This window comes from Patagioenas fasciata, chromosome 4, assembly GCF_037038585.1.
Source record: "Patagioenas fasciata isolate bPatFas1 chromosome 4, bPatFas1.hap1, whole genome shotgun sequence".
Taxonomy (NCBI): domain Eukaryota; kingdom Metazoa; phylum Chordata; class Aves; order Columbiformes; family Columbidae; genus Patagioenas; species Patagioenas fasciata.
In genome coordinates, this window is record NC_092523.1 from 73,091,523 (window position 1) to 73,235,701 (window position 144,179).

A 144,179-nucleotide genomic window follows, 5' to 3' on the forward strand; every position below is an offset into this window, starting at 1 on the left:
TCTGACTTCCAAGTAAAAAACATATGAAGTGATACGATTTCATACTAGTAGAGCTTTTTAAATGCAGACCCTACTCTTAAACACATTATTTGCAGTCTGTCTATGCTAGTGTCTGACTTTTGAACAGATTTAGATCTACAATACACTTTGTCAAGACCTTTTTTTATTCGTCATCCACTTTTAGACTTCTGTCTATCACAATATGCAGGAACACAACTGAAGTTTGACAGCACAAGCTAGTTAAGAAGATAAGCTATTTCAGAATAGTAGAAAACCAGGAAAATTCTGCAACTAGCAAGAGACCTTTCTCCACTGCAAGGACTGATTCCTTTATGCAGCTTAGCTGCACACATGAACATTATTCAGGATCTACCATGCTACTGCAACTAACATTTATGCTTTTGATATTTTTGAACACCGCAGGATTTCTCATTTTGCTGACACTGAACAAAATTCCATGACAGAAGTTGGCCACTCTATTTCCAGCAGGAGCTCTGAATCAGTTAATGCCTTATTTATGCAGTAAGAGAAACTGTTTAGTGCAAGGAGAAAGTAATTTCTTCTGTCCATTAACATAGTCATAACTCTAGAACTCCTGGTATTTTCAACCAACTAATTCCCTTAAAAAATAGAAATTAAGCCATTTACTTTGAAAGCACATAGATGTAAGACACCTATTGTATATTGTTAAACACTTTGGATTATCACTTAATTGTGAAAAGAGTTCTGTTCAGCATGAATCCTTTTATGTAACTAAGTCTCCCTTCCCATTATGCACTTGGTACTTCTCAAAATTTCAGCACTCAAACCTGCCCATGCACATTTTTTCCACTTCTCTTTTAGTCTCTAGTATTAGAAGTTCCTTTACTCCACCCAGGAGAATATTCTCACTGCTATAAAACCCAAGTTTTAAATGCCAGTGTTTTTTCTTTTATTGCTAATAATACTATTTCTAACACTCCACTGGTTTTGATGCAGCTGGGCACAACTACTCTATAAAAACCTTTAAAAGCTTTCCTTAATTACATATTGCTACACCATCCAATATACACAAGCCTACAAAGGAATCATCTGGGCAACCAGTGTCTTCACCCTCTTTCTAACACCACCTGAAGGTACCCGTCACCAATGAGATGTGAATGCATTGCTCTCTGTTGCTTTCAATTTTCTTGCATTCCTTTCCTGAGGGTTTTTGTTGAGCCTGCTGTGCACATAGCTCTGTCTGCTGTGCCCACCACACACCTGATTTGAAGGTGACCTGCCAGTTTTACAGTAGCTTGAGTTTGCCAGCAATCTTCAAATGCCCAGCAACAATTGTTTCCCTCATGACTCAGCTGTAATTATATCAGTTCGCTAGTCTGGTAGAACCTTGTTTTTGGTGGTGATTAATCCTGAATCTTTTAACAAAAATAATTGTCTGTTGCTGTGATTAGGATCCTGTGGCAGCTTACTCAGGCCATCAAACTCTCCATAGAAACCTTAGGAAATGAAAAGTTTTTCATCCCAGCTGAACCCCAAAATACTACGCTTTCTATAATTTTTAACTTTTACAAATACAGAATTCCTCACATTTCTCCATTTCATCTTTTTACCTCTTCCACTTAACCATAAAAATAAGTGCTTCACAGTCACAACGAAGATTTGTGCTACTTTGAATGCTTTGTACTTTACCAGGTGCAAACACACAGACAGGACACTCAGCAATCATGAAAACACCAGCAGGAAGCCTTGATGTTTTGGGTCTAGGGAAGGTATTTTGCTGTTGCTTTCTCCCACTACTTTTGTAGTCTTTCCCCCCCCCACTTAGTATCCTTTCATAATTGAACTCTTAAGAACCTGAATTTGCCTATTTTGTTCAACATCCACATTATAAAACATCACAGTATTATGCATGGGCTGACATGAAACAGGCTTTTTTCAAAACTTTTAAAGAGTACAGTCCCCTACAAAACCCTTTAGTTGCTGTTCTGAATGTAGTGCAAAACCAGGAGGAGTGATGTGTAAAGCACAAGCAATGCTTGTTTATCTTGGATGAAAGATCTAATGCTGCAGTATTTCCCCTTGTAATTTTCAGCATACTCTTTTCTCCTATATATGAATCTTCCACAAATCATTGCCATACTTCATTATATACCTATTAGTTATTTATAACAATATATTCACAGATTTACATGAACAGCTTTGAGCTATGAAATATTCAAAACATTTAATGAGTTGTATAGCACAAGGAATAAGAGTGGGATTGTTTGTTCCATAATTGAAATTTAAATGGGGAAATTACAAGCTGAGAGCAAGTAATGCTCAAAATTTTGTTTTGGGAATCATTTCAACAGATAGTTTTGTACCCCAGACAGATTAAAAAATGCTATATGTTTAGAAGCTAGTGCATGCATTTCGAAGTTGGATATTTTTTTAGATGTTTGCAACACTTCATTGTGCTGCATATCTCCACAATGTTCTAAAATTAAATAAGAATGCCAAAACATTGTTCTGCTGTACTGTAAGTACCCAGGAGGACCTGCAACAACAAGAAGCCCGCACTGGAGTAGGTGACACCAGTCCCACAGCTCTCATAGGACAGAACCAGAATAAGAGCTGGAAATAAGCACTTTGCCAGAAGAAACCCACCACACAGCAGAGGTGCCATTTGGGTCAGGTTACAGGGAAACATAACTGGAAGGGGCAACACACACTAAAGCAAAAACCAAGATGAAACACCATGTCTGGGCCAGAAGCTGCCCTCCCTCTCCAGGGAAAACCCAGACTAAGTACAAGGAGACCAGGATAAAGCCTTCACCACAGCCTCCTCCCACCTCTAGCAGCAAGACCCCAAAAACCACTCACCAGAAACTGCAGCTCTTCTGGCTAGGTCAGGCACATGTCCTCACGCCATCAAAGGCCTGACACATCCACCCAGGGTTCAGATAAATCCTTTTTACATTGCTGCACCCTTTGCAAAGGATTTCTCACGAGTGCTTTCAAATCTTAAATTTACCCCCTGAGATATTTGCCAGGGGAGCACCATCTCCAGTCACCTCAAAGCAGCAGAAACCACCACTAGAAGTTGCCTACTACTTCTTCCTCCCCAACAGGGCAGCTGCCCTAAATAAAGCAAGCAGCAGGTGCTACCAGGGAGACTAACTGCACAAACCAGCTCCCCTTTACATGCTTCTTAAAATGTTTCAGGTACTAATAAGCCTTATGCTCTTAATGAACTGCAATCCCTACCAGCTTTTGCTATTTTGGGTTAGCCTGATGTTACTCAGCCTAAAACAAAGGGAAAACTCAATGGTGCTGTAACAGTGCTTGGGAGGATCCCAACTGGTCAAACCAACCTGGTCCCTATTTCCCTTTCCTTATAGCAGGAGGAGAAAGGTGTTTCAGCTTTTTTTTTTTTTCTTGGCAGAGTTTTCCTTGCTTTCATAAAGTTCATACATTTTTGTGCCAAGCCAGTGCTACCATTTTTGAGGTGATCAGCCCAGATGTCCATCAGCACAACATCGCGGACCAATCAAGGAAAAAGCCCAACGTCAGAGTGCGCCTCTTCTGCAACCCATCTTCATTATCAGTTTGCCAGAACAACCCAGCTGCAAACAAACTATCCCCAACACCAAGACAAAGAGAAAGCATGTTTTTTAAATGAGTAGTACAAACTGGTCAGGTCGTCTTCATAGCCAACATGTGTGTTTCTCCAAATGGTACTTTTCCTATCTTACCTTGAGGGCTATCCCTGAAAGGGAAATATATGGTCCAGCCTATATGGTCCAGCCATAACACTGCTACAGCCTGACCTCGGCTGACAGAGCACAGGACAGGCAGGCAAGCAGAGGGCATCACTTGAGGTACCTAGTTTCACATTGCCAGATGCAGTAGTAACACCAGGACCTCAAAGGCATCAGATCAGACGCTGGTCATACCAGGTGCTCGCTGATGCTCCCACATTGACTTCAGGTGGAATTACCCCACACTTTTTATTGTCATGGAGGAGACATAAATCAATGCCACCAATGTTTTACAGCATAGTATTTTTTAAGGTTGGCAATAAATAGGGAATTGACTTCTGAAGCTGTTTTTTCTGGGGCTAGCCAGCTGTAAGAAAAAAAAAATTCTCCTTCTTTTCTGTTTTTAGGTAAACGGTCAAACTTTACTACAGTCCCCCTTACATGTATGGTGAGAAGGATTTCTGTGGAGCTCATTGTAGTACTCATGACAGGCACAGGACCTGTGTCCTGCTCCAAAACTCTTCAGAAGCTGGGAAAGCTAACTCTTCAGTGGCTAGGGATTGTCCATCTGTCATTAAAGTGTTAATTTGATTCATTAACATAGAAAATATTCACCGTTTCCCACTCTGGAGGAGATGGGCTGTGTCGTCCTTATAATAGAACTCTGCTGGAAATCAAACACAATTTTTATTCAGGGGAATGATTACTGTGTCTTGTTTAATTCTTGCCTAACAAATGTCAGCACTAATGTATTACAGATTATTCAGTCAATTTGATGGTTCCAGGTGAAAGAAAGGAACACAAATCTCTTCTTTTAGTGTAAAAAGGGTCAGCTGGATGACTTCCACTGCAGGAGCCGAGATGAGGCTTGACATGAATCAATCAAGCAGGCTCAATTTTACAGTTATAGTGCCTAATGCCTAAACATGAGCGTATGGGTGGAAATTAGCACCCGATTATGAGCATACATGATCTTCCCTTGGAAGACAATAATATTGGCATTAAGCTTCTCAAGAGGGAAGATGCTGCTGGTTTTTAATATGTCTTAAATTATGTCAGGAAAAACACTGGAACATCACACAAAAGCCACAGTCAGTGTATATTGCTATCTCATAGAGCTGGAGATCTTTACAACAATATTGACACAGGAGCAGGCAAGCAAATGTCAGCCAATATAACATATGAAATACTTAACGTAACCAATTTTCAGCTGTCAATCAGCAGGGAATAATGACTGATGCAAGGAATCAATACACCACAATTGAATTCCAGCTCACAAACTTGTTTCGTTCTGCGCTATAAAAGACTGTCAAATGTCACACCCCAAGAGATGCAACAGGATTCCAAAGATTTATTTATTTCAAGCTCTGAAGTCTATTAGCAATAGTGTTCCTTGTGCTATTGGAAAAAGAGCTTTGATGACATTAAATTTCCAGAAATGACAACTCTTTGCATTGGGAGCCAATAAATTACACCACTTTATATCATATTTCAGCAATCCTCCACAATTTTACTAATAAGTGGTTACACATAATTATATTTAAACAAATTACTGTGACTTTAAAGCTGCAGAGATTTGATTGTATTATGCAGTGTATTAGCTGAATACTTCAAAACAAGCTGTTTTTTAGTTTTGCTAAAAATAATATAAAAAGGTTTATGATATCGTTCATTCCATTTCATTCAGATAGCTTAAATATTTAAATTAGAACTTCTCTTTCAGCTGACTGTCTAAGACTTACTATAGAAGTGCAGAGGGCTGTGTATTACCCTGTATATCATCCTACACTGTTTTTTTTCTTTTCTTTATTTTTTTTTTTTTTAATAAAGGAAATGGGAAAAATATTCATTTTCATACTCTACAGTACTCTAGTCTGACGAAAGGCAACAGAGATATCAAAAGGAAAGAATGAGAGGATGCAAAGGTGAGGCCTTCAGGAGTCACAATATCCAGAGAGTATATATTGTCTATATAAAAACATGTGGAATATACCCATTATTTAAACAGAAAAATACAACCCTTATGAGGCTGATTGTAAAGTATTTGATAAAGAAAATATTTCCATAAATAATAAAGAAATTGTTTCCGTAACATCATTTGTTTTTGGTAATAGATGACCCATTCACTGCTCCATTCCTGATTTCTACCTATTGTACCTCCCTGTTTTTTCTTTCCTGCAATCCTGCCTTATAGAAGGAGAAAGTGATGGTGGTGGCCCCGTTCTCTCTGGATAGACCCACTGAAGCTGGAGAAGCTCCGTGCAAGCCTCATTAAGATGATGAAATCTGGGCCACAGTCATGATAAGACTATTAAAATTAGCGTATTTTCTTTACCTGAGGCTGAGAGTTAATTAAAATCTGACAATACAATGTATACAGAAGATAAACACTACTCTATTTTCTTTCCAATACACGGATATATTTAAGACAGAGAAGCTCACACTGTTGCATGTGCTTATTAAAAACAGCACAGAAGGTCGGAGCAGAGCTTGCTGTATCCTTCATTTGTTCTTCACCAAAAATGATATAACTGAACTGCAAAAGTTGAGATTGAAAAGCCGCTAGCGTGTTGTCTAATTTCAGCCACAGAAGCTGCTGTGCACTCCGTGACTTCATGAGGGAATAAGATTACAGGTCACAAGAGCTTCTTTATTTCCCACCTGTAGCTTCTAACAACATTTTATTAAGGATTTTCCCATCTTCTCTCTCTGACCTACAGGGGACAAAATTCTAACAGCTGTTACAGGACCTGTGCTGAAGCCGCATTAACACAGATTAACAGTTCTGGAAACTAGTATCGTTTTATCAGGACTATATTTATGACTGCTAACTAATATTTTTACAGTGCCTGTAAGATAAACACAGCATATCATTATGTAAACAGGAAAAAAAGGCATTTAATACAGTTAAACACTTAATGCATCATACTTGTTCTGTCTAAAATCACACTAAGCTGCTGTTTGAAGGTTTAGTACTCATTTACAAAACAAACAGTTGGGTAGCCCATGCACTCATATATATACACACGTATATATATATCACTGTTGTCTGTATGGCATATGGTAGTTACTGATTTCTTATTAATCAAGTAGAGTGTATATACTCTATAATACATATCCAGTGCTCAGCCTTTCCTTTACCACTTCAGTGCAGTTTTGTTCATGTAAGGATTGCAAGGTTAGGACCTTGCTAGTTTATCGCAGAAACAATAATCTTTGTTATCCAGGTTGCCTGTTATGCAAGATTTTTTTATTCACACAGGTGCAATAGACAGAGAGAGAGAGAAAGGAAGAGGAAGAGAGAGCGATAAAGAGGGAAAAGAAGAAGAAGGAGGAGGAGGAAAGGAAGGAGAAAAATTAATATCCATACTATGATGTTATAAATTTCCAAAATGATTCTCCACAAATTATCCAACAGGAGCTTATCTTTCTGTCTTCCTATCTTCCAGGAGGCACAAAGTATATGTCAAGTAAATCTATGATGAAGCTTTTCAGCAAGTTCTCTATGTGCATTTATGGTGGAAAACTCAAATAACTTTCTAAAAGTTTAAATTAGTCATCTTGAAGGCTGTGATAGATTCTCTTCTGACATCATCTTTCTAAGTGCAGCTGCTAGGCTAATCAAGTTGTATCATTATTGCACTAGAGAGTTAGGAAACTCAAAACAATGACATACAGAGCAGTATCAGAAGCAAGATCAAGGTGCTACATATGCCTCACAACATTCAACGGGCCTGTTTTACCCTCCCCAGAGAAACATTTTAGCTGATAGGAAAATAAAATGTTGTAAGTTATCACATTATTGAGACTGATAAAGGACCGGGAGGGAAAGTCGATGTGTGCAAACAGCTTTGCAAGGCTGCTGCACAGTGTGGGGAGAGTTTTTTGGGGTGCCACAATCATCACAGCTGAGTTCAGATTTTCAGGTCTTATTTCAGTACCTGAATAGGACAGACAGGTTTTAAAAAAATTGACACCTACTGAAGTGAGATATTTTGAAAATCCACCCATAAATAAATGCCGTATGATCAAAGCTGCTCAGTACTTCTGAAAATCTGGCTGAGTGTGTAACTGTGTTGAGTCTTTAAGTGGTGTGAGGGATATGGACAGATGTGGCCAATAACAAAACCACAAGAAAATAAAACAATTACACATTACTTTAAAATATGTGATAAGAATGGATTTGTCCTTACACATTGGTTCAGTCCATCGCTCCCCAAACTGCCTCAGAGCAGAGATGCCAAACTTTTGAAAGATATTTTCTCAACAAGAGCATCTGGATGCTGGCAGGCACTGCAGCCAGTTGTACTCGCTCCTTTGGATGGGCTTCCCCACATCTGCCACTCGTCAGAAAACTACTGATAGACTGTCTGGGCACAGTTGCTCAGCCCATCACCTGTATTTTTTAACTGTAATCCCCTTGAAAGTAAACTCAGGACCAAATTCCTGATTACAGGACACTGGCAGAAGCAAAAGGAGTTGTATTTTGTTGTCCTAATGCTCATATTGGATTTCCTCCCAAATCCACGTCATTATTTTGAACCTTTTATCTGTTTAAATAAAGGCCTCTGATTTCTACTGTGGAGTGGAAATGGGATTCCTTTGACATGACTGCTGGGAACCTTTCCTGCATTTTCCTCTGGCTCTTTCTGGAAGCACCATATAAATAACTACAGCGTTTTTCTGTCTGTCAGCAACAGGGATCCAGTTGGCATCAGCAGAAAACCACAGAAACATCCCTCCCCTGGTGGGAGGTGGGAAGAGGGCAATAGCACAGGCATCATCAAGGAAGAGGAGGGAGGGACAGGGGAGCTCTTCATCCTGCTTTAAGCAGAACTGACAAATGGCGAACCAGCATGGTTTGTCCCCAAATCCTGACTTATGAAACCCGGACTTGGGCTATGACTGCGGTAGAGAGCTCGGACTGGCTCAGGTCAAGCTCCCAAAGTTTGAGGTATGTATCAGAGCCGGGCTGCAGCATCTGACCCACCGGGCAAATGCCAGCGTGGATCTCCCAGGCTGCCTGGGGGTTGTTTTCCATACTTTCTTTTGGGAGATTTTGTAATTTTTGTTGTTTTTGCTGCTATTGTAATATTTTGACGAGATGTAAAGTGTTTCCTTTGCTGCTAAAGCTGGTCTTGTTGCTGTAGGTGTGATTTGCGTGCACTACAGAAATACACAGTAACATATTTCTGTCCTGAAAATTCAGTTCTAATGTACTTTCTGATATTTTTGACCTGATGAAATTGTACACAATCTACCAGAAATCCTTGCCACCACACTCCTTCTTGCTCTGAAGTCATTTAACTACTTAAAATATGTTGAAGTAGAGAAGTCTCTTGCAAAACATAGGCAAATTGCTCATGCTGCTCTATAATGATTTTCTGTAACATTTGATTTTTTGTTAAAAAGCTGTTTTGACTAAGCAAAGTAACATAATACAAGCCAAAGTGTCTTTCCGTAATTTTAGGTTTTAATAAACTTCATTGATTTTGTGGGCTAAGTCAAACTCTCGCTGCTATTTGTTTCATTAGTCACTAAGTATTGCTGGCTGTATGTGCAGAGTGGAGAGGATAGGAGAAGTGTAAGAAATACGAACAGGACTTCAACTACTTAACTGTGTTTAGTTAAGAAGAACATTTATTTACATATCTCTAATAAAAAATTATACATCTAAGGCTAGAAATTAAGACTGCTGCTCTATATTCTCATGTTAAAAAGTCCCCAACACAACAACAGCAGCAAGCTGTGTGAGGTCAGCATATTAGCACAGATAATTATTTTTGTAAATTAGTAATTGTTCCTGTGGATTTGGGTCAAAGCTTGAAGACTACAGTGGCCTAATTGAATGTGTTTTACACAAAAATTCCTCCCAATAAAGCCTTGTATAAACAACGTGGGATTAAACCAACAAACCTGTAACAAATTAGCAATTATTTTACATTTTTTTTCAATATAGACCTATTTTTTACATACCTTTTTGACAAAAAAAAAAAGGAATTAACGGGCTGGTGCATGCAAGTGAAGAACATTTTTTCTGAGAACCGCTGAAGGGTTCCTGTGGTTTTCCTCTTCTTCTTTTTGTTTGATGTCAAAGGTTTCTATGACATTTTCCTTTAGTTCAAAGTAAACCGTAACAATAGTTAAAATAAAAATTCCCTGCAAGAAGGTGTATTTTTGTAGCTTTTAGTAATAAAACACACATAGTAGTAGTTCCAGAGGAACTACCAGAGAATTGTACCATCAATGACAAATTAAGGTCACTCAGTGGCAAAATATAATCATAATAAAATCAATTAGTACAGACAATCCTTTCACCAGAGCTTCAGATATTATGGTCATAAACAATTTGTAAGCACAGTCATTCATTTTAAACATCCGGAAGGTAATATCAATGGTTTTCCTGTTGTATATCTTCCTTTAGCACTTTCGGTACAGCTTTTTACATCCTTAAAGGATCACCAGCTTGTTAAAAGGCACGGTTATTTTATAATGTGTAATACCCAGTAAAACCATCTTAATCTACGACACTGAGTGGAAACCATTTCATTTTTCTGGATGACTGTAGCTCCTAATATATGTGGATAGCAAATAATCATCTCTTCTATAGGAACTGAATTAACCAGGGGGAAAAAATCTGTGAGCTGTAATCCCTTTTGTGGGATGTTTGTTTGTTTGTTTTGTTTTGTTTGGTTTTGTTTGTTTTTATTTTGTTTGGGTTTTTCTTCTTTTGTTTTGTTTTTTTCATGATGTGAAAATACACACAGTACTTTTAAACATGCTTATCCTTTAATTATGAAAATAGAAAACAAATACTTTGACTGCTATAGAGCAAGAGTAATCCAAATAATTACACAACATATTTTACTGTGTGCAAACCCAATACATTATACACAGGTATGTTTGCACCCATGTCAAAAAGGTAACATAACAACATCATTCTCCTACCTTGGCTTAACAATTTACAGGCTTATATTGTAAGTTAATTCCTGGCTTCATTCATGATCTTAGGCTGCCTGTGAAAATCGCTTGAAGAGTTCAAGTAAAATATTAGCATTTTCCAACAGGCTTAGAAGATGCATATGCAGCTTTAAAAATCATAGTTTGTGTTCTCTCCACCTAACTTGTCTTAGCATGTATACTGATAACCCTCTTTTGTAATACTGGTGGGCACAGTAATGTATCCAGATTTATCCTATGGGATTCGAACACTAAAGTTAGGGAAAGAACAATGATTGCCCATGTACTCAGTGCTGTGAGACGGGATCTCTGGTCTAAACGAACTAAAACCAGAGACAATTTTCCTTGCCAGACCTGCCTATTCCCAGCTATCCCTCCCAGCCCTCTTTCAGCCAGCCCAAGCCAATGGAGACCATTTGTCTTTCATTGCCCTGTTTAGTGACTGAGGAAACAAAGCCAAGACAAAGGCAGTAGTAGTTTATTGCTACCTTATTCCATTTTATGGTGGGAATAATTCATCTGTTGGCTGAGCAGAACGTTTCTGCAAACTGTAAAGCTCCATGTGCATGAAACCTGCTCTGTAGACATAAACCACTTAAGTTCCCCAAGCCATCCTCCAGCGATAAAGAGTAAGTAAACAGGGCATTTGCTGTTTTCTCCTGTATCATAATTATTTACAACAAAATATGCTCTCTTTTGTGAAGCCGAAAGTGCATGCACATCCTCCACTTTATAGACCCGACAAACAGCAAAGCAGATTCCTTTAAACAGCACCAAGAGCTAAAGATCACTTTCCATTTTATCGCTGTCAAATACTGAACTTACCTAAACAGACAATCTCTAACTTTCTGGAGATTCAGGACTTAACCGACACAACAAAATAAGTATGTTTGCACACTGCCTGCTTTCAGATGTGATGTTATGTTCAGGATGCTGTCAGGATCACAGCAATGAGCCTTTTCAGAGTAGAGCAGATATCTCTCTTGCCTGTGAAAGAAAACCTAAGAAAAAACAGTAAATAGCATTGAATCCTGAGTTTGTTTCACTAGGAATAATTACTACTGTCCTGATCCTCCATAAATCTTGTATTATTTATTGATAGGGAAAAAAAAAATCAACCATGTGAAAATGGTGAAGCTCCATTTTTGTTTTGTTGGCAGATGGGAAAAAAGTCCATGAAAGCTTAAGAGATTACATTGTCTGTGATCAGATGAAGAGAGAGTGTTTTAAACATCTGGTTAAACCAGCACCCTGAACAATTGCACCTGATGATCCCAGTGTTGAGATTGCACACCTAGTGAAAAAGCAAAGACTTGCTGCTTGTCAGATATCAGCATCCTCTTCTCCCTCTCTTCCCATACTAACTTCACTCTTCACTTGCAGAGCTTGCACATCTTGAGCTGAAAGAAAGCAACAGAGAAGTCTGACAAATTCTCATACATAGGAAAAGCTTTTTTCCTTCAGTCTGGTTCTCATCTATCAAATGGTCCTTTTTATGTGTTGGCTCTGACACTGAGTCATGGACATCCAGGCTGTGTAAAGTTGATGGTATCAGGCTTTTAAATTAAATATACAATTCCAGATTTTACCCTTCTTCAAATAAATACACGAAAATAGGGAGAAAAAAATAGCTTTCCATCTTATCTACTTGCTTTCATAAACATACAGGACATGCAACATGGTTTTCAGATGTGACAGGCTTATAGGTGTACTCTGTTCACCGTACCTTTTCTTATTGTTCTGATTGCTTTTAAATATGTTTATATTAACTAGAAACTGCTCTTTATTAATTGTGAAAATCAGTCCATATCTACTAAAATAGAAAACACAATTTTAACAACATTCTGTAACACACATTGGTCATGCAAAGATAATGAAACATCTAAATAGTTTTCTGATAATTTGCATTGATCAGTTATTTATTTAACCAATTTGAGAACAGAAAAGATTTTTGTTCCTTAATTTTAAAATTATTCACATCAAAGCAATGAAAAATACTTTTTAAAAAATCAGATTTTGTGTTTGCTTTCAGATTATTATTTAGAGTCTAAGTCTCAAACTCATGTCAGATTTTTCTAATCTAATAAAGGTCTCTTATGCTTTTGTTCATACACAATGCGTTGACTCATAACCACTAAGTAAACTTTTCTTTTTTCCATCCCTTTTTGGCTCAAGATTTTCAGGGCAATTTTGCCTTTCCTTTTTAATTGCATTTCACGGCATGCTTAGCATTCAACAATAAGATTTCTGCAGCTAATAGGTTTTTAAAGGCTGTCTGTCTCTTTAGAAACAGGTATGGACCTGACACCTACTCTGGCACATCAGCTCTCTGGTAACCTACTTCCAAGTTACCACAAACCCTACAGGAGAAACCATCCCTGCGTTTCCCAGTCACTCACAAATTGTATTCATATATAAGAACACCTACTTTTCCCTTCACCCATTTAAAGCTGAGGAGCTTTTTTTTAACAGTAGCGAAGCTATCTGCAAATCTTTACTTAAAAGGCTTTTTCAGGTGTAAAAGAAACACATCTCACCAGCAATTCATGTTCTTTGAGCATCTTCATGCTGTGTCACAATGGGACCGTGCCTGCTGGTGCCCAGCAGTGAGCACTCTGGGGAGGCAGGGGACCACCAAAAGCCACGTGGTTGTTATTAGGGGGTAGAAAAAATACCAGGACCTAGTTTGGCAGAGCTTCTTGAAACGCATGATGATTTGATTTTAAAGCACTTTATTGAGATTTAAACTTCGATAGCATTCAGAGTTGCATACAACATATCAGTATTTTATAGGTATGTTAAAGTTTTACATGTGTAAGCGTTTATCCTGAGAGACAGAAAAAAAGCACAGGATAACTGTAATAACACAAGACAGAACAGACAGTAGCATGTGTGGTAGCCTGGCTTTGCACCTGTGAGTTTTGCAGTTTATTCACAGAAAGTGAAATTAAGCTTTTTTAGATCAGTCCTTGCTATTGCAAAACAAACAAACAAAAAAACCCAAACAAAAGAAAACCAAAACCAAATACTCCCCCAAACAAACAAACATCCCTCCCCCCCCCTCCAAAAAAAACCCAGAAGGGACAAATTCACAAATGGTCAGCTGCAAAGCATTCTAGATGAGAAAAACAAAGCTTCATACTTTTTATAGTCCCTGTCTCAAACATTTCAAACATTTAACTTAGCTAACCAGTGCAAAACCACAGCAATTTGCACTAATTAAATGCAAAGAGGGCTCATAATAAAGAGAACACAAAATTACCTAAAGGGCAAATCTTCCCTCTTTCCCAGAACAATTAGTGGCTTTCGCCTAAATGTATATTTGTAGTTGCCTGGGATTAAATGAATGTATATGGGTAGCAAGGGGAAAAGGAACAGTATGTTCCCTGTGGAAAAGCATAGGTAATACAGTGTAAAACTCATGACAGCTGCTGTTATCTGGAACAGTCACTTCACAGGGGTTTTTTTTCATCTCTGTTGGAACGATACGGCATTTACCTACACCAGGAGCCCTCCTGCCCCTCTCTTTCCAGAAATAGCTATCGCAATAAGACATTTCTGTTTTAACCCATTTTTCTTCTCCAGCTATTTCCCCAAGGCTGAGGAGACAATATCATCAGCCAATACGTCATTAGTGGTTTTTAATTTGCACCAAGGTATGGCCAGGTACCAGGCAGCCTGTACATCCAATGCTGTTTATTTAATCAGGAAAATGCAAACCAGTGTTGCACACCAGCACGTAGGCAGAAGACACACAAAATGTTGAGCCTCACAGCAAGCCCAGCTCCTGGGCTACAGGCAAGGCAGAGTGGTGTGGGGCCAGCTCCATCCTCCTCAGCCGTGGCCAGGGGTGCAGGCAGACGGGTCAGTGACTGTGCCTGTCCATGAATACACTTACATGTTTATGTAGCACCCTGGCTGAATTTCAGATATTTTAATTCAAGAACTGCAGCATGTGGAGGATTGTCCAGTTGTCCTGCTTATGCCACAACAGAGGTATCTGCTGATGGAATCTGAAATTTGGTTTAAAATTGATAATTTTGGTATGCCAAAACGATATGTTTGAATAGCAGATCACAATCAGATAGTATAATGCATATATATCAATGCACACATTTCTAAAATATTTTGTGTAACTTTTCATTTTAAGACTCAAGCCTGGAAGATTTCTACCTTTCGTCCTTCTCTGTAATGGCCTTCATGGGTACATTCCCACTGAAAAGTGAATGCTTCAGGAATAACTTCCTTATAGTTTCTGACCTCTACCTTAAAATAATACCTTAAGTTCTATGCTTTTGTCCTTCCCAAGCACCAAAACTTGAGTTACAATTGCAGATTAAATATGAAGAAATTATTAGCTGATCACAGAAAATGAAATAAAATCCACTAACGAAGTTGAAAAAAAAAAGGGTGTCAATCTCATTTTCATCGGGGGCTACATCAGCCTCGTGGTTGCCTTCAAATGGAGTAGTTACATTTATACAGTCCTAAAACTACCTGTATTTCCAGGGGGTTTCTGCTGGGTGCCCCTTGGCTCCTTCCCATCCTCATCACCCTGGGAGCGGGAACAGGTGCCCAAGGCTGCTCCTTCATCTTTACACTCAATGATGAAAAAAATCTCTAAAATTAACACAGCCAGTTATTTCTCAGCAAAGGGATTATGGCTCAAGTAAATCGAAAGTTGTGTGCCAAAATTCCTGAACAGGAGAAAAAGAAAGGAAAAAAGGTGGTTGAGACTTCACAATAGTACTCGGTATCACAAATAAGTTAAATGTCTCTTCAGACCCGTTTCACGGACTTCTTGTGGATGACCTGGCCTCTAGCACAGATTCTATGGGTAATAAGCCCAGCATCAAGCTGAAAAGAGTTTAAAATTACAATCAATGAAATTCATGTAGTTAATTAACTGTTGGCTTCACAGTATTTTTTAGTTTTCCTTTTTCAAATTGTTTCATGTCAGCATTTCTTGGGACCCATAGCACCTTTTTTTTTTTCCTTCTCTGCCTCGCTTTTTGGAAAGCATTCCGCTCCTTCCTTTTGCCTTCATATTGTGTTATTTCTGACCTCTTGCTCATCTTTTATTACTCCCCGGTTCCTAGCTCTATTATTCAAGCTGATATTGCAGCTGTGATTTCTATTTTTTCTTTGCCCTTTTTGGCTTTGCCAGGCATTTCATTAGCAGACTTAAGGGGAGCATTTATACTGTCTCTCTGCCATGACAGAGTTCAATGGGATTTACTAAAACTGATTCCTTGGCTATATCTTCTTCCAGTTATGATTAGAAACCTCTTTTCACTAAAGTGCATCAAGAAGATCAAATTCAGATTTGGTGAAAACACACACGAGCACAAGAAGGCACAGAAGCCGTCGGGGATGTGCAGCTTCTGAGACCACCTCTCGACCACAACACATCAGTACAAATCTTCCCCAAATAACTGCATTTTAATTCTAAACACCATTCCTGAAAGTCAGCCTGGAGGAGCAAACTCATGTCCCCCACAGAACAACTTGTGTTATCAGAGCTCAGATATCGCTACCCAGCAGCGGAGAGTCACAATCAGCTGAAATAACTCGCAGACGGGTTTTTATTTAGAGCTTTCAGGTCAATATATTCCATTTTTCCAAAGGAAAGCTAAACATGGAGACTTTGCTGCAGAAACGCACAGTAACTAAGGTATTACTGCATTCATCCCCTTTTTTGCCTGGTGCCACAGAGGTTCCTGGTTCAGTTCTCCCCTCCTACAGTTCCCCTGCTCCCATGTACCTTCATAACTTTCCTTCAGCCATTTTTTTCTTCTCCCCCACCCCCTTTGTTGCCTTTTAAGCTTACTGAAAATAATGAACTCCTGTGGCCTTCAACCTTTCTAATGTCTCTGCTTATTTCTGTAAGTTAGTTTTGGCTGTTAGGTTATGTTATAATGTTCCAGCACAGATATTCTTTTTGTGATGACAGTAAATAAGATACACACAGACTTTTCTGTTTATTTTTTCAGCTGTTCATTTATAGTAAATTTTAATAAAAACTGTGAAACAATTTTGTTCCGTGGGGGAGGCTTGACACAAAAGTAGAACCATAATGTGCCAAAAATGCTTTGTTATGATCTTTCAGATGGGTAGTCACTAGGAGGGGTCTGCACTTCAGTCAGAACGAACATGACAAAGTATGAACAGTACAGCTGCAAACTCCCTTTGGATAATGCTGCAAAACATATGGAAAACGTTTCCTGACTTATGAAAAATAATATTGGGGCAGAATATAGTAAAGGGACCAGGTCAAAAGGGTACATAAAGCGTTAGCACAAACCTTAAGTGCAATCTTGTAGTCATAAATTCCCTACTAATGAAATGTATATGTAATTCTTACAGCCCCTCCGCGTTTGAAAAATCTATAGTGTTAATAAAGTGACATAGTTAGAAATCTATACGGGACCTTATTTATTCATTATTTATTTTAAGAGATGGCCCTGAATCTAAACATTCTCTTTGGGAAAGTTTGAATTGTGATTTAGGTTCAAAATCCTTGCTTTTCTGGCCAGGACCCGTTCCTAATTCTGCTTGGTTAGTACACCCTCATGCCTCCTTGCCTAATCCATCTTGCACAAAGCTGGGTGTTGAGCTGGCAGCCCCACAAGTCCCCCTCGGGGCCACCAGCTGGGTCCCTTCTCCCTGTGGAGCAGAGACCGGAGCCGTGGCATCCCCTGGCCGGAGCCACCTGTGCTCCCAGGAAAGGTCCCAGCCCTCCCCACCCATCTTTGGAAAGGTTTTGCTCCCCGAGGTAGCACTGGGAAGGACTAAGGGGGTCCCTTCGCATGTGGGGTGTCCTGTACCCTCTTTCCCTCAGCTAGGAGAAGCTCTGAGGGGAGGAAAACCCTGCTTGGACAGGATTTGGCAGCAGATGAACTCCCCCTACTCCAGCCTCTACTGACTCTATCCGACAGAGGGGTCTGAGCTTTCGATCCTCTCCAAAAAGGTCAAGTGGAAACAAAGCAAAAAGTGGATAAAGCCACCTTGCTGATAGGGAGAAGCATGAGAATGGCTGGGCTAGAGGAGACTGTTTCTGGATTAAAAATTCAAACAAAGGTCCCCAGCAGGAGTGAAGCAGCTTGAGCCTGACCCTGTGCTTGGTCAGCCCAGGTGATTTAACACATGTTCTGGGGGCTGCAGCAATGGCCCCTGCGCTGCTGCTGGCAGGATCCAGCCCCATGAGACTCACCAGCAAAAGGCTCAGCACACGTGTCAGCATAAGGAACAGCAGGAAATACCCCTGAAGTAAAAAAAAATATGTAATTTCAGGCCTTGGAAGGACTAACTCTTTTTAATGATTACGATTGACTATCTCTTGCTTGGGGTAAGAGCCACGAGGCATGGGATGTAAGTGCTTTTCTGTACTCTAAATTGGCTCTGTCACCTTTCCGTGGTTTTTACTTGTTTTATAATCGCCCACTTGATCCTACCAAAAATAAACTAGCACGATCAATGAAACAGGTAGACTGTGGGTGCAATGAATACCCACATGATTAAGGGTTTTCAGGCTTAGGTCCTAAATAACCATAATTGCCACTCTATTATCTACAGAGTTAGAGAACAGAGAAAGGTGAAGAAAGAATTTGTTACTGGGAATTTATGATAAAAAAGCCTGTCCTTACACAGCAGCAACTATGCTCTCTCATTCAGATAGCAATCATTAAATTCCAATAATTGAAATAAAGCAATGAAATGTTGTAGGCTAAAAAGTAGAAAAAAAAAATACTCATCATACTAAACTTTCACCTAATGAAGATTCATCAAAAAGGTCAATTTTTGCCCAGAGAGCCTGATGTCCAATACAAATGCTGGAGCAAGAGGGATTCCTCCAAACAGACAACTGAAACACCCAGTATTAGACTTCTGCTCTGGATTATCCTTTGTGAACAGCAGAGAGATACCAGCAAGAACATGTTACCGAGGCTAAACTTTTGTCTTACACCTGTGGTGGGTCCTGGTCTGCACCTGTGCAGGTAAAAGATGATGCAGGACAGTGTATAGTTGATGTGCAGTCAAAGAACAGTCAGTGCTAAAGTGGCTACATTAAGTGACTTAAACCTTCATGCTGCCACTGACAGGCATGTTCTTCCTTGTCTCATTACCATTTATCAAATTTATCATAACTGCCCTATGGGAGTGGGCAAAAGACGTATGGCAAAGGAAGAAAGGGAGATTGGCTATTACCCTCTTAGTCGCTTTTTTTTCCTTTTTTTTTGTTTGTTTTGACTGATGAACAGCAAAACAAAACAAAATGCATTTTCCCTTAAAGGAAAAAGGAATGTTTTGCTCTTTTCATAATTCAGCGTGTTAGAACCATTCCTTTACATCTTTATTAACATACATACGGCCCTTAAGGAAGAATGTTTTTGCTGAAACTGAAAAAATGAAGCAATGTTAGGTTTTAAGATAAATTATGAGCAAAATTAACCAAAGCTCCAGGAAGGCTTATCACAAGAGGAAGATTAAATGAAGTCAAGTGAGATAATTGACCTCAAGTAGGGTAAGAAATACCACTCACTTTGTTTTTTTTAGTTGCCTATGAAGATGATTGGCTGCCTTATCTTTTTTATTAGGAGAGCTTCGCATGAATTTCTGATTTCACATGCTTCAATGCAGTAACCAGAAGCTCTTACCCAGCTGTGCCAGCTGCAGCGTGAGCTCAGCCAGCATGACCCTGGGACAGAAAGTGTCACCCTTCCCGAGGCACAGGCTGCCAGGGCCTCTCGCCTTCCACCAGAGTGATCACTACTTGATAGCAATTGAGTGACCAGTTAGTCAAATGGTTCACAAGCCATTGACATGAAAAGAAAGAAAAACGCTCTGTGCTAGAGATGTTAAACCAAAATTTTGTGAACTAATGCAGTCAACATGACAAGGACAAGCTTTGAATAATTCCTTACTGATAACAGACATAGAGTCAGAAAGGGTAAATTAATTTTTTCATTAATATTTGCATGATCCCTTGAGAGAAAAATGTAGCAGAGGAACACATCAGAAAATTACATAGTTTTTATAAGTGACTATGGCCATATAAATGCACGCCATGACACACTATGGGCTATCGACCATCATGAGAGGGAGGAGTCCCTCAAATACCAGCTGGTGAAGAAATGAAGCAGCGTGTGTGCATGGAATATGGTCACTCTTATCCACCTAGCAGCTGTTTGCCTGTTTTCAACACTGATGGCGCACGTGCTGGATGTAATGACAGCCTGCTCGGTGATACCTGTGCTCCAGAATATTTGGAGAAAGACCAGCTGCTTGCTACAGCACCCACGTCCTTTGGAGTCAGCTCACTTCTGTTACAAATCTGACTCTCTTTGGAAGTTATTTGATCTGATTAGCACGCAGGTGCAGGGAGGCCACAATAGTAATTGTTTAGCCATTACTAGGAAACTTTAGGAATACTAAAAAATCTTCTAGAAGAAACCAGGTATGTTAAGATACTGGTAGGAAGAAGAATAATCTGCCTTTGTTTCAGCAGAGAAACAAGTGGAGACGAAAATCTTTGCCACTTAAGGGTGGGTTTATGAGCACTTCATGTTCATAAACCAGAATGCTGAAATCCTGTGCCATATTGTTATGAGAAAAAGATATGGCATCATGTCTCAGTTTCAAATCTAAGAGTTTCATATTAGATAGGAGGGTCAAATCATAGACTTGTCAAAATATGAGATAAGGCACTAAAGAGATGGTGCATGGATATTTGTTTTGCCATCTCTGTTGGATCACTCTAAAATCTGAATACAATTGAAAAACCCATGTGAGAGCAGTGTCTATTCACTAATCAGTTCCTACACACCACTGTCCAGGCAGCAGTAGGCAAGTCGCTATGTTGGCGTACTCTCTGCAAGGCCTGTTGAATCTTTGCTGAGTGAAAAGTGCGGGCCAAGAGTTGGGAAGCTGATTTTACCACAAGCCTCAGGAGCTTGTGATAACTGATAACCCCAAGAAGGACATTTCAGCAACAGAGCTGCAGGTAAAATGTTGCCTCCTGACCAGCCAAGGTAGTGTCTTCAGTCTAGGGCCAGATGGGTATAGGGGAGACTTTGTGCCCTGTACCATGTTGCCTCACTTTTTTCTCCGTGTAGTTACTCCCAGTCATATTTTTCCCCAGATGGTGGTTTCACAACTAACATGGAATATATTAATTAGCTTCTTGCAGTCTGTAGTTCAATTAAGGAAATACAGGAAACCAGGGGCAGCAGCTGCTGGAAGTCAAGCTCCTTTTTCTTAATATGAAAAGAACAGCCTGGCTTTTACTGGGGCAGTAGCGCTGTCTCCTACAGTTACAGCACACTTGGGGAGCACCAGAGTTCAAAAGCATTCTGCAAGGTCCTGGTGTCAGGGCGAGGATATTTGAGTCCTTGACTCCAGTCCTTATCCTTTTACAGGACCAAGGATTTCAAATGTAAGCTTCAAATAGCAATTAAAAATAGCAACTGAAAGCATTCTTTAGGTATTTCATGTTGTCCTTGTTCTTTGTCTGTTATACACCTGCCATGGAAAATGTTGGATATGAAAAGTGAAGCAAGTTTTGACAAATGATTTCTTGTTTAATTAGAGGTATGTATGGTTGACATATAATACAAGATGGAAGCCAACAGATTGCTCATGGGACATCCTCAGAGTGCCTATAATGCAACCGAGCTTGTAGCTCTTTGTTTTATGTGTTCATGTCTGATAGCTCTCGGACTAAATATCTCAGAAAAACAGTTCAATTTCAAATATAGATGCATGTTCCTCTTTAACAAAGACACATCTGTCCTTGCTGTGCTGAATCATGAGGTATTTCTTTTCTATTTCAAAAACCCAACAGCTTAGGAAAAAAATCACTTTTAAAGCTGTGTACTAGAGGATGGATGTAATTCCTTTTCACAATGTTATTACAATTGATATATAACTTACACCTGCATTTGCAGAGCCAAATTCAGCCCACTACTTTTGTACAAATATATTATAAATATATACACACAAATTATATATATATACTTTTATATCTATAAAATGATGATTTTCTGGTCCATACACTCTTCAAAAAGCAATATGGGGAGGGACGCTGGTCTCTTAGAGCTTCTGCATTATGATCTACTGACCCTGAAAATAGGGTCAGAAGGAGGTCTCACTGCTAACTGGAAAACTAATCAATATAATTCTACCAAAGGGCTGGTACACACCAAGTAATATAGTCCCCTCCCCCTCAGCAAAAGTCCGTGCCTCATTGTAGAGAACACAAACACCACATTTTGACACTCAGGGAAAAGAAAAAATATTAACCAAACACAAAGGTATGTGCTTTGTGAGGCTGGAGATATCACCAAGCCATATCACAGTTCTCAAATATCAATTCTGAACAGTTTTATTGCTTATGTTTTGTAGTTTGGTCTTCAGTCTTTAGTAAGAAATGTAGAATTGCATCTTTGTTTCCTTCTACAGTTACAAATAACAACCAATGATGCAAAAATTATTTTCTTCCTTTCTCCCTTCATTCTCACCTCCCACCCCCTCAATATTATAGTTACACAATGAGAAAAATAAGTCTGTCTTACGCTACGCTGAGTGGTACTCACACCAAAGGAGAGCAACCCTGCGCAGCCTGCAGGGATGCCATCATACACCAGGGCTGCATTTGATTCTGATCAGGTACTTTTACTGAGAAAGAGAGCAAGACAAAGGGTAAAAGGTCACCGGTGACTAATTTTCTGAAAACCAGCAGCTTGTGTAAGTAATAGAACATTTATTGTATTTCTCTGTCATCCCAGCAATGAGCTAGAAAATCCATAAGAATTCCCAGCACTAGCCTTTATTAAAGTATAGCCCTGGATTAGTTTAATGTCCAATTTAAAGTCACTGCCTGCACCTACTTTACTTACTTTTCTTAAAGAGAGCTATTTTCTCCCAGTTACTTCCCAATGTAAGCTGCCAACAATGTATTTTCCCGTAATAAAAAGTAAAGTTTCATTTATATTATATGTATGTGCATGTGTCTATGTTGTGGAAAGAGCACTTGAGTGTTGCATTCCTACATTGGAGTTATTTTCCCCACACTGAAATATTGAAGCACAATCAGAGCAGGGCAAATACTGCAAAATCCGAGCACAGCTTTCCAGAAACAGGAGTCACAAACTCCCTTTACAATGTTTGCATCTCTTCCTTTTGCTCTGTGTAAACATTCATATGCTTTCAAAATATTATTTATCTGAAAGGATGTTCATAGAGCTCAGCTCTTGTGGATGAGACAGCAACTGTTAACCGAAGGAGCTCCTCAGGTCCATACCCAAGCCACAGGTCTAATGCTAATCAGCTTGAAAAGGGGAAAATGCCCCTTCTCCACCGGGAAGCTGCCAAGCATTTGAGATCGTTGCGCACCTTGTCCATAATGATTTGACTAGAGACCCCGAGTGGCTCGGTAGTGCTGGAGATGGCAATCAACGTTTTCAGTCAATATACTTGACAGCTATAAACACTGTTATTGGACCTTTAGTGAGATCCTTGATACACATTAACCCCATAAAATGTAATTACTCTCTAGACTACGCTACAACAACAAAATATAAACACCGTTTTGTGTTGAGTGCTCACCTCTTCCAGAGGATTTTATTAGGCAAATGGTCTTTTGCTGGCTCAAATTTCACTACATCTACATCTAGATGACCTTCCTGCTAACCACCTGCACCATACATACCCTCCAGAGCATGCTGTCTCAGCATGCCTCCATGTGAATTGCACCTGAGCAGACGCTGTATTATCTGTATCAGCCATCAAAGTCCTCCAGAAAAAAGCCCACAGCCCTTTCGTGCCTGTAACTGGCTGCATCGCGAGCAATCCTGAGCTGCTCGGTAAAAGCCATTGCACTAGGGAAAGGTTCCAACATCTGAAACCCACCACGAGTCTGGAAATGCCTCTCCTCCCACTAACATACCTGTGAGGCCACCTCTGCCAGCAAAGTCTGCACAGTGCTGAGTGCTACCTCCTCCTTGCATGTCTTGCCCTTTTCCCTATCAACACCCAGTACACCTTATCATTGTGGGACAGGGCAGAGGGCAGGAGCTCTCAGGAGAACCAGGGCAGGTGGTCTTTCACATGCAGCATTTCCAGCCTCTCCTCTTCTCCAGAAACTGATTGCTTGTTTGGGGCAAAACTCTGGAAAACTGAACCTGCCGACATGGTGTCTTCAGAAAGGAGGAAATGTCTGACAAGAAAATATCATTCTGATCCGTGTCTGATGTTGTATACAGAGTGCACAATACAATTGCTTTGCATTTAATTTTGGTCATGAAAACTTCCACTTCAAGAGACAGCGAAGTGCAGTAGTTTTTCTCACGTCCTGTCCGTTTCAAATCTCTGCTCTTCAGAGAGTGGGCAGGGCAAAGAATGTATCCAGGTGCTAAATGGAAGCAAAATTTACTGAGGCAGGAACCTCAGGAGACATTACCAGCTGGTTGCAATTACCAAGGTTCAAAACCTGAGTAAAAGGAAGTAAGATGGTAGATGGAACTGAGCAGGGGGCAACAATAAACTAATATGGTTTTGAAAGGAGACAGAAAACTAAGTAGAAATGGGAGTATTGAGGCATTGGATATAATCTGGGGCACATTAAGTGGAAGAAATAAATCAAGCAATAGCTTTGAGCACATGGTATAAAGCTGTGTTTTCCTTTATAATTTGTGAAATGATAGCAATTTTTGACAGAGTTTTTAAGAATCAGCTGGACACATGTTGGAGATGAAGAGGTAAATCTGCAAACCCACACCACTGAAAATCTGGAAATCCTGACAGAAGTACTCTTGCAACAGCATAAGGCCTGAGTTTAAGCAGCTTCAGGGCAATACAGTGCACTTGGGGATTACTAAAGCATTAGGTATGACAGTTCCAGTTAAATGTTAACTAGAAGCAAACAGTACTTTTTCATGGAAAATGCAATGGTGAAAAATAACAAATAATGTTAAAAATAATGAAAAAGAGAGAGGAAAATGCTGCATGTGAAAAGGTCATGTTTTAAACATGAGAGTTTGAATGATGTATGGAGTAGCAGTTCAGTAAATATGGAATTGGAGAAAAAAATAAAAATGCAATTAATGCTAACAAGATGAGGAGTACAATACAGCACTGTCATGAACTCTGGTCATGGAGCCTGTTCTTCGTATTTATGCCTTCAACCATGCAAAGCAATTCACAACAAAAAATCTTAAATAATAAAATTGAAGTCCCGAGCTTACTAAATATAAGCAGCAAAATATTCAGTGATGTCATGTGATGGGGTGAGGCTGGAAAAATGTTACATTTTTCAATTGAACTATTGTGTGTCAGAAAGTGTCAAAAACTTTTTTTAATCATGTAAAGATAGCTGTTGAATAAAGTTTTGGTCAAAGCACGTAGAAAGAACAGCTAATAACGCAACAGTTGCGGCGTTTGTATGAATTGTGGGAAGGTATTAACCCTGATTTCTCTCTACTGGAGAGGAACTTTGGATAAATTCTGCTGGAGAGGAACTTTGGAAAATAAATTATTTGACTAGAAAAAGATAGACTGATCACATAATCTAGTGATTTGGGCATCTATCTGGAATGGGACAAAGGCAGAAACTTGATCCCATATCCTGTACCACTCATAGATTTCCAATGAGCACTCTGGTCACTAAACTATTGATTTTACTGAATTAACCTGCACATATTGAATTAACCTTACACATATATTCATTTGCTATCTTAAGCCTCTGCCATCATACTTACAAACAGAATATTTTTTAAAGTTTCCTGTTTTGTTCTGAGAAAAACCAAAACCAAAACCAAACAACCCTAACCAATGTACTTCACACCAGAATAAAAAGTTGTAAATAAAAGAACAAACATTACAGAAATACCAGGAGTTATTATGTGTGGATTTTTTCTCAAGTATTTTAGAAGCAAGAGGTCACCAAGAAGATCATGAGGCCCCTTATGGCTGATGACAAGACTAATTTGTTGACAGAAGATTTAGCATTACTTAAGAATTATATGAATTCTTTTTATCAAAGGGAAGACTGGCTGATAGATACCAGAAACAGCTTTATTTCCCTAAGGAGGAAGAAGAAATACTAAAGGAAATCAATATCAGATCAGAACAGGTGATTGAGAAATCTCAGTGTTCTAGTTCCAGGAAAAAAAAGAGGTCTCCTGTAGCATTTTTTTCCCCAAAAAGGTGGTGGACTATGATAGTGGTCTTCGCATTCTTGTAATTTGAAAAATGGATAATTAAGACAAAAGAAATTCAGAAAAATTCAAACTCATTGGTTTACATCAGGAGCATCTCCGGATAAATGGTATTTCAAACCAGTTTGTTAAGACAAACTGAGTGGGAGATTACAAATTTCATTTTTTTATCCACTTCATCCTGTTTTAAAGAAAACAAACCAGTATGAGAAGATGGAAGAGTTTCACAGCAAAGGAGCTTTGGGGCTGTCAAGAGCTAGACATCGTCATCAGAGGAAGAAGCGGGCACAGTCCCCTCAGGCTTACAAGCTGGAGGCATTAAGGGGTCTTGTGCTCAGAGCTGACACTGGTTTTTGCTGTTCATTTGGAAATCAAGCTCCTACATCATTCTTCTAAGTATTTTCCTGCTTCTTTCCCCTTTCTTCCTACAATCTCCCTCAAAGTTATCACAGGCTTTGTGTACACAGATCAGAGGGGAGGCAGATATTGCAGAAAACATAAGAGAAAAATAAGGTCTTTTAAAAAGAAGCTTCTGTAACAACCATTAAGATTAAGGGTACTAGTCTTCCAAAAAAAGCGAAGCATGATTGATAGCTTCTGGTTACAGCATGATGTTTCTGCCTGAAACAGAGTCAAGCTTCCCAAAACCATCAGTTTAACATGTATCTTCGTCAACTTATGAGTATCCAATATAAGATAACTGGATCAGCAGTTTTGAGCAGTCCCATCACATAATGACTTCTCAGTGCTCAGCAGTGCTGAAACCTGAGAGATGGCCAACAGGAATTGATGCTTTTAAAGGCATATACCAGGTTTTAACATGTTTTTAGACACATGAGCTGCCCTCACAGCATAGTCTAGGAAATAAAAATCCACAGACTTCAGTAAAGAGGCACTTCAGTACTTGGGCTGTTCCTGGGCTGCAGACAAGCCTCTCATAATGATGTTGCTCCAATTACCTGGACTGAGGAATCAGCTGGAGCATGACGTGGCTCTCTTCCTATCAGTCTATTCACTCATGTTTCCTTCCCATGGAAACAGGGGAGGGAAAGGAACCTGAGCCTTATCCAAACAGGGAGATGGAGGCTGGCCAGCGGGCACATCTGGAATGGGATGGCCCTCGAAGGTCTCAGGGTATGGCTGGACTGTGTCAAAGAGGAAGTGTCCGAACACATCGATCAGACAAAGTGTACTTTTGTTTCCTGCCACATGCTGTTTTGTAGATTAATAACCTCACAAACAATCCTAATAAAAACAGGAGTTATTTCCACATTAAGCTGCTCCTCAGCATGAATAAGAAAACAGGAATCAAGCTAAGTTACCTAATACCAGCTGATGTTTCTTCAAACATTTGGGGAAAACTGAAGAAGAAATACGCAAGCTTCAAGTACAACCATAATAATCCATGGTGTCATTATAATGAGCTGTCACAGAAGGATGGAGAGTATCTAGGCGAACTTTTTCAAGTGTTTAAAATAAATTTGGCTATGTTGAGCATTGAGTCCTACCTTAAGATCAAGAAGATGAACTAAGGAGTAATAGTGGTAGAATATTATAGAAATAGTAATTGACTGAGAGATTAATATATAGTCTATAAAAGAGCAATTTAGCCTTTGAAATTTTTGCAGGGAGACAGCAGAAGAGACGATGGAGGCTTCAATAAATCTACAATGAGGTTACAAAATACTATTGACTTTTTCAATTTGAGCTTACAAGAGTTTAAATGCAGAGAGCAGTGCCAAGCCTACTGAATCAGAGATACATGTGAGTCAAAGGAAAAAGCCTGGATGTTTCATAGCAGTTGTGCTTCCTGGGTTGCAGGGGCGATGGTCTCAGGGCAGATACTCTTCCACCACAACAGAATGGTCTTTCCAAGCTGGGAGGCCTCACAAACCTGTCCCCAGGCCTACCTATAATATGTATACATCAAGTACATACTGCTACTTGAAAAGAAACCCTTGTCTAACTCCAGTTTTTCCTACTAATTTTAAATTGCATGTTTTTTTCATTCAGGAACTAAATTGCAGTCACACACACAAATCCTGGATATAAGCTGCCTTCTACATTACATTTATTAGCTAACAAGCACTGCTGTGAGATATTCCTTACCTTGTGATCCACCTCTTCTCGACGTCAAGCTGATGTCCTGCTGAATCAAAGGTGATTCTGGACAACATGAACAATTTTAGTCTTCACCTGTTTTGATTGTAGAGGCTTTTGAAGGTGGTCACAAGAAAATGACCGGCACTTGCTCCTTCTCATCTAGTTCAGACTTTCTTCAATCTCAGTAATGATTAATATGCAGCTACTCAAGTTTTCCTTAAAAAAAAAAAAAGGAAAAAACTAAACTTCTGGGAAAATACTGCCTGTGAAATAAAATCTCAGACATTTAAAAGTGCCTGAAGATTTGAAGGTAGCCTAAATGAGAGTGTCAGAGTATAGCAAACACTGCAATAACTACCGTGTCTGCTAAACTCCCTATGAAATGTTAAGTTACCTCTGGACAATGGGATACCTTACCCCCTGAGAGCTTTGCACTATGCACAAAGAAAGTCTGCAAGACCACACAACAAAAATGAAAGCCTCTCTTCTCATCTTTTGGAAGTCTCTAGTACTTTAACAAGATCCTTCCTGTAAAGACTGAAAGTACCTGATCCACACAGAGAATCCAAGGACAACAGGAGAAGGATGCTTTTACTCTTTTAATCCATGGAAAACTAAGAACACTCAGGCTCTTGGATGTCATGATGAACATGGGTGAACTTCCTGATTTGTGCTGGGAGGACTCCTTATCCCCTATACTAATAAACACCAAAATGAGCTAAGAGTGCCCAGACAAGAAAATGGCTTAAAATCTGTTGTGTCTTGATTCCTTTGTTTTAAGAGCAATGCAGCTTGTAATTTTCAATAAGGGCACTCCATCATAACTGCATCTTGTACTTTGCTCCCCTGCTTCTTATAATCATGAACAATGCTAATGGTTAAGAGCCACATCGAACAAGCAAGTCTTTGCTATGGCTTTGATGCTAAATCAAAAGCTCATATTGGCAATGGAAGTTCTTGAATCTGTGTCAAATTTTCTCACCAGAAAGCCATTAGCAGCATTGTAGTATGTATTTCTGCTCATTGTAAACTCTGTATTTACATTGTGTCCTATTGCAGTTGAGCTTCAAGTTACGAATTTGCAAAAAGTCATCGCTAATGTGCCACTAGGAATCTGGGCAATGGTGCTTCATATGAGTGGATCGTGCCTGACTCTAGTAATCTCTTAGATAATTTTCCTTATTTTCTATTCTTGATATTCCAACCATTTCAATGCTGTCAGCATCCCTATCACAAAATTAATGCTATAACCCCAATATCTCATCTCATGTGACATCTCCTCAGTTGGCTTTCTCAGGTGGGAACAGTAGCACCATAAAGATAACTAGCAACCAGCACTGATACACCAGAGACGTGAAACTGGACACAGTGAGGGAGCTCCAAGAGAGCTGCCAATAGTGGGAGGAGACCCATGTTCATCCCTCCCTTAGATACCTGACTGCAGCTGCAGTTGCCAGTGGACATCACGATGTGTTCTGTGTTCCACTTGTAAAATTCAGCATATATCTAAGGTTAAAAAAAAAATAAATAAAAAGGCTTAATCATGATGGGAATTATCTATTTAATAAGCTTACCAGGACTATGACTCACATCTGGTTTTGCTTCCAGAGTTTTGTTTTGAATCTGACTTTCAGTCTGGTTGAATAAGAAACTTTGTTTTCTTTTACTGCTAAGCCAAGTTGGCCTTGTATCTCTGGGGGAACCACAAGCATGGAGTGAAGACACTCCTGACAGCCCTTTCCAGCAGGACACCTTTAGAGGGTCCAGGAACAGAAGAGTGTTTCCTGGAGACCTGTGAAGGTCCCATTTGAGCTTCAGAGTCCTGCCAACTGCTGAACCTGAGGAAGGAGTCCTCTCAGCAGGAATGGGTATTTCCCCCAAGGAAGCATCAACTGAAAGACACTTCAGTGCAAACACAGCCATTTTTTGTAAGCAGCTCAAATCCAACAGTGTCATCTTTCACCTTCAATACATTGCCCAGTCACTTGTTCGAAGTGATGCGCGGGGCTCTGAATAAAATATACCCAGTTCTCTACACTTTCTGGCACCGCCAGAAAAGACACGGGATTGCTTTTGTTCGTTAATTCCTTTTGGTGACACTCACTTCTTCAAAGCATGCCTCAACTTTGTACAGCTACGTATTGTGGTAGGAGAGCTTTCTAGTCTTCAATGTCACATGTGTACCTTTGGGAAATAACTGTAAAGAAGGTATTTACCGGGTATGCATCTCGTAACAGCTTTCAGAAAATGTAGTACTGAATTCACACCCTACTACTCATTGTGATGCTCAGACTAAGGAGGCAAAGAGGTTCCCTATACCAGGAAGGCTGGCAGACTTACAAGGCAACTGGTTTTCTTCCTCTGCCTCTCGCTCCCTTTCTGTAAGATGAGGATCACACTGCTCTCCTGGTTTGTAAGACTTTTTGAGAGAAAAAAGTCACAGGGGAAATGGGAGAGGATGTACACTTGCAGTTTAAGTAATCCACTAGTAAATAGTGCAGTGCTGGAGTGAGATGGGTTTGTTATCTGTCCATTCCTTGCTGCTGCCAACCAAAACAAAAACAAGAGAAGGGGCAAGGTTAATGCTAAGAAAGGGCTTGCACACATTCAGTTTTGGAAAGTGTCCACCCCTTTCCTCTTCAGCTTCAAGCCCCCTGGATAAACCCTCCCAGGCAGGTATAGTCATGGTGCCCCATGGACACCCGGGTGCAGTTCTGGTGTGGGGTAAGCTGCCACCCCATGCCAGGCACCTGGAGCCAAGGGCTTTGCACGAAGGCTGGCTCCTGTGACATGAGAGAGAACACCTGCTATTGGTATGCATGACATCAAACACTGATTCCTTGGCCCCTCTATCACCCAAGAAACAGATGAATCCAAAAAACCCTCTTTTCTACATGGAAATAGAACAGTGAAATTAAAACAGGGAGTGCAAAAAGTTGTGTAAAGACTGAAGACCTGCCTTGCCCTTATCACATTTTTTAGGAGATGGAGCACAAACTGCCTGCTCATTTCCTGCCTTCCTGGCAGCATTTTTCACATCACAGAAAACTGTGAAGCACCGTGAAGGACTGTTTTATCTAATCTTTCTTCATCTTAATGCTCTATTTACTTTTCAGTGGTGGTGGGTTTTTTGTTGTATGTGCTCAGGCCATTGTTGAACACATAATTCCTCCTAAGCAGTAAGAGAGATCAGTAGCAGCTCTCTTGCTATCAGTCCCTGGGGCTTGGCAAGAGGACTTTTTTAACAGGGGCACCTTATCCCATCCACCCTGGGAGCACTGGAGAAATTGCCAATCCTGAATCCTGTCAGCACATTTGGTGCAGAGAGGAACATGCAAACAGCACCCTGCAGGCGACTAATTTCAGCGGGCAGCACAAGCAACATGTGCTACAACTTTGTGTTTGTTCTTGCCACGGTCCACAGGCATCACACCCACCTCTGCTCCCCAGGAGCTCATTCAGCGCAGTGTTTTCACTACTTTAAATGACACATATGCTAGGGACAGGGAGAAAACTACAGCCAGGGGGAGTGGCAGGCAGCTGGGATGTGGAGCCCTGTCACCTTCTGGAGGTAGGAAGGTCACAATGAGATATTTCGTAACCTGCATATTTTCTGAATTTGTTTCAGTCCCTGGAGGAGGGGAAGATTTGGGGGTGTTATTTGAAAGCAAATGTTTATCCCTGATTACAATGCATAAATTACTTTATGGGTCCAAAACCCTCAAGAGTGCATCTCAGAGTCATATAAGGTTTCCCTGGGCTCCTCAGATTTACAATAGCTGATAGATGTGTAAAATCCCAAGTAGACAGAAACTCCCTTGTGAATCCAAATGTACAGATGCTGCAAATCAAAAATTATCTCTGCTAATGTTACCATTAACTTGTACTCAGAACTTCCCCCTGCGGGTTCCGTTCCTTTCCTTTCCTTTCCTTTCCTTTCCTTTCCTTTCCTTTCCTTTCCTTCCCTTCCCTTCCCTTCCCTTCCCTTCCCTTCCCTTCCCTTCCCTTCCCTTCCCTTCCGGCTCCCACATGTTTGTGGAGATTACACCTCCTTTTCGTTAATTCAGGCCAGTTTTGATAACTCTTCTCACATGATTGTGGAGGATGTGAAGTGTCATGCTTTCTGAAAAACTGAAGCATATCAGTGGCTTCTTAATCCAAAGGTCCTGAAAGAGAAAAATAAAACCAAAATTGAGGTGGTCTCTGAGGCTGATACAAAGGAATTGCCTGGACTAAAATTTTGTTATTTCCTTCAACAAAAATATTTGAAATCTAAATGAATATTTATGCTGAATTACACTTCCAATAAACTACTCTGAAATAATGAAAATGCTGTTTCACTACTTCAGTCAGCAAAGCATAAGCAGCAAAGCCAAAATTCCTCCATCATGACAAACAGACCCATTTCCTGTTGGTCACATTCTTGTTGATCAGATTCAGTGAGAACACCACATGTTAATGTGTTGGCAGCTACAAACACAGACCTATGACAGACCTATGAAGCTCTTGCTTTGATTATTAAGAAAAAGAGGAACATACCCAGAAAACTTGCATGAACAAGATTAGAACCCAACCGTTTTGAAATGTGCACTTTCGGTAGACCAATCACTGGGTAACAATGGGTTTCAAAATGACATTTTAACCATCGTTCTTGAATGACTGCTGCTTGAACCCATCTGTCGCATCGTTTTCCCCCTTACAAGTCTGCTCAGCCTCGCTCTCTGGCACAGGACAGTGCTGTGAACTCCTGGCCATGGGAGCCAAGTCCATCACAGGGGGACTCTCCTAAAGGTCTGTTTTCACAGCCTGGAACCCATTTCACAGCACCCCTCTCCTCCAGGTTTGCCTTCCCCTGGGTCTGAGTAACACTACTGTGGCACTGGCTTCAATAAGTAACTTTTTATTGTGTCTAATCATGTGCAAATGTGTTAAAATTGGTAGTTTTTAGCAAACAGTTATGGAACATATTACCGTAAGGCATTGGTTCATGGCGTGACAATGATTGGCCCCATGCCACTTAAATGTTTTATTTAATAATGTGGGAATTTCAGTGTGTTTTCCTTTCATTATTTTTAACTTGAAAACAGAAACAGAAAGCCCCTTCTTTAAAGTTAAAACTTTACCGCCTAGAGTCTGTCAAAAGCAATATAAGCATCTGGATTTTTAAAAAGGGAGCTTTTGCAGGATGTTAATTTAATATACTGGCATATTTCATGCATACTTTTTATATTTTGTATGCTTGAAGCTATCTCCACAGTGACCACCCAGGAACAGCAGACTTTTCAAAATTCAAAACTTACGAGCAAAAGATGATGTTCATGTAGCATTCCAGGTAATACCTTCCAATCTTGGAAATCAACTGCTATGCGTAACACCTCAGCTGTCGGCTGCAATGCATTTTTATAAGCCATCAGGTAAAATAAAAGGGTTTACATGACAAAAATAATCTAACCTTTAGCTCCCAGAGGGTTACACTTGCAAAACATTCCACTTCCAATAAGTTATGCTATGAATAGAAACATTTTCAATCTTACATTAAGAAGAACTTTCCGAGGTAGCATCTCAAGCCCACACATTTTTGGCCAAGATGGCACATTGCATTGTATGTCATGTGAGAAAAATTAATAACCAAGTATGGGTTGCTATTCTAAATTAGGAACTTCACCAGAATAAGGAAAAACACACATATGTCTTTCCCTTGTTTCCTGAAAAATGTCTGCTGGGATCTTTTGCAGCAGCTCTTCAACTGGAAGAAAAAACTCTTCATTGCTTAATGTAAATGCTCTAAGTACAGATTGCTGGCTGGTTTATGCATTTCAGGAACAAACATATTTCTTTAGAAACATAATCTAAAAATACAATATGTTCAACGTGAAGCAGTTCTGTTTGTGTAAGTGATTTGCTCATGCATTTCCATAAATCAAGTTTGGAAGCAAAAAGGAAAAAAAGTAAAAAAAATTAACATATTTTATTTTCAGCTGAACTATTTCATTTCAAAACTTGATCCCCCTTCCCCCACCGCTTACAATTTCCCTGTCTATGACTATTCCATGGGATTTCTTTGGAGATCTAAGTTGAAGGACCCATTTCACTATTCTCCTACAAGAGGCAGATGGAGAGAAAAATGAGAAAATGTTGACAGCCAAATTCTTCTAAGAATGGCCTGCCCTGAATTTAATGTTAATTTGAGTCATAAATAGACAAGACAATCCCAACACCCAAATTACAAGAATAAGACAGAACAGAAAGAAAACAGAAGAAAAAAAAAATATATATATATATTTAGCAGATACAGACAGACCTAGAATGAAATATGCAGTGTTACATTTCATGCTTCATCACTGTCAGAGACAATTTTTTCATAATCTTCTTTTGAACCCTGCTCTAATGGTCTTACTGCAGTTATCCAAATATTCAATGTCTCTTGTCTACTACATCACATTCTATTTTATTTTTTCCTGCCATCATACTAACTATTCTCAAAAAAAAGAACAAACTGTAATGCAAAACCCCTACTCTTGGAAGAACAGAGGGAAAAGCAGTATTAGAAAGAAAGACCTGGGGCTGTTGCCTATACTACAGGTTTACCAGTCCTTGAACTTGAAAACTAGGAGGTGTGCCAGCTCCACCACAACAGTTTCCAGGGTGAAATAAAGTTATTTTGAAGGGTCTTACAGTTTCAGCTGTGGAACCATTCTCTGGAGAGCTGGAGAAACTGGGAGTATTTTGGGAGCTGGAGAATCAGGAATTGGAAGGGTTACTTGATTTTCACATTTTTGTTCTATGTTTTAAACCCAATTTGAACTCAGGCACTGAGATTCATCCCACTTGAAATAACACAGTCGAAATAATTGTGCTTACTTGGAGCTGCTACAGGCGCTGATGGCTACAATTTAAACTACCTAATGACTGTGGTGGGAAGGTTACCGCAGGGAGGACCACTCACTACTTGTGCCAGAGTGACTCTTTGACCTTTGATGGAGCACCTGAAAAGCCTTGGATACTTCCTGCTCAATCAGCCAGTAACAGAGGACAAACGGAATAATTTCAAATTAACTACAATTACCATCAACACATTCATATATCTGAACAAATTAGAGAAAAACCCCCTCCCTATACTTATTTCAACTTTTTAAAGACTTGACTGTGGTACCCTAAGGAAAATAATTTAACATATATATTGTTTTTTTCAAAAAAAAAAAACTATGTTATAAAATAAATATTGGCAGCAAAATGCTAAAGTGGAGGCATCCAGACTCTCTAAGCAAAGGCTGCATTAACAAGCTGCCAGGAGCCCAACAGCTGCATCTAATTTTCATAGAAGGGAGCAGATTGCTTCAGCTGCCCCCAATAGGAAGGTGAGGCCCAGGGTCTATCCTGGCAGGCACAACTGCTGCTGCCCCAGATATCCCACACACAACAGAGCAACCTCTCACCATGTCCCATGTTCTACTGAGACTCTTTCACATGGAGCAGTATGTTGGCATTTTCCCCGTCCCATCCCAGTAGTGTGGGAATGAGGCTGTGACAGGAATAAGAGCGCTTAGCCACTTCCTAATCCACCCGTACTCCATGGTTACAATAGGGTAGGATGGAAAATAATCATTGACTAATGCAAGCCCTTTTAGGCACTCAGAGAAGAATGGCTTCCCTAGATGTTAATAGGTCTGTTAGATATCAGTTTCAAAAGTCCACGCAACTCAAGCTGTGCATAAAGGCAAAAGTTTAGGCAAGCAGAACTGCGGTACACATCTTTCAGAGGATTTGTTTTTCACCCAAGTCTACGAAATATTATTTATGATTCCACGACTGCTACCAGTTGCTGATGATGTCACTCTTGGCTTTTTATATCTTTTCTGCCACCTGAATTTCAACTTCAAGAAATCCTACACTGCAGTGAAAGGCAGGAAGATGTCAAAAAGCATGTGCTATGACTTATCATGCCCCAAACGTGCTGAGAACACAGACACTATGTAATGCCTGATAGAGTGCTTTCGTGTTGGGACATCAACAGCTTTTCCTTTGTCAGTAGTGCTAAATGAATTGGAAGATTGCTGTGCTACAGCTTCTCAGTCAGAAGAGCTGTCAGCAGCTTTGCAATGGCCATCTGGGGAAAAGAAACACTTGGCCCAAAGCAAGATGACGTAACAGGCGAGGAGCACTGGCAGGGACATGGTGGATTATATTAAAAACCTATCTTATTTGTTAGCTAGCTGTGGATGACAGCACTGAAGCTCACAGTAAAATGTTTTTATGATGCTCTGTAAATCCCTTGGGTTCACCACACTTGTGTAAATCTTGAGCTCATCTATTGGCCAGGAATGAAACAGAAGTCAGTTATGTTTCATTCAAGATTAAAATTGTTATTTATGTGTAACTTAAATAATAGTTGCTGCACAATGCAGAAGCCTGTCAACTGTGTTTTGCATTTTTTTGGCACCTTTTCAACACATTTTCCTCATACACTTGTTTGATAAGAGATCATAAATGCTCTATTTGCTGTGCTGTGGAAAACTAATGGTGTAAGTTAATGTGCAATATGTATTATTTTTGTTCCACACAGAAGAAGAGAAAACCCATCACAGCAATGACAAATGCCAAAACTCAAGTGTTTGCTACCCCAGTTTTATGAAGAACAGAATATGCTTTGTGCCTGGCAAGGTTTAATCACATTAATAAAAAATAAATCTTATTGATTAACAAATAATATAGTAATTCACACAAGATGACGATCAGTTCATGATGATTTCACAAGCATGCAAAGGCAGAATGCATAGTGGCAGAATGGGCAAGATATGGATCCCAGTTGGTAGCTAAGGCAGAGTGACTCTGTTTACGTCAGTTGAGTTTCTCCTGATTTACATCAGGTTAATGGAGATCAGAAGCTGGCAAACCCCCTTAGATTTCTTTCTGGTCAAATCTACAGCACAATGGCAAAACAATACTGATGAGGATGCAGTGAATCAGGAGACCAAAATTACCGCATCGCCCTTTTAACTCGACATGAAGAAGTTTGCATGGTTGCGGCCCAATTGGAGACCCTCCAAACTCAAAAACCAACCTGTGGACATGCAAAAGGCAAAGGAGGCAAAACCATGATCCTACTTGCAACTTCATTATTTAAAGAACACTCAAAAATGAACAAGCAATACAGAGACTATTTACTACATCTGATGTTAGCCCACTCTCTGGGATATGATAGTCCTTGCTGAAGAACCTCAGCTAATAGACTTTCATCCTGGCAGTTTCTAATACATGTGCCACTTTACTAATAAAATCGTGTAAGCTGAAATGTAGCCAGAGAGGTACAGAAATCCAATGTGGTATTTATTTAGAAGAAGATATTTGTCACTGAAGTCTGCATTAGCAATCAAGCTTGCATTCACTCAGAAACGGAAGAAGAAAAGTACCTTGAATGGATTTCAGAGGATCACCTCTGTCAACCGGGACTTCAGCAGAGACCTAGATTTAATTTACAGTTTTCTCAATGGAAAGGTGAACAGTAAGGCATGTCCTGGAAATTAAATTTTGATGATTAAAGACATTGTTTATTACACATGAGCTTGCTCCTGGGCTATTACTGAACCTAATTTTGTTTCCTTGTAGATTTCAGTATGATTCACTGAAAAAGCTTCTGAAAAAAAACACGTTTGCATAGTTCTATTTGCTTGGTGTGTTTGTTTGCAGTTACCATAGTTTTCAAACATATTCCTTTAAGAAGCAGCAAAATCCAGGCATTAATGAGGTGTCATAAATTCACCAAAAATTGCAGATGCATGCATTGTCTAAAAAAAAAATTAAAACCCAAACAAGTTGCAAATGAAGCAGATCTGAACTCTGGCTTCTAGCAGAAACCTCTTTCTAAGAGATTACATATCAGGACCAGATCATGCACTTCTGTGCATATTCCTGAAATCAAAATATTTGAGGCTTTTGTTTGTGATACAAAGAGAAAATAAAGGTTAGTTGCAATACCACAGGACAGAGATATTGCATGTAGCTGAAACAGTCAAGGTCTCAGAGACAAACTGAAGGACACCATCTCCACTGCTTGCAGAGCAGGTATCATCAGGGAGAATTATTTCTCTACCATAGCCTCAAATTAGCTTCAATTAGATAAAAAGAAAGAACCAAACAAAATCAAACACAAACAGTATGTGCTGTTTCTCAAATAGTATTGAAAAGACTGAAAATATTTCATTGGAAAAAGTGTGCCATTCTTCAGCTACTCAGTTAAATTATTGAAAGGAACATCTGAAGCTATGCATAGATGTAATTTCAGCTGTGTTCTCTATCCAGAAATTAATCAGAAAAATATGGAAACCTTGCCTTTTACCATGAAAACTTTGAGTAGTATTTGATAAACAGACTTACAGGTCCCTGTTTGGATGTTCAGATGATAAGTGATAGCTATAAAAGGCATAGAATGACCACCAATGGTATGTGGGTTGTTGTATAGCAATAAAGGGAAGAATTGGGAGATGCAAAATTTTGCTCTCTTGGCATAGTATTTCACAACTTTCATATAGCTAAATAAAGGAAACACTTGAAAGAAACAGTACAAAAGTCATAGTTGAAAAGGCAGAAAGTTTTTTAAAAGTATGTGTTTTGTGGTTGCTCCTGTGTTACTTAGAATTTTCCCATAGCTTCCAGTTGTAAGTAATTCCTTTCTCCTCGTAAAGCATACATTTTTCCTGTAAATTCAGAGGTGGTAGGAGAGTTTAATGCTCTGGTCTAGGACCCAAGTTAGTGGGGTTCTGCTACCAGTTTGAAGCTGTGTCCTTAAACCAGTCATTTCTCCATCTCCTTTTGCGGGTTCATTCTTTTCACTTTGTAACTTCTTGACCATTTATGGTGCTTTGTTCACCCATTGAACAGCTGTCAGTTTGCCTGCATTCCTTCTCTCCCGTCATCGGGATGGTTCGAGGTTTTCTTCCTAATCGCACCTAATTGGCTGTTCAAAACACATAATCCTCTTCAGAAGATTACTGTAGCAGAGGCTTTCAGGAAATGCATGCGCTTGTGTTATCGAAGATCTCTGGCGCAAATGGCTTGTGGCTTTCTACCCAATCCCCTACTACCACATCATTAGAGATGTTTGGAAGAATGCACAAGCAGCTTCCAAATGTCTTCTGCTGAGTTGCATTTCCTCTAGGAAATAACAATGACTGAAGGGGGAGGTATAGGTTTGGGCTGATGCTTTGGAGTAGGTCATGTAGTATAACAGCAAACTGGATCGATGAACAGGAATTTTAACGCAATGAATTGCATTCTAAGAAGCTCACAACACGCACAGTTTAAATGATTTAATTTTATCAAAAGTAGAAATAAAATCAATATTTACAAGAAACTATTCATCTACCATCAGTGTTTTTTCCTACCCAAAGGCTGAAAGATGTGATACTGCAGTCTACTGAAATCTTTGATCAATCAAGAGGAAGAGAAAAGGTGAGGAGAAAAGAGAGAAGGAGAATTACAGAAGAATTAAGATTCCTAACCTGCTAAAGACCCAATAGCTACTGTTGGAAAAGGGATATCTTCTATAATAACCACATTTATTATGCATTGGTAGTAAAATCCTGACAGGTTTATCAAGTCATTATACAGAAACCCTACCACCAGTGCATGCTCACATACCAAAAGCCCACAATCTAAAATTACATGTTTGGGCATTCATTGGATAAGAGTATTTCGGGGGGGACTGTAGGGGGAAAAAATGAGAAGAGATAAAAAGAAAGACTCTCCTAATAACACGAGAAGAGTCGGGCATATCTGCAATTCTTGACAACTACATTATTTCCACTATCATTATCTCAACATTACCCTGTAAGCCCCCTGAAAATACCCTGGAAAAACTATACCTCAGAATCCAGTGACCTTAGGAAACTATGAGTTTTAATTGCCTAAACTAACATCCTCCTCTGCAATTTCTCTCTTTACAAAAGTTCCTAACAGACTTGCAGTGCCCCAGACAGAAAGAGAGCAGTGGTATGGCACACAGCATCTTTAAACACAAACAGGTTAAAAAATAAGCCAAAATACTGCAAGTTTTCAAACCAGCTTCCAAGAAGTTAGATGTTCTGATAGACCAGAAACAACATGAGTGGAAAGTGAGGCTGTGTTTTTGGAGGAAAGGTCATGATGACACTTAAGAGCGAAATCTGGTTTACCCAAGAATAAGTGCCAATAAACACCTTAAGATAGAGAATTGACCATAGGCCTCCTCAATCACGCTGGAGATGTGTGAAATTTATTGTAGATCTCCCTGTTATTTACCTCACTAGAAGCAGCACAATGCTAAAAGGCAAAAATAAACAAACAAACAAACAAACCCACCAGTTGGTGAGGCTGTCAAACAAACTGAAGCGGGAGATGAAGGCGGCAAGACCTCATTCAGCACCATGACACAGCACGGTAGATACAGAGGTCCCAGTTCACAGCTCACACGTCCAATGTTATGTGGTCAAGTCAGTGGAGACCTGGGAACCTCAGCTCCCATCTTGTGATGCTTGTTTATTTGATTTATACCAGAACAGTAGAGAACAAAGGCAGAGCAAAATTAGGGGTCATGCAAAGTTTGTTGATAGTGTGGATGAACATTTCTAGGTTCACAGAATTCAACTTAGGTAGATCCAAAATTAATTTCACTGATAAATTTGTCCAAAGTCTTCCTTAACATTAGTGTATCAGCAACCTCCACTGCAGCTACAAATTAGAATTCACACAAACATGTTCTAAAAATGAAGTTATAATGGAGAATTTGAATAAACTGACCTGAAAATGAGTCACCCTTGCCTCTCTGAGACCTTCTAAGCAAAATCAGAAAGAGGGAACTTTCTTTTCCATGTTGGCTCTGTTACAAGTTAAAAAAAAGACAAAGTATCATCTTTAATCTTTGCACTACAAAAATTAGAAATATTAAATAATAATTTTAAAAAATGGCCAGGTTTACTTAAAGACCTGAGAAGCAAAGCGAAGGATATCAGAAATGTGAGAATTTACCCAGAGGGGTTTGAGCAAAGAAAGCACCAGAAGGAGGCATGATTGAAGCAGACTAACATGAAAATGGGGCTGAACCCACAACACAATCTCAGGGCCCTGGGTAAAGTTTTTCTATTAAATGCCAGACTTTAAGAAAAAAAAAAAAACAACAGCTGCAAATTGAGATATCAGACTTGTTATTCAAAAACTTTCAACTTTTCCATGTTTCAAAAGAGTTCAAATTTTCACTGAAGCATGTCTTTTTTCTTTCTAGAGTTAGAACTAATCAATAATTTAATAAGATGCTGTCCACTTATTTTGTCTACCCCATCTGAAGCAGGAAAACCAGAGAACATTTTGCTAAAGAAATTTGGAAATGTAGAAAAGAAATTAAAAGGCTCCTAAATTTTTCAAAAAACAAAGCACTTGCTGCATGCTAGGACAGAGATTTTTGACTGGATTGACCAGGGAAAAATGATCCATGAAGAGGGTTTAGACATTGAGCTTTGATAGATGGTCACAATAACTCTAATAAAGCAGCTGTTGTTGGCACTACCAAAGTTTACATATCAGTTTATGACAGTGTGATGTTTCAGTATAGTATTGCTTAGTAGCAATTAGTTTTATTTGGAGTGACTAGGTGTTCAGTTACTTACAGAGGCCCATGGCGTTAAGAACAATTCAGGCTTGATTTGCAAATTTCAGCTTTGAAAAGCCTTCCAGTATTACACTTATTTCTTGCAACCCTAAATCCAGAGAAAAAAATGATGGAAGCAATGCTTGCAATAAAAAACATTTCAGGCATTGTAGAATGTACGAGATAAGGCCAAGTTACCTAAAACCAAATTATCTAAATGTCAGTGCTGCTACCCGCTTATCGGAGTGGAATTGGTTCCAGCCAGAGCTGCAGCACTGGTGCAGCTCCACCTGAAGAGCATTTCTGAGGCATCTGCAGAGAGCAGCTCAGCATCAAGTAGACAAGCATAAGGTCGTCCCTCTTTTCCTATGCACAGGCTTCCTCCACCCTGACATCCTGATCTGCTGGGAGAAAAATCATATGCCCTTCCAGATGAGGCTCTGTTTGTGCTCTGTGCTTGCAGGGACTGCACTGATATGGCAGGGTCTATGCTGGCACAGGGGATCCGGATCACTGGTCCAGGTTAGATAATGGCTAAAAAACCTCTTGGCACAACAGCGTTACAGGAGTGTTGTCTGTTGTAGAAGAGAATTGCACACTTTCCTGTGGAGAACTCTAAATCTTATATAGAAACTGGTTCCCCAAAACAGGAGGTATTTTAATTGTTCCATTAATAAAACCTTAAATATCAACTGCTCAGATGCCAATGATGTTAAAAGAAACATAAATATGAATTGTCCAAGTTTTAATATCCCAGTGACTCTAAGATACTTTATCAGTTATGCACACGCATTTTGATTGAACTGCACTTGCTTCTGGAACAGAGGCCCTTCCCTTAGTTAAACAAGGTATGAATTAATAAGATTAACATGGTGCTACTCTAGTAATATTTGCCCTTGTATACCACTCATGGATAGTATACAGCATGTGATATACTCCAGTCCTCCACATGTTAATTCCAGGTCACAGTTTAATTAACCCATGCATAATATATTTGAGGGATCTCTGTGATGTGATTGCTTTTGTGTTGGGGGTTTAATTCAAGAATTGTTTCCCAGATCTCTACTTCGAGCAGGGAAGACCATGCTGGTGCTAGCAAAGGCACAGCAGCCTTCGGAAATCATTTGCCAGCAATAGGGTGAGATGAGAATCAGCAGTACCGTGATCTTCCACGTTAAATTGCCATCTCCTCCAAGCAGCCTCTGACGAGTCTCAGCCAGCCTGGGTTGCAAGCTTACGCATACGTACAGATCTCTAGTGATTTTAGCTTCTTCTTTTCCAGCATGTAAACTCAAAATTGATTCCAACACAAATGTCTGTCTTTGGACCACAGCTGAAGGGTGGTTGGTTACTTTCCTGTGAAAGTTAGACCTTGTGTATTACACGAAACATTGTAAGCACTGACACTGAAGCTTTGAAATATTTCACAGAGAGTGTTTTCAAGAAGCCACCCTATGAGATTCTCTGAAGGAGTTACAAAAAGCTCACAAAGGTACAAATAATATTTTACCGGTATCCCTTCTTGAATTTACATCTTTTGCCTTGTGTAGAGACATGGTCTCCTGGCTCTGTAGTAATAAGTATTAAGATTTTAAATTATTCAAGTTAGTATTATTTGCATTTAAAAATCAAAGTTACTTATAGCCACAAAGTAGGAATTAATCACTCACAAACATATATGTAATATTGAAATTTGTGGTAATATTTCTAATAATTAAGAAATTACTGACTAAATTAATCTAAGCAGTATACATTAAGTATAGTCAAAGATACAAGTATAATGAAAACAAAAGTTTAAAGAGTTCGAGGGCATGATATCAAAAAGACAAGTATATCCAATTATTCAACACCAAATGTTAATCCGATGAATAAAAGCACCAAGGGTTTAAAGTAATTTGGCTACCACACACAAATTACTTTGCTACAATAATCACATGCTCAGACTAATCATGCACCTGGTTCTAAAATAAACCTCACAGTTTAAAACACGAAGCAGAGGGTTAAGATACTGATGTTGAGGGTGATAAGATACAATTATGTGTTCATCATGTTTTAGACAGGGTTGTTTCAAACGTCAGTGCTAGCTTGGTCTACAGCAGTCTAAAAGTAAGACTGAGCCTGTTTATCCAACATAAGGAGATACACCCTTCTTTTCTGATAATACTACAATTTGCATACAAACATACTGACAGGGCAGCAGGAGAAGAAAGAAACAGGACAGTTAATTGGTGTCATTCATACATACCTTATGCTCACTTCATTTCTTTAATATCAATTTAAGTCAGCCCCCACTACTTTTCTCCATTTCTGTGGTCACTGGTGGCATTTCTTTCTCAGACAATATTGTGCTTTACACAACCTGTGCCTTGAAAAGGTCTGCAGAAAAAAACAATGCATTTAAACTTCTGAATACGCCTTGTCCCTCCTTACGACAAATTGCGTCTGAACGTACACTTAAAATCACATATCTCCTATTATAAACCATATCGGTGCTCCACTGTTTTCAGATTCTTCTGTACCATCTTTGTTCCAAATTAGTGCCACCGGTTTCCAATAGCAAAATACCTTATTAGTCAATTGCTATCAATTAACCTTCAGCAACCACACACTGCATTACAAAAGGATTACGAATGTAGATCAGATCACAGTCCATCACAGGGAGGGAATTAGGTGTATACATAATCAAAGTCCATTACACCATATACTGTGTGTAAATTACCACAGCAGGGCAGCATTGGTGTTTTCACTATATCTGAAAAACCCTTGATGCATACTAATACTTGTTGGGCTTTTCGTGTGATGAAGGGACCTAGCAGTAGTTAGTAGTCTGACTAAGACCTATGGTATTACAATTTAACTTAATTTCACTCTCCTGTTTTTCATCAGCATTTCATGTCAGGACATTTTATGCATTTCTTATGCCCAAAGAGAAATTTTCTTCCCTACAAAAAAGACCCAGATCTATTAATGAAAATTAGTTGTGTTAACACAAAAAATAATGAACCTGAGATCACAGGAATTATTTCAGTACAGAAATTAATCCGACCATGCATTACGTACTACACATGAAGAATTCCTAGTTTTCTCCTTGATTCCCATGTTTTCTTGGTATTCAGATATCACATTTTCTTTTTGTTCTTGGATCTGGCAGATCAACAAATATAGCAGAATTTGTAGTCCTTCCTATTTCCAGTGCCATGATGAACCTCCAGCAGCAGTGCTATCACAGCTGACAATTAAAAACATAACAACTTACTGTTGAGAACTGGCAAGTGATGCACTCAGCAACCTGACACTCCTTCATTTCTAAAATGCTGCCTCGACTCTTAAGCTTCGTGATCCCTGTTAACACCAATACAGATTGGGAAGCTGAACTCAGATGTAATGACTGCAAGCTCTTAGAGATCGTAGCCGTGTTACTAGACACCAAACTGAATGGACTGCAGAAACAAGTGACAGTAAAAATGTTATTAACTGTTCCCAGTAGTCACTGCTTTGAGATAGAGATTCACCCCAATATTCTCTCTCTCTGGTCCTTTGTGATAAAACAATGTATGACAGAAATAATATTTTCTCTCCAACTGCAGATTCTTGTGTCTCCATTGTCTTTTCTTGCTTTGTCTCACCCCTAACATTCCTGGTGTTCCCCAATTATTTGTAGTGTTGGCTGGTCTAAAGAAAACTGAAAATCAAATGTGATCCCCTAAGGAGTCATTTTAAAGTAACACAGGCTACCTGTAGCAATGAACCTACTGCTTAGAGGCTAACCCAGGCTTATGGAAGCCATGGACAAAGACCACTGAAACCAATGGGGCTTAGATCTGTCCTATATTCAAGAAACCTTCCCGTGTTTTGAGGCAATACCAGCTGCTTAATGAGATTTGCCTTTTCACAGAGTCAGGACCTGGTGACGCGTCTTAGAGGAACCTCGCTCTAGGATTCCCCATTAGGATTTGGGCATCTTAGAGTGGGAATGTGTCTGTGTTCTCACGTGTACAATCCTCTCTTCATCTTCAAAAACAAAACCAAACTGCATCACTGAACCTGACCCTGGCAGACTTATGGCTAATACATTTGTCCATCCCACCACATGGTTGTGGCTTCTGCAGTCGAACTTGTGTGTTAAGCATGCAATTGTATGGAGACAAATGAACCACATTATCATACCAACCGCACTGACCAAACCCCAGATGAACACAAGCCAGCAAGAGCAAAAAACCAGAAAGTGGGAAAGAACACACTATTTCTAAGGAAAACGCTACTTCTCAAGGATCATTTTTATTCTATCAGGACATTTTTGTTTCTGAGGAAGAAGTGAAAATGCAATTAGAGGAAAAGACCTAACATATGAATGTCATTTGTATGGCTAAGCAGAGATAATATAGTGTTCTGCATTTAATCCTACTCCCTGTCTTTCTAGTATAATGCAAATGAAAAATTGAAACTTTGGTAAAACAAGCTTCATTAAGTTGTAGCACTGTTTAATTAATAATAGGGTTCTAAGTTACATCATTCTCTGCTCTTTCTTCCTGCAAGGTTTTTAATGTGTTTCCCTAACACGAGCTGAAGAAATAAGGTTAAAGAAATGAAATGACAACTCACACTGTGAATTTTGTCTTGTACTTTTAAGCCACTTGCTATAGGAGGCAAAAAAAGTAAATTCCGACACTTCTGTTGGTTTCCAGGTTTGTTCTTCCCCCAGTGCAAACACATACAAAACCCAGTTCTGAAATCCCCTACCTCCAGTTCTTGCTCCCATTCTTTACCTTGTGCAGTTCTTGTTCTTGCTGCTTCCTCCATGCCACAGCCAATCCACCCTCTCACTGCCTCTTTTCTCCCAAAACCATTTCACCCTGTCACCCTCCCACCCTCTCCTGGTCCTTCCCACAAGCAGCTGAATGGAGGTTGGCACTTGAAAGCATCCTGACTTGTTACATCCTGGTTGCTTTCTCATGGTAGTGCTGAACACCCCTGTGACAATCAATGTGCTGCACAGGTGCGTAACTGGAAGCAGAACTGTAGGTTTGGGGAACCCAACATATTTTATAGAGGTTGCTGTCTAACAGAGGTAGTTCCTGTGACCCAACCAAAGTTCCTGTGATCCATCACATTTTACACCAAGAACAAGTACAGTGATGTCCCTGATACTGCTGAAGTCAAAGGCAAAATTACCACATTTCGGGGATGCCAGTTCGAGCCCAGTCAGCCAGTGACCAAATAATTAGACCCTCATTTGCCAACTACCTACACTGGTTTTCCAGACCTACATTCCCAATTTATGCCACCATAAATGAAGGAAGAGCTATGTACTCAGCCACTTGGTTGAACGTAGAGCTACAAAAATAGATGACTAATACTGAAGAGTTTCATACATGTAAAACCAATTCAAATGTCAGGAAGTGTCATATATGCAATGTACACACAATTAGGCTTCAGCCTGCAAAGAAACCGGGCAGAAAATAACATTTGTTCCCAAGTCCCAACACGTGATGCACTTCCCATTGTCTTCACAGATTAACACTTCGGCGTTTACATCCTGAAGGCACGGATGACAACAGAACATATACAGGAGCTTGTACAATAATCCTGCTAAAAGGTGTGCAGAGAAATCTCACAGATCATGCAATGCTCCTGCTTATCGTTCAGCCATACAGAAATACATTATAACTTTATTCAGCATTAAAACCGCTAACTTACTTTGGATATAACACTTTCAATAACCCATCCCCATGAAATTATTTTGCTACTATCTTGTTCACAGCATTCAATTCTTTATTGCTCATAATTATTTCAATGTGCTTGATTTTGCTCTTTTATTTCCACTAAGCTACAATTATGAAGCCATTTATTGTAGCAGACATCCTTGTATTACTAAGAACAGTAGACCTCCATCAGGCTATGTTGTTAATCTTACCCATAATGACAGAACTTGTAATATTCTGCAATCAAATCCATTTTACAGCTCGTTTTACAGCTCCAGGGTTAGTTGTACCAGTGACAGCTCCTGCGAGATGAGATAAATACATCTTTTACAAAACATGTAGAGCATTTATTCTGATAACATTTTGTGGTAGTTTTAATGTCTTTCACTACTTGATTTAATAACTACAGTATTCCATACAGTGGTCCAAAAATGTTAGTTTTCATATTGATGTTTGAAAAAAAAGTTATTCCCTGCACACTCTTTTTTGTCTTTTTTTTTTTTTTAACTACTCAGAGACTTAAAGAGTCATTATGAAGGTTTCAGTTTTAATTCTTCTTAAATCTGTTCTACAAGAAGCGATGCCTCTTATAGATTTCCTGACACCTTAATGACCCAGACTTTTAAAAAATGCTTTTTCTTTATTAGCGATGCTGGAAAAGAAACCAACATCAGCATTGCTTCTAAGGGAGAAACAAAAAATCCAACCACTTAAATAGCAATTGCACGTAAGGAATTTTATAAGTCTGAGTTTAATATACTTGTTTACAGTGGCAGGTAGCTTTAGGAACCAATTATATATAACTTAAGTACATTGAAATTGCTGTTGTGACTTACATTTATGGGGTGTGATATGAACAAAAGACCAGACTAGATTTTGACGCAGTTGAGGCAGGGGATCTGAATCTCTTTGAGCTTCGAGGGCGTTAGATGTTTGCTGACATTTATGGCTTTGGTACATCTTCGTGAGGTTTAACAGAACCAGAATATCAAACCAAATTTCCTCAGAAACTGGACTTGCTCTGATCTACCTCTGAACTTGATGGAGGCAGTGAGTGAAGTTCAACATGTGGTTTATTGAAGTTCATTAAAGGATCTGAAAATTTAAAAACATCACTTCAAATGTAAAAAAAAAAAAAGTTTATGGTTACAGAAGCAAGAAAGTCAATGGTTTATACAGGACAGAGTGCATGCAAGCATTACAAACAGGTATCAGAAAGCTCATTTTAGATACCATTTACTTCTTTTTACTGAAATCCTTCTGTGAGATTTTTTTAATCTGAATTAACAAAATCCAGACACTATTAATTTTACTGAAATGTTTCATAGCTGTTGTATTTGAAAACATCAGTGTTAGTGCACTAATACAAGCAATCCTTTTGACTCTTTGCTAGGACTATTCTCTTAATCAGCATAATAAAATAATCAGACTAGTTATTATTCAGCCCTAGAAAATCCTATTGATTTCACTGGGGTAGTATTAGACTTTGAACATTTACAGATGCTGGATTATACTCCTGGCAGCTTCTTATGGATCTCTCCCATCCTCCTCTGGTTTCTACCCTCCGTGGAGCTTTCCTCAGCAGACCCATGTCCTCCATAGAGGTTTCACTCAGAAGTCTTTATGCTATTCATTAGAGCCTGGGTGTCTTTTGGGATGTGAGTCAGGCCAAAAGGCAATCAGAGGTTGTTCTAACAGCTATTACTTTAAATTGTGGCTTGTTATGTTGAAGAGTCAATTAGCTGTAAGATATGCAATTAAATCAAACTGTGTTGTGTCTCATTAAATAAGATATGAAGCAAAGAATGATTTTTTTTTTTTTTCTTTTAAGACAAAGTTTATCCTGGTCTCTAAAACACCTGAGCAGCTTCCATGCATAAAATTTATCCTGGAGCTATTTGGTATAAGGTTTCCAAAATATTACATGTCCTTTGACTCATTGAGTTTAATGAAAGCTGAGTGGGAAACGCATGTCTCAACCCCATGAAAGCATAGTATTGTATGTATTTTAATTGTTCTGTTAGCGCTTATTTATCAAGACAATGCCAAAACACAGGAGTAAGAAAGATAATCCCTCAGATGAGTGACGGACAACTCCTTGTACAGCTGCAGAAAAAACAGTTCACAGAAACAGTCAAAGCTGTTCAACTGTCAGCACATTTGACCAAGAGCTGCCAAAATGGAAACTGATACAGGAATTAAACATTTATGAAATTCAGAATTTCACAAATTTCACAAGATCCAATGCAGAGGATCCTCAAGATCTCACTTTAACAAAGTATCTGAAGTCTCACTGAAGACCATACCATACTTCCTGAATATGATATATTTGAAACAGTTCATGTTTCCAGTCACTTCAGACTCCAGTTGATGTAAGACCTAGTCAAGAAGCAGGTCTCATTCCTCTTCAGAGGAATGTGGAAGGAAGGCAATATTATAAATTATAATTTAATGTAAAAATAATAAGAAAAGCAACATTGAAAAGATATATTTGCACTATTCTTCCCTCTTTATTTTAATTATTTAAAAAGGGGGAGGGGAAGACATCTAGAAGTCTCTCTTGTCTGCCAGTTACTTCTAGTACTTTCTGTTTATAGGCTTAACGAGCCCCAGCTGACTGATAAGGACTGAAAACAGATAACACAGCTACAGCAAGTAATTAAAAATGGTTGACTCAGATTGTTTAGCCACTTGCTGTTGCAGATGTCTGTTTTTAAACTTTTTGACTACTTTGATTGTAAAAACTCATATTCAAGAGCCAGGATATCTGCCAGAGTGTCTGACAGGGTCACCACGTGCCTGTACATTTTTCAAGACTTATTTTAACCCACATCTATTTCAGTATTGAGTTGTCTGCAATTAGCTGTTAATGATAATCTGCTATAAAAGGCAACTTCTCAGGAAGCAAACGTGAACCAAAGAGAGAGGTCTGGGAGTAGAGTTGAAGCTTGAAGAGTATGGCAACATGAGGTGTGAGCACCATGTCCCTCTGGTGGGAGGGAACCAGCCTTCACAAACTTGTCTCCCTCTCACATTGCTTCAGGGGCAACAAGAAAACACCCTGACCCCTATCCTCAGAAGGTTGTAAGGTTGTCATCTAGCCCCCAAGCATTAATTCAAACTAATCTAGGTCTCACTGTGTTCAGAAACACTAATGGTTGTTCCTGATGTGCTGTCTTAATGCCATAAAATATCATTTACCTCATCTGTACCTTGCAGCTCCTCGGTGGTTCCACGGGATTCACAGTGCTGGGATGCAAGTCCCCGTTGCTGGCTTCCCTCCAGAGAATGTCCAACAGACACTCAGGACTTTCTTATTCAATGGAAGAGGCAGAAATGCAGCTTTTGGAGGCTTTTCGCTTCTCTTACAGGAATCCTCAATCTGACAGTCAAGTTAAGAGAGTTGTAACAACATGATATAATAATCTGGCATTTCTGCAGGTAGCTCAAGTCTTGCTAGTATTACAATAGACTTTATTGTCTGCTAGTGGTTACTGCAATTGTCCTGTAAAACAGTGCTCAGGTAGGTCACTCAATCATCGCTATTTTTTTTCCATTTTGGGCTTTAGTCACCTCGTCTAGAAAAATGTTTTCTGACAGACTTCTCAGCAAGTATAATCCAGCATTTTTGGCAAATCTGTGGAGAATGGCACCTAGAGTTAACACAAGAACTTTGGTGAGCTTTTAACAGGAAGGGCTCAGACAAATGTGTGGGTCACCTGTAAGAGGTTACCAATGCCAGACCTTTCTATCTGAAACCCGCAGCTTTCTAGCATGCCCACAGCATGTGGTCTTGGGAGTTTCTTGGGATCCTTGTTTTGAGGAGCAAGATGGGAAGTCTGTAGATCTTAGAGTGAACACAGCAAAATAAGAAAAATGGATGGTATCATGTTGAAACATTGATGCAATGGTTTGCTGGGTGCTGCGCTGATAATCTCATGCAGCTGAAGCGGTGTCTTTCCAGGCAGAGGCATGGACTGTGATGCTGTTTAATGGTAGAGTATGAGCTAAGGGATTGGGAAAACATGGTGCTCCCAAATCCTAGGTGCAATTCAGATTGTTGTGGGGTTTTCTTAAAGAATAAACATGGTTAACTTTCAAAATTGAAGGACTCTGGTTCCCACTGTTGTTGGAGGCAGACATTAGAATTTAATGAAAGATGATTACAGAAGTTACAGGATAAAACTCTCCCTCCCTAACTCTCTTGCTTGTGAACAGTGGAATCTGCTTTTGCCCCTCCAGGCCAAATGCACAGCAGACCATTTACACTGGGGATGGCTGAGGCTCAGAGAAGGGTTAAATCTGTGTGAAACCCATCAGCATAGCCCCTCAGCTCCAAAATATGTTTTCCTTCTGCATATTTCTAGTCATACTAAAAAACCCAGCTCTTTAGCTCCATTAGAAAGACAAATTCAGTGAGAAACTCAGCTCAATTTTAAGACTGAGGATTTAGAGACATTCACATCAGACATTCAGGTGAGTTTAATCCAACTTAAAATGCATGTAATTTGACCACCATATTTCTTCCTCTCTTTATCTTATGCTTTTGTAATGTCAAGAAAAATCTACAAGACACGTAGACTCTAACAATGTGTTTCTCAGTCTGTGGTCTCTGCTACTGCGAAAACTTTCACAAGCTACTCCTTTGTTTAGAACACTTAAGAGTTTCTTGTGTGCTCTTGGTAAGTCACTACATTATTTACAACTCTGCACCACTTGGGTTTGTAAATGCAAATGTCTTAGTAAACTTTGCAGTTGTCTCCATCTATTCTCAGAGTAATCTTCAGACTAAGAGTGAAATGAAAAATCAAGATACAAACTGTCTCTCATTTGCTAAAAATTATGCCTTTCACTGCTAAGATTGTAACTTTTAATTAGGCAAGAAATAAATATATGAGAGTTGGGCAGACTATAAAACTGTAATTACCTTTTAAAATTACTCCTACCAAACAAATTAGCCACAGCACAGAATAGGAGCAAATCAATAGCAACAGTAAAACTAAAAAGATTTTGCTGATCTTGTATTGTCTTTGGATGCAAACTGTAAAAGATGTCCCCACAGGCCTCACAACAATAACCTACAGAAGTATGAGACACAAAGGATATCGAGCTCAAAGATGCTTCAGTTTCCCTAGGTGGTGAGTGCTCGTCCCATCAAACCACCTATTAGTCACAAACTCATACAACCAAGAACTCTGAGGCCTCTTGAGGTCTCCTGTCATCTTGAAAGAGATAATACCAATGAGAGGCACTAGTTCCTCTTGAAGCATGTTCAGTTTATTGTTTTTCAATGGCTCAAGCAATTTATGGTTGTGATGCTGCCAACACATATAAATAAGTTTGCATATCCACTCTTCAGCAAAGGTCTGGAGGATCACTGCAAATTAGTTAACTCAGAGAATTAAAACAATAAGCAGATAGAAGCACTTAAAATAATAAGATTTTGCCGTAAAACAACAACAACAACAAAAATTGTTGCTACACCTGATATAGAAGTTATTAACTCACATATAGCAATGGTGCATTTACAAATGTTTTGTATCGTTGTATACTTCATAAAAGTTGCAGTTGGAATTTGCTGCATCTGAATTTGCTACTGCACACTTCTAGTTCTTTCTGAAAACACTGAACCATACAGCTATGTTTTGTAAAAACGTTCATTTTTCAATACTGAATACTAGTAAGGTTTGTATGTGAAAAGTGAAAAACGTTGCTTTTAGAGACCTGACAGTAGGATTTCTGTTTTTTTTCTTTTACCTGCTATACACTGTAACCCAAAAAATGCAGAGAAATAATCTCACTGAAAATACCTGTTTAGGTGTCCAGTGCAGTTGATACATTTTCAAGAGCTATGTTTGTGTGTTTGCATACGTATACATTCTAGGCTTTCTACAAACCATAATGATAGATTTATTTTAAAATAAGTACGTATAACACAAAATACTCTCTGTCAATATGTTTGCATATCAGCAAAGTAATAAATAGGCTTAGGAAATCTTTCAGATAGGATATTAACTGTAATCAACGGTGTATTAGTTATACCACTTACCATTGCAAACCTCACATACAGAACCATCATTTTAGGTGTAAAGATGTGTTGCACGGCAATGCCTTACAGTCTCCCTATAGAGTAGCTGTTGTGTGTGTGAAGGCTGAAAGGTAGGAATAAGGTTGATATTCATTATGATAAACAATATCTGTTCTACTGTTCTAATTATTCATTTACAGCCATCCTGCTTATTATTACGCTGTTAGTTGGAGTGTATTTTAAGTGGCAGTTCTATTAGCTGTGTTTTCTTGTACAATTTACAGCAACAGAAATCAATGTATCTTCGATACAAAGCACAACCAGCATTCAAAAAACTTCTTTTAATTATCTTGAGTTGTATGTTGCATTCCAAAATGCTAGAAATACTAAATGCTTTCAGATTCACCAGATACATTCAAACAGAGATGACGCACTGTAAATAACCTTTAGAGAATTCACCACTCCATTAGTTGAACCTGTACACTAAATGTGAATCCTTTAGGAAGTAAAAAAGGTAGTGGGTGGTCATATATTTAAAGATACTCTTTTTCTGGTGACACACAAGGAAACCTTAACTCTGCCATTGCTACATTTTGTGCACTTGGCTTTGCAAACAAAACAGAGCATGCATGTATTGGCATGTTTTCTGTGGTTTAGAACCACTGAGGAAGCACTGTATGGTACAGTAACTGCAGTCAGAAATGAGACTAATTTTTAGAAGACATATACCCTGTAGAAAGCTGACCACCCATACACAGCAAGAAATGCTTTCAACTGACTGATCCCCTCTTTTACTCTGGAAAAGGCTTGTACGCTGCGTAGAACTACTGTGGACAAGATGGGGTTTTTCCTGATGGGACTAACTCTGCCCCCCGGGCTGCCAGTCAGGGGGGTGGTGGAGCAGCATCCCCAGCATGAGATGCTGCAGGACCAGCTAACACAGCAGTCAGGCTGTGGACATGGCAGTGGACGGGACTCCCCAAGCGTCCACAGACCCCATGCGCTGGAGGAGAGCCCTTAAAGCCTGGTCAGACATCCCAAAGCCTGTTAAAAATCACAGTGAGGGGAGAGGTGGATGAACTAGATGAGCACAAGTGTCCTGTGGATATGAAAAATGCTCACTAGGTCTCAGTCAGTGGGGCAAATAATAATTGTGAATCAGAGGCTGGTATTGCTTCCACCACATTATTCAAGGTATGCTTCATTTCATTTTTAATATAAATGTCTGTGTTACGCTGTGTGCCTGTGGTTTCATATTCCCAAGAGTGAGACTGGGGAAGAAATACCTGTAAAGGTGACTACAGGGCTTAAAATTTAAGTCTCTAAAGCCTGGGAGCTTTAGGTATGGGCTTGAGCCATATGTTTTATTTATTTTAGGAAGGGTCCCCTAGACATATTATTGAACCAGCCTTGGTTACTGTTATTGATATCTGACATAAGGTTATACTTAATCACTAACATTTAGTACCACTGCTATGAGGAATCTGAAAAATCCAGTCTGACCAGCCAATCTACCATTATGGGAAATCCTTTCCAGACGCCAACAGACAACTGCATAAATAAAGCACACAGCAAAATATCAAACCAATGAATAAGCTGTCATATAAACAAGCCAAACAAGCTAGTAAAACCACACTAGCATGTAAAGTAGGAGAACAGAGATCTATGCCATCAGAATGAGACGTAGGAACCAGGACAGCAAATGCACTTTCTTGCAAGGGATCAGGCGATGGAAGGGCAGGCGGAACAGCAGAATCGGAGCTCTGGTTCCCACTCAGCCAGACATTTGAAGCAATAAGCAGTTCCTTTTTAAAAACAGCAAAGGAGGAATTGTATGTTTGTAGTATAGGACCTGGAAATGTGTGGGAGAACAGACAACTCCCCTTTCTTGCCTATAAAAGTTTGATAGAGGGCGTTTTTGACTACTTCTTTGGTGGGCCCATGCATGACTCATTCAGTAAACAGGGTTTCATCTTTATAAAATTAATCTGAGTGCAGGCTTCAAAAGCTGGCAAATGCTTCCATGGATTTGTAACTACTGTACATGTACCTTCAAGTGCAGTGAGGGAGATTTTAGGGGAAAGCCTCACCCTTCACAGCCAGCAGAATAGTACATTTTACTTTTTCATCCCTTCAGGAGAGACAACCACACTTTAAAGAGCAACAGAACTGAACAAACAAGTGACCAGTTCAGCAAGTACTGAAACTCTCCACCACTCTTGGCCATTAAACTCTGTTCAGGTTATACTGGATTCACATGTACAGATTTTAAGAAGCCAAAGAATACATAGATAGAATGATAGAATAGTTTGGGTTGGAAGGGACCTTCAAAGGTCACCTTCTTAGTCCACCCTTCTGCAATGTGCAGGGACATCTTCAACTAGATCAGCTTGCACAGAGCCCCATCCAGCCTGGCTTTGAATGTTTCCAGGGATGGGGTATCTACCACCTCTCTGGGCAACCTGTTCCATTTTTTCACCATCCTCAGTGTAAAAAATTTCTTCCTTGTGTCTAGCCTGAATCTACCCTCTTGTAGTTCAAACCATTACCCCTTGTCCTGTCACAAGACGGCCTTCTAAAAATTTAGATTGCTGAAGAACAACTGATACTCATCTTAGGTCAGAAACTGAAAGAGAATAATCTGACATAATTAAATCACCAAGAGTCAGAAGTGTGAAGTCCACACTGTTTACATCAGCAAAGTACTTAGCCCAGTAAGCTTATGTACTCACTCCCACCAGGCAGATTCCATATTAACCCTCTTCCAATATCTGTATTAAATACCATTTATTTATCTTCCAGCTTCAATGTTGCTGAATCTGCATTCCAGCTGAGACTCAAAAAGACATTATATCCATTTTAGCCTTTCTGAAAATGAGAGAAGTAGAAATCATGCAGCTCATGTACATCACAGTAACATTAAAAAATGAATTAGCAGACTAGTAACAGATGCTTTAATCATAGTGTTGCATATAGTAACCATCCTTTTTTTCCCACAAGCTAGGTCTGTAATTACTATGTATTTGCACACAGGACTAATATGTTAGACACGTGGCTGTAATGACAGTTTTTTGTTTTATTTTTCTGCATTAGTGTTGCTACATTTTTATTTTTAAAGTAGAAACAAGAATCCGTACAATGCCTAAAAAAACCACACACTGAAGTATTTTCTAAGAAATTAGTGGGTAAATCTGTCAGTGGAAAGTCATTGTGTGCCACTGAGTGTGGTTTTAAAAAAATAAAACCATCTATGAGAGTTGTGATATTGCTCATGTATACTCCACTTTTCCTCCAAAAGGAAGCTAGCTAACTCCTTGTAAGAATAAGTTTCACAAGAGTATTTTTTTTCTTCTCACACAGAAACATGTTTGGTTCGGGAATAAAAAAAAGATTAGTTGCTTGACCTATTGTGGTGGATCAGATAACTGAATCACTGTACCACGCTAATTTTAATTGAAATAAAATATCTGCAAAAAGTAGAAAATATCAGTTTAAATGCATGGTTCCTGGTTGACAACTTTTTAACCTTATTTCCAGCAGGAGGCAGTGGCCACAGCTGCACGGCACTGCAGAGAGCCAGAGAACAAAGGTTGTCTCTGTAGTTCTGCCATCGAGTTTTAGCTCTTCTTCACTGTTCTTCTCTAACCCAAATTCCCAAATGCCCATCTGATTGCTAAATTATAGTTAGGAACCTAGATAAGCTCCAAAGGTACCTTCGAAGCATTTAATTTTCATCCTTATGTCATGTAAAATTCTTAGACTCAGTTCAAGACCAGTATGTGGAAAGGCAGGGTGAATACAGGTTGATGAAATGGGTGGTTGATGAGTCAGTTATGGAGAAGGAGAGTTCATGAGGAAATGGGTAGAGGTTGTACAGATGGGAAATGGAAAGAAATAGTTAGGGTTTGGATGCCAAATATTGAGAAAATATTAACCTCTTGTGGCATTTTATTGTTTTGCTTTGGTGTTATTTTTTCTATTTCAACACTGGGGTAAAATAGGGGAGATGTTACTCTGTCTACCCATGTCAGGATCAGTTCTTGTGGCTTATGGTAGAGTACAACAACTTACCTTTATTTGACCTCTTTGACAACCCCAGTTGGAAGTCATAGGGTATTAGAGTCACAGAAGTCAAGGGCATCACAGATGTAACTAAGTTCAATTTAAACTGGTTTGCGTAGGTCCCTGCAGTACGAGCCTTAGACACCCATAACAGCGAGGAGTTCGGTATCGCCTGCTTTCACCACTTGGCTGCTTGTCAATGTATTAGTATCTTTGGAGAGTCATAAACAAGGTCCGGTAAGTGGCTTCCTACATGTGCTTTAGAACTTTTGTATTGTAGCTGTCAACACCTCCCAGCCCAATCTTGGACCTGGCAAGATGTCACCAACTGGTCAGTTTTTGACTCAGTTATCCTGAGCAATTCTCTGCCCTTCTAGTTTTAGTGGCCCCTCTGTACCTGGTTCTTCTTTTATATTTTCATTTTTCCTTTGTTTTTCCTCTTTGGCAGGAGCTTTCTCATCCCTTTTTTTCAGCTTTCTGTGGAGAGCCTGGTTAAAGATATCCTTAAATCTTTTTTAAATCTTTTTTTCCACCGTATCACTGGCTCATCTTATCTTTCCATTAAAAAAAAATGCATCTAATCTCTCTAGGCTCTTGGCACACATCTACCTTTCTGCTTCACAGCTGCCAGCCAAACTGAAATTTGACTTTATTGTTCTAAGATTGTCTCTGATATGACAAGCCATCATCTCAATATGGCTAAAATAAAGATCCCCTTTCTATTTTTCAGTCACCTCCCAACTCTTAGCTTTGAGTAGGGTATGTTTTCCCAGATATCTCTTTTCTGCATTCAGCTCTTGTGTCTGCTTTCTACAACACAGTTAGGGTGCAGACTTCTCCGTCTGCCTGTACAATGAAATGTGGGTATCCACCATATCCTTGGAGAAAGCAAATGCAAGTTTGACCAACAAATATCTATCCAGACGAGTATTGCTGCTGAGATCATTTTCCTTGCTCATTGCTTTGCCACTGAGTGCTTTCTCTATGCATTCTCTGTCTCTGCAGTGTCAGACATAAGTTGTCTTTGCTCTCCAAGCTCTTCACTATTGCCTATGTCCATTCACTATCAAGTGATTGACTTCTGCTGTGGGTCTTCATTCTACTTCCAGCTCCAGCCTCGCTCATATTCATGTTAGCCATAGAAATACATATCTTCATACTTTCTACCATGCTGCACTTAGAGTTACCCATAAATGCTGTGTGAAATTACTTCCTTAACCTCCTTCCAATCCATCTTTAAAACTCTCTTTGACAGTAATCACTTCGGGGATATGGTCTACCACTGCACAGGATGCTGACCTTTGTTACCCAGTGCTCTCTCCTCTGCCTGCATCTACCCATTTTCTGTCCTCTGGTATCTGGGTATTGGAAATACTTGACTGTGGGGACTATCGATACAACAAGTAGTCAGGTTCCTGGCCCATGACTGGCCTCTGATTCATGGTGATAGTAAAAAGAAACAACAATATCAATAAGAAACAGTAATAATAACTGAAATAACAATAATAAAGGAACCTCAGAAGTCTTTAGGTATTTAATACTAAACACACTTCAGTGCAGTTTTCTAGAACACGAAATAAAAAAGCAGTAGCAACAACAAGGAAGTATGGGGGATGGCAAACAAGGCCAAGAGAAATAAGAATCATGTCTTAAGATGGTATTTTACACTTTTTTTTTTTTTAAACCAATTCTTGTCACAAAAACAAAAAAACAAACCCCCAAAACAACAACAAAAACTGAACAAATGAAACGAAACCCACCCCGCCAACACCAAACACAAAAAACTCAAAACCGAACACTCCACAATCCAAACAAACAAAAAAGAGCTAAAAGCAGGGAGGAAAAGAAACAGTCATAGGAAATGAGAAGGAGACATGCGGATGACACACAGCATGTCAGACAAATAATAATAAAAAGCCAGGAAATTGTTGTCCCCTAACGATGACTTTGGCCCACAGTCACACATAGCACTGTTTACCCCTCCTACCAATATTGTTTGCATAGTTAACTGTAACTCATGCTATCATGTTAGTTTTAAAAATTATATTTACTCCTTCTTATATGAATTCCACTTGTAGAGCTTAAGGAAAACACATTTTTCTGCAATTATTTCTTTAAGATAGATGCTGTCTCAGTGCAGAACTAGCTCAATTTTGTTGCTTTTTACATCCTCATCTCTGACATCAATGGGAAATAACCATCTGTGTAACTACTCAAATACATCTGTGAGAAAAACCCATGCCAGAAAATAATATTACACTTCTGATCAACATCCCCTTAAGCAAGGAAGTTTGGTGACACAGACGTCTCTCTCTGTCCCTCCTCTCTGTGCCCACACAAGAGGTTCAGAGACCATGAGAACCTGGCTTTGAGTGCTTGACTTGTGCACAGCTCCTTCTGCTTTGCTGGCACGTTTGTCTTTGGTGCTTACCTTGCAGCTTCTTGTGTCCCTTCTTTCTGTCTCTTGGAGCAGATGATAAGAGATTTTTAATGACAAAAACTTGTGGAATTTGTACTCATTTTTAAATGCATGAATTTTGAAGTTTAAGGCTTTGTTCTTCTGTTATTTTTCTTTATACCAGGCTACTATTAAAAAATAAATAAAAGCCATAAAAATATGAAAATAATAAGTTTTTTAAAATGTCAGTCTCCCTAACAGATTTCTAGAAAAATGTATTGCCTTTAGGTTTAAAAGTGGAATGTTTCACAGTAGCATTAATATGACAAAGAAAAGCAAACACAAACAATTCAAAGGACATTAATAGTTGATGTACAAACACATTTAAGAAACAGCAGGATTTTGGACTAAATAAAAGCAGAATTAAGGAGAGACATCTGGGAGAGGGGAACAAGAAGGCTTGAAACTTTGTGCCAACAAATGATAAAGTACAGTTTTTACAAGCCTACTTTCTTTATTCTCTATTCAAATAAAAAGAAAAAGCATTTTGTTACTGTCAGTAACATTTATGCACAGACTAAAGCTAAAAACACACCAACTGTCTGAAGTTCAGTTCTTTATTCTACAAAGCCTGCATAAAATATATGCAAAAAACTCAGTGCATTGTGTTCAGACTTAAGTTTCTTTTTTTAAAAGTGTAAGACACTGACCTTGCAACCTTTCTGCACATGAGTAGTCACTTCAGGTCAATAAAAACCATTTAGGTATTTCAAAGCACTGCACATGCATTCATTTATCAACGGGAAAATTTAGGCATGTAAAGACGAGTTCAGCAAATAAGGATTTACAGGATCAGGCCCTAATTTTTATCTGTCATATTTAAACTGATTTGAAACTAAAAACCTTCAAAAGCTAGTGGTAGAGTACGTATACTTATGAGTTAAACAGGCTCTAGAAAGCACAGAAAATAATCTTAAGAAGGCAAGAACTGTAAGTACAGTGCGTATTCGTAACTTTCGGTTCAGCATCCATATGTTTTACAACTGCCAAATCTTTTTCAGCTTTCTCTTGCTCAAAAATAGACTTTAAAAGAAAACACTGACATAGCTGTGTGTGTACATGTGTGTGTGTTATATATAAAAAATGAATATTTCTGTACAGGGTGGGGAAATTGATCAGCTGCACTCAAATCACAAGCCACGGACTAGAATTCAGTTATATCATTAGGTACAACACAAAAGACTCAGAAAACACATTTTAAACATATTTTTTCTGGCCACAGGCAACGATGACAGTCTTTCTTAGAGCACCTCTGTACTAAGGAGAGTGTATTTCTTTCTTCAGGTCTTCTTATGCCAACAATTTTTGAGCAGAAGTTGAAATCAAGGATTTGCTCTGCCTAAAATATTGATGGCTTTTGTATTACATACTACAGAGGGATCCAAGATGTACACAGGGAGCTGCCTCCAAAAGATCCATCACAGTAGTCCAGAACAATTCCATTATTTTATTTCCTTGAATTACACCCCTTTGTTGAGGTTCCCAATAGTCCTGATCTCTATAAAAAAAAATTCCTCTTTTGCAATGAAGTGACACACGCAGAGCAGCTTTTTCCTGGTCTGAATATGTGCATTTGTAAGCTTTTAGTGCAAGTACCATGAATCTTGGGTGCTTTGGCTGGAGTACTAGAAAAGGTAACTTTTTACTAGTGAAAAAAAACTCCTCCACGAGCCAAAGGCTGGAGCAGCTTTATGAAGCCAAGCTGGCAAATGAACAAGTGGAGATGGATCCTATGTGAGACTGTCAACGCAGTAATGAAGAGAACATTCCAACGGTAAATTAAATCATATTGAAGCTGTATTGCAAATGGACTTCTAAAAGCATGGAAGAACGGAAAAACAATCACTATTGGTGCAAGATGGTAGGGAGCACTGATAATGACATGCATTTAACAAAAAATTGGTTCTCTTATTAGCTGTGGATTTTCTTATCCTTGCACTCTAAATTAACACTGGCAGCTGAACACAGGTATTACCAGCCTAAGCTTTGTCCCAGCTAGTAAACAAAGCCAGTACAGAGCAAAACAAATTTCTCATGTTGGGAATGAATACTGCTCATCAAAACACATTGTGATGAGCAGCTACAGGGAGACAACCCTACAATAATCAATCAGTCATAGAAAGTGCTTATTCTGCCTTTATACAAGGATCTTCATTACCATATGCGCACTGTTCTCAAGAGAGAAGAGATAAAAGTTTCTTAGAACGATTAAAGCAATAGTTTTCATGCAGTAAAATGTGTTTAATTCTAGGAAAACAAAACCAAAACAAAGACAAAACAAAATCAACCAAACCAAACCTAAAATAGTGGAAAAGTACCAAACAATGCAGATAGAAACTGTGGTATTAGAGAGGGATCCTTGTTCTTCTATTTCTTACTTCACTTAAAAAATGCTAAATTGTAATTTTTCCAGTTTAAGAGAGTAAAAAAGATACTGTAATGCACAGCAAAATGTTCTTAAAGAATCTGGAACTTAATATTCCCTTTCAAAATTACAGGGAATATTGCACTGGTACAATTTTGAAAGTGGAAATTGATTCAGTCATATGTGTGCCCTTACAGACTAAGCAAAGGGCTATTTTAAGCTCCATGGAAAAATACGGAATTATATTAGAATTTGATAATAATATTAGTTTAAGGAAATGGTTAATTATCTAAATAAAATGTGTACAATCCTCAGTGTAAGTGCAAAATCGGAGTGCAAAAAATGGTTTGAATCTGCAGAAGTTTTTTATATCATAATTCATAACTCTTGAGATCTGCAGATAATAATATTAAATCCCCTGGAAAAAGGGGAGTGGAAAGAGAAAAAAACTTTACTCCTGTTTATTTTTGAAACATAGGCATTTTCTTTCCCTTAAGCAAGCCTACAACCACCCTGGCACCTATTCTGCACCACTAAATAACAACTGGATGCTCATGCTTGGAAAGCTGGGTGAGGGAAGCAATTTAAAATTTATTTTCATAGTGGAAAATAGGTTTTGCCAAAATAGTTTCAGTTTATGAAAGGACAGAACAGCTGTATTTGGTTTATAATAAATCTTTCACAAATCAGTAAAAGCAAATAGACAGCACAACTGTAACCCATAAAAGTGGAAAATATTAAACAACAGACAGTGAAGTTGTTAAACTTTCCCACAGATGCTGTTGGTAAAAAGCCTCTGCAGAATACATACATGAAATGTGCATGAAAAGCAAACCTGAAGGCAAAGGGGCATTGGAATGAGGCAGAATTACTTATTAAAGGAATATCCTGTTAAGGTGGCTATTCTGGATATGGAGGAAGGTGTCTCCAGCAGTTTCATACTCCCATTACTGAATGTTAGTGCAGAATAATTACTTGCTTGCCAAAAATGACAGGACGTTGACCCTGCAGACTTATTGAATTCGTACTGCTTGCCTCCGGGCCGTGTCGGGGGTTATTCAATTTTGCCTGAGGAGGACAAGCTATTATGAGAAATAAGTCAAGAGGCATCTTCCCTGATTGCCCACCAAAACCATTATCGCAGCGTGGAGGGGGCATGAGCAGCGAGTGGACGGACAAGGCAGCGCTGATCCCGATTACCGGGGGACCAGAGACACAATTTGCATTCCGAGCAGCAGCGGAGCTCGGGGCAATCAGGCAGGGACGGGGCCGCCAGCACCGCACAGCTAATTGCTTGTGCTTGGCCTGGCAACCTTCACCTGTGCCAGGAGCAGGCTGATTGGCTCCATCTGCAGCTGGGGAAATATTGTTACACTGGCAAAAACCCACAAGTTATCCCTAAAGGGAAACCCAAATGCTTGAGGTGAGATACATTTTTACACCTCTGACACCGCCTCTTGTGGCAGTGTAATTCTTTGATGTTGATGTTGTTCAGCCGCTTAATGAGACACTTAATGAAAGTTCAGTCACAGCTGCATTTAAAATGAACAGACTAATACATACATCCAGTACAAATATTTCTGTGCAATTAAAAACAAAACAAAACACAAAAAAACCCCAACAACAAACAAACCAAACAAACCCACAAAGGATTCACTTTTGTTAAAATACAAAGATGTGAACCTTTGCAACAAGCTTGCCCCAACATCAATGGGAATCTTTCACATGGCTTTTACCTGCTTTGGATCAGGCTGCCTTTTTCGAATAAAAGTCCCATTCTTACTAGCTTTTTACAGGTTCCTCAGCTTTAAAAGCAGCAGTGCTATATTGAACACCTGAACACTCTTGCTTAATTTAAGGAACTAATTGGACACGTAAAATAAATCAATGTTTTCGAGTTCTCAAAGGATACGCTCTTCCCAACATTGCCTGATGCTGGTGAAATTGATCTGAAACCTGACTCAGAGCAAAACGAAACCACTAGAAATGCTATGTAGCTCAATTAAATGTGCTGGATATTTTTATTTAAACCATACTAAACTCTTTGCTTGTGAGAAAAGAGAAACTTAGTGCAAGAATTCATGTGAAAACATGGGAAAAATCCAATTGTTTTCTCAGCTCTGTTACTAGAAAAGTGAGGAATTGTCCTCCTGACCTTGAACCCTATCTTCCAATATTTTGGGTAGTCTGAAAGGGTAAAACTGTGAGGGGAACCTGTTGTCTCAGTGAAATAATTTAACAAATCCCAATGTCCAAGAGAACTTGAAATATCTTTGTCCAGATTTGAAAATTAGGTAAAAGCTACATCTAGTAAACTTACAGAATTAAAGTCAGTATTCCTTTTTAACACATTAACAATTTAAAATATTGCATTGTTTTGTTGTCGATGTCAACATAAATTATCACCTTTAAAAAGAGAACAGAAAATTCTACTGTTATCCGTGGATACCAAAACAGAGGAAGGCAAAGTGGGTATAAACATAACGCAACTTATTCTGCCATGGCACTAGTCTGTGGGGATAGTTTGGTGTAGAGTGTGTACGTATCTGCAGGTTACCAAATGATTCCTCTTGAAACCAAAGCTTGCATTACAGTGAGGGCAAACAAAAGAAGAGGAAGACATTGTGCCAGTATTGTCTGCAGCAAATAAGAGCAGCCCATATTTAAAGGCTTGGCTTAAGACCTCTAAGTGTAGTCAGACTGATAAAGTCAGGCCTTTCCTCATGAAAACTCCCATAGTTAACTGCTCTCCTTAAAAAAAACCCCAAAAATCTATTCATGGTATCTTTTTCCTTTACATATTACTTTCGCAAAGCAGAACAGTAATTGTTGGTAACGAGAAGGTGCATAAACACAGATATGTGTTTATTGAGTGTTAGTTGGGTTACCTGGATCTTTTGTCCGGTTGTTACAGAAGGGCTCAGATCTGTACATCTGTGCATTGAGCTCCATCATTTTGGTTGGAAGAGATTCTCAGAGTCATTGAATCCAGCTTGGACTCTAAGTTTTTTACACCTTTAAACTTAGCCCCAGTAAGACAGCAATTCCCTTAGAAGGGGGTCAGACCTGCCTATTGAGCAGTTTGTAAACTCTAGAAAGGAGTCTCCTCCAATCACAACCTGCCCTCTTTGCTTGACAGGAGCTGGGTTTTTGTTGTTGTTGGTTGGTTTTTGGTGGATGCCGGGTGAACCTTGTCACCTCTTACCACTTCTGTCAATGCTGTAGTTTAGTTCTGCCAAAAGCCCCGTAGGTTCTGCCTGGGAACAAACCCTCCTCCTATACTGGGCAGCAAGTCGCTGCATTTCCCATCCAGGGCCTCATACCTGAGCACCTGCTGAACAGAGGCACCTGATGGGAGAGCGGTGAGTCACCACACCTGGGACTCGAACCTAGAATCCCTAGTTCAGGAGGCCAGTGCCTTATCCATCAGGGCTCCAGTCAGGCTACCTCAAATGATACAAGGCAGCTCTGTGCAGGCACTTAATTTGCATAATACAGAACTATTATAAAACATTGTATACTATTAAGCAACCACCAAAAAGCATACAAACCTTGCTCTGAATAAAGTTTTCTTAATTTTCTCCCTGGCCTTTCCGGAGGGAGCATTCCTGTATCATCAGACAGTTCAAAACACTGGGAAAACATATGCCTGAAGTGAACCAAGGGACCTCTGGCCAAGATCCTCCTTGTCACATTTTCTGTGTGTCCCAGAGCGCAGCATATCCCACGCATTGCATGATGAAAAGTTCTTGAGCAACATATCACTATAATGAGATAATGATAATAATAACATTTTGCATTCTCAATTGGTGTTTATTCAGTTGAAAGTTAAATCCTGAGTTACATGCATGAAAGAGCTGTATTAAAGAAGACTCCATTTTAATATTTACTAACTTCTTCGTGCCTGACTTGGCAACCATCATAAAGTTTTTTCAACCACAAGGGTTTTTGAGGGCTTTGTGCTCTTTGAGCAGGATTGTGGAAAGCTCTGGATGGATTTCCTTTGTTTTACTTTCAGGCATGCTAATGAAAGAAATTGTTCTGTGTAGCCTCATCCAGACATCCAAAGGCTTCCTCAGCCATGCTGAGCTTTGAGGTACCTTGTCCACACCAGGAGAAATGCACAGGTAAGGTCAGGGGATAGACTCGACTCCTTTTCCCCAAATCACGTGTAGAAATGTAAAAAAACAATGAGCTGGCTCTTGCATTTTGCAAATAATGCCTAACAGGGGTAGAACAGTGACTGATGAGAATTTTCCTTGTTAGCAAGGAAGATAAGCACAAAAAGGCAACTTTCCTGCCATTCTGCTCTTCCTTGCTCAGCCTCTTTTGGTCTGCTAGACTTGATACCTGAATAGAGGCATGGTGCTAAAATGGCTCTATGTTTTGCCAATGTGAAGGTTACCTCCCTAGCACATTTAGCACAATCTGCTAGTGTTAGATATTAAGCCCCAAATATCTTGTGCAGTCTCTGCACAAATGCCCTTTACCAAACCTTTCCACAGAGACCACATCAATTCACATCTCAAGATCATGTCAGCATCCCTCTGATCTTTATAGACACATGAAGATTATTCTCTGGATGAAATACATTTTTAATAATTCTCCATCACAAGTCTGCCCCACCCTAAAGAGAGATCAAAATGCCTCAGTTAAATCTGGCTTTATTTCCATTAGAAATTATTACTACTGGTCTTCTAAACTTCTTCTAAGGAAAGATAATTAAATGCAACTTCTCTTGCGAAAGTGCTAACAGGCAGGTACTGTAGCAGAACCACAGCATTTCTGTGGCCCAAGTGGCTTTACTGTAGGTACAATTATTTTTCAGGTTATATTCACAGCCCATCAGCCCTGGGGAATGTAATCTACCCCAAGATGGATGTACACAACCTGCAGAAATGAAAAACTGCAGGATAATAATGTACCTTCCAAAGATCTGTTTACCAGCAATATATGGTTGCTTATGGCCAGAAAAAAAAGCTTCAATGGATCAGGAAGAAGTGCTCCTGCTTGTTAAGTCCATGACATGGATATTTTAGAAGTAGGGGCCTCAAATAGATTTCTTTTCTTTTCCTCACATATTTTGCTTTCTTTCCTAGTAGGTGACCTGCCTTACTAATAACCTCAGCACTAGATTTTGAAAAATCAGTATTTTGTAATGTTTCCTTCATGAGAGAATCAGATTAAACAGAAACAACAGGACAGATAACAGAGACACATTGCTCAACTCTGCCCTTTACTCACAATTCTTTCATCAACAGTGTTGCATAACTAAAGTTGGGAAGATTCGGTTGAGGAGGTGATGATGCTGAACTCTGTCCCTCACCACGAAGAGATACCCAGTCCTTCACATTCTGTCATGGCAGAAAATGGTTCTTTTAGCATTTTACACAAAATGAAGTTACTCCTCTGAGGAGGATGGCCCTTTATTTTCAAAAAACACCTCCCTCCTAACACTGGAAGGGCCTGGAACTCAATCAGCACCTCATCTGGAAGGATTGACTTGAGACATTGATTCTTGAGGTGCTGGATTAAGGCAGCAGGAGTGAGGCAGATTGATCCCATTTGTAGATTTGTCTCTCAGCTTTTACGCTATAGAAACCATTTTTACATTTTTCAACTTCTTTTCTGTCTGGCTTTTAAGGAGAAAATGCTTTTCCCTGAGGTCATTTTAGGCTCATAGATATAAAAGTATATCTGCAGCCATTTCAAGTAGCTTATCAACTTAAAATGGAAGACTTTGATAACTCAGTAAATTAACTAATTGCATCCAATGTTTCAGTTTTATTTGTGGTTTTGTATTAAATAAATAATTTGTTTAAACATATTTGGGAAACAAGCTCTGTTAGACTATCAACATATTCTACTGGGTAAATCACTGTTTAGACATGATTGTGTAAGAGTGTTGCTTATCTAATGCAGTGCAACAAGTCCAGAAAACTGTTAAAATTTGCTCTAGAAATAAATAGAATGTTGTAAAACTCTAGGAAGTGAACTTTCTTCCCAGACTTCAAGTTATACGGAGAGATACCTTTTTGTACTAATCCTCAAGAGCAAGTTACCAGAAACTCAATGGGCCCCATAAATGAAAAATGCCTGGGAGAAATGATGAGCAGCAGAGGATCAACAAAACATTCTTTTTCAGTGTTTCTCTGCTAAGGAGAATTTGGCTAAAATAAAAGAGATGTTTGCTTCCCAGAAATCCCTGAGTGTCAGTGCAATCCTTGGGAGCCATTGTCAACCATACATTCAAGCACAAACATTTTAACTATCCTGTGTAATGAATAAGGTCCCCTGGCACTGCGTATGTTACTTCTGGTCATGGACCATAACTCTGAACTCAGCAGTGTTCACATATATACTTTCATTTGGGACAGCAGCAATAAAAATGTAAAGGTCTCTGGTTTCCATATGATATTTTCTGGCATAGATGGATTTTGCTCTGCATTGGAGGATTAGGATTAGAGTACAGACATCATAAAACTCCATGCCTTCTTTCTCAACATGAGCTATTCTTACTAGAATCACATGGGGACATAAACTAATCATAAGGATAGTAAATCTGTTATTATTTCAGTAATATTTTTTATTTTTACATGGGGTATATTGTGAGGAAAATAAATTCTAAAGATGTACCAGCAACGTGATATTAATAAATCGATCACCCACACTAAGTTTCCCAGACACAAAATAATTGCTTCAGCAAATAGTAGACTTTAAAAATCAGCTTTTGATTGGCTTGTACTACTCCATACAGCACATCAAAACCTGGTGTATAAAGTAAAGGCGTTTCTACAATGGTGCTGTCAAGATTTGTATACCTAAAGTCAGGAGCATATGTGGCTAGAAAAGATCATCAAACTGACAGATGAAGAGAATCCCAACAAGAACTAAACCTGGGTAGGTGAATGAGTGAAGGAAAGACCCCAGTTTATAACATTAGGAAAAGTATTATCTCCTGGGTGTAGACACAGCTTGGGTGAGAGGACCTACAGAGAATGTGGCCAAAGCTGGGTAGAGTGAATAGACCTGACTGACAGGCTGCTATAGGCAAATCAGGCTGACCTCATTTCCCTATAGCCACTAGAACAGGAAGCACTGGCAAGGGGCAATAGAAGTCATTGTAAACCTTTGAACCAGAGGCTTTGACAAAATGTGTGAGGAAACGGCAAAGAAACAGGCCTTTCTGCTTGATCAGAAAAACACAGATCCAGGGTAATGATGGTGGTAGTTTGCTTAAATGAAGTTGTCACTCAGAAGAAGGAAATAAAGACAAGAATAAGGTCCTCTGAGTGAGAATACGCACCTCTGGCCTCACTGCAACCACAAATATTGTAATAGAAAAATCAGCTCAGCAGCCGTGATTTGAAACAGAATAGCCAGCTTCAGCACAATGGGGAGCAAACCTTTTGAGCTCCTCTTCTCTCCTTAATTGGTTTCATTGACAGTGTTTTCCCTCTGCCCATAGCAATTCTTGATGTTTTCTCCCAGAAGTTTTCTCTGGGTTCTTGCAGAACCATTGAAGCACAAAAAGTAGGAGTGTTGAGCCAAATCATAGCTCAGAACTAGCTGTCCAGCCTTGATTCCCTAAGGACGTATTAATTTCAAGGACGTGGCACAACAGGTTAGCACCTTGCACTCAGATAACTGCAACTCAGTGGGTTTTGGGAGGACATGATTGGCTTTTCTTGGTTGAAGAAATGGGAAAAAAATAAAAACAGCGTTTTGTGTTGTTTACCAGAACAAAAATGCAGGGTTGCTTCTGTGGATTCCCATGTGATGCATCTAAAAGTGCACCCAGTGGCACGGGCAGGCTGTACACACTGACTGCCATGTTTAGACTTTCTGTGTTGTAATCAACTCTGAAACGAGCAGCATGACTCTCAGAGGTGTCTATTTATTGGACAACCATAGATGAACTTGCAAGAAAAGCACTAGTTTTCAGACAAGACCTTAGATAATGTTTCCTAGGGAGTGTGAAGTGCACACTGAAAAGAATTCCCAGAGTGGTGAGCAGAAATAAAAAGAGAGGCAAAGTATTTTAAGATGTGTTTTAAACCAGGACTGAGCAGGGCAGTGTCGCAGAGCCTAGACTTCAATGGTGGGAAAATGTGATGGGGTAGGTGGCTCAGCTCTGTCATCTGTGTCATTCGTAGGTGTTGCAGCACAGGAAGGCTGCTGCTTTCCCAAATAAACGTGCATGGGTCAGGGCAGTGATGCACTGTCCAGCCTCGCAAATACTGTGCCCTACATCCTCCCCTGTGCCTGTCACTTGTCAGAATCAGGAAAGGAGTTCACTTCAGGGGTCCATGCTGCATGCCAGGTTGCAGTCCCACTGCAGCCCCTGTGTAAGTCTCAGGTCCAGCCTGGGAGTCCAGAGCACGGCTGCTCCTGGCACCACCTCTGCTGCAGCAGCCCAGGGCAGCTCCCAATTCATGTGCTTCTCCCAGGGCCTAATGCACTTTCCACTTCAAAATTTATTTACAACAAGTTTGAAATGTTTTACTGCTCTTCATAAACTCAGTACATTTACCATGCCTTACTATGAGTTTTGAATGGAGTTAAATTATTCTAAAGTATTATTTTCTGTGTTGTTTCTCTCACCTTTGTCAAGAAGTTGTACAAATTCCCATCTCACTGTCAGAAACAATCTTCCATTCAGGCTGACCATTCCTCAAAGGACCTTTTAAACAAAAGAAAAAAAAAAAATCCGTATTGTGATATGGTAGCTATTTTCTTTTTTAATATCAGAGCACCAGCACCACTTGTTCAGTTGTTTTTGCATAATGTTCATGTAAGCATATGTGTAAGAAAGCTGGTGTATAAAACATTAGGCTAACATTTGGCATCTGAAACAGTGCTGCAGAAATTAATAGCTCTAGCTTGCAGATAACATTCATATTGACCACTGACCTATTGAACTGTTATATTTAGAAAGATCATTTATAGCAAAATCTCATAGGCTATTGAATTTGAAACAGTTCCATCCACTCTGAGCAGGTTTTTTTCCTTCCTTTTCTCTCCCCTGCAGTGGAATTCTCCAAGGCAGATGGAGTAAAATATTTTGCTGGAGGGGATACTTTACTTTCAAGATTTATTCCTTTGCACCACAAATATATCAAGGGAAAAAAAAAACCAAACCAAAACAAAAACAATCAAAGACAATAGAAAAAATGTTGAAAGAATTGGAAAATTTTTTTTCGATCTCAGTATGAGAGTCTGACAGTCAAGCAGGGATTGTTTTATAATGTGAGGGGGATTAATTTTTAGGTTAGACAGCTACGATCAAACTGAACTAACTCACATTATTTTATTTTAATATTAGTTGTTTCCACTTTAATGCAATGTCAAGGGAAGAACTGTCCTTCCTACTTATTCTCAGCCGTCTGCTACAGAGGAACTGTCTGTTAATTAACTTGACAGATACAACCTGCAAGCTTGTTTTGATGAGCTCTGATCTATACAATGTAAAATATATCAAAGCATTAAGTGTACAAGCCTATTTAGCATGCTAGCAGCATGCATTTACAGATGTTTGGTCTCTACTTTTCTGCTGCCAATAGTTTGTATGTTGAGCTAACCCGTGCCTTCATATTTGCAATATGATGGTCAGACCACCATGCGCATATGCTATTACCATCTGCCCTTCTGCGTGGGTAGAAATATGTATTAGACTATTTAATAGTCTGTAAAATCAAAACCTGAGGGAATATTTTGCTGGTCATTTCACCTGGTGCGTTCTCTTTATTCTCTTAAAGCATTGTACATGACTTTTCTGTCCTAATCAAATGTTGATATTGAAAACAAACAAATACATTAAAGAGATTCTTGCCAGGAGGTAAAAAAAAGGATGTGCTCCTATGAGATTTGCTTACATATTCTGTGGGCCGTAGATAGTATAGCTTTACATTTATTGAAATTGTCTTTTCCCCCGAGTTCTAAGAAAATGTGCCTAAAGCTATTATCGCATCTATCGACTCTGTGGGATTTAACGGACGTGGCTCCTGCTCCCAAGTGGTTGGAAAATGACCTCTATGAAGCAAAGTTCAAGCAGAGTGAAAGCTCTGAGACTGAGATTAGAGACCTGTCAGTTGCCTGGTAGGATAAAAGTGTAAAATTATATGTGATGCTCAGTTCAGTCACATCAAACAGCTCAGAAATGTTTACTGAATGAACTACACAGTCGCTAATTACACTTTCCCCTTAAGTATTCACATTATCATGGGCAACAAATACCCAGAGAATCTGGAAAGGGAAAGCTTCTAATAAGTATGCAACAATTACAGCAGGCATGGGTTTGCACCTTAATTTTCTTACAGTGATTATTTATAGTGAAGAGGCAAATTTGGCCTGTCATTGCATACAGTATCCCTGTATCCCTGTTCCAGGTCTTCTGAGAAAAAGATACGATAAATTTTAAATAAAAATAGAACAACAAGAGCATATCCGCTAACTCCGAAATAAACACAGCCTCCCTCACAACACAGTACGAAACATTGCCTTAACCTAGTGACCTTTAGCAACCAGGTGGTTCAGCGTGGCCATATATGTAATGTCTAATGATTACAGCAGCAATTAAAAACCTGATTAATTTTCCACTTCTTTCTGGAGGAAGTGCGTTAACCTTGTATACTGCACATATTTTTTTTCCTGTATGTTAAAAATTGGCTTTCTCTTGATATTCACTAACTCCAAGTTTTGTAACACAATACAGAAGAGTAATTATAAAAGATCCTCCTCCCCCAAGCGAGGACCCTACTTTACACTTTAACTAGCCCATAGAAACCTCTGACTATGAACATGATCCAGAAAGCAAAAGCAAGATTCAGGGGACCCAGGGACTTCTGGGCTGAGATTTGTGGGGTAGTTGTGGTGGGCTGACATGAGATGCTTCAGGAGAGAAGGAAAGACAAGACCAGGGGAAGTTCTACTGCTGGTGTCCACATGCCAGAAGACATGCTCCACCCCATCCACTTCCAAGCCATCGGAAGCCCATTGAGGCACCCAAGTTATTAATAAAGCCACAAAGAAAGTTGGAGTGATCCATTTCCACAGGCACACAGGCAATGAACCGCTCAAGCATGTGGCTGTACAGAGAGGTAACTGATCAACTTGCTGCCATTTGCAGGCTGTGGGCGGCCAACTTATGGTTCCTAATTGGTTCTTTTTTTCTTTCTTTGAAAATGCATTTTACACAACGGGAATCTCTTTTTTTTCTTCTCAGAGAGTCATACTATACTCTGGTCAGGAAAGGAAGAGTCTGTTTGATGGAATAATTACAGCAGATAAAAGATGATACACAATAAAACTCTCAGTCATACTAAGCTGCTGAGCCAGTCTGGATGAAACTACTGTTTTGCCATCTGAATACCTCTCCTTGTCAGCTCAAAATATAGTGTAGTTAAAGCGTCTTACATGAGCAAGTTCAGACAACAAATTATTTCACAGAAAGATATTTGCTGTAGCAGTTATCATCAAACAAATGTAGCTTTATCTCTGCCTATGAATTTAATGTATACCTTTGATTTTTTTACTCTTGTAATTTTTCTCGGATAAAAATTAGTTTTTTCCCGATCTTTGTTAATTCCAAATTCTGTAAAAAGCCTGATTAACAAAGGAGAATCTTAATCTTCTACAATATACTCAATAAACTGCTACTAAAAATATATATCTTTTTTTCTGTCCACTTCTATATGATCTCTAAATCATGTGCTTAATTAGAATTGATCTCTCTTACTTGAAATCTTTACAGAGTGACTTAGAGAAACATGGCCTCAAACACAGTTATTTGAATTTACATTAGCAGAAGATCTAACCAATAATATGTAATTGTTGTTACATAGTGTCACTTACACTTAATGCTACTGTCTCAAGCATTTTAATCACTGTAAAGCACACATTATTTCCAGCTGATTTTTACAGACTGCTTGATTAAACCCCCAATAGTCTGTAAACCACAGTACCTGGTGCTGTGATCAGCACACAGGATGGGTTAGTTGATGTTTTAAAGGGGGAGGGTTTTTTTCCTCAATGTAGATATTCCGGAGCGGTCGGAATCTGGTGCCTGTTCACAGTTACAGGTCACAGGGGGACGTCCCGCAGTATTTTCCCTGTTAGCTGGATTAGCCACACCATGAACTCTGAAGAATTAACCCAAGATGGCAATATCAGAGGAGTGTGTGCTATATTCTGCTTTTTAAGGGTGCATGTTTTAGGGCTCTGTAACCATCCCTGAGATATCTAGTGCAAGCAGAAAAACATGGAAAAAAAAAATGTTTCCTTTTAAAAGCTACCTGTGTCTGACTCTAAACAGCCAGTAGCCTCATTGATATATTACCTTCCCTAATCTCTTCTGAAAGGCCTATTTTATTTTTGCCCAGTTACCAAACTTTACAAATTTCTCTGTTTCACTTCATAGGTGTTAGTTCTACTAAGAAAATGCAGAAATGGTTATTGGAGAAACCTGTACTGCAGCCAAAACAAGTTAAAGACCTCAGGAACCTGTTCCAAGGCATCTAAAGTGGCTCAGACAAATTTGCTTGTGCAGAAAAGAATTTTAAATATGTGGAAATAAATGGAGTACCTGTCCCACAGTGCTTTGCCAGGAGGAAAATTTCCACAGTACTGCCACTATCCAAATTTTTACTGTCCTCAGGTATTTTGAAAGCAGATAGTTCAAATACAGTCTGGCACGAGAAATGCAGCTCAGGTGTCTTAGCAGAGGTCCCTAGAAACACAGGCAAATCCAGATCTGGACAGGCTGATGTATGAAAAATACCTCAAGACTCCCTCATGTGCAATCTGTTAACAAACGGCAGAATTTTAATATTAAACCCCATCAAATTTTGGATGAGGATTGATAACAAGATAGAATGGCAATTGGTTTACTAAACAGGTTTGGAAATCGTGATGGAATACTGCACTTCTGAAAAGCTATGCACATATTCTGGGCCAGAATTCAAAATCCATGAGGAAAGAATCCCTTTCGGAGGAGGTAACTTCCTTCGAATGCTGCCATTCCTGGAAAATTTGCAGAGCTATTGTACCTCTGCTCAGAGTTTATGCACTCCCAAATCTCTTCATTGAAATTTTCTGTTCTTGATTGCAGAGAAAGCAAAAAACCCCTACATTCTACTATTTGAAAATGAATATCCAAATCTTCCTCTCCACTCTCCTTGTTCTCTCCCTTCCCTGTATTTGCAGGTATAAGCAATAGTAGGCTCCTGCTAATCGCAGGGTGATGGCAAGCAGGGGAGATGCTGAGGGAGTTCAGCTATGACAGATGTCTGAGTAGGTGCTGACACAAAATCCTTGCTCTGTGCACATTTTCTGTGCATGCCAGCATATCAGACAACATGACCTGAGGTAGATATAGTCTGGAACTGGATCACCAGTAAACAGGTGTAGCTTTTGCTTCCGGGAACTTTTACTATTTGATTTTGACAATTCCTGCCCTCTGCAATGACAGTTATGAAAAAGACATTTTTCCCTGTAAACAAACAAAACCACAAAAAATCCAATAAACAGGAAAAAATGTGGAAAGCCCACTTAAAATATTAAAGTAATTTTCAGAAATTTGAAATTTTTGTTTAATTTGTTTTTCATTAAAATGATTTTTGAAAATGAAAGACATGAAGGATATGCCCTTGGCTTGACTTCCTGTGGGCTAGGAATGGGATAAATTATGTTTTTGCGTTCTAAAAGCTGAGCTTTCCTCCCTACCAGTGCTATCAGCATCTGCAGGTCTGTATCCACAGGGAACAATTAATTTTTGCCCTGAACAAGTTTGCTCATTAGAGTATCTGACTATTGTTATTTATTTCCAATAGATGGTGCCCTCTTTTTCTAGCAAATGTTGGAACTTAAAATATGTTCCTTAAATGCATGCTATTATGTTTGAGGAATGTCAAGTGTAGCCTGACTTGGTTGTGTTGGAACCAGCATGAAGCGTAAGCTTTCCCTTTAGTACTCAGTGGGAAGTGGCAACTGGCTAATTGATGGCCTGGGAAAGGACAGGTTGAATCTACAGCAAATATTTTCTTTATATCAAACATGAATTATACACTGTAGTCAAACGTCACATGATGAAAATGAAATCAGATATAAGTCTCTTCCCTTCAAAATTGCTTATTCTTAATTCTCCTCCCTGGTAACATCATGTCCCCTCACTTGCAAAGATCTTTTGGCCCCATCAGGGCCTCAACACACGAAGAAAACAGCTTACTGCATCTATTTTTTTTTTTCCTTCAAAAGATCATATCTGATCTTCTTCCTCCTTTCTAAAAATATTTTGCAAAATATATTTTTCTTCGACATTCACCTTTAAAAATTCCTGTCCTTCTGCTCTTCCTGCACTCAGTACACCTGGATGGTTGGGTGGACTGTTTGTACCATCAGAAGAGAGGGCACAGCAACCTCACAGCTTTCCTCATCATGGTCACGTTGTGACAGCTCTTCAGGCAATTTAACAATGGCTTCCACCGCCACAATAAACCACTTTATAGCACCCTTGTCCGATTCAAATTGACCCGCAGGGCATGTTTCAGTAGCAGCTTAATTCACTTTCTCCCTTCCCTCAAGCTGAAAACAGTAGGGCATTAGCTGCCGTATAACATGACATCTACGTCTTGTCTCTTCTATTATCTAGACTAAGTAAATCATAACAACAGCAACACAGTTGTGTGTTGATTTAAATGAAGAAATATAGTTCAATGTTGGAATAATTCCTCCAATTTATATATAGCAAAGCCTCAAGCAACGATTATGCCAATGACATCCCAAATCAAGATGTGCAATCTTGAGAAATTGTTTGATTAACTTCTGCCTTGTAAAACATCTTCTCGAGGCAGGTACTTAAGCCTGTGAGAGCTGCCAAGTTCAAGACAGTGTGGTTCATGCTATAAGTCTTCCTGCAGTCCTCTGGGCCACTCTGTAACAAAAGCTACCATTTTGCTGTCACTGTCACTTCACATATCCAGTCTCTAAAGCTCTGTTTGTTGTTTCATTCTGTTCTATGTCTCCGTTAGGAACTTCTTCATTTTAATATAAATAGAGCGCTTCATCATGCAGTGCCAAAGACTCATGGAAGGTACAACTCTCAATATTACTGAAGATGATGCATACAGATGAATTTGGCAGCAGGTCACAAACAAAGGGCCTTAATGAAAAGCGGCAAACTTCCTAACCCAAAGGTATGGAAGGGAAGAGTTTGAAAATAATAAAGGAAAGGGGAAATGAACACCTCCCTCTGCTAACCGTTGGTTCGACTGTTATTCACAAACATCACTGAAAGCAGATAATTATGCTCTTTTGCCATAGATCATGAATACATCGTACAGTATGCACATTTCTAAAGTTCATTTTTAATGGGATTTTTCCTTCAACATGGAAATTAATCTTCCTTCTGAATTGGGTTGATTCTTAAAAATCCCATGTCTAAGCAAGAAAAACGATATTTGCTTTAGAAAACTATGTTTTAGAAAAACAATCATTTTGCAAATTTTAGTAGTTTGGGCTTTTTTTTTTTGATGTTGTTTACAACTTTGTGTAGTTTTCAATTTTCCCTTTTGATATCCACCTGTTTACAGGATATCATCAATGATGAGATAATAAGATATGACTCAATATTAAATTAGGAAAATTAGGATAGGATATGATAATAGGCTTAAGGATGCAGAGGCAAAGGCATGAACCTTTATATGTTGTGTGTTGACAAAACACACCAAAAAAGGCAGTTTCTAACACTTTCATAATAAATAATAATATGCTACAACCACCGCATATCACTATATGACATGATAGCTGTGATATGCTACATTCTGGTCATCTAATACTTAATACCAGGATAACTTTTTTGTCTTTGGAAGAAAGTGCCTCCTATAAAAGTGTCACTTGAGATGTTACAGAAGAAATGAATCGAATCAGGGGTTATTTTAGTTCTGCAAACTTTACCTCTCAAGTGTTGATGTATAATCCCAGTACCACTGACAGGCTGGATCTCACTGCATTCTATATGAAGTAACATGAGGGGATCAAATAAAAGTTGGGGTTTGTCCTACCAATAGTTTCTAATTACTTAATTACATTTAAACATCTTGCCCACAATCCTTTGGCTTTAGCCTGTTACTTGAACAATGCAACTGTTTCTAGCATATCCACAAGGAAATGCTTTGGGGGCCATATCAGCTCATGTTTGTATATTGAGTGTGGCTGCCACTTTAATCGCTTACTGCATGACAGTTCTTAACATTTCTGTTTTCTTTTGTGCACTCTGCAGTAAATACATGGGTTATCTCATATATTTACCACACTTTTTCAAATACTATGTGTGTATAAACATCCCAGACATTTGGAAATTGCTAATATCCAGTTACAAATTCACAAGTGGCAAATATGCAACCGTGAAATTCGGTAATTACAAAGCAGAACATTTGTACATTGTAAATTCCTGTACATTTCTTAGGTTGCATGATGGGGAGCAGCAGGTGACAATATCCAGTTTTATATGCACTTTACCTTTCTCTAAGACCCCTCTTGCTCCCTTCCCTCCTACTGGTGCTGCTGAAGTATAGAGTTTCTTTCATTCACTTTAATGCTAAAACCTGTTGTGCTAAAAAGAAAAAATAAAAAGGCAGCATTTCAGAGAAATGCTGGATAGGTAGATTTGTATGGCTGTGTACATAGATGAGAGCAGGCACCAAGGGAGGATGGAGATCACATTACAGTATTAAATGGATATATGGAACTTACCCTTTCTGCCATCTACCCTCTCTACCCATTACCGCAGAGTACAAGCACCTCAAAGGTATTAGCGTATCTAAACTCATGACACTTCTGTGAGACAGAGGACAGTTATTATCCCTTTTTAGACACCAAAAATTCAGCCTGGAGTCAGCTGGTCAGGTCAGCATCTCTCACTGTGCTGCCCAGCAACAAAGCTCTGGAGCTGTAGGTTTTACCTTTGCAGCCTTTCCTGCTAAACAGGAAAGTTTAATAAGACCTTAAAACTAAACAACACTGAGGTTAGGGCAACTCAGTTCGCTGGTAGTGGTAGTGAGTGGAGGATTCAACGTCTCTGCTCCATCCCTTGAACCCAGTGAGAGCTTAAGGTACTTTACCTCGAGGAATGCAACATGGATCCCCTCCCTCCTACGAGCCTCCCTTAGGATGGAGGCTGCAGGGTGTGATCTCTCCCTCTCCTTTGGCCGAGGAAGTCATGCATGGAAAGCTCAGATCAGATCCAGGCACCTCCTACCTGGGGACAGGTCTCCAGCAGAAGAATGAGGTTACTATCTAATGTCTCTTTGTACATTTTTAGCATAATGATCTGCTCCCAATTTAAATTTTAAAAACTGTGTAGTCTACATACTAATCACATCTCAGACAACCATCATAGGAAAATACTTGCTTGATAGCTGTAAGATGCCCTTTCACCAGGCCAATAAAACATAGAGGTATGTGATTAGTATTTTCAAATATACACTGGGCTACTAAGGAAGCAGAATATTGTATCTTCAGCCACGCCACTTGGAGTAAAATGCTGCTTGGGGAGTAAAGGAGGATCAAGTCTACATCATAATTATAAAAAAAAGTGGAATATAAGCAAAGGTTGGTATTTAATCATCTTTTATACCATAAATGATGCCTTCTGATGAGATATAACAACAGATTTAGGCAGAAGGCAAAGACTAGTACAAATACTTCAATAACAGTCGTCAAATTCTGCTGTCACATTGCAAATTAATTGGTACCAGAACTTAGTTTTAGTTGTCTGAAAAACATCCTTTTTTATTCCATGTCTGGTGTGTAAATAATATACAGCACTGTTGAGAGAAAATAGTTGTGTAACTTCTATCTTCACTCTGTGCTTGGAGGTTTTTGCCTCACCTGTGTAAAAACATCATCATCTTACAGCTGCTAATTGCAGCAGAGTGGCGCCTTGAGTTATTTTTGTGGTCAGCATGAGGTGGCATGTGATGTTGTATGTTACAGTAACCCTCAATGAGGCCTTTCTATTGTGAAGATTTTAATGCAGAAAGAGGAGGGGGTGGAATCCCTCAACATCACTTTAATCTGTAAGTACATTTTTATTGCTTGTTATGAAAAATTAAGATGATTTGATTATTTTTCAGATTTACTACTTTACTTTTTACTACGGCACAATGGTGTAAAACATTAACTAGCTACTGCTTTTAAGGCAGTTCATCAAAATAAGTGCGTATTAGTTCAGCTCCGACCACGCTGGGCTTTTGCCCAAGCAGAAAATGAGCCAGTAAAAGTAAGAATTTAACATGATGAGTCATACCAATCATATTAAAAACTTAGGGAACACATTAGGTGATCTCCTGCAGCCCATATTTAGTAACCCTCTGACTGACATTAGCAAGAATTTTGTTGCATGGGAGCTATGTCGGGACTCCAGATTTTGGCTCGCTCTGTCTTTAAAATGCCAACAGATCAGACATTTTGAGAACCACAAACAACCAATTTCTTTAAAAGAGCGTTTTCTAATCTACCAGTTTCTTAACAGCCTACAAATAGGCATATGCTCTTTCAGCCGAGAACATGTATCAGGTTTCCTGGAAACCATCCCACTAGGGCATGACTGTAGCTCCAATATAAGCAGTGAAGCACTTAAAAGGGGGCTAATTAGCTATTTGCTGTACTTGACAGATAAAAGATGTATGCAAGCACAGAGAAAAGACTGCAAATATAGATATCCCTGATTATGTTATTGTCCAACACTTTAATTAATTTCTTAGACCATCTTTGTGTAATGTAAAAAGGTTTTAAAACATGTGATAGTAACAAGGCTGTGGTGTTTCTTTAACTAATCACTGTCACTGCAGGGTGCTGGAAATTTTAAAGCACGTTTTATATGCTCAGTTCATTGAAGAATTACTTTTACTTCTATTGGCCTTAATTTTTCCTTTATTTGCAGAGCAGCAATGAGAAAGGTGTGATTTGATTCAACTAGTGTGCTGCTCAGAAGCCACGGCAGATGCCATTTTGGCATGTAAATCGTCTACAGAAGAGACAGGCTGGGTAGTAACTGCAAATATGGGCAGAAGATAAAACCTTCGGGCTCTGTCTGCAACTCTACAATTCATTCACTGGGTGAGGAAGCAACGGAGCTTCTCTGGGATTTACTTTCTCTACCCCATTGGGGAATCATATTTATCTGTCACTTGTGAGTGTTGCGTGGCTTGACAACCCACCACCCCCCAAGTTCTCTGCAAGCCTCAGATGGAATTTCCTCACAGTATATGTTTCCTTCTAATTTTAGCCAAAACCAAAGGCAAAGTTGTGTACAATGTGAGGCTAGCCAGCCTTCTGAAACAAAACCATTTTGGACCACAGTACAGATTCCAGCAGGAATCAGGGCTCCTTCCTGGTTTAGTGACACGGTTTCACAAGTTCACACTAATACACAGACGCCTTGCCTACAAATCCTTTTGGTGCGTTTCCATCAATGTTGCGGGAAGGAAAGATTTGGCCCACGCCACATCAAAATAATGAGGTAGGCAGGTAGGTATCAACAGAATAAATAGCAGTAGAGAAAGCAGCAACATTTTAAGCTTTGTTAATAGTGAGGGGCCAGGTATATTAAAGTAGCAGACAATTTGTTTGGTAAGCAATTGATATTTGACAGGCCAGTGACAGCCTTGTTGTCAGGAGATCACTGCTCCAGTCTCAGTATGTGACATTAAAAACTTCACTAGGGGAAAAATTACAGTCGGGCGAGCGGCAGCAAGGCATAGCCTGAGGCGCTATCTGCCAATAACTAAGTCCTAGGGAAAACTGATTTGTGGCTTCTGATCACAAGAACCTATAGCCTTCACTATTGACTAATTGTGGTTCATCTGGATGTAGATCTATCTTGGCTAACAAGAAAGCACTAGAGGTCTTCATTTAGCCATTGAGCTGAGTCTCTGGAGACATGTGTGCAGCTGTCTTTACCTTCTTACCAATCAGCACATCAAAAGCTGCAGAATATATTTCCACTTTCAGAAATGCAAACTGCAAGTGAGATAAAGTTGCCAAACTAGACTTGAAAAAGAGTGAATGATTATGACTCTACTCCAAATACAAAAGATAAATCATTTATGACTGGCAGAACTTTGCTATCTATATAAATTTAGAACAGATACGATGAACTCAGTTTATCAGTTAGACAGCCACATCATTTCAATGTAACTGTAACAGATTAAAACAATTTTAGGTGCTGCTTTTTTTTTTCCCTACAAAACATCAAACTGGGAAGAATACAAGCAGACCAGGTGAATGCACTTTCACTTGCACAAAATTACCATTGAATGATGCTCTTTTGATTCGTTTTATTTTAGCAAAGCTAGTATAGTTAAAAATAATCTACTTGGTGCCATGAAAATCAGCTGTTAATTACTATGCAAAGCATCCAACCTAGTCTAAACATTATGCTAAAATTGGAAAAAATTAATCAAGCCCTATTATGGAAGTATTTGAAGGTAAAGCTACAAAAGAGACAGGTTCAGAAATGTTGACTTAAATCACTTTCTTGGCTTCTGCTCAGGTTAACAATTCATTCAACTAAAGGCAGTACTGGCAAGACACAGAACATCACCACTGAAGGAGCTGTGTTCCCTCATGCTCCATCAATGCTACCAGAGTTTAAAAGTCCATGGCAGTTTCAGGGCTCAATTATAGTTTGACTTAAAGTCCAGAGTTAGGTCACATTGGATCCAATAGGGAAACAATTTGCTTGAGTCCCAAATGAACATTTTGTGATGTCCATTAAACAAGGCAGGATCAGCCAGTGCTGGATCTGACTCTTAGTTTCACAATATGAGGCATACCCAAAGCACCACTGCTTTTTCTTGTTTGTACCACCTCAGTAAATCAGAAGAAAGTTTTTCTAGTGATATTTCTGTTTCCTCCCGTGCCAGAAGAACGAGGGTACAGAGAGGTGCAGAGTCCTTGCAGGATTTCAGTACCCCTGCATGTCAGCTTTGCTGCAAAAGGGAACTGGCAAATATTTTTGCAATTTAACATTATGCCCAGTTAAATTTGGGGTTGTAGCCTGGCAGAGAAGGGCAAATTGAGCACATAAAGTTAAAAGCAATATAAAGATGCCCTTAGAACATCAGTCCTGAAGATAAATTTGTGCATTTTTAGTTATAGTAATGGACAACTGTTTCTGGATTGTCTATCTTGACCAAGATCAAAAAGGAAACTAAAACTAGCTGAGCAGTTTGGGACTAGGAATTATGAGAGTCTTAGAGGGAGACGCAATTTAAATTTAGAACCTGTTCCTCAGGGCAGATTGTTCTATGTAGGTAAAGCAGAAAAACTTGTAATTCTGTTTTCAAAGTTCTTAGAATTTAACAGAATATATTTCTGCTTCTGTCAAGGTGTACCTATTGCTGCTTATTATTATTGCTACCAATTTTGGTCTAACACACAGATGCATTTTTAAATATATATATATATATATATATATACACACACACATATATATATCACATTTCCTTTTTCTGGACTTCCACTGTGAAGCTTTTGCCCAATAAACCTATGATAAATGACGAAAGTTTGTATTAGTGAGGCAAAGAGTACAACCTGTTCTCAAAGCTGCCATGTCCTCCTTATTATAAGATCCTCTTTTCACATTGCTTATTATTTTGTAAAATTATCTCCCAAGTGTAACATTTTCCACACAGATAATTTCCAGAGTAACTATGTCAATCTCAAGATCTTGCCTCTTGTCTTCGAAATACAGGAATGCCTCTATATTCAAAGTACAGATGGCTTGTTACCACTTTCTCAAGAATGACTTCACTCAGCCAAATGGTAAAACTGTAAGGAAAAACAAACCAAACAACAAAACAAAAGGAGGAAAATCACACTTCAGTACAGGCTCAGTAAAAATAGCTTTCACTTTTGAGAGCTTTTTCAAAGTGAAAACTCAGAAGATTTTGCCTTACTGATCTCACTCTGGCCCCCCACAAACAAACCCAGGGAAAGGGTGACCTGGATGTGCTGCTCAAATTTTCTCTCCAAGGGGTGCTCCCGTCCAGGGCTGCTGCCAGGGAATCACCAGCATTTCCCATGTTCCTTGTCACTGCTCCTTTTTTCTCTTTCCACCGTGGGTGGGGAGAAGCCACTGGAGCTAGAAGCCAACACAATGGAAAACTACAAATAGAGAAACGTGGGGGTTGCATAAAGGAGTCTGGTGGGCATGAGTGTGGAGAGAAAAGAGAAAAAAACTATGATGAGTATTTTATAGAGAATGGGGCAATGGAAGGATATGACAGATTTATTGAGAAATTTTGAGCTTTTTTTTTTTCTTTATTTAGGAAACACTAGTTTATCAAGCCTGTAACTTTCATGGGGAGGGAAAAAAGAAGACAGTTTTTCTATTATGATTCATTCAGGAAAGGGTTCTCACCTCCTGAATGGAAATATTGAAAGGCGAAAAATGCCAGGGGAAAGGAGGAAAAGGGAAGAGAAAATTTACCCCAAAATAGCTCAGTGTTTCAAATATTTGCCTAAGCACTATGAGACTGTCCTCAAGGGCCTAATTCAGACCTAGGTTTGAACGTCAGCCGTCCACTTTCCACAGAAACATCCTAATAGCCAGAGTATTGGTTGTTCCAATGAGACCTTTTTTTTCCAAATGGTTCTATACAACACACTGCTCTTTAACTAGGAAATGTTAACATTCAAAATCCCTTTCTTGCTCCACACTTTATAATTCAGCTTTTAATGATACAAACATGTCTTGTTTTCTCAGCTCTCCCTCTCCTTACTTAATGTGCAGGCCTGAGCTGCTCTGGAGATGGATCCAAGCTGTGAAGGCGACAGCTGTAGTACCCTTCTTCATCCATCATAAAAATTACCAAGTCTGCAGAAAAGGAAGCTGACCACCACAGAAGATGATAATAGGTGTTCTCGTATCATTGTCAGAGCAGTTCAGTGTCACGCTTGAGAATTGGCTTCTTCTGAACTATCCATATCTCAAAAAAAACCACTCCAGCCTTTCACAAACAGACATTAACTGGACATTTCTTTCTACCTGTGCACCTGAAAACACAGGGTGAAGGTGCTGATCTGCAGAATACATCACTCCTGGGTATGATTTGTATATTTTAAGTACATACCATGTATTCTGAAGAAAAATGAAAGAGTAAAACAAGTTCTGGAGGAGGAGCCACAGGACTTATTTAACTCTGAAATGTCTAGCCTGAAAAACAAAGGTTCTTTCCACAAAAAGCAGGAGCTGATGATGGAACCATTTGCTTAAAAAGAAGTACACCCAAAACAAGGAGACAAGTTATTGTGCCTTCTCATCTTAATCCCTCTCAAGTTTCTTGGTACTTGTTTTGCAGACTGGGTAGCTGTTTTGTGAAGAAATTCTCTTCCTTCCCATTTTGAATTTGAACTCTTTGGCTTTCTGGAGGAAACAACCTGGATCTCTCTGATACTCTGTGGCAATTAAGAAGACGAAGGAAATATTAATACTTGGCACATTGTAACATTTGTGATGTGCTTAATTTCTAAAAATATATAAGCACAGAAGCCAGACTCTTGAGACAGAGTCTGTGTAAAATGGTGTGCTTTTTTTCTTTGCCTTCTCTTTTTTCTTTTCTTTTTCCTTTTACTACTACCTCTGCAGAATTTGAGAATCAATTGGGTAAAATGACTGTTACTACTCCTACTATTCCTACTACATTTTTAAATTAGTTGGGCAGTAATTTCCATACTAAAGACAAAGCTATACATATGATATAAACCAAAATAATTATTTTTAAAATCTATTTGCAGGACTCTCAAGCTCCAGAGACGTAAAACCCACATGATGAACATGAATAAACTAAAACGTAAAGCCCAGCTGATTTCACCATGCTAGGTATTAGACTGCACAGCTTTTGTAAAACCTGAGATTTCACCACAGGAGAGTCCCCAGAATTAGAAGATGCAGCAGCAATCTGGCACATACCAACACCAGCCCTCAGCAGGATAGGTGTGATGAGGACTGGCAAGCATTTGAAAATGGGGTGCAGCTCTCGCAGGTCATATCTCCCCTACCTTTTCCCAAATAGTCTTTAGGAGGCTGAAGTTCTCTGTTAAAAGCCTCTCCCAGGGATAGAGAAGCCACACACCTCCTTGGTGGACACAGCTTATGCTTAGTTGATGAATACAGCTGTGGTTAGACAGCAGGGAGACCTTATAGCAGCTTTCCAGTACCTAAAAGGGACCTACAAGAAAGCTGGAGAGGGACTTTTTACAAGGGCAAGTAGTGACAGGAAAACGGGTAATCACTTTAAACTGAAAAAGGATGGATTTTGATTAAATGTAAGGACCAAATTCTTCACCACAATGATGGTGAGGCACTGGAACAGGCTGCCCAGAGAAGCTGTGTGTGCCCCATCCCTGGAAGTGTTCCAGCCCAGGTTGGACAGTGCTTTGAGCAACCTGCTCTAGTGGAAAGTGTCCCTTCTCATGGCAGATGGCTTTGAACTAGAAGATCTTCAAGGTCCCTTCCAACCCAACCCATTCTATGATTCTATGTCAGCCCTGGCAACCAATCCTATTTCTTCTGAGCTCATGTTACCCTTCTGCAGGAAGCTAGGTCAGCAAGACCTAAAGTGCTTTAGGACTCCCCCTTTTACGTGCTGAGGAAGGCACAGGATCAAGATTTGGCACCAGGCTCCACTTGCAATAACTAGGGCACAAAAGAGGTTTCCCACACAGATTCCCAGTAATTCTTCCTCTCTCTTATATTTTCTTATCCCAAAATCACAGCAAAACATACCCCCCCGCCCCTTAGGTATTACTTTTCTTATTTATTTATTTTTTCATCCATAAGAAGGTAACTCCAACACTTTCAGCACGGCAGACTAACTGTAACATGAGAATGATTGCTCTAATATGTGCCATGATTGATAAAACCTGAAGGTGTTACCTCATGTATTGTTTCTAGAAAATGTGTGAGCCCTACGTTTAGTAACCCCAAACAAAAGCCCATTAAACAGGATTGCCCCGAAGCTCTGTGGTAGGGCACATCCCTCACACCTGTGTGGTCAGCCACTGGTTCACCCGTCTCCATCTGCACAACACACTGCTGTCATTTCTCAGCCAGCCTCATGAAATCTAGAGCTTTGAGAAGAAAACAATTGGGCCAAAGCACAGCAACTGTTGATTTGACCACTACCACTAACATTCTAATGCTGTTTAGAATACATCAGGTGATTTAATGAGGCCACTACTAAGCGTTGCAACCAAAAAGGTTAATTTAGGGAGTGGTACAAGTGTCCTCAAAACCACACTCAGCATGTGTCTATCACTAACCTCATTTTTATGTGCTTTTTTCATTTTCCTTAGCTCTGTTTACCAAGAAACACTTCATTCATTTTTCCAATTATTTTCTGCCTTACAGATTTAAGCACTATATAATAGCAAAAAAGACACCACCTTGTTTGGTGAAGGAGTCCTGTCTTACACTTTGCTAACATTATAGCCAGATTTCATGGTCATGGGAAAACAAAGTGCCCCAAATGGAGCAGTTATTAATTCAATAAATCCAGCTGTTCTCAGTGCTCTGGGCAAAAGGCAAAGTTAAAAGCAGCTGCTCATTGACGACATGTGCGACCTGACCAGGGGAAGGTAGCTGTTTTAGCACATCATCCACCACTTTGAAGGCTGACTGCACTCAATTTCTTAGACAATCTACACACCATTTTCGGTTCTGTACCTCCATAATTTATCACAACAATACCTCAAGCATACAGATGCCTGGGGTGGGGGGGAAATGAAAGCAATTTACAGTATCAAGATGAAAGAAGCTGGACGGCTCAAGAAGACCTCCTATGTAAATCATATCCACAACTTAAAGGAATGTCACCATAATATTCTGGAATTAATTTTTCCAGCATTCCTATATAGGTCACACAAAGGTAAACGTAGTTTCCTCCTCCCCCTACCACTGTATCTGGAGTTGTTTATCAATATGTTAAAGAGGAAATTGATTCTACCTCCTCTCTTTTACGTGGACAATAAGAACCTTATGTATAAAAACTTCTGATAAAAATAACAGCAATCAGTGAAGAATTAGCATGCAATCTGCCTATATGTCTTCCCTTCAGATTTCTGGGCACATCCTTCAAAAGTTACTTTTCGTGATACTCAAGATTAAGAAAGGAAAATAATGTTTTACCACCAACAGCCTAGATCACACACAGTGTATCCCAGACATATCTCACCAATCCTAGCTAACTTCAAAAATGCAAAAGTTATATGCAGCTTTTGTAACACTTTAAAGAAATTAAATATATTATTTTAAAAACACTATTTTTATTTCAAACACAGATCTATATTTTTCAGACAACTTGCTAAATCATAATTGCTAAGTATATCTGATTAATCAAAGGTGGGTTCTCCAAAGCAAAAATATTGATTTTTATTTTTCATAAGACTATGTGCAGATACAACTTTGGTTTTTTTTGATAGTCAGGTAACCACCTTTTCCAGAAAAGTTCATTTTTTCTTTGTTCAGCAGGTGTACCATGAATCCCAAGGAGAGCCAAAAGTGTGTGTGCATATCTCTTTACACATTTCCCCTCTTCTCTCAATTATCAATGGCATATTTATCTAATAAACCTCTGAATTTAACTACATTTATTGTGTGATTCTCAGCACTTGAACTGCAATCTGCCTCTCAGTCTCTTTCTCCCAGGATTTACTTTTAAAGGTACAAGCATGTTAACAGTCTCAAACAGCTGCTATGGAAAAAAAATCATCAGGAATGTTTCCTTCTTCCTCCTCAATTGTGGATTTAAATCTCAAAATACACTGAGGCTGAGTTGCAAGAAGCAGTTGCAGTTACAGGATTAACTCCAGACACCTCCTGCTCCAGCAGGCTCGAAGTTGGGGCTTATACCAGTGGAAAGGTGATACAAGAGATATTCATCTCTTGCTTTTCACACTGGTGGGTCCTGACATTTTGGGTCAAGCAAACTTTTAATGAATGGGAAAACTATTTGAAGTTATATTTAAGTTTTTCTAAATATATTCCATGTTCTTTTCTCCTTCCAAGGAATATATTTTTAGATTTAAGGCAGCCAGCTTTAAAGAAGAGAGCTTTCTGAAAAGAACACAAACTAAGACTCTATTTCAGCAGAATATGTAGTACATTTGTAATATGTGGTTTCATGCAGGAAAAGTAACCCATTACCATAAAAAGGAAAAAGGGAATAACATATTAGCTCTTGAATGCATGATCCCAGTATCTCAAACCAAGCTTCACCTCAAATCGATAGATAACCTTCTGTGTGCAAAACAGTCATAACCCCACATAAAGTTTAAACACTGTATTTCTAATACCATCCTTCACGTCGGAACATGTGTCGCTCCAATACATGTTAGACACAGACTATTTGGTGTAACATTACCATTACCTCATCATTTGTTTAACAAAATGTATAAAACTGTGCCTGCAATACTCTGTCTCCATACTGAAATCACCTGCTCCATGTTTGACTTTATCACAGAAACTGATTTTAAATTACGATTTGATTTTTTCTCATCTATTTTTAACATGTCACTTGGAATCTGTCTCTACTTTTCTCAGGGCAGATCCCCTCTGTGAGGCCCTGATGTAACAATACTGTTGTATTTTGGGGACAGATCAGCACACTGTGTTTCACTGAGGCACGTTGTGAGTGAATTGCCAGATTTAAGGCTCACAATGTCACAAACAAACATTTGCCATCCTGCCTGGCTAACGGGTGTTGGCCAGAGAATACAGATTGAACATGGAGCATTTCGCAGTTCTTGTCTAAACATTCAATGCTGTTCAGACTGTTCTTTCTAAAAATCCCAGATGGTCCAATGTGTGTTTTCAGTTTCTACAACCATGCAAGTATACAGAGTTTTAAAAGGACTTCCATTAAAAAGCAGTTGATAGCAACTTACAAAAATAGCGTGGGATCTACTGAATCTCCACACACAACAGTAACGATCCTTCCATACAGTAAATAGTACTGTACTAACAAGTGACCGAGTCAATACCACTATTCGTACAGAAGTGCTATGAATAAGGATGAAATTGTGCCTCAGTATTCAGCTTCCAAATGTGCATCAGTGTTAGCATTTTACTAATAAAACCACTAAGATTTAACCAAGGTTTTGGAAATTGACATGTTCTCTTGCCATACATAATAAATCATTAATTTAAAAAATATCTTCTCCCTTGCTTTTATGTAGAGAAACACAGAAAATAAGTTCTCACCTGATTATTCCCCATAAGGCTAGATTGTAGTCTTAGCTTGAACCAGTGGTCTGAGGAGTAGATTTAATCATTTTCTTTAACAAGAGAAGGTTGCACTTCATGGTCCATCACCCACACTAGGTGTGGGTAGGCTGACCGGGTAAATCAGTGTACCTGGTGCAGAGGGAGAAGGAAAGGGAGGAGCTGGCAGAGCAGCAGGTGAAGACTGATTCACATGTTAGATTTACACCACCTGCACTAAATTAGCACCCTGTCTGTTCAGGTGTGAAGGACATTCAGCAACACTTGGACAGTCCTTTCTGAAGAGAGGATCTGGCTGGTATGTGTACAATGAATCTGATCAACACCAAGACCAACACAGGGGCTTGAAATTTACTCTGTATTAGTAATGTTGATGTCCGCAGGGTTTCTAGACCATGCAGGAATTCTGACTTTGCCTCTGGCATTTCAGCTAGATGAAGAAATTTTGCTCAAGCAAGTAGAAACTAACGCCTTCATTTTCTGAAAGACATGTGGCACCTCTTGTGTTCTATTGTGTCACCTTACCTGCTGAAGTGCTAAGGAGGCTGTAAGTCTGCTCAAGTCAGATGTAAAAATATGACAAAGTTTGTGATGTGGGGAAAGGCAATCAAGGGTGGAGAGAGGAGAACCAGTGTTTGCGGCAGCCACTAGAGTAGGATGTGAAGGTTTATGGCCTCGGATCCAGAAGTTCTGTCAAAGAGCTGAAGCCGAAAAAAAGTTGGTACCCACTCCACCTAATTTTGCATCACTCATTGAAGTGGTGTGAATCTGTTTCTCTCTGTTTCAAACCAATAAAGGCTGAAAAAGAAGGAAGGGAGGAATTTGGGGTCACAAGGCAGCTCCTCGGGGATGCTGAGGCAGCGTGAGTTTCCCTGGCAGAGCTGCAGGAGCTGGGACGAAGCCGCCGCTGCTGCCCCTACTCCGGCTCAAATCTGGGCAGAGGGGATGAAGGGCATCCCACAAGCTCTCCTGGGGGAATTGGTTCAATGCCACCCCAGCATTTTTGACTTCTATAGCTGCAAAACAGAAAGCCAGGAAATGTGCACACAGTGTAACTCTTGCTGTCCTTTAGGAGCTCTTCTGCTCCAATAGCGTTCAGAAGAGAGGGAAATGCATTCATTCCTTCTTAGTTTGTTTTCCCACCAACCACTTTTTTTCCATGTTCTTGAGCTTGGTTTCTTTTCCATTTTCACTATCCTGTATGTTTTGGATATTCCCTGTCTCAATCTGGAAAGTGTAGCAGAAAAGTCTTTGTTGCACAGAAACTTCCCTAGTTCTTAGTGTGCAATTCATAGTAAAGAAATGTGCATAATTTGTGCTACAATAATTGCCGTATAATCATATCATGAATGTTGTGTTCTTGCTGTCTTAAGAAAGCTGTGAAAACTTACAGAAAACAACAAGAAACAGAAAACAAAACAAAATGAAACACAGTCATTTGTGCACTTTAAGTACAAGCTGTCAGAGAAAAAACACCATTTGCAGCAGATTCTGTAATATAAGAGCTTCCCATGCAGGTTCAGAAGGGAGAGCTTCTGCTCAAGCAATTTTATAAAATCTGTAATAAGTGCTCCATGTCTATCATCTGGAATCCAGTTGTAGGACAAATGCACCTCATTATCACAGCAACATATATTTTTATTTCTAATTACTCCTCTTCTTAAAAACACAATCAAATAACACAAAGTCAGCTCTGCTTTTATTCTTCTGCTGTATCAGCCATTGTAGTCCAAGGGGGAAGAAGCTGTGGCACTTGCGAAATCTCTCTTTCGAGGGACAAGTCTTTCTAGGGATGAGGAAAGAAAAACACTGCTGCATTTGGCAGTGTATGTGATACTAACATGACAAATCAACTGCTTTTTCTACAGCTGACTGGATGCTGTGTGGGATCCTGAGCAGATATAGATTAGTGTATATATTTGTACTTTGTAATTACTGACAAATAACTCCCACTAGCTCATGACAGCTGATGGCCAGTGTCACGGTAAATGACAAGGTTTGATTCCTGTGTTACCATCAGTTTAAATTTCGTGGGTTTTCCTGTGTAAGCTTTAAAAAAATATATATATTCAAGTGTTAAAATTATGTTTAATCTGATGTATTGAATGTCCCTGAAGAACTACTCTATAATAACTTTCTTTAGAATGATACACTAACTCCTTCCCCCCCACACACCGTTTTTCCTTTTCTTTTAAATAACAAATTTCTTTAACAAATAAAATAGAGTGTGAGACAGAAAGCTTATATTTCAGAGAGGAATGGTGCAAGGGGCCAGGGAGGCCGCATAATTGGGTGTGATGTGTCAGTTGCTCTAGTGACTGCAGGGACTGTTCTGTCATCACTTCCGCAGCGTGTAAGCGAGAGCACTGCACAAATCCCTGCGTCTCCCGTGACTTAACCAAACACTGGAATCTCCTCTAAGAGAAAGTGAGTCAGGAGGTGTGCAGGTGGTTTATACATTAGTGAAGGAAGCGAGAGCGGGGGGGGATGTAAGAGAAAGGCAAAGGATGAGATAATGTGACATGAAAAGAAGAGGGGCTTGCCAAAACCAGCATATTCATACTGGTTTTGCTAGCAAATTGTGCTCCTAAAAATGAAAGGATTAAAAATTTTAAAATAAATAAAAGAAACTTACCCCCCCAAAAAAACCCAAAAAACTACAAACTCACAAACATACATAATCTAAATCTACCCTATCTAAAAGTAACTAAATCATACTTTACAACTTTGGGCTACCCTGTAAACACAGCTCTTTCATTATTTCTCTAATTACTTTCTCTTCTCTAAAGGGAAAACATAAAAAAGTAACAACACATCACCCGTCACCTGCTTTCTGAGCAATTTCTGAGTGGGCAGATAAACACAGCTGATAGTTGAGAGACACTGCAGCTGTAGTCCTTCCTCCCTAAACTTTTCTAAGAGTTATCCTATCAGTTACAATGGGCAGGATTCTTCCTACCTACCTTAGGTGACAGAAATACAGACCTTCAGATTGGAGCTGGTCAGCTCTTTATATTCAAAGGAAAGAAACAGATCTACAGGATGGTTCATCTGACGAATTTTAGATATCAGTCTTAGAAAAAATGCACCCCAAAAGTGCCACTTTCTTTCCACAGATTACAAAAGAGTATAGGCTGATATTTCAGATTTGGACATCTACATATAGAGTGCACATAGTGCCATCATATGACCATGACTCAGTGGCTTCTTGTATGAGAGAATGAAACATCAGCATTCAAATAAGCAAATAAAGAAACCTTTGTGTCTGTTTATTTGTGCTTTAACAAATTCAAACTTAAACCATTTCCCATTATGTAGAAGAAAAAGATTGTATACTGTACTCTGGTTTTGCTATGCTCCCCTGCACTTCAGCTGCACTCAGGGAAACTGCAGTCCTCACTGTAAGCCGTGGTCACGATCCTTCCCCTTTCTGGTTCTGGACCTCTAGAGATCCAAGAAATGAAAAAATCACAAAATTCAGTTAAGTTCAGTACATGCCTACTAGAACTGAATTACATAGATTTTCCTATGTAAATATTGTTTCTTTGTCTTTGGAAACTCTTGCACATTAGAAGGAGTGGTATTAATTAATACAATTCCTACTTTATCTTGGGCACACATGACGTGTTCTAACCTGTATCAAATCATGGACCAGAATTGCTTTTTTTTTGCCAATTGCCCGTGTATGTAGACAACTTCTGATCGGGACAGTAAACTGGACACACACGAAGAACAACAGTTTGTGCTTGGGCCCTGTGAGTTTATCAGCAAAGCGAATCTTCTCCCCTGTGTGATGCTACACTGCTTTGTTTTACCAATGAAGTTGGCACCGCAGAAATTCACCCACACAGTACAAGCTGTGTCAGAGCCCTTGCACCTGAAACAAGAATTTTGCCTTCTGGTGCTTAATACTGCCATGATTTATATATACACACATGCAGTAAATCCCTCAGGTTTCCAGAATGGAGAAAATTAGGGATGTACTATCATTTTTGTGGTGCCTAACTTGTGATATAAACTGTGCACTGTGCACTGACACTATTTTTCATAGAGATCTGGGAACAAGATTTCAAGGTACCATCTGTTTCTCTGAGTCCCATCACTCTCACACAAAGGTGACCACACAATAAAAGAGTCCAGAAGGATTTACAGATTGTGATGTCTATGCAACACTGTAACCTGTAGCAAACCAAGATGCAGTGTAAAGAAAAAAGGAAAAAGAAAGAAGAAGAAAAAAAGTGATAGAAAGCCATAGGAAGAAAATAGAAATGCATCGTTAATATTTTAGATCTTTGAAAAAAAGACAAAATATGTAAAAGGAAACAGTAGAGTGTGTGTATGGTGTGGGTCACATCTCAGACCGGTTTCAAGGCAGATTTATCTCCATTGTTTGGAAACCTTTTATGTTAAAGCTGGGGAAAAAAAAAAGTATACCCAAGAGGTTTTCTGAAAATCAGACTCCTAATAAATTTATCATATGTAAATTATTCCAAATGTTAACAGAAATGACCTGAAATAGCACTTGAAACTCAGAATTAAAGCTAGCCTGAATGCCCTGATTTGAAACAAGCAGATTAATTTGGTTTACAATCCTGATTTTTTTTTTGTGCGGGTTTTTATTATTAGAATGGGAATCAGGGATGCAAAACACCAAAAGGAAAATCTTTTGCAACAATAATCCTTTGATCAGAACCAGGAAGCATGAGAAAAACGACAAGAAACCTTGTTCTCAGGAGAAGAACTCCATCTTTCTTGCAGCAAACAGTATCCAGACACCAAAGCTAAAACAGGTACATGAGAAGTACCATAATGATCACAGCCTTGTACCTTGCAGTATTTGAAAGGCTTGCATTTGAAGAGCATGCAAAAACAGAAACAGATTTTCTTCCTACTCTCTCTGCATTCTATATTAGATTATTATTGCCATACGTGAGACCTGTGGAATTTGGAAAAGAGCTTTCTTTATGGGCGTGACAATGAATAGGATGAGCTCCAGAAATACTATGCTGTAGGGTACATGTTCTGGGACAGGTGTCCCAACCAAAGAAAATTTCTTATTTGACTTTGTTAGTCTGAAATGTACATTAATCACCTGACAGGGTCACTGCAGAGATCACAGGATTTATTAGTTCAAACATCAAATATTTATTAGTTCAAACATTTCACATACAATAGGGTAGAAAATTATTAGCTTCATATTATATACATGACTATGTGTCCTATTTGGCTTGCAAGTCTGCAACCACAATGGAATTGAGAAGTAAAATAAAACCTAGCAGCAATAATGCCTTAAAACACATTGTACATGGGAGATTTTCCATTCTTTTGGGGAAAAAATTGTAGAGAACACAATCAAATCCTTTGTTTTAAATCCCATTGTAACTGTTTTCACTGCAAAACACAAGTTCTACAAAACAGTGATTTTTTTTCATTTTCATTGTTAACAGAACAAAAGTCTGCTTGACTCTCCTTCATTCATTGTCATCTTGTGCTTAATGGCAAAACTCCCTGTATGAAGGAAGTGTGAAGAAAGACGAAGCTACAGTTCCTCAGTATTAATATAGAACAATGAAACAGATGAGAACTATACAAGTTCTTTTCACCAAAACTACAGAACATGGCTGGTTGTGTTTCCTTTCATTAATTTTTTGTTTTATATATATGTGTATGTATATGAAATATAGTTTCAGTCATTTTTCCATTTACAGCAGAAAAGTTTTTTTACTTAAGTAATAGTACTCTTAGAAGTTTATACTCCATTAAAATATATATATACACACATGTACTTATCTACTAATGTTTATGTTGTTACCCCTCTTGTTTAGAGTAGGGATTTCCAGTTTCCACAGAGCTAATGCAGGAAATATTTTTATAAAAAACTTGCTGCGATAATGACTTTTGGTAGACACACTTTTCTAAAAACCTGTTCCAGTAATGAGATTTTACTGATGAATCTTGCGAGCCTGAGTCCAGGTAACACACGAATGAAGAAACAACGATCAAAATACGCAGTTAAATAAATACTTTGAAATTACTCTTAGTTTCTTAACCGGGGCTATTGAATTGCGTATGAAGAAGATACTGATGATAGAGAGCTTCAGGGAGAACTCAGCACTATTCAACGTCCTTAAGGAGACAAGGATTTCCAATTTTGAGGAATCAAATTCCCATGTATTTTATTACTCCTGCTGAAGCAGCAGCCAAACAAAACAGCAGCCAAGCTGACATGCTGCCCACAACACAAACCAAATGTAAGGTCTGATCCTCCAACTTAGAAGCCATCTCATATCTTCACAAGGATCTGGGGCAGAAGTAAAAGTTTATCTGAGCAAAATCAGTACTGTCTGCAAAGCAAAGCTGCACACAGGTTGACCAGCCTTTTAATTAAATGTCTCTGTACGCTCAGAGTAGAAATAGAAATAGATCTCTGGGCCAGGCAAACTGGCTGGAAATTAGGTCCTCACCAACAGTTTTTGAAGTAACCTGCTGCAGAATACGATAGAAGGCCATGTCATTGGGAAAAATCAAAGTTTTAAATAGGAAAACAGACTTAAAAAAACCCCCACCCTCCAAAATGGAGGGCAGCTGTCAGTGGATTCTTATGGGAATTTGTGCCATTCAACTGCCTCATAAATGACCTCAAAAAGATAATAAATCTTGAAATGAAAAAGATCCCACAAAAATAATAATTTGATTGTAGAAAGATTTCATAATGATGTGATTGGGCAAAAATATATTGTACATTAATATGAAGTAAAACAGACAGTGAAGTTAATCCCAACTATACTTATACAATGATGGATAACAAAGTCAAGCTTCAGGAAAGCAACTGTGGGCACATTGTGGGCAGTAAGTGCCAGGTCAATATCAGACAAAAGAAAACCAAACCAAAACAAAACCTTTCAGAGTCGTTATGTAAATAACAGAGGACAAACAGAGAATGATTATGCCAGTGTAAGTCATTGGTGTAGCAGCCACATCTTGAATACTGGATGCTGTTTTGACCTCTGTAAAAATACAGCAGACTTTAAAGAGATAGAAAGAAGTGTACCCAGGATGACCAAGAATGACCCAAGATACACGGTCCTCTCTGTAGACAGAGAAATTAATTAGACTGGGACCCTTCAACATAGTTAAATAGAGGCAGCTAAAAGAGGGTTTCTTCCAGTTTGTGTTCTGAAGTGAAAATTTCCACTGTGTCTCACAACAGAAGAACTAGGGAATATCAAATTAAGCTGTTAGGCAGTACCTTTAAACTAAGCACTTTAGCAGGAATTCATTTTTCCAGATAATTCATAATTAAATTTGTTGCTTAAAGTAACTCTTTGCTACACCATACCATAAGTGTCAATAGAATTAAAATTCAACTAGGTAAATTTATTGAAGAGAGGATCATCAAGGGTACTAAAATACAACTAACTATATGGTAAAGCCTATGAAAAGAAATCTCTAAAACTGAGATGACTAGAAGATATTTTCTACTGGACATGTCCTTGTACTCTTTCCCTAATCTACCAACCACTGTCAGATATAGGCTAATGGACAAAATGTGCTTCTGGTGTGATCCAGCACAGTCACTCCTATGTTCTTACACCAAAACACCAAGGAAACAAGATTTTTTTTTTCTCTAGTGGGATGGAAGAAGAACTGGGTAGTAGAAAACACTGACTAAAACATCTATATTTGCTATAAACAAATAGATTTGATGCATTTCCAGCATTTTTTTAAATACTTCAGTTGAATGCAAGTTAGGAAACTCATATTATGTTCAATGCATATTCTATGAACATTCAATTCATTTTGAACTAATTTAAACACAAGTAAAATTCCTCTTTCTCTGAAACTGAAAGTCTGTTGGGTTACAAGAATTGATTATCTGTAACTAATCTGTACTGGTTTCATGGTTGTCTTCAGGTACCTACTTCTTTCTTGATTGTCCATGGTCAGTAAATTAGTGTGCTGTCTGAGAACATGACAAATTCTAGCATTTCTTTCTGTATTATTTTAAAATAGTTCATAAAAACCTGAAACACTAATGTAGCTGGCCGATGCATGTTCATCATGCAAGTAAGCAGGTAAGATTTAAAGTCATTACAAGAATTGTTTTATTCTTGAGCTACCTTTTCTGGTATGCTAATGGAAGTTACAGAAGATCATAATTTTAGCTTAAAAACCCACTAATCCTGGAAAATTAGAGAAATCAGCCAAGGCTTTTTCCATTGACGTATGGCTTCCAGACCTCGGGGAAGCTGGACATGGAACCAATCTGTCCACCCTGCAGCAATACTCAGCCTGGTTCATCAGAAACTCTTTTCCTATTCCCTGAGCTTCCTGGGATCATCACTACTCAAAAAGACTGACAGGATTTGGTCATCATTCAACACTGAAGCTGCTTTAAAGTGATAAATGTCACGTATTTACCAGTTACTTCAGTTTCCTCTGAGTAAAACCTTCTATCTTCTGTGACTATTTGCAATCTGACATTTAAATTACTTTGTTGTTTCTCCATTACTTCTGATAGGTCTAGTTACAGTAAATCCTTTTTTTTTTTTTTCCCCCCAATTCCTAATACGTCAGCAATTTCAAGCTATTTAAAGAACCCAAGGTTACAGATGTTGGTACAAAGTTGACTGCGGTCTTTGACACTACAAATACTCTTACAGAACTTTCCCTTTTCCTCTGACACGCTTAATGTGTTATTGCTTCATTTTTATTTCACTGACCTTTTGATTTTCTAAAATTTTCAAAGTTTTTACTACTCTTACTATTTTATTTGTTGCAGGAAACACCATTATTGTTTATTTTCCTCATGTATGAATAACGACATTTCCATGATATTCCATGGCTAAGACAGTCAGTTGTGCTCAACTCCTCAGCCATAAACTCTATAATTCTCTGTAATTTCATTTTCATCTCAATTTATCTTTTCCACCAAAAAAACCTGCACCCCACTTCTCTCCAGATGACACCTTCTCTGCAGCTTCAACCCTTAAGACATTTATTAGCCCTTTTTTTTGCATGTTAATACTTTCAGAGTCAGAACATGCATGAGCAGTTCTACCACTTAGTTCTTATTGCCCTTCATACTAAGGGAATTTCTCCTACATCCCTCTTTTCTTTCTCCAGTGTAAGAATCACTGTTACATGAGACCCATGTTCCCTTCAGTATCAATCACAAAAAGCCTTTTCTGAAAGGTCTGGGGAAACTCTACTCTATGCCCTTCTACTGAGATATCAAGTAGGGAGGTCTCTTCCTCACCTACTTTTATTAAAGGTTATCTTATATTCTGAAACTTAAAGACTTAAATCCCTGCCCTAAAATATTTTCTGACATTAGTCTGGAAATTTTTATTAGTGACATACATTTCCATGAAACACTATTTTAAAGGCAGAGGCTCTGGGATGCAGGAGAACACAACAATTATATACACACAAATTCATAGCATATAATGTGACATTAGAAACAGTGTAACATTTTGTGTGATGCTCCAAAGGAATAATATTTATGTTAGGAAAAAAGATTGTGAATATTATGTCTATTGCAGAATTTGCTTTTAACACATCAACAAACATAAATATTACCTAAAGCCTGTTTCAAGTAAAAGTAATAGACTTCTAACAATAGTTTAAAAAATGTAGTGAGTTAAGTATGGAAAGGTTTAAAATCATGAATGATTCTTATTGAGATATACTTTATTAAAAATATGGAAATGAACTTTAAAGAATTTTAATTATTCACAGAGATTTTAGCTCAAGTCTGTATTAAAGTGCTTTGCTCTTATTAGCTTTTGCATTCCATTAGTTACTTTCTTAACTATTTTCTCACCTTAGCCATTCATCAAGGAAGACTCTTTCCAGTTTTCCAGTAAGGATGAAGGAGTTCTGCACAAATATATCCCTGCAGAATAAATGCATGTAATTTATTACCAAAATTGAATAGGAGGGGGAAAAAATGCCTTTACCTTATTTTCCATTCGGTCTGAAACAATGATACAGACTGGACCATGCAATTAAATTATCTGCTGAGACCAAACATTTCCTGTACTGTTTTTCAAGAAATGACCCGTCTTTCACCCTCTTCTCTTCCTCTTTCAGCAGTATTACTACCAATAAGTAACCGTTGGCATTCAAGAGTCTGTATTTACTAAGAGTTACCACACATAGTGCCATCTGAGCTGTCACTATTATGTTCACAGGGAAAGTCCGAAGCATCAAGTACTTTCTGTGTGTATCTTCTTGTAGTATGTGAGAATACACGAGTAACTCCTTTTTAATGTTACTTTCCCTGCATTCTAAGTGAATTTGTTTTGATTTGTTCTTTTTTCATTTACAATGGATTTCTGAAAACTGTGCACCTTCACAGAAAATGACAACTGTAGACACTATCCTTACAAAGATGCACATTTTAATGCTTTTTTATTGATCAGTAACTATATAAAATAGTGATACAAACTAAAATAGAGATAGTAAATATTCTCTCTCTTTTGTATTTTTGATTGCTCTATTTTTGTCATTGTGTACCTATACTGCTGTACAGTATGTCTGCCTGTAGACACACTGAACACTTCAAGCGGGGAACACAAAAGAATATGTTTAACAGCACAGAGAAGTAATCAGCGAGCAAATGACTCTGCCTAACAGTTACCGACTATTTTCCATGAAGCACAGGGCAAAGCACGTTAATGTAAAGCACAGATATAGTGCGGCAGTGTAGTATTACAGCATACAGCGAGCGCCCAGCAGCCTCCTCCGAGCTGCGGCAGTCTGAAACCGTGCACAAGTGCTCACAGCGGCAGTGACATGGTGCTAAGCATGTTTTAAGACTAGTCCCAGTCGAGCGGCATCTTATCCAACCAGAAACAATCCCACAATCCAGCTCTTTTTAAGTGATCATCCTTGTATCATAACAGATTAAGGTTGCAGCTACTTTGGATTATGGTTAATCTAACCTTTATCCATTCACATCTTCACCTGAAACTCACAAGGACCAAGAGTCAATTGCCAGGGCATAATTCACAATGACACTGATCTTTCCTTCCTCACTCTAATTATCTGGATTAAGAATAACACTTTTGAGTAATTATTTTCACATTGGATAAACATTAAGCTTTCCTGGATTTATCTGAGCTTTTTCTTAACATGAAATAGATCCAAGCAGGCTTATAAGAACATAACTGACAGCGGTGACAGCTTAATCAAGGAAACCCTAAACAACTAAAACAATAGGAAATGTTTGTTTCACATTGTTTTGAATAATTGAGAACTAGAAACTTGATAACCCACTGGCAAACTATCTACTCAAAGACCAAAGAAAAAGCAATATCCAGGCAGATCAATTACAGTGACTTGTGTTGTCTTAATAAAGATGCAAAATTTTCTCTGCCGCGGTATCGGCTCAGCAGCAAGCAGGAGCTTACCTGCTGCAGAAAATATACAAGCCCACAAAGCTGCTGGTTTACAGGACCGGTATTACAGAGAGGAGAAAGAGTAAACCATATTACCACTTTGCTAAAATTATGATTAAAATTAATCAGATACCAGCTGTCTCACTTCTGATGACAATTTCTGAAGAAACTGCGTTGTCCATCTCAGGCTGCACAAAATTGCTATCACAAGCAGGCTAGAAAAATCTTCCAACCTTGTCTTTGAAACTACCCAAGATCATATACAATTACACACTAAAATCACATCACAGAACCCAATTACACTTTGGCTTTGCAGATCCACAGATAACCTCTTAAAGAGCAAACTCCCTTACTGTGTCGACCCCTGACCTCAAGCTCTTTTTCCAATCTTCAGCAGCACCACATGTTTCTTTTCCAGAGTGAGCCAGGACTTGGAGCCGCAAGGTTTTGGAGGGATAGCAAGTGCTTGGGCTATCATAACTTCAGGGTTAGGGGAGCACAGTGCCAGTGTCTCATTCACGAACTTTAATGCTTTCCTTATAGTACTATTTAATTTAGTTTGAACATTATTTATGAAGCAGTTTTCAGTAAGTATTTTTCCACTTGTAGGAGGCTTTTAATAATTTATAAGTAATAATTTTATTTGGCTCTTAAAAGGCTGTAAAATGTTATGTATCAATTGAATACTTCAACAGACACTGGAAGTTGAATCATAAATAAAGTATTTACATCTTCATTTTAGGAATTATTTCAGAAATTGATCAAATAAGAAACACAGAAGATTTTGTTTAATGATGTGACTTACTTGAGGTCCCCACAACATTAATCACACCACTAGGACTTTTTCCTGTCACACTTTGCAAAAATAAATAGTCAATGTAAACTTTTATGCTGGCTCATGGTTTCTATGATTTCTTCATGATGTCAAGAGGAGAACAGGAGCTATAGCAGAACATCATGAGTTGACTTCCAATAAACAGAGGACAAAACACTACAATCCTGGGCACTTAACTGTCGCTGGAACAAAACAATAAAAGCGATATGAGATACAATGTATTTGTCTGTGCATCTGCAAACCCTCGCATACTTGGAGCTATATTCCTTATGTATTTGTGCAGTTATCTTAACGAAATACCAACAGCACCCATAAACTGGTGAATACTGATATACACTAATCTGCAAGGTACTGACGACTTACATTGATGACAGACAAGGACTCTTACACTTCAGATAACTTACCGCTCCCAGCTGCATATAGTTATATTGAAACTGTTTTTATCTCACTGATATTTTAAGCCCTTGCAATCAAAAACATTAACATTAATCTCAGATGTTCAATATGCACTCTACTTGCTGAGCATAATTCACCTAAAAAACTGTTATTTCTTGCTATTACAACTTTTCCTGCAATGATTTTTCCAGGCAACATTTCCTTCTGTGCTAACTTAAAGAAATGATGGAGGAATTGTGTAGGTTGGCCAGCTCCTTTTCTTTCCAACAAGACACAGTCTACTGCTTACTGACTGACATATCACCATGAGAGGCCATTTGGCACCATAGCTATATTGCCTTAAATCTCCTTTATTTTTTTCTTGAATTCTGGGTCTCCCAGTGTTCCCTCAGCTGCTTTTACTGGATACCAAAAACTGTATTCTTGTGCACTTCTTGATACTTCTTAAGGGAGCAGAAGGGACCAAAAGACTTTGAAATTATCTGGAGAGAACTTCTGGTGTGATCATGACACTATTTTCTAATATATAGTATACAAAATCTTCACAATTGGAAAGGCTGAAACCTGTCAGGGAATGGTTGAGGTTGGAAAGGACCTCTGGAGGTCAACAGGTCCAACCACTCGAACATGGTACAGATAATTTGTGGTTGGATTTACTGCACAATTTTACTTCGAAAACATTTTTGTTGCAGCACTTAAGACTGTATCTTTTTATTTAAGACCTAGTTCAAAGTGGTCCACCTTTTAGGAATCTAAGGTCCCCAGCAATTGGGGGGAAAGCAAACCACTTCTACCCAGATCCCAGACCTTTATTTAAGCAACACCTCAACCATCTTGTATGAATCACGACTTTGAAATCTCTTGCTTTCATACCTTTTTTCTTCTAAACACTGTTACTGCATTATTACTTCTTTTTTTATATTACCATAAGATCTCCCAGGAGCATTCACTGACTAAAAGGGATACATCAATCAGTAAGTACACTTCTTAAATTTGCGCTTAACATGAATCAATATGTAAATATGCTAGAAAGCAACATGGACTTTAAAATAACCTTGAAAACTGGGAAGACTCTTTAAAAACTAGTTAGGCAGAATGTAAGGTAGATAGAAATGACTGCACAAATAGAGTAACTGGTTAAGGGGCACTTCTTCAGTGTGGACAAATTTCAGAGAGCCTGAAGACAAGAAGGAAGAATCATTAACAACGTAGAGAAAAAAAACAACAACAAAACAATTCAGGAAAATACAAAATAATTTTGGCTAGGAAGAGAGGTAGATTATTGGTCTTCAAATAGCTGAAGAGATTATTCTACTCTGAATCTCTGGTGGATAGGTAAAGATCTAGGTGGCTAAAATAACTTTATAGATTAGATATTGGAAAATGTAAGGATAGTGAAAGCCTGCAGTAGACTGTTTTGAAGAGTAAAGCATCTCACTCTCACTGGGGATCATGGAGAACAGATTAGACAGAAGTCTGTCAAGAACAGTGCCATTGTAGACGACTCTTTTGTGAGCCAGAAAAAGAGAATACATGGCAGCCTCTTCTAGCCCAATTTTCAAAGATTACAGTGTGATTCTATTGAGGCTGTGTGGTGTTTTTGGATGAGATGAAGTTAATTCTCTTCACAGTGGCTAGCATGGGGCTGTGTTTTGGATTTTTGCTGAAAACAATGTTGGTAATACAGAGTCAAGAACTTTTCTGCTTCTTGCATCACCTCACCAACAAGTGGGCTGGGGGTGAACAAGTAACTGGGAGGGGACGCAGATGGGACAGCTGATCCCAACTGACCAAAGGGATGTTCCACACCATGTGGCGTCATGCTCAGTATACAAAGCTGGGGGAAGAAAGAGGAAAGGGAAAACATTTGGAGTGATTGCATTTGTCTTCCCAAGTAACCATTACATGTGATGGAGCTCAACTCTCCTGGAGATGGCTGAACACCTGCCGGACAATGGGAAGTAGCGAATTAATTCCTTGTTTTGCTTCTGTGTGCATCTTTTGCTTTACCTATTAAACTGGCTTTACCTCAGCACACGAGTTTTCTTACTTTTACCCTTGTGATTTTCTCCCCCATCCCACTGCAGGGGAGTGAGTGGGTGGTTGTGTGATGCTTATTTGCCATCTGGGGTTAAACTATGACAGAAAGAAACATCAAATGTCCTTGTACATCTGGTGAAAAGTATTTTTGATCAAAATTATTTTTTCCATTAGACAATTAATTTTTGACTCCGTGTTTTCCCATAGATCATGTCTGCCTTCTCCATAACACCTTTCAGACTATGGTTTTCACTGGATTTATAGTATTTTTTCTGACCAAGGCAGCTGCAATTTCTAATCAAAACATTTTCTCTGGTTTTGTTTCCATGCTGCATTCTCTAACTTTGTTTAGTACCTCAAAAAGTTTCCAGTGCAGACCAATCTTTTTCATTTAATTAATATAAAGAAAAGAATTTATAATGAAGATGCTTCATATATGTTTGTTTAAAGACACCTGTGTGCAAATTTGCCAACACAATACCCCAGGTCTGATTCAAATTTATTCATTCAGACATTATATGTTGGAAAACCAAGTCAAACCTGAGTTTTGGCTAAAAAAACACCCAGGTGTGAAACTGCATGCTTTCGCTGAAGATGCCAAAATGCAAACCAATCTGTTTATGGCCAAACGTTGCTTGCAATCAACAAAGCTTGTGCTGAGAAAACATTGACAAATTTTCTTTGCATTTATAGGAAAAGTCTGTATTTTCTGCAGGACAAAAATAATTTCTTCTCCTGCCCCTCCTTTGACACTGATTTTCCACTGGAAAAATGAAGAATTCTCTGACCACTTCCCATAAAGACAGATATTAGGAAACTAAGAGGAGCTAAGCTAGAAGGGATGAACATCTCTGCCAACAGTACCTTCATGGTTCCCTAGAGTAGGAAGCTTTTTTAAAATTTACAATTATAAGGGATGTCAATGGAAAGACTGCATTTTGATCTTTAAATATTCCCTGTGTAAGCTAGGAATAAATTTATGATCAGATACATGGATCCATTCAGCAACTCTTGAAAATATCAGTGCTGAATTCTGATAGCAATCCCCGCTGAAAGAGATAGAAAGGCTGAGTAGATGCATTTTTTTATTCCTTGGACAGGCTTAGCACTTCTCTGTATCACTATTCTCCAATTTCAGCGGTACAAATGTTTCTAGCAAGGAAGTCGTCTGAAGATGAAGCCTGACAGCACTCCAGAACATATTATGTTAACTGACAAAAGGAAACATTTTTCTATACTCGTGAGGAAGCTGGGCAAGCTGATTCAGACGTAAGAAGTAGTGTGCTTAAGTTAAACATTCTTTGATGATCATATCTGCCTTCAGGGAAATTGTTGCTACCAGGTTTCCAGCAGAGGAAATTGATGAGACCTCAGAGAGGATGGAGGCCTGGGGCCATTCCCAGTTCAATCACCACTGTTCCCACTCTGCCCAAGTGCTTCAGAGAGTGGTTTTATTAAGCAGACCAGGTAGGAGCTTTATGAGCAAGACTTGCTGAAAGGGGGAGGTTGCCTGATACAGAAGAAAAATACCCAGAAATTCAGCTTGGAAGGATGCATGTCCTACAATACAAGCACTGGAAACTAAATTGCTGACAAAATATTTCTTTCTTCAAATTCAATTGCAGAAGATATGCTGGCATGTACCATCATCTCATTTCTTTCATGTAAGTAGAAGATAATATATCACTCTCTCTAGAAAGCCCGCGTAATTTTGGATGAAAAGAAATAAAGACAACCCTCAAAAAGATACTTAAAAAGTCATTCCTGAAGACTATTTCTTGAGGACAGACACAACCTGGCAGCTTAATGTCTCAGGTACTAAAAGTGATTCTTCCTGCTAGAGAAAATTATGTAGCACTATTCTCAGAGGGGTAAGAAAAGATTTTATTATAAGAAGCAGCAATCAATCCTTTTTCTAAGAGAACAACGCATATTCAAGTCCCAATCTGCGGACAACTTCTGGAATAGAGTTTTGTTGTATTTCTGACCTCTTGATAAAAGACACTCTATTATTTTTTTATTCAGGGAAAACTAAGCCTTTCTTGTCACTCAGAGAGGATGAATAACAAGACAGAAGAAAGTTTGTTGTTTCTTTTTCTCTGAAGAATAGTGTTATGGTAACATATCCCACCCTGATACAACATTAACTTTAGAAATACTGATAAATAATCATTCCTGTAAGATACCATCATGATTTTCATAGCATTAACACTTAGTGGAAATATATACCCTTTTGAGTGAAGCATAGTGAAGACATATTCTGAGTAGTCCATAATTTCAGAAGTAGATGCAGGCAACGGGAAGTGGATTAGCAGGAACCAGAATGGAGGAAAGATTCACAACAGAGCAGTAGCAAAGCTGGTAGAGATATCCCAACCCAATCCTGCACAGGCTGCACTTACATTTGAGCCATTGGTACTGGTACTGTCATGTTTCTGAGAAACCCTGAACATACTTGTCCCTGATCAGAACTACCACCAGAAATATTTTCCATCAAAGCTACTGGTTTAAATGTATTAACATATATAGGCAAGCTGGGTAACATTCTTTTTCAATTAAAATACCATATACAGCATCTATAAGAGGGATAAATTCAGCTCGTATTTAGAGCTGACAGTTGCTTATTCTTTCACATCATCAGCAAGTCACCCACAGGTGCAGAGAGCTCTGACTTTCCAGCCAAAAGGATTTCAGATGCTAGATTTAAAATGACATATGATAATCCAGAAACGAAAATTAAGTGTCATGTATTCCTTCATATAAAAAGAAACACCTATCACTGAGGGGAAGACAGCATTGCTGGAGGGGGGAGTTTGTTTCAAGCCTGCTATTCAACTGCTATTTCAGTTAGTAACACAAGTGACACTCAGCAAGTCTATAAACATAAGGTTCACCTTTCAAGTATAACCCAACATCCTTGAAGTTTAACATATGCTTCAAAACAGTCTGATTTCAGAAATATTTTGTTCCTTATACAGACTTTACCTTCAAAAAGCCTTTTGCAAAACATTTCTTGCTGCTCTTCCCAGCCCTTCTGCTTCAGGCTGCTATTGGTTTATTATACCGACATGACCTCGTCTTTCTCAGACTCTGCTTCAGGAAGTTGTAAAACCATGATCTTATTTCAGTTATTAGGAATTCCAAATTGAAAATTAATCATCTCGGACTTTTAAGTTGCAGCTATCATGAAAATAAATTTGAAATCAACCTTTTTTCATGTCCACCTGCCATCTTTATAAAAGTCAAAACCATATGTGCTTCCTCTTTGAAGTCCGGTTTTGCCCCCTAATGATAGCCTGCACATTCCACAATATTGTTCTGTTGGCTCTAGTTTTCCTTCAACCAACAGGGAAAAAAGAAAGAAAAAAAAAAGGGGGGCGGAAAAGTCAGCAGCAGCATGACAAATGCCTGTGCAGATGTCTAATGCTGATGTAACAAATGGCTATAGTCTATGAAGTTACAAGTACAAAATAATGTCAACAAGTTGCAATGATAAAACAGCCTGTGAAATATTCCAATATATGTTCAACATTCAGGGCAATTTCTGGTTTGAATTACTGATCAATTTTTTACTGGGTTGAAATTATTCTTCTTACAGAGGAGTCATTGTTTATGGGTTGTTTTTTTTAAATTTCTGTCACAGCCTTCACATTGGTAATTCTGATTAATGTGCTCCGATTCTCTTATTTTCTCAAGGCTTCACATATTGTTAGGAAAATAAAAGCACTTGTACCGCTTTATAAACCGAGCTCTAACGCTGGGCAAAATGAAGTTGTCACTGCTGCAACACTTGCAGCAGGTCACCTTGCAGGTCTTTGAAAAGCATCAGGACACAGGTTTGCTGCTTTGCTAATGCTAATTTTTGGACATGGGATGATTTTGGTCTCGGCAAAGACTTTGACTGAATTATAAGTTGATTTTCTGTAATAAAGTATAAAGATCCTTGGGTTTTCTTTTTAATGTTTAAAGCAGATGGGCAGGAAAATCAAATGACTAGTTGCTTTCATTTCTCATTCACAAACTGCCAAGCCGAGCACAGAAATCTAGCATGCCTGTATCTTTCATTACAACCCAGTCATGCAAACATGCAAAGCGGGGGGAGGTGGGAGGGGGTGGGGGAGAAAAAGTAAAATAGTAAAAATTAAAAAGTCAAAAGTGAATAAACAGAAGCACAAGGAGTTGATCCTGTGGCTGGATAGAAACTCAGGCGTGCATGAAATAATTGTATGTCCACCTTTAATTGGGAAAACATGTTTTGTCTCACATGCAAATTTTAAGCTGGTTTAGTCAAACCTGTGCAAGGGCTGTGCAACACTGCAACTGATTTAAATCACACAGAGTTTACTTTGGTTTTAGCTGAGAGGTTTACACCTCACTAAACCGAGTCTACTAAAGTAACTCGGTTGTATTCAGCAAAATAGGTGCATGCTGGTTGGCAGGTAAGACATATTACTATGCTTTATGATATTAAACTAACACTTTTGCATGTTGCACTGTTCTGTGAAGCTTGTAGCTTTTAGGTTTTAAGCCAACAGTGGCATAGATGGTCCGGATGAATATGGGGGGCAATTGACCCGAATGGTGAAAAAATAAAACAGTGGAGAGGTTCCTTTTGAAAAAATGAAAGCAGTTTTCCATGGATTCTGATCTCCAATATGATTTTTTTTTTTTTTACACAGTCCTATCCATTAAGTTTTCTAATTGATAAAAATAATAAGAATAAAATATATCCTAGATAAGAATAGGTTAATAGCCTAATGGCTTTTGAAGTTTAATTCAGATTTTGGGATAATCCTGGACAATCATTTTATACATGAAAGGTTCCACAGTCTTCTAATGAAGATTTACAAAAAACAATGCTGTTTTTTGTAGCTCCTGGTGGCTGCATACCATGTCGACCTTCCAGATGGTATTTTTCGTATTAGTCTGGAAATCACCAAGGAAAGAGGTGCAATTTTGGCAATATCTTCCCTCAAAACCTGTCCATAGGGTATCTGTGCCCACTGTATTCCTATGAAGGTCCATTTGCTCTCTCAGCTGATACCTACTTAGAAAGGATAAATAAATTAGTTCCTACTTTTGCACCTCCCTAATTCTACACTTTGTTTGCCAAAAGGAAACAAGCACATGGCTGGTGCATGTCACAGGGCGGCTTTGTCTGGTATTCAGTCACATCACAAAAAAGCAGCAACATTTTATGTCATAACAGGGGAGGAAAATAAAAATTAAAAAAAAAAACAGGCTGAGAAAATCCAGTTCCAAACCTCAAAAGAACAACCTCCAGGCATAAGACATACCTGTCTTGTCGAAGTATTGAATTCTTCAAGTTGAAAGGGTACAGACGTTTTACAGAGTGTCACATGTGAGCATTGGTCAATGCATTTAAATTCATAACAATACGCTTTTCTTAGTCACCTTTTATTTGTCTACTACACAAAGTCCAAACACCCTCATTCAAATCTACTGCTTTCAGTGGAAGTATAGGGTACTAGTCATAAGCAAAATCTCAACTAGAAATAAGATATCATCAAACAAATTGTGTGCCATGACTTTTACAAAACCCTTTGCATTATTTTATTTTGTGTAAACCATGAAAAACCCTCAAAAAAACCTCACAAACAAACAAAAATCCAACCAAACAAAAAACCAAAACATAAACAGGTTAACAATTATCTACTATGCCAATTTTCCTGGCCAACACATTGGCAATAAACAAAGATACAGCTTGCTTGGGGTTTGGTTAGATGGGAGGTATGCATATGTTTCTGCTGCTTCAGCAGGGGACAATAATCTCCTGATGGCACCAGTAACGACACACGAGGGCTCTCAGCCAATTCATTCGAGGGTTTCACTAGACCTCAAAATAGCAATTTTATGTATGGGGAGAAATGAGTCAAAAGCTTTTTCTGAGTCACAGAGGAAGGAAAAATAAAGCCACTGTGGATACTTGTGCAAGCAAAGACAGAGAAGACAGCTCATCATTTCCTAATTCTCTGCGCTGCCATGGGAGCAGCAGCCACCACCTGGCTTTGGAGCTAAGCAAGCAGGATTGTATTTGCATGATGCACATGCATGATGTTGTGGCTCTTCAGGGGCTGGAAAGAAAGCTGTAGGATTTGGCACCGCTGGAATTAACTATGTTTTAGCTGGAGAGCAAACCATAGTGTTTCTCAAACAAGGGGACGTGCAGCCAGGACTTGCTCTCATTGTTGTCACAACTGTAAAAACTTCCAGATTGCTGACAAATTGCTTGAAGGAGCCCCAGCCATTATTAGAGAATAAGGCCTTCCCAACTGCTGTCTGAGTATCTCAGAGCACTATCCAAGTCCTCCCAGCAGTAAATCTCACAATTAGGCGCAGTGGCCAAGAGAACTAATACAATCCTTGAATGCATAAGCAGGGGAATAGCATACAGCCTGTAGGAGTAATGAACTGATATTACACTCTGCATATAGCATTAGTGAGACCATAAGTAGTATACTGGGAACTCCCCAAAAGAATTTGGCAAACTGGTGATAGCTCAGATGAGAGCCACAAAATGATTCAATGTCTTGAAATATTGTCTTATAATGAGAGACTGAAGAAACTCAACCCATTTAGTTCATCACAGACAAAGCCAAGTGGTGACTGACCACAGACTACAGGTCACAACATAAGGAAGACATTTGCAATAGCAAGGAGCTCTGCATTCTAGCTGGGGTAGGAAAAAGACAAAATGACATTTTGTGGAGGTAAACAGGTTTTAGAAACACTGATTTCAACAAGGGTTATTGTCTGCTGTAGCATTCCACCAGAGATGTACAGGATTCATGACCATGTAATACCCTTAGACCAAATAAGTCTCCTTTCTACAATTCAAACAGGGAAGGAAAAATAAATAAAATAAAATAAAATAAAATAAAATAAAATAAAATAAAATAAAATAAAATAAAATAAAATAAAATAAAATAAAATAAAGCCAAAAAACCACTAGGCTGTCAACAATGTATATTCACTGTGGTTCTCTGGCTTGTATAATATTTTTCAGGATAGATGATAATAATGGACTCCTCTGACACTAAAAATAAATGAGCCTATATATTCAAGCTATAGGCTCTACGATCACGGAACACTAAAACCACGATGTAAATATCCCTCCGTTTTTCACCATTCAATAGAATGTTGTGATTTAAACATTTCTAAAAATTATTGCCCAAGAGCTTTACAAACAAAATATTAAAAGATGTGTCTGTTACTTCTCTTTCTCCTGCTAGTACCACCTAGAAACTCCTGTCCTTTTTCCCTTCTTCAGAACTAGATCCAAACATTCAGCCATTTTTACCATGACTCTCTGAGGGCAATTTACCAAATAACCCTTCTCAACAGATATTTTTCTCTTGAGAAAACTCTTCTTGCATTGAAGTTGGAAGGCTGAATTTTAGGGGAATGGGACAAGAGCTACGTGTCAGCAGAGTTACGGACCAGAAGTGTGCTTTAAGAAACCAAGATCTGTTTTAAAACCAAACCACAAAGGGAATAGTTTACCTTTCCAAGGGAGCTTGCTAATTCAATTACACATTCATTAATATTAATAAATATCTGTCCACCATGATAAGTAAATGCAGCATTTTATAGACATTATTATAAAATATTCTTTCTCCTCAAAAGCTTATTAGTCCAGGATCAAAACTTGCATCAAGTTCTATGTATGGGAGTGTTTATATGATCATATGTTAGACAATACAATAGAACTCCAATAGAGACAGAAAGGTAGGAAATATGACAACTGTCAGTGACATGAAAACAATTCTTGGGAGACAGGAAAGATTACTGAAAAAGATGTGCTGAAAACTCTGTTTCCAAGGAATTGTTCAAAATAGCTTTCCACATGCCATTCATCCCAGTGAGAAGTCAATAATCCAACATGGTGTGCTCTTTATGTTGGGGAAAAAAGAGTTGTGCTGGGAAAGTTTGCAAGTTCTTGGAGAAGGAAAAAAAAAAAGCTGGTGGTAACTTCAGAAACTGTGAAAGGCAGTTCTGGAGGAGACAGATGAGTGGTCAAAGATGCTGAAGAAACACACATTAATTACGTGACTCTCACCACCACATGTGATATCACTCACCCAGACCAGTACAAGTTCTCTGAAACAAAAACCAGCACATTTTCCAAGGGGCTTCAAGAAAACTTAGGAAATCCAGCTTCTGCCTTTTTTGATGATTTATGTTAGTACACTGCAGTCATTTTTTTCTTTGTACACTCTATGGAACAACTGAAATTTAAATTAATGTTTCCTATACAATATCCAGCATATCAAAACAGCAACAAATTAATTTCACAAGACATTTCGGATCTAATGGAGACCTTTGGTTTTATTAGAAAGCCCTGTTTTCATATCCTGAGCTGGAATCCTCATGATCATATTTAGAACATGCTGACAGTAACGCACTGTGGTATGACGACATGGACATGCTCCTTAGGACATGTTTGCTGACTTCCAAAGTTTAACGCAGAAGCTGCTTTCTCTTTGTTTTACTCTATTTTATTTCCTTTGTTTTAAAGGTGAGAGCCAACTTCAAATTTAAAATTGCTCTGCTTCAAATGCCTGATGAATTACACAAGTTGTACATATATACATTACATATGCTTATTGCATAACTACTGTAAAATCATTTTGCCTTATAATATGAGACAATTACTGGCTGGAAATCTGCCACGTTTGGCTAGTTCTGCATTTCTCAAACCTAGTCTCAGACAGCATTTTTCCCCAAAGGTGCATAAATGATATGTGAATCTCCCAAAGGACAATCCTGGAAGAGAAGTTGCAAGAGCCCTTCCCAGAAAGAAAATGAAATGGGAAGAGTGATGCATTTCAGAGGCACATATTGCACATGTAATAGAGGGGGGGAAAATATGCTTTGCCACTGCCACCTTTGTCCAGCGAGAAATGTAAAGTAAATGAAATGCAGCTGGATCCACTCTTTGCTGTCAATTGACTTGGTTCCCTGCCCAGCTCCCCTAATACATTGCTATTGCAAGGGTTTGTTTGGGAGCTGCAACCTTAAATCATGCCATGAAGCTGCTTCCTTTCTTCTCACACACACCTGCATAGGAGATGTGCCAAGGGGCAGAATTAGGCACACTATCAGCACTAGAGGCAATACGGCAACCCCAGAAGCAGCTTGGGATGCGCTGTCATAATTTAGAGCAGCCAGGGGCTTTTTTGACCTGCAGAGCAGCTGAGAATCTAGAAGATGTGAAGATGGCATCAGTTTTCTGGAGGCAGAGCCAGAAGAGCCCAGGACAGACAGCTGCCAGAGGCCCCAGCTGTGCACGGCCAGTGCTGGCAGGAGCCTTTGAATGGCAGGACCAGGATCAGACACACCAGTGAATGGCCCAGGACAGACCGAGCTCTTGAAAAAGCCATGGGGACCTACAGGGCCACATTTGCCCATAGGGTCTGACCTACATGTGTCCCTCCTCTGCAAGTACCTGAGGCTTGTTTCCTTTAGAGTTCTTCAGGCCACACATGACAGACGATTCCAGCTCTGATTCACCAGGAAGCATTAAACAAAATGGAGACACCAACTTTTTTTTCATCCTAGCTTTGAAGGTTTTGCCTGAGCCTTCTCCCCAGCGATTCCTGTTTTAAGAAACTTTGCTTTAGATAACAATTTAGGTGGTTTAAATAATGTCATTTATAGTGCAGGCGGATGGTCTGTTCATCATATGCAGTAATGTATTCAATCCATTACACTAAATCCACCGTGATTTCAACCCCAGAATGAATGTGCAACATTTGTCTCCTACCTCATTGGCTGTATAATAAATGTAGAATATCTGTCACACTATCTCAAAATGTCTGTTTTATCTGCGAAGTGTTTGACAAAGCACATGTTACAAATGACTATTCATAACAAGTTATATACAGATTTATTGTATATACTGTTATAAAAATACTGTGTAGCTAGGAACTGACAGACAGTATTCAACCATCACAGTATTACAAGAGAGAAAGAGTCAAGACCCCTCTTATTCCTCCTCCTCCGCAACAGCTACCATCAGCCTTGCTACTCACAGACTGTGACAAATAGCTTAGAACACTTTGCCTAAGGAAAGAAAAAGAAGGGCAAACCTACATCAGGAGAGACACTGAGATCCATCAAAATTAGGAAGAAACTGGAAACAAGAAATCACCAAATTCCGCCAACAGAGGAGAGTGAATCATGGTTTTGTGTTAGCAGGCACCTTCTGCCTCCATATCCGCATTTATGGAATGGAGATCCTTTCAAACAGGCATGATGGTGGTTCATCAAGCTCACCCAGAACTTCCCACCTTCAAGTTGCTTTTGTAGCACAAATCTAATGATTAAAAACCATGGCGGTCCACCATGTCTTAGTAAGTTCTGCTCCAGGTTAATTACTAGTGACTTTAGGCTCCCCTCTGGAAAAAGTATCAGTTATCAAAAGGAGGGCAGGACGATCTGATTCTTAGGTACTCCCCACAGCCCACCCCCTGAGGTCAGTGTTCAGTTTAAATCAAGGAAATATAAATTTAAAGACTAGACATGATCCACCAGATGATTATTTGTCTTAAGGTTCACTGTGTGGTGTCCAGAACAATTAAATGAACTGGGTTAACTGTGTTAGCATACCTAGAAACACAAACAGACTCCCATTTATAATACATATTTTACCTTGCTAAAGAATTCCAAAGGGTGTTACCCATCCAAAATCAAAATTCTCCAGGTTGGATCCCTGGCTATTAAGGGCAAAGCTTTCTTTGGATCCAGCTACAGTATCAGAATCCATTGCCAACATGAATGGTGAATTATAAAACAAATTTGAGTTCAACTTCTTATGGAACCTTCATTTGTAGATCTGCCTAAATTAAAAGATAGAACATATTTCCATTAATTTTTCCAAAATAGCTTGTAAAATGCAAAAAAAAAGGTACACAGGTCCATAATCTCTTATGGACTTAATATGCATGTTGTAGTTTTCATCTCAGTTTTACATTGCCTCTTTGACTGCTCAGCACCATCTAAACCAACTTCAGAGACTGATGTTACTGCTGTCTCGGTGAATATATGCTGGCCAATCCTGCATTTTATCTAAGGTTAGTCCATTCAAATACTTGACCTTTCTTTGCTTCAAAAGGCTGAATAAAATCACTGCTCAGGGCTGTACGAACATATTTAGCTGAGCTTTAAACTGTCACTGAGATGGCATAAGACTTCATCTCATATAATACACAAAACTTTTGACATGAATGCAGCCTCAGGGATTTCTTTCACGATTCAACAAGTCTCCTTTTGGTAACAGTAGAAAATGTAAACAGGTATTCTAGTTCTGGAGGGGCTGCCTTGGCATTTCCTTTTGCTTTCTTGCCATGTGGTCACACCTCAAGATGCTGAGTACAAATCAACAAAGTCCAGTAAAGCTCCGGAGAAACTATAAACAATACCATTGTCTTTAGACAGCATTCAGAGAGAAAAGAGAAAAAGTATTTGACACCTGACACATGGACTAAGCCCAAAAAAGTGTTTTGAAGATTATTCTTTTCTGCTTTTATAATCTGCTAACTTCTTGTTATTAGTTTTTAATCCAGTATCATGCCCAGACTGTTTCTCTGATACCGCTAACAGGCTTTAGAAAAAGTAAAAAATTGCATCTTCAGATGTTTCTACACTGTTCTGCAAAATTCTAAGACAAATGTTATAAACACCACAGTGTGTTTCCTCTTTGGAGTTTGGACTTTTTGTGTCCTTTGGAAAAATTTTTACTCCAACAGAAAGTAAATAAGAAATGTGTTGCAGAGGGTCACTTTATATGATGGAATAGAGCGACTGACTCCTTGTAAAACAGACTTGAAACAAGAACTCATCTTTGACATCTCTTGAAAGTATTCACCATGGATACAAACTGAGTATTATTTACTTAGTGCTGGACATTGCCTTTATACATATTAAAGCCTATAAAACAGTTAACAGAGAGACTAAAGAACATGAATGACTTTGCTACTGAGCCCCAAAAGGTGCTTAGGTAAAAAGTTTAATGAGTTAAAAACAAAACAACAACAACAACAAAAATCCCCAACTATGTGGTTACTTCTAAAAATGTGTGTGGTTTACTGAGTAAACATACCTTGGAAATAAAATAAGATGTGTCAAGTCAGAATAGTTAAAGGGCATTGCCTGGTCGACTTGTTTCATTATCATGGTAAAGATGTTCTGCTATCCTCAGCCAAGGAAATCATGTTAGCATGTGTGTCTGCCTGTCTCCAGTGAGGGCAGCACTTAGGTATGTGCTGAAATTAAGCATTTCATGGAGTATCATGTCAGTGAGGTTTAACTGTGTGATTACAGTCTGACAAATGTTTCCGTGCTCTCCTGAACTAGGATCTCTCCTTACAGTTAGTAGTAGATAAAATGAAAATGAATTATCACTACGTATGTTAAATTAACTGGGGCACCTATACTTCGAAAAGGATTAAAAAAACAAAAAAAAATGGAAAGAAAGGAAAATAATAAGTAGCATTTGCAAAATGGAACATATCAGACTACTCTGAAAGGCTCTCTGCAGCTTAATTTATTGAGAATGTTATCAGTGTGATCTGAGTGGAAACCATAAGCGTGCACATAGAAGAAAACACCTGAAAACATAGGTGTCTCCGAATGATGATAGCCAAGGGAAAATCTAAAGCCTGAAAGCAGCTTTTGGGCATAGCCTGAATTTTAAGTAAGAGTATTTGATCGGTGCAACAAAATACTTAGAGCCATGACGGCTTTCCAAAAATCTAAATATTTGACAAATGTGTATAAGATGACCATCTGATTATGTCCCCTTTTGGACTATGTAAAAATTATTTTAAAATGAAATAATTTTAAAACCCCTCAGTTTGGTTTATCTAGCAACTCTGGAAACAAATTTGATTTTGCTGTAAGCACTAGATGGTCCTCAGAAAACAAAGTACTATTTGGGTATCAATTGCCAAAATTCCAGCAACTGAGTTAAAGCTGTTTAACAGAATCAAGCATCTCAAAATCAGCACTGTTTTCCTTTTTACAATAGTTATCAAACAAACTTTTCCCTTTTTATCGGCTAAACAGAAATGCAATACTATTGTTAGCCTAGTTTTATTTCTGGAAATATGCTGTAGCTCAAAATATCAAAAGTATACTATATCAAAATATCAAAAAAACCCCTAAAAAAATACTTCAGTGGCAGCACAGCACTGCACGTATAAGTTCTGACTTCCACTTTGGGGTGGAACAATCTGAGAAGCAAAGCTTTATTCAAAATCTGGCATGGTGTAAAAAGGTATGATTTCTTCAACACTTTTTAAATAGGCTTTAATATGAAATGGGAAGAAGATTTTCTTTCGAGCTATCACCTTTGGGGTTAGTTATTTGTTGATTTTTTTTTTGCTGTCGTTGTCAACACATTCATGTTGGACAGAGAGACTTGGTAAGAGAGCCCTCCCATGGCTACAGCAAACCCTGCAAATTGCTGTGGTAGCTGCCCAGCATTCGATCAAATTCCCATTCCAAATTTCAAAACAAGACTAAACCATGTGCAACTTACGTAAGCAGTTGTGTAGCTACGGAAGTGAGCACAACGTGGACGATGGTGAATACAGGTATGTCCACAGATAACTCCAAGCAGCCTCTCCCACCAGCAGCCACAATCAGTGACATGGGTTGTCACACTGCAAGTTTTGATGACCCCTGCACCTTCTAACACCCACCCATTCGACATGATTTTAGCCTGAGAATGTAGTTTTTAATCTGGCAGTGGTCATATAAATGTATTAATTTCTGCTGCTAACTAAATGCAAAATGAATGCCAAATCTGACACCTGATGTGCAAACAAAATAGAAGGCAAAAAAAAAAAAAATCAGAAATATAATTATTTAATGTAAAGGTAGCTGTGTCTGGGCTACATATCTTGTTTTAGAGTCAGCTTATGAAAGTCCTTCATAGGCCTTATTCAAATAAGACTTCATGTACATATTGTGAAGAAAAGATAGGACAATTTTGTTATCTTCTTACCCATAATTTTCCCACAGTTCATAGACTTTCAGGATGGGTGCATGAGATGGCCTAAGTTGGGAAGATGCAGCATCCTTCTTTCCAGCATCCCAGAGATGATGGGGGATGGGACCCACTGGCTCAGGACTGCAGAGAGTCTCCAATGGATTTTCTGACACGCAACCATTTCGTAGGAGAAGAAGAAAAAGGTCGGGTTGGGTTTTGGTCAGTGAAAGCTAAGCAGTTACTTTGTTTAGTTATTCTAGATTTTTTTTTCCTCCCTAGGAACAGGAAACACTGATTGGCAACTTTTGCCAGTTAACTGAAGCTGAAATATCAGCAGCGATTCAACTGTTTTTATTACATAGTTTTCTTAACTAGTTGACATGGGAGAAGAGAAGCAGCAGATGAAAATCAACGGATGATAGCTGGGTGACATCATTCTTGGATCAAACTCAAGAGCAAGGTTTTACAGCATGATAAAGCAAACACATCACAGGATAAACATCTGACTGCAAGTAATTCTTGGTGGTCATAGTTAAATCAGCAGGGAAGGATCATTGATTTAAAAAAAAAAAAAGTTTGGGAACACCAAAAAAAAAAAAAAAGAAAAAAAGAAGAGCCAATACAGATGGACACCAGTGATCCATGTATAATAGCAAGTCTAATGAAATGTAAAATTTATAGGATGGGATAATGACTGACATTAATCCTCACAGAGACCTAGGGACTTGCAGCTGACAAATCAAGAGCGTTGCATTTCTGAAAGAAGGTACGCTACTGATCGGCATTGGTATCAATATCCTGCTTTAACAACAACAAAAAAATCATCACAAGCCCAAATTCAAAGTAACGTCCTATCTCTGATTAAGCTATAAACCTAGATTCAAAGACGCATGTTTTTAACAGTAAAGGAGACAAACCCAGTAATATTTGGTGAAGAAATGAGGGATTTAAAAAGAGCACCTAGTCTAAGTATCTAAAGAGTAAAGCAGTAACAGCTTCATAACACGGTATGGAAAATTCTGATGGAATACTTGATAACTGTAAGAACAAACTATCCAAAGGTAGAGTTTTGGGGAATTATGAGCTTTTGGAGATTTTTCAGGCCAGGCTAAACACCCATCTGTTACGGAGTGTTTAGGGATAATGAAGTTAATTCTGCTATAATCCCAGGAAATGGACTACAAAATCTGTCAGGCACCTTTCACACTGAATGCTTCTATGAAATACTTCACACATTATTTACATGGCAGGAAAAAAAATATCTTGGGAGCCCTCAGTATTCTAAATGGGAAGTAACACAAGTGCAGATCACAGATAATATTGGTTCTTATTCATCAAGACTAAGTAGTTGTTTTATTGTCCCCATGTGACGTTTCTTCGGGTGGAAAAAGGGACAATTACAAGTGGATTAGGAAAGCAAGCGAATTGAATGAAGCACTGTAAGTAGCACTCAGAAGGCAGGCCAATAATTTTGGCATCAATATAGAGCACGGAACGTTAAGCAGCACATGACTGAGCATTCTCTGCAGTCAGACTTTGATGCTGGATGGTGGGTGGGCCCCCAAGTCGTCTCATGTTACCTCATTGCATTTCCTTTATAACATTCCCTACCCTTAGCACATCCTATTCCCCAGACCAAGGGCTACTTCTTCAACAGGTTTTTTTCAGTGGCATTCTGACGTCCTCTCTCCTAATTTTCTCTCTCTCCCTCCCCCCACCAAGATATTTTCCTCCATTTTACTTTATTTGGAGGATGGAGACCATCCTGCCAGGTGGATATTCCCCAAGTCTCACAACTCTACTCACATGGTCTCTTATCAGGGTGCCTCTGAGCAGCGAGAGCTCATAACTCATTTGAATGGGAAACAGTTGGGGTCTGGCCACACTTCATCCTGTGAGACTGTTGACACTGTTAGCAGCTGTCAGTGTCGCTCTCGTTTTTACCAACTGGGAACATATCAAAATGTTACACGCACATTCAGCGGTGTAGTCTGTCCTCTTTCAGTTTAATGGGAATTAAGCACACACATCAAAGGGAAAAAAAACACTCCACAGTTGCTAAGTATTTTATACCTTCGTTTTCTAAACTTACTTGCTATGGGAAAAAAGAAAATTCAAGTTTAAGGCATTCCAGGAAAAATAGTGTTCCCTCAGAGCTAGTTAATACCAGTAATGATATCAGTTAACTAGGCAAAATTTTATTTCAGAACAGGGCAATTAAAATCACTGTACCTCACATTTAATTTAGAGAAACACAAAAACTTACAGCAATTTCTTGGTAATCTAGACAAAATGAGATGGGCAAACTCCAATTCCCAACAGACAACACCCCACATTGAAAAACTGTGAAAATTTTGCTGGTAGAATCATCTGGGAGGCCAAGAGTGGAATAGCCATGGACTGTAGACACATGACTACACATAGATGGAGGAAGATGAAGATACCAGATTGCTATTTTCCATGAGATACAAGCTTCTTGTCCTGAGAAGGAAGTGGGAGTTTCAATGCTAGATTAAACTAACATTTTTATGAGACACAGAAACATACATCATTTGAAAATAAAAGTAGCTGGGACATTATCTACTATAGATGTAGTTTATTTCATACCATGTGCTAGTAGCCACAACTTTTACATCTTGACTGCAGTTTTTGTTCCCCATTTTGAAAGAAAAAAGATATATATACAACTGTTCATTTCTGAAATCTTGGGTACCAGCAAGCCAGTTGTGTCATAATTCCACTCTGTGCACTTACTTACTTGTTAATGACAGGGAAAACAATATCATCAGTGGATCACCCAGGCTCTGGGGTGACCCTCAGCTCTGCAGTATTTAGATACTGTGATTTAAGAAGTCCCCACTGGCAGCTGTCACCCACCTCTAAACTTAGCAGCAGCAGGAATAATCTTGTGCCAGACCCTCAGCCGCTGCAATTCGCAGCCTGACATATTTCCTTAAACCACCTTCGTCGCTTAGTCAAAGCATCTGCGTCCCAGACTCACCCACCTGCCTGGGAATCACGGCAGCTGAAGATCTGGAGTCCATTCACTCCTGCTGCCCCTGCAAAGGAGGTGGTAGCCTTTAGTTCAGGAGGGAACAGACAGATTTTGGTGACAGCAGCCCAAGTTGCCACCGCTGGGACTGCCAGGCTGTAGCCACCAGTGCCGCATTGTCCTCAGGGTACAGATAGGAACACCGTCATGTGCTGCCTCCACTCAGTCTGATCGTGTCCCAGGAGAAACTCTCCCCATTGTCCCAGCACAACTAACAAATTCTCTCTGGGGAAAGAATCTATCCCAAACATTATTCTAAGCCATGAGCTCTCTCTGATCTGTCCCTTTCAGTAGATCTCAATAGTCTCATTCATTTGCAATGCTTAAAAAGCTGGATCTAAATAAGATAATTTACCATGCAGCAATGGGTGATGTATAAAGTAACCGGGAAAGCTGAAATTGGCTATAAAACATGTGGTCTGACAGCTTGCAAGAATTATTTCTGATAACACACATGCAGGCATACACACTCAGCCAAAAAAATTATCTTTCATATTCCAACAAAATGAAACCAAGTAAGCGTGTTGTGTTCCTTTCGTCTGTAAATAGTTCTCCCTTCATCCCCTGCTAGCCGCTCCTGCTTTTCCAGATACTGCTTTTTGAAATTAAAAGAACAAAAAAGAAAAATAAGAAGAGTGGTTAAGCTCCATTAGCCCTGAATTACTTAGTTACTACTGGTTTACAATGGTAAAAAAACTGAAAAAAAAAAATTATTTTAGGAAGGTCTTCCAGTCCTGAGACTACAGCTTAGGAGAAGTCAGAATGTGTTTCCATGTGAATTTTTAAATATGGACAGAAATTCATTCAAATTCCTTAAGAAAAAATTTTTGAAAACCAAACTGTTTGGATTAAAAATTCTTCACTGGTTCCCCATGCTTCTGCAGTTGTGACATGATGAACCGCAGTTATTTGTAATGAAAGGAGGAGGTGTCAACACTGTGGGACCCAGTCTACCAGTTATGCCCCAGACTATGTTGAAGCTGCCTGTCTTTTTAGATGTTCATTTCAAAGAGGGAAAAAAACACAGCAACAACACTGCAAGGAAAGGATTATTTTCCTTAGAGTTTGAAATGTTTAGAATCCATGAAACCCACTGGGAAGTTGCTACCTGAAGGACAGCTCATGGAAATTATTGTATTTATTTTAAATTATTTAAGTGACTTGTTAGAATCATAGAATTGTTTTGGTTGGAAGAAACCCTCAAGATCATTCAGTCCAACCATTAACCTAACTCTGTCACTAAACAGTGTCCCTAAGAACCTCATCTATGCTTCTTTTGAACACCTCCAGGGATGATGACTCCACCACTTCCCTGGAGAACCTGCTCCAATGTCTGACAAACCTTTATGTGAAAGAAATTATCTTAATATTCAATCTAAACCTCCCCTGGCATGACTTGAGGCCACTTCATCTCATCCTGTCACTTGCTACTTGGGAGGAGAGACCAACACCTTCTATGCTACAACCTCCTCTCAGGTAGTTCTAGAAAGTAATTGAAATACTCTTGACTAGTTTTTCTCATCTGCCTTTACAGACTGTGAATTCTCAGCAACTGTAAAAAGAAAAATTGTATTTAACAGGTGTATATCTGAGCTAAGTTAAAATATGAACTTTGCAGCATTCCAGCCTCAGGTTAAAGCGGGAACTTCCCACCAGCTGCAAAGAAGGAACTCTAGTGTCCTACCCATCAGCTCTTGTAGAGGCAAGATGTACAAGTTCGTTGGAACTTGTTTAAGAGAATGAGATTTACCATAGTCCTAGTAAAGACATCATCTGACCTAAAATAAACATGACTACACGAATTTCGTTCACAAAGCCTCGAGCCAGATTTAACATAACAGGAAACACAGGGTTCTTCACTACTTTTGATAGACACACATCTTACTGCTCTTGTTGGACTTTAATACTATAGATTACAGTAGCTGCAAGAGGAAGATGAGGCATATCTTGACAAACACTTAGACGAACCTAACAAATTGTGCTTTAACCATAAAGCAGCATCTCTCAAGTGTCTTGTTTTACTTGCTACAATGCATTGCAACTCAGTTTCTACACTGTGGCTGCGGATCTTCATAACACCATCACAGAAAACTCCTTAAACCAAAGAAAATGGCTTCCTGCCATGCTCAGCCACCCAGCAAAAGATGAATTAGCAATTGCTTATTTTTTTGCTAGCTGCACAGCTCCTGCATTATTTGGTTTTTCCTAGAGAACACTGCAGCATGACAAGTAATACCACCCCAGAGCTCTCCTTGCCTAATCATGACTTAAGGCTTGTCTCCACACCATCCCTTCCTGCATGCTGCCACCTCTCACTGGGAAGGCTGTTGCTTTCCATCAAGTCTAGCTAAGTGGAGTGCTTCCCAGGAAGAAGGAACAAAACCAATAAAGCAATTAGTGACCAATTAAATTAATTAAGGCTGTTTACCTAGAGGAGAAAGGCAAGCCTTAAACCATTAGCAGCAAGTTTATTTTTAAGAGCAAAAAAGTCTTTTGAAAACACCTTCTGAGTGACAATGTTTGTTTATTGACAGTCATCCAGCTATTATATTTTTCCATCCTCTCCTAACTCATTTCAGATGTTGGGAGAGCAACTGGTCATTCAAAACAGAATATGTTTGATTTAAACAAGGGAACAATTTTTCACAGTAGCAATGGCTTAGTGCTGTGATCTTTTGCACTGACTTTGAGCTGATTTTAGGTGATGATTACATTTACAGTCCTGCTAAGAGTTATGCATTATCAGCACCTGAGCAACAGCAGACTATCAACCCTTCTGTTTTTCTGTTCGGCTTCCCAAATAGAATATGAGAAAAATACTTCGCAGCCTTTAGAACATGTCTTGTCAGTGCACTACAAGTTTGTACACATTTTGTTCTACCCTGGTGCTAGCTTGGCACTACTGGGAAAGAACTCCACAGAACAGAAACCAGAGGCAAATATAAACTGCATCAATCTCACATACGTGACTGTGTATTCACATGCACCCATTTCTGATCCCTTGCCCTTAGAGTGTGTGTGGACAGAACAGACCAGGTCTCATTAAGACCATTGTGTCTCAGTTCTGCACATAAAAACTACCAAGACTGAAGTGTGTGCCTCTTGCAGTGGGGAAACTGTGGATTTTTGCTGTACTCACATAAAACAGATAAACATTAACTACATTTCATGTAGACCATCAAACATCAGACTTTTAGATATGTAAACATGGATAAGACTGATATCATTAACACAAGGAATACTGAGTTGAATCTAATTAATTAGAAAAAATGTTAATATTTACGTTCTTCAAGAATGTAGTTTTGTCTTCTACGTTGAATTTAAAGTGTGGGATCTGATAACACATCTTCATGCCTCTGTTACAAGCCATACTGTTCTTTTCTGGTGTACTGAAATATTATCTTCTAGAAACTCCTCCCTCAGAGTCCAGTGTTTTTCAATTGATTCCCTTAAATACATTAAGCATGACTAAAGGACTCCCAGACTTGAAAAACTTGCGCAACAGAAACCTCATAGCCTTTTACTATCATCCCTGGGAATTTGAGGATATTAAATTAATCAAATGAGGTTCCCCCATTTTACTTCAGGAATATAGAAATACAACCAAAATGAAAAACTTATTTTGAAAAATCAAATATATGAAACTTGCCGAACTAAATATCATATTCAGCCTATTTTTTCATAGGTCTTTCTGGAATATCCACATACTAAAATGACACGCAAAAAATCCTGAAAAATCAGAATTTTAAAACTTTTGAACAAATAAGCATTTTATACAATAGGGATAAAAAAACCAGCACCCATGGGTCTTGATGTAAATTGGCTTCTGTATAGTAAAGAATAATTTGAAAATGCCTTGGTTTTCCTTGCTATGATCAAAATGAGCTACAGCTTGAAGTTTTGTCTTTTTTGAATTCACACAGAGAAGATGTTACTCTTCTTTTTTTAACCAGTTGTGAAGAAACAGTTGTATGAAAGGATCTAAACTGTGAGGATATGTGCAGACCCTGCTAGATCTCCAGCCAAATCCTTTCCACCTGAAGTAGATAACTGGAAAGAAAATTTGAACCCTGCTTCAAACACATCAAATTCTGTTCCTAGGAGTGATACAACATTGTCATTGCCTGCATCAACTGACCTCAACAACCTGGTAGCATGGAAATGTGCACAAACAGTATACACATTAAACAGGCATCCTGTAGGTTGAGATGAAAGCTAAATTCACTGCTCTTTTGCAGGCCTTATCCACTGTCTTTCAAGCAGTACCGCCTCAGTTTCTCCAGCTACTCAGTAGGAGGAGTTATTTTTCCCTTTGGGGGTGGGTGCTGTGGTGATGAATACACTACAGATGTTCATCTGCAACAGAAATTGCATGACGATAGAGTTGTGTGGTTTGGTCTCCTTAGGCTTGGACTACGGTGAGAACTTCTTATGGTCAGTCTGTACAGCTGACACTGGAGCCTCCTCTATCCTATTAAGTTCTGTGGACTCTGATGTGCATCAGGGAGAACACTACCTTCTGCTATTTTAAGGACAGGGCATCAAAGGCTGGGGGTCAAGCTCTGCTAGAGGCAGAGAGGGCTCTACAACACTATGCCAGCCAGGGGTTATTTGGGACATATGTTATTCTTTCTATAACACAAGAGTTATCACCAGAAGCCAACCAGGGGCACAGGTGAGATAATAATTTAAAAATCATTGTCTGATATATCTTTTGTTAGTTTCCTGGGTTGTCCTTCATTGGTCAGGCTGCAATAAGATTTCTTCACGGTCAATGATCTTGACCAAGAAAGGCCACAATTCCGGGGTTATAAAATCCACTAACTTCATTCAAGTGACTCTACACTAAAGCTATTTTTGACCCAACAGCTTGAATGATTCTCATCTCTTATTCTCATTCAGTCTTTCATTGAGCTCAGTGTACCAGTGATCATCAGTATTTCATTTATTTTAGTAATGCTCTTGATCTAATATCCCAACTTTCTTCGGTAACAGGGAACAAAAGATGACAAGCTCTTAGAAGACAACTATGTATATCCCAGGATTATAATTACTCTATTTGTGATATTAAATGGATTCCAGTCCCTAAAGATCATGGATATCTGCCACATCTGTGTAGGCACATCAGAACTAGCTTCACACCAGTCCTGATCTATAGCCATGCAAAACCAGCTCAGCATGAGTTAACTGCTTGGGTCCTCAACAGTTTTGTGGATATATTAGAAAATTTACCTTTTGGATACATAGGAATTGAGCATCATCACCTTGCAAAGGAAATACAAGAACTAAGCTAATGTTCATTACCTCTAACATTTAATACCATTTTGAAGGATCGCCACCACCCACAAATTATAAGCTAGTCTTTGAAATGTAAGGGAGTTTAAAAGAATTCATATTCTTATTGATTTACTTCATTCAATCTGTAAGTTGGAGCTGGCCACTGTGAAATTGGTAGGAAAAACACTTTTTGAAGAAACTGATACAAAATAGGAAGAAAGTCACGGTATGACACAGGTTTGACCTGCTGTTTCTGAAGTCCAGGTGAGTTTCACCACTAAAGTCAATTAAAATAATGTCAGACTAGAGTCTTTTTGAAAAACCTCTCGACAAAGGAGAAATTCAGTACTCTGTTTGTGGAGTTTGTGTTACATAAATTTCAGCTAGTCAAACTGAATTTCAATCATAAATTGTACCAGGATTTTTCTTTGGTGTTTCTTCCTGTGTCATAACTATGTCTCTACAAATATCTCACCAAAAAGTATGGGAGCTATTAGCTTTTTTTATTATTATTATTTCCAGTGTGGAAAGCCTTGTGAGTAAACCTTAGAAAGCTCTCAAAAGGGCATAATTCCAGCAGTTAGTATTGCCAGAGCAATGAAGTAGAAACCTCGGTCAGGGCTCTTACTCAGATTGAAATATTTCCCAATTAAGCGAACCATCCCATTTAAGGAAAGTTTTCCTGAACCGTCACTTAATGTAAACCAAATGTCCTCTGCAACTCCTTCCTCCTACTGAAGCATTTTGACCCTTAGCCACCATATTAACACCTCTAATTGTAACTGACAGGGCAATTTCCTGGTTGCCATTGTGCGAGACAAGCAGCGAACACTAGCCACAAGCAATTTATGACCTTTGACTGTCATATTAACGCTTTTAATTGTAACTGACAGGGCAGTTAGGCCAAAAAGTGTCCTGGCAAAGCAGTCCAGGCAGTTGTGAATGTCCTGCTAAAGCACAAGGAGGAGCATCCAGTCAGTAAGGTGGGGGCACTGACAAGGAAAAAGAAGGGGCAACACCTGACATTGGATGGTCATCAAACTCCCTGCAATCATCACTGATCATTACAGGGAGTTTGATGATCATACAACGTCAGGTCTTCCTTCAATTTGCCATCACATTACTCTGCTAAAACCAGAATCACTTTTACTGAATGTGTGGAATTTAGCTTTCACTTTCAAAGAAAATTTCCCAAAACATTTGAATGAAAAATATTTTCAGGATCCCTCCCCCTAATAACTCAATTTTAAACTTGAACAAATTCCACATTCTTCAATGAAAAAGACAGTTCCTCAGCATTCATGTTTTAAAACATGAACATTTTCACTTTATTTAAATAAAAACAAATATCTAGAGCCTTAGAAAGTATATCAAGTCAATGCACCTCTGGACAACAGCTGCTGAAGCTTTCTACAATGTGAGACTAAATAAGCAAAAGTTTATCTCAAGTGGAAGAGAGGGGAGCGCTGCAGGTGACTCGTGTATTCAGTTTCGGTAAGCTGGCCTCTAGAGGGTGAAATATTGTATTTGCAAACATTTGAACAGGTCTGATGTCATTCAGCAGCAGGTAAGGGCACTAATCAGATGCTAGAAAGATTCTCGCTTGTTTGTATTTTAGTCCTATATACATAAACACTGATCATTAAATTTGAGAACTTGGTCATATTCATTTGATCTGACCTATGGATGGGTCACATTCAGATAAGATAAAGCTACTGGATACTTTCTTATTACAATTTATCAATACTTTTTCTTTTTAGGAAAAAAAAAAAACAAACAACAAAACAGTGCAGTAAACTTGAAATATAAACAAAGTCTGTAAGAATATTGTAGAAGCTATTTTCAGTTTTACATATCATGTCAAATCAGCCAAACAACTTTTGTAAATTCTAAGCACTTTCTAGCTGCCCAAGATTCCCCTTCCCACTGTGTCCATCAAGAGAAAAGGGAGAAATTCACATTAAATCTAGAAAAACTGAATAGCCGAAGTGTTACCAAATGCAGAAAGTCAGCAAACTGATCAGTTAAAAGAGATTTGAGTCCAAGGGTGCATTTCCATGAGCACCTCATCTGGCAGCAAATCTAGCTTACCCCCTCATTAATCTTCACAAAGCAGACCTACAAGCAGTATGTCAGCTTAACTGAGAATGAAATTACACATTATAGACAACATAATACTTTGCAGACACCAGGACAGGGAGATCTTCCTTCCCTCCTTCCTTCAACTACCATTCCTGCTCTAGGCTTGACCTGACCCTTCTCACGTGCCAGCAGGAGTGTGTCTCTGCTGAGCAAATTCAGCTCACTACCCCCTGCAAAAACACACAGGCATTTTTGGGTGGGATTACTGTTGTGCCAGTTTAGTGAGTTAAATCAGCTCAAGCTCCCTTGAGAGGGGAAGAGCTGCACAGCCATCAGAGGGAGATGGGGGGAGGTGGAATACAAGCTCTGTGTTTGGGAGATGCTGCACCAAATTCGGGGTTAGCCAAGCTCAAAGAATAATGTGCAACTTCATCCTGAACAGATGTTACAGATAGAGTGTTGCCAAGAAAAGACATACATAACACTCAGTTGGGGTGTGTTTCATTGTTATTGTTACAAGAAGATTTTATATGTTATCTTAACATAAATGTCATCAAGCGGTTTGTTTGTTTGTTTGTTTTCTTATTTTTAAAGTACCCAAGTAACAAAGGAGCCTATATCTTACTTTTACAGATGCCTTATGATGATCTTCACAGCAACTTAAAATCCTTCAGTGATTCCTAATGGATCTTCAGTGTCTTTGAACAGGTTTACATGCTCAGATGCAATCATAAATGAGAAGTGGATTTGTGCTCTTTCAAATCTCTTGTCATAAAACAAGGCCCAGACTGTGTCCTGCAGAACCTCAACTTAATGTTGCTTCCTAAATATCAGTTCATAGTTTAAGATAGACTCTTACATTCTGAAAGCCACTTAGACTACATAACTTTACGAATACAAATGAGTGAGGCAGAAGAATCTATAGTAACATAACGTTGTAACATAACATCACAGCATTGAAAAAATGTTTATTAAAGCTTCTTCTTTCTTCTTCTTGACATTATCAGTTTGATCTGATTCTGGCTGTTGACATTCAGGGGCTTCCACTTTGCAATGCGCTCATTTAAGGATAAACGAGATGTCTGTGCATGAGCCTGGAGCTCAGCCCAACTTCAAGCAGCAAAGGTTTGCACTGGTGAAGCTTCTCAACAGTGGTTAGAATTGGGGAAAAGAATTCACATCTCTTCCAGCTTACACACCGGTAAGGCCAGAATTCTCAGTCACATAGCACAAAAATTAGTAACAAACTACGTAGGGAAGAACAAAACCAGATTTTTACAATTAAAATGACAAACGGAAAATTATTTGAGGGTCGGATAACCACAAATATTCACGTGCTACTGAAGCCTTCAATGTGATCACAGAAAGTAAATAATAAGGAAGACCCCATCATTGATAACTTTTTCTAAAAAATATTTATCAGTGAATCTAATACGCCCCAGCTACCTTGCTTTAGATGGTTTCTATTGAGTTCCCTCTTGATCCAGATACCACTTTCTAAAACAGCTATTAAAAAACACAAAATCAATCCCTTACTGTGTCTTTCCATCATGAACACAATAGCCTAACAAATGAGAAAACAAAAAAGTCAGTAAGAGTTATAAAGCAAATCGAGATGAAAAGTACGATTCATCACCTTACTTCTGTCATTTATTAGCCAAAATCTTCTGCTTTGCTGCTTGTATTTAGACATATACACCTGTAACCAGGCTCTAATTTTCTGATCACTATATATGTGCATGATAGTAATTTAATTAGGAATTTAATAGTACCTTTGAAAAAAATTGAGTTCTTAGGAACCGAAACCTGATTCAAGTCCCTAATGTCAGGCAAATCTTCCTGTCTTTGCATTATTGCTTGAGAGAACATAAACAAACTCTTACACACAACTGTTTGACAAGGACATACTCTAAATTGCTACCTGCTTAATAAGCCTCTACGGAGATCCTAAGCTGTTTCAGATGAGAGTAGATGTTTGATCAGATGCATGAAGGTTATTTTAAGTAAGCACACAACTATCTTGTCTGGTCTTTCAACAGCAAGATACTTCTACAAAGATCCATGGGAATAGGGGGAATTCTACTTTCGTAGACTTTGCGAGGGTCCTGGAGGACTTGCTAAGAATGCTAAACAAACACGGGCTCTCATTCCACCCGGCCACAAAGAGCTAACGAGGCCCCGCGCCCCCTCCCCGTCCTGCGGGCTGTACCTCCCACCGGCAGCCCACACTCAGCAGCCACGGGAGCCCCCGGTGTCACACCCCAGCCCCTGCTGCGATGAGCAAACACCAATCGACAGCCCCATTAGCCGCCCGAGGGCAGGAGAGTTTGTTTGCAGTAAACACGGGAGCAGCGCCAGCGGAGCTCTGCCCAGGCTGTGTCCCCGGCTGCTTCGGGTCCCTTTGGAAGTTGGGGTTTGATTGCAGGGGAGCCCTGAGTACTGTTTTCTTCTCTTTAAAAAAGAAAACAAGACTGATGAAAACGCGATCGTTAAAAATTAACAGCTACTTGGGATTTATTTTGTTAAAGAGCCTTCAGTCAAAATGCCTACGTTTTCAAAAGCAAGTAACTTTTGATGCACAATTATGGAGCATTTTACAGGGGATTACCAAAGGAGGGTGCTAACCTTCGTTAACTAACCATTACCCAGCTTTATCCAGATGCTTGGTATTATTCTCCAGCCCTTCAACACTTTGCTGTAACGTGTACTAAGTGCACTGGAATCACCAAGTTTTGCTTCCAGAACTGGCAGACAGTAGAAGGGATTTGGGCAAATACTGGAGCTTACAGGAAAGAGTGAGACGTTGGGCAAGGTTTAGGGAGAAGATTCAAGAAAGTCTGAAATCCAGCCTCTGTGTTGTTACGAGGTTACCGGCACACCAGGGTGACTGACAAGTCTCTCCAAGACACCAAGGGGGAAAGATTGCTTCCTCCTCCGCATACACTTTGCATACAGCCCAGCAACTCTGCTCTGTTTGGAGACTGGATTCGCTTCTGACCCTTTGTTAACAAAGACAATATAATTTATTATTCATACATATCTGTAGTCGGAAGACGTGCACTGCAAGTAGCTGATCTCATTCTTTGCTCAAGCAACACGTGACTCGGACTTTGTTCTGAATGTTGCTCTTTTCCTTGGAAGCAAGGAATAAATCGAAAGTCTGAGGAGCCTGGTAGAAATCAACTTGAGCTTGAGCTCATGGGTAGAATGGAGTTTCTTATCTTATGAGGCTGAGGTGTGCTGTAAAACAGCAGTTGAAGGATGACTGCTAAAGCATCTCTGGAGTGGCTAAGTACATGGGAAAAGGTAAGGGGAAACAGGGCAAAGGAAATGAAGCTGGACATTTTGTTAATAATTTTTCAGAATACAGAAGCAGCAAATAAGTTGTGCAAGATGCCCATCACATGTCATATTTATTTTACTAATAAGTTGACAAAATTCTTCCTAGCATGCCTCAATGAAGTTTGCATGCAGGACATGCATCAGTTTCTTCTGAAATCCCCAAAAGTGCTGAATCAACTGCCAGGCATGTTTGTAACATTTCAGACAAGCCCCTCTCATCACCTCGAAATAATGCTTTATTTCTAAACGGTGCGGTGGGGCAAGGTCTGTTATTATAGTTAATCAAACAACAAATTATGTGTCAGCAACCACATGACCACGGCATTCAGATGTCAGAAAATGACTGAGAAAAGCGTTCAAATTTCATAACTAATTTTCAAGATGTTTCAACATTGTGGTATATATTTATCTCTATAACCCCTGGCTGCTGAACACTTTTCTGAGTAACATTTATAATGCATTCAAAAGCCTGTGTGTTTGAGTATACCAGAAGAAGCAGTTTTAAGACACAGAGATACAATGATAAAGGGACAAATGTTACACGGTAAAATGTTTATAGAAACCAGATTGAAAGAGCTTCTCCATGGTTACACCTCTTCATCCACCCTTCCATTAGCTTAATTAAGCTAACCTGTAGGTTTACAAGCCTAGGATACTTGGAGAACTTGATCTGAAAAGAAAAATAAAGGGTTTAATCACCAGGTCAGGTTTTCCAAGTTGTCATGGCTCGTGTTTATACCCTGCACACTTATATAAAACCAAACTTCCATTACTTGCCTGAGAGTCTCAGATCAATATTATAGATAAAGGTAAAGCTTAAGGTAAACGATTACCCTATAAGATGATGGGAATAGTAATTTTAGTGAACATCAAACACATTAGGATACAGTAAGCTTGCACAGACATAATAAATTCATCAGCTATTTCTGCTGATTGATTTGTATTCCAGTTTAATTAGCCATGAAAGAGTCAATTTTTTTCTGAAACCTTCCCTCCCCCCCTTTTTTGTTACAGATCACTGCCACAAAGGATAATCCCCAGCTGTCAAGTTAAGGAAATTTAAAAGGTAGGTTCTAAAAAAATCATTACCAGTCATGAATTCATTTTCATATAGACCAGTTATACTGATTTTCCAATGACGTTGGTTGGAAAATCACATCTGAAATAAACCCAAAGCCCTTAAACTATTGTTTTAAAATTGGCTTTAAGATACTTTGCAAGCAGAGTAGCTTGATACAGTGGAGATAATGACATGTAGAAAAACAGAGGTGCTGTGGAGTGGCACAAAACCTATAATCTTGCTTAACTTTCAGCAAACGGCTTTGAGTAACACAAAATGAGTGTGGCAGATCTGTATGGCATAAGAAAGGACAAAAGTGTCTGTTACTAAGCAGATACCTCAATCCTGATAAATAAATAAATAAATAAATAAATGACCCAGTGCCACAAATGCATTCAGAAAATTCACAGAGTATTCGTGTTTGTTTTAGCTTGCCGCTAGAAAAGAAAAGGCAGGGAACAATAGTGAGGTCCAGCTGTTGTTTTTCTTGAAGAAGTCCCAGCTCCCCATGCACAGAAACTACACTTGAGATGAGCTGGCTGAGACAAATGTTCTGTCTACACTTTAAATGGCAGCTGGTTATTAAATGACTCCCAATAGGATGAACACTTGCTATTGACAATAAGGTAATATAAGGACCATGCAGAACAATCAGGATGGGAATGTGAATGAAAAATCTTTAATCTGAAATTACAGCTGTCAGGGTTATATTATAAAACATGAAAGTTGCATCTGCACTTAGAATTAATGTGTCCCAAAAGCCAAGTTTCTCATAAAGTGCATCTTGCAGATACATCTTTTATAAATAGACTACTGGTCTTCCATAAATCAAACCGAACTGTAGCCTATACTAAAGAATTAAAAGGGTCATCTCTTCTGGGGTTGGTATTTGTTGAACAGTATTTGGGAAAAATGAACATTGATTTACAAAGTCCAACAGACACTGGCAGTAGTATTACTTTCTAACGATATTCACTGACACCAGTGTGTCATACAAATTACCTCAGTTCTTTTATTACCAGCCTCAACGTGTAAAAGCATCTTTTTCAAAATAAGAATTTTCAAAAGACTCACTATTTAACTATCTGAGTTAACAGAGTGTTGAGCAAAGAAATATAGTGCTTTTTATTTGCACATAGTTCAGACAAATGGGGTAAGCTCCACGCACGGGCATGCTAAGCCTAGTTTGAGGAAACCAGTTTAAGATCAGACATATGGCAAAATCAGTCATCTCCTCTATTCCATAGACCTGTAGCTCACGAGGATCACTTCAGTTCATTGCCCATGAAAAAGCAGAGCCATTTCTGTAGGTTGAATCTTTGCATACATTTTGTGACCAAGAGTGAGTCGTATTTATGTATTTGGTAATACCTGTGTTTTAATCATTTCAACAAGCCAGTACTAAAAGATCTCCAAAGTCGAACTGCCACTCAGAAATTCTTTAACGATTTGTGAAAGAAACCCACCTTTAATACCAGCCCAGTGTATGCAGTAACAGGTGATGGAAATTAGCTAGGAAGATTACCTACTACTAACAAAAGCTTTAAATCCGGTGACCATAATGATAAATCTCATTAAAATATGTCTGCTTACTCCCACAGTCTTCATACAGCAAAATTTTCGAATGAGCGTAAAGATAGAATTCCAGTGTACTTTTGTTCTCTCCCTTCTAACTGGGGTTTGGGCAATAGTTTGATGGAGAATGAGAGATCACGAGCTTCCTAGTCCCTCTGTTCTCCTTAACTGAATCCTCCGCACTCCTGAGGAAGCTAAGCAGCTCAAGTCTAAACATCTGACTCAACTTCCACCTAGAAGCCAATTTATTACCATTTAAGTTCTTCCTACCCTCTTACACCTCACCTAAAGTGCTGTTAAGATGCAAGAACTAAAACCCAGCAGTGAATCTGCTTCTTCCCTGGGAAGAAGGCAGAATAATGCATGCCAGCATCAACAGAACACTGGGTAATTCCGGTTAAAAAAAATAAAGAAAAAAAAGGCATTTCATTGATGATAAACTGCAAATCACCAATAAAAATTAAGATCAGCCATATGTGTCATGAAGGGATTCTACCAAATAAATGAAATAATTTACATATGCAATTCTTTGTATTCAGATTAAAAGTATGTAATTTTTATTTAATAGGAATACAATGGATACTTTCAGATAGACTGATCAACTTATAAAGCGTAACTGCAGAAATCAGTTTCCCGATTGCAAATCAAGAGATCCACCATTTCTGTGATATCATAATATCAAAAATCATGTTTTGTAAGCCTGAGGGTGATGATTACAGATAGAAAAAAATTAAAACCTTTCAGAACGGCAAATTAAAAGTTACTCCTGTCCTCTGTGCAGCCTGATTAATGAGAGTAGGCATATCATTCTGAAATTAACTCTGAATTCAATTAAGTGCTTCCCTTCTCCCCCCATGTCACTGCATTCAGAAGGTTACTTACCTGTTTTCTGGCATTATAAAAAAGTCAAAGGCCTTTAGGATGTGGTAAATCAAATTCTGAAAAAGAGTCCTGAAGAAACAGGCAACAGAAGCCCCAAAATCACATTTTTCAGAAGTTAATTTGCTTGTCCATTTTCAAAGCTACAGTATTTTTCACTTCACAATCCAAATTATTTTATAGTGTGTCTCAGCTTTGTTAAACTTATCATGTTTCACCCTTGCAGTGTCTCAGACCAGGGTGCTGAGTTCCCTCTAGATACCAGCTGAAAAGGACATTAGCATCTCTGCTGCAGGCGCATATGATAGTTTTCATTTGTCAAACATTTCTCTGATAACTCTCTCTGAGAGCTATCAAACAGGAGAGTAACTCTGCCTAGAATAATATGGAACAACATCTGTGAATCTCACTTTGAAGGAAGAAATCATATTTGATAAAGAAATTAAGTTGCCTTAAAAACACAAGGAAATAATTTCAGGCTTATGATAATGACAGAGAACAGTGAAAAAAGACAAAATATTTTTAAAGTTTCCAATCAAACAAATGAATAATAAGTTATCAAAGTCAGTAAATTAACGGAGTCCTTCTAAAAATAAGTACTAAAAAATTCCATATAATTTCATTGTTCGGTCAGTTCCCTATGAAAAGTGGCTAAGGAAACCAACAAAGATACTAATTCTTTCTCAGATATCTGGGTATGAATTTATTCAAGGGCAGGCAGCCCTGAGCATCCTTCCTATTTACAGTGAAAAAAACCCCACAAAACATCCACAAAATGGAAGCTGAAAAGCAGAGAAGGCAGACGTGCATCTGAGTTTTGTTACCTGGCCCGTTTATTTGTCTTATCTATCTGGGAGGTCTTGTCTTTTAAAGATTTTAAGCTCTTCAGAGCAGAGGCCATCATTAGCTTGTATGTTTGCTCAGTGTCTAGTATAGGAGAGTAAGACTGGCTGACAGCTCTAGGCCACAAATACAATTAGGATTTAAATAAAGAATTTGGGTTTGTAACCAAACTCACTTAAAAAGCCACTGCAGTGGTGATGCCTCTACAAAAGATAAGGAAGCAAAGACAAGAGTCTTTCATACGTTTGGAATAGCTTAGGAATCATTTGCCACAGCAAAGAGAAAAAATAGCAACAGGTGAAGCCTTAAGACACCTAAACCAAACATGCAAACTTGAAGCTCGGTGAACGAATACATTTTTTTTCACTTAGCTTGCTTCTTTGGCTCACAAGCACAGCTGTGTTCAGCACGGTCAGAAATCCATGAACCTGTTAATAGAAAAGGTAACACTGCTTTCTTGAGAGGAGCATCAGCTGTGTCTGAAAATTAACAGTCTTATACATAGGTTAAAAAAGCCCTCGAACAACCTCCAGAGTGTAGCCTCCTGTATCTTCATTAAAGCAAAATTAGTATCTCAGATTATGGCATCCAGTCTTGCATCACATATGTCCTTTCGGAGACTCTCTATGAATGCTACTTTGGGCCACTGGGTCATGTTTCCAAGGCTTCATGTCATTGCTCCTTTTAGATGATGACAAAGATTTGTTCTACCAACATTTAAAGTACTGGATTTATCTTCCAAAAACTTTGAAGTGCAAAGAGGAAGGCACGTAACTGTAATTTGTAAATCTCTCCACAGTAGGATATGTGACTGAGCACTTCCAAGCAGGAGAAGTGGTCCCACATTCATGTAAGACATCATGCAAACCTTTCTGAGTACTCAACAATACCTGAATATTCTCTATCCCACTTAAAGCAAAACTGCAGACAATTTAATTGCTTTCTGTAACAAATGCTACAGCACAGTTGAAATATCAACGTAGTCTTTCTATCCAAGGCACCATGTTTCCCACTCAAACAAGTGGCCACATTTTTTCTTTAATCAGAAAGAGAGGTTCAGAAGTCCCATGGTGGGAAATGTGCCAGACAAATTAATTACACTGAAAATGCAAACAAGCTCTTCCCTGTCTATGCCTAAAGGCTGACTGTTATCTATTAGAAGATTTTTCAACGAATCTCTGACTTGAGGAAGAGAAAAGGAACAGAAAAGAGGCAAGAGCCAGGGCTGATGCCCTGGAGATGACCATGGCATTGTACCTCTCATTGAATGAAAAAAACAGACAATTTCTAAAATGAATTAGTTTGGTAAAATGAAATTCCTTGTGAACTGTGGGGCACATCTTCAAAATGAAAGCTGTCTCTGAAGTAGAGCATATCGATACAACAGGATAAATTTTGCCACAATAAGTTTGGACTTTGAACATGAACCTCCAGCCAGAGAATTATTCCCTGCCTTATTCATGTTATCTCTTTTGTCCAGGAAAATAAGTCTCCCTTTGAATAATATTGCACAATCCTGGCAAGAAGTACTTCCTGAAAGAGCAGATTTTCAGCTTTAAAGAGCTTCTATTGTTTTTCAAGGTGAACGTTTTTGAAACAACTTTTCCAACTTTTCCTTAGTCTTAGACTAAAAAGAGTCAAAAGCTGAAACTTTTAGCACATCTGGAAAATCTGCAGCTCCTAAATCCAACTGCCTTTTTCTGGCATCTTCCCTTTCTTCCTTGACCGTGGTGCAACCAGAACCAGAGGCATTGGCCAGACTCTGCCAGCTCTGGGGCTGCTCAACACCTCTGCCCCAAGCCAGGCATTTTTTTTCTTTAAATTTAGATTCCCAGGGCTTCATTTCCCCTCTCACTTCTCCTGCTGTTCAAGGGCTCCTCACATGGAAGCGCAGGAGGAAGTACTGCCAGGGCAGAGTGAGTGAGGGAAGATGCCACTATGGTTTTGCATCAAATACTTCAAAAACGACCTGTCCGAGAAAAGGGTAGCTGCTTGGATCGATATTTATAAATACAGTTATGCAGCCCTGTCTGGCGCACTAACCGTATTTTCCACAGCGGCATATGTTGCATTTGGAAAGTAATTGTTCTGGGTATCTTTTTCAGAGCAAAGTATGCCAAAAATCTTGAATACATCCAATGTCATTTTACTGTGAACCAAGTTAATCCTGTGAAGTTATTGTTTCAATTATATGAAACAAACTACTGTATGAAAATAAATTACCAAGAAAATCAATTACAATCTAATCAATACAATCAAATTTGCATTACAATTCATACTTAAGTCACAAAATGTTCTTCTACGAGCTTCAACTTATTGTCTAAAAAGGGTTGACATGGCATTTTGTCTTGTATTCAAAAGCTATCTTTTCCTATTAATTTGCTTTGAACAAACAAGCAAAAGATGAAGAAAATCAAAAGGAAGTTCTTCTTCATGCTTCTCCCACACATCTTGAGCTGCGTGCGCAAGCAGTTAAAACATGCAAATGCAGTTTGGAGGAAATTCGACATCTCTATTATAGATGAAAGGTAAACAAAAGCAGATGAAGGATTAGTGCAATTCCAAATTTAAGATATTGCTCTCAGTGACTTATAATAAAGTGGTGTTGCATACGGTGGCATGTTTTAGATGACATTTCAATTGTACAAGCAATTTGCATTCTATCTGACATTAAATAACGTTCTCATTATTATGAATTCTGGCAGCATCCCCGTCTCCACAGCATAAAGATATGAACTACGAGACACATCTTAATGAAGGGAGTAAGTTTTCCTGTCAATCTGAAATGCGAGACAAGGCTGTACCTGGGCTAAACCTTGTGAGTTGCCCACTTCTGACATAGTACAAATCTTCAGCTAAAGCATTCTTCTTATTAAATAAAGATCTATAACTGAACACATGTATCTGTAATATCACTACAATCCAAAGAAAATTAAAAGACAGATTATGTCCAGGATATTACATGCACCACCACAGAGCACTGCGAGAAGCTGGTATGATCCTGTTGCTAAGATACCTGGCTAATGCCACGGAAACAAGCCCTTCGCACTAATCTAGCACAATCCATGCATGCTTCCACATATTTTGGCAGGGGAAAGTAGTAGTCCACTGACAATGGCTCGGGATATTGCTAGCCAGCGTTCCTGAATTTATACATTTTTTATCTCTTGCTGGTAAGCTGCAGCAATCGGAGCGAAATAAGAAATGTAACACTCTGTTAATGGCATTTGGTTGCTTTATGCCATTTAAAACAAGTAAGATTACCTTTTATCCTCCTACATAGTCAATAAAAGTTGCTTAAAAAGGTAATTATTTAAGTGCTTTTGGTTGCAAAATTGCGGTGCTCCCAAAAAAGACTGCCCTTAATCTGCGTGATTTATACTGTAATACGCACATAAATGACTAACTGCATTTACTGTCTGCATCGCTGTATTCAAGGAGACTCTAATATAACAATTTCCTTGGGTGCATACTGAATAAGCAATCAGAAGAATAAAGTGAAATTATGTTAACACAAATAACTCAGAAGTCTGTACTATTTAAAACTGTTTTGTGGCTTTAAACCCACTAGTAGCTCTTTGCCCAATACACTGAAAAAAAAAAAATTAAAAAAGAAAGAAAAAGGTGAGGAAAAAAGAGAGGGGAAAAAGAAGGGAAAAAGATAAGACTCGTCATTCCATGATGTGTGTGAAAATCTTACACGAAAGAAAACCGCTTCATCAAACAGCCTTGCTTGACTGCAAAATTATGGTCTAGCAATGTAAGTGTTACACATATCCTTTTTAAATATAAGAGAGACATGTCTTCGCTGATGAAAAAGTACACTAATAAAATGTTCCTACTGTAAATCCAACAAGAATAAAAAAAGAGAGAATGTAAACGCACTCCCTGTCTTTTCTGCAATGCGATCTCTCCTAAGCATCAGTGACAGTAGCTCTGTTGAGCTCAAGTTATGATAACAATAACTTTTGCAGATGTTCGTAACTGTCAAGTATTATTCGCTAAAATGTCAGAAGATGTGATAGAAAGTTAAAAGAGGAGAATTCCTCTGTAGTAATCAGTTAATGTCAGAGAGGCAGAGGCCACACATTAATCTCTAACTTTAAAACAGTGAGCAGTAGAGGAATAATGGAAATATTATATTAAAACAAGCAAGCAATTGTACATGTGTGTGCATGCCTACGTGTACATGAATAAGTGAAAGACGGTTGTATATCCACACTACGTTTGCTTCCAATTCGTTCATGACACAGACCCAATGTATTTTTTTTCTGAAAAGAACACATGCATCTCAGCAGCACCTAGAAAATATGTTTATTCACCTTTTTTGTTGTTGGTGTTTTGTTTTATTTTTTTAAAATGTTTTCCCCTCCACAGACTCCCAAAGTAATTTTGCAAGCTTTCTCTGGCAAGGGACCTTATGGCTTCCCAGTGCCATTTGCAGGGTTATGACAATTGCATGTCCTGCCATACTGTTTATTACTGTTGAAACGAACATCGCTGTCAGTGATACAGGTCATATAAGATGCAAAAAACAACGTATGGACAAATGTCTGTTCCTTAATTCAGAATGCTTTATATCTTTTGAAGTCCTCTGGAACTTTGTCATAGTAAAACTATCTCTGAATAACTACCTTAAGGCAGCATACAAGGGTAACTGTATTATAAAACAGGAGATTGTTCATGACAAAGAAAAAATAAATCAATAACAGGTGCAAGTATCTCAGAAACTGTTACTTCAACATAAATTGTCCCTGTAAGAAGGACAGAAAAATGTTTTTACAAACCTTTTACTTTTTTCAATTCTCACTGGAATCCAAGTCAGAAGAGAAAATGGCTGTTTGCTTAGAATAAAGTGTCTGAGCTATCTATGTGAACCTGACTGTAATGGCAAAGGATGGTGTGGATCAATATCCATCTTCTTCATTCCTGAAGTAATAACTTTCAATAGGAAAATCTATTTACTTTTACTTACCTTTATTTTATTTCATTTTGCTTTAAAGAAGTCCATTCCAGAGGGAGGGTTTAGATTGCAAACAGCAGTTAACAAACTGATGATTTAACTAAGGACTATAGGCCAGTAGGCATGTTACCTTTCCCTGTAGCCATTGGTTAGGGTTAAGAAGAAACACATTTACTTGGAAAATTTATTTATTATATAAACAGTGAGTATTACCAGCCATTTAGTGCATACAACCTCCCTATGTATACTGCGTATTGGAAAGGTCAGTGAGAACCAAAGGGTAATTTGTCTAATCCTTATTTACAATGTGCCCAGAACTGGCCAACCCTCTCTCCCGCATAAGCAAAAGCTCCCAGGAACAGCATGTCCCCAAATGGCTTCTGTCCCTTCCCAGTCCCGTGCCTGCGACAGCCGGCCAGACCTCGGGCACCAACAACCTTTTCCCAGGAGCTGCTGGCCACCAAACCAGCTCAGATCGTTACACAAAAGAAGGTCTGACACTTGCAACTGGCCAGTGTGAAATTGTTTTTCCCCCTCAAAATACACGGGTGGATTCCATGGCTCCTCTGGACAAACTTCCTGGGTCCACATGTTTTCAAAAAAGGCAAATGAAACAAATTAAATGGAAAGAGACAGAGAGTGAGACAAAGCAAACTTGTGTATTTTCCTCTTACACATGAACTCACTTTCAGCAAATTTGCGTTCTCGCGTTAAATCATATGGCTGATATAACCTTTAACATTGTGTTGTTCATATCAATCAAAACAGTATATTTATTTGCCCTCCTCTCTACCTTCCAGTCAGAAATAAAACAAAACTTTATGGCAGCTCTTCCAGCATCTCCTGATATTTTTCTATTATTAGGGGTTTTTCTTTTAGTTATGCATTAGAATAGTGTATCAGCACAGCATCTTTCTAGTAAATACTGTTTTCAAGTTGCATTATCGAAAGCATAGTGAAAGGCTTACTCATTTTAAATTCAGTTGAGAAGCTGAAGCTCATTAGAAATTTAAAATATTTAAAAGTACATTTGTGTTTCCTGCAGTCACTGCTTTCCTTCCCTGCTGCTAAAATCACCTAAACCTAAATTAAATCAAGACTGCAATTTACCCCTTTCTTAATATTTACAAGCAACCATCTGTCTTTCCATAATACAAATTTTTGTGACTGTGGTAACAAGAGAATCCCTCCCCATTCACAGCCTTGTCAATATTGAAGTCCAAATAAAAGGGACTGCAAGTGAGACTAGAAAGACAACACTTTATTCACACTGCGAATTTTATTAATAATAATTGCTAATTAATCTTAACTGAAGAAGCAGTGCAAAACCCCATGTCTGAATTCCAGGTTCTTACATAAATCTCAGAGCACTCAGAGTGTGTATTTGTAACTAAGAAAGAGATCACCAGCATTAAAACCCTGCTTATATCAACTGCAGGATGGGAAATAAATTAGAGACTTTACTCTCTTTAGAATTTGAGGGGAAACATATACTAATATAGATGTAACCTGGTAAGACAATTAATTGCAAAGTAAAATTTGGAGAATACCAAGGATAAGCAAGATTTCATTGTCACTAATGTCTGCATATTTATTGGAAAGCAGATTGGGTGAGCGTGTGTGAGATGAATAAATGAACCCTTAATTGTACAATTTTCCATGTAGGTTATCCAAGTAGAGTCTTCATTTTTACATCTTTATTTTCTCTGTTGTCTGGATAACAGAAAAAAAATTAATACAGCCACATACAGAAGTATTACTGCATGTATCACTGGAACACAGAAGACAACAATTGAAGCTAAACAGAAGCCCCAATAAATCTGAAGAAAAGCCATTGACAATTTTATAAAAAATAAAAAATAGTTTCAGTTGTTAAAAGGCACCTGGGGATTAGA

At 38.8% G+C, this 144,179-nt stretch overlaps 3 long non-coding RNA genes across 4 annotated transcripts; all 3 read right to left on the reverse strand.

The window, feature by feature from the left end:
* Window positions 1-10,492: 10,492 nt before the first annotated feature.
* LOC139827946 (uncharacterized) lies at window positions 10,493-15,271 on the reverse strand. Its single transcript, XR_011739087.1, has 2 exons — window positions 15,180-15,271; window positions 10,493-12,082 (listed from the first exon to the last, which is right to left on the reverse strand). It is a non-coding gene; the product is annotated as an uncharacterized lncRNA (long non-coding RNA).
* A 17-nt stretch (window positions 15,272-15,288) lies between these two features.
* LOC139827947 (uncharacterized) lies at window positions 15,289-33,384 on the reverse strand. 2 transcript variants are annotated; one of them, XR_011739088.1, is made up of 6 exons: window positions 33,301-33,384; window positions 32,092-32,166; window positions 30,341-30,540; window positions 29,435-29,506; window positions 28,007-28,216; window positions 15,289-15,379 (listed from the first exon to the last, which is right to left on the reverse strand). It is a non-coding gene; the product is annotated as an uncharacterized lncRNA (long non-coding RNA). The 2 variants fall into 2 exon arrangements; XR_011739089.1 differs by having other exon boundaries at window positions 30,341-30,543.
* An 8,770-nt stretch (window positions 33,385-42,154) lies between these two features.
* LOC139827948 (uncharacterized) lies at window positions 42,155-100,417 on the reverse strand. The gene is made up of 10 exons (XR_011739090.1): window positions 100,345-100,417; window positions 93,860-93,962; window positions 90,498-90,650; window positions 70,838-70,916; window positions 50,522-50,702; window positions 48,157-48,415; window positions 47,533-47,622; window positions 44,679-44,847; window positions 43,864-43,994; window positions 42,155-42,974 (listed from the first exon to the last, which is right to left on the reverse strand). It is a non-coding gene; the product is annotated as an uncharacterized lncRNA (long non-coding RNA).
* Window positions 100,418-144,179: the final 43,762 nt, after the last annotated feature.